The sequence below is a fragment of the Sparus aurata genome, chromosome 20, assembly GCF_900880675.1.
Source record: "Sparus aurata chromosome 20, fSpaAur1.1, whole genome shotgun sequence".
NCBI classification, from domain to species: Eukaryota; Metazoa; Chordata; class Actinopteri; order Spariformes; family Sparidae; genus Sparus; species Sparus aurata.
Genome location: NC_044206.1, coordinates 14,371,642 through 14,487,137, shown reverse-complemented (window position 1 = coordinate 14,487,137; position 115,496 = coordinate 14,371,642). Strand labels below are relative to the sequence as shown.

At 41.0% G+C, this 115,496-nt stretch overlaps 7 protein-coding genes across 14 annotated transcripts; 2 read left to right on the top strand and 5 right to left on the bottom strand.

Moving 5' to 3' along the window:
- Positions 1–1,026: 1,026 nt before the first annotated feature.
- On the top strand, positions 1,027–23,963 carry LOC115571137 (MAGUK p55 subfamily member 3-like). 3 transcript variants are annotated; one of them, XM_030400237.1, is made up of 20 exons: positions 1,027–1,293; positions 10,936–11,100; positions 11,310–11,428; positions 11,564–11,641; positions 11,771–11,851; positions 12,303–12,440; positions 13,549–13,630; positions 14,137–14,222; positions 14,329–14,403; positions 15,459–15,655; positions 15,756–15,820; positions 16,443–16,460; positions 16,733–16,774; positions 18,491–18,553; positions 18,750–18,908; positions 19,076–19,156; positions 19,595–19,688; positions 20,198–20,306; positions 21,798–21,917; positions 22,071–23,963. In XM_030400237.1, the coding sequence occupies exons 2-20, from the start codon at positions 11,064–11,066 to the stop codon at positions 22,248–22,250; spliced, it is 1,824 nt and encodes a 607-aa protein (XP_030256097.1). In that variant the 5' UTR covers positions 1,027–1,293; positions 10,936–11,063; the 3' UTR covers positions 22,251–23,963. The 3 variants fall into 3 exon arrangements, with proteins under 3 accessions (XP_030256097.1, XP_030256099.1, XP_030256098.1); XM_030400238.1 differs by lacking the exon at positions 1,027–1,293 and adding an exon at positions 1,672–1,809; XM_030400239.1 differs by lacking the exon at positions 18,491–18,553 and having other exon boundaries at positions 1,028–1,293.
- Positions 23,964–24,014: 51 nt separating this feature from the next.
- On the bottom strand, positions 24,015–28,832 carry psmc5 (proteasome 26S subunit, ATPase 5). 2 transcript variants are annotated; one of them, XM_030400240.1, is made up of 12 exons: positions 28,701–28,832; positions 27,687–27,758; positions 27,523–27,592; positions 27,324–27,421; positions 27,186–27,242; positions 26,704–26,934; positions 26,103–26,229; positions 25,816–26,006; positions 24,684–24,782; positions 24,483–24,593; positions 24,305–24,391; positions 24,015–24,187 (listed from the first exon to the last, which is right to left on the bottom strand). In XM_030400240.1, exons 1-12 carry the CDS (start codon positions 28,722–28,724, stop codon positions 24,134–24,136), a joined length of 1,221 nt encoding a protein of 406 aa, XP_030256100.1. In that variant the 5' UTR covers positions 28,725–28,832; the 3' UTR covers positions 24,015–24,133. The 2 variants fall into 2 exon arrangements, with proteins under 2 accessions (XP_030256100.1, XP_030256101.1); XM_030400241.1 differs by lacking the exon at positions 28,701–28,832 and adding an exon at positions 28,603–28,624.
- Positions 28,833–29,437: 605 nt separating this feature from the next.
- Positions 29,438–40,407, bottom strand: smarcd2 (SWI/SNF related BAF chromatin remodeling complex subunit D2). The gene is made up of 13 exons (XM_030401257.1): positions 39,811–40,407; positions 38,061–38,260; positions 36,322–36,364; positions 36,105–36,227; positions 34,848–34,967; positions 34,065–34,160; positions 32,674–32,775; positions 32,411–32,572; positions 31,893–31,990; positions 31,553–31,688; positions 31,342–31,464; positions 30,714–30,815; positions 29,438–30,625 (listed from the first exon to the last, which is right to left on the bottom strand). Exons 1-13 carry the CDS (start codon positions 39,961–39,963, stop codon positions 30,572–30,574), a joined length of 1,512 nt encoding a protein of 503 aa, XP_030257117.1. The 5' UTR covers positions 39,964–40,407; the 3' UTR covers positions 29,438–30,571.
- Positions 40,408–41,925: 1,518 nt separating this feature from the next.
- Positions 41,926–47,032, bottom strand: atxn7l3b (ataxin 7 like 3b). 3 transcript variants are annotated; one of them, XM_030401252.1, is made up of 10 exons: positions 46,806–47,032; positions 46,253–46,304; positions 46,005–46,131; positions 45,756–45,888; positions 45,395–45,566; positions 44,913–45,013; positions 44,763–44,785; positions 44,563–44,608; positions 43,939–44,177; positions 41,926–42,972 (listed from the first exon to the last, which is right to left on the bottom strand). In XM_030401252.1, the coding sequence occupies exons 3-9, from the start codon at positions 46,053–46,055 to the stop codon at positions 43,981–43,983; spliced, it is 723 nt and encodes a 240-aa protein (XP_030257112.1). In that variant the 5' UTR covers positions 46,056–46,131; positions 46,253–46,304; positions 46,806–47,032; the 3' UTR covers positions 41,926–42,972; positions 43,939–43,980. The 3 variants fall into 3 exon arrangements, with proteins under 3 accessions (XP_030257112.1, XP_030257114.1, XP_030257115.1); XM_030401254.1 differs by lacking the exon at positions 46,806–47,032 and adding an exon at positions 46,623–46,780; XM_030401255.1 differs by lacking the exon at positions 43,939–44,177 and having other exon boundaries at positions 46,806–47,007.
- A 544-nt stretch (positions 47,033–47,576) lies between these two features.
- Positions 47,577–55,117, bottom strand: LOC115571724 (nucleolar transcription factor 1-like). 3 transcript variants are annotated; one of them, XM_030401279.1, is made up of 15 exons: positions 54,996–55,117; positions 54,314–54,537; positions 52,357–52,434; positions 51,428–51,486; positions 51,243–51,321; positions 51,022–51,071; positions 49,982–50,123; positions 49,828–49,869; positions 49,689–49,748; positions 49,472–49,530; positions 49,081–49,270; positions 48,930–48,977; positions 48,757–48,828; positions 48,340–48,402; positions 47,577–48,259 (listed from the first exon to the last, which is right to left on the bottom strand). In XM_030401279.1, the coding sequence occupies exons 2-15, from the start codon at positions 54,449–54,451 to the stop codon at positions 48,197–48,199; spliced, it is 1,143 nt and encodes a 380-aa protein (XP_030257139.1). In that variant the 5' UTR covers positions 54,452–54,537; positions 54,996–55,117; the 3' UTR covers positions 47,577–48,196. The 3 variants fall into 3 exon arrangements, with proteins under 3 accessions (XP_030257139.1, XP_030257137.1, XP_030257138.1); XM_030401277.1 differs by having other exon boundaries at positions 54,731–55,115; XM_030401278.1 differs by having other exon boundaries at positions 51,022–51,068; positions 54,731–55,115.
- Positions 55,118–55,613: 496 nt separating this feature from the next.
- slc4a1b (solute carrier family 4 member 1b (Diego blood group)) lies at positions 55,614–66,498 on the bottom strand. The gene is made up of 18 exons (XM_030401275.1): positions 66,454–66,498; positions 65,202–65,248; positions 62,981–63,151; positions 62,585–62,720; positions 60,741–60,813; positions 60,594–60,636; positions 60,284–60,468; positions 59,894–60,104; positions 59,620–59,823; positions 59,385–59,533; positions 59,093–59,287; positions 58,452–58,700; positions 58,211–58,300; positions 57,799–57,965; positions 57,469–57,710; positions 57,225–57,394; positions 56,526–56,699; positions 55,614–56,388 (listed from the first exon to the last, which is right to left on the bottom strand). The coding sequence occupies exons 3-18, from the start codon at positions 63,135–63,137 to the stop codon at positions 56,308–56,310; spliced, it is 2,526 nt and encodes an 841-aa protein (XP_030257135.1). The 5' UTR covers positions 63,138–63,151; positions 65,202–65,248; positions 66,454–66,498; the 3' UTR covers positions 55,614–56,307.
- A 16,822-nt stretch (positions 66,499–83,320) lies between these two features.
- Positions 83,321–114,919, top strand: ngfrb (nerve growth factor receptor b). The gene is made up of 6 exons (XM_030401319.1): positions 83,321–83,684; positions 88,290–88,431; positions 94,667–95,023; positions 107,386–107,638; positions 109,603–109,763; positions 110,607–114,919. The coding sequence occupies exons 1-6, from the start codon at positions 83,649–83,651 to the stop codon at positions 110,948–110,950; spliced, it is 1,293 nt and encodes a 430-aa protein (XP_030257179.1). The 5' UTR covers positions 83,321–83,648; the 3' UTR covers positions 110,951–114,919.
- The last annotated feature ends 577 nt before the right edge of the window (positions 114,920–115,496 follow it).

The window sequence follows — 115,496 nt, the reverse complement described above, 5'->3', positions numbered from 1 at the left end:
GTGATTCATTTCACATTAGGGTATTGTATGGTAGTCCATCTCTGCCAGGAGGAAAAACATATGATCAAATCAAGTTTCAGGTATTAAAATCTACATTATGAGATAAGAGGTCAAAATGTTGAGACCCTAATTCAAAGCATTGGATTTTACTAGTTGATAATTTTGACTGAGCATAATTGTCAGTTTATAATTTATTTTATTTCAATTTTATGGCAGGAATAGGCTAATATATATTTGTTCTAATTTGTGTAAAAAATATCATTTATTATGGAGGCCAGTCTTCTACACCCTATACAGTACGTAGAAAATGTTTTGATTTTCCACCAAGTAAACACGGTAGAGCTAAAATAATAAAAGTGTCAATCAACAACAAAGTAGATCAGGGCACAAGTCCTAACAGCCTTATTCAGTGTTGTACTTTAAAATACTTACAATCATTACCACAAGCCAAATAAACCTGCGTAACGAACAATTTACATGTTCCTCATTTCCCATTCAGCTATCAACTCTCAAGGCAGCATCAGAAATATGAAGTATGAATTCTTTCATACTTTTGTGTCATCCTATATCTTATTCCATCACTGTTACAATATGAAGCGTTGGCCATTTAATATTATCAGTCAAACGTAGGTATGCTCTGGGTTAAACCAAAGTCCTTCTGGTTAAACTTAAACAAGTCACACCCCTTGGACCATGAAATTGGTTTCTTCCAAAAAAATTTGTTTTTTTTTTTAATGTGGGCGTCAGAGCACTTAGTCGCACATTAACAGGTGTTGCCAGCTACAGTTAAATGATGTTTTGCAGACATAAATTGTTATACACACTTAAATTAATTTGAGAAATATAGGCGTTATATGGTTTGAGAAATAGTTGGCTAGTACCAGCTAAAGTCAAATGTACCTCAGTGCGGTTCTTTAGCTCTCTGGCTAACCCTTACCCTAGCTAGTCATGAGTTGTGTTAGCATGCAATCTTTTGATTTTATTGGCCTGAGCGTTATACGCGAGTATCAGATGGTGAGGATTACGAGGGGCACCTGAAAGCAGCACGGGGGAGAGAGCGAGAGAGAGCGAGTGCGAGAGCAAACTGGCTGACAGAGGGGGAAGGGGAGGCTCACTGAACGATAGATTGGATGGAGCAGCGGAGAAACAGAACCATATGTGTGGCAGTCAGCCTGAAGACAGAGAGGACCGCGGAGAAGAAGAGGTGTTGTGACTGAACCTGGTGCCGGGATCAGAGAGCGACGCGCCGCTGAGAGGAACACGCACACCGGGGCTGAGAGGAGCCTCCGCAAGGTAAGGATGCGTTCAACTCCTGTGCGGCTCCTCACCACCGCTCATGTGTCTGACAAAGAGACAGGGGACTGACAGCTCCAGGGACTCTCAGGTTGCTCCTAAATGACACAAATACACACCAAGGAAATGCATAATTTGAAATTCATTTTGTGCAAATGCTTTTTTTTTTTCTTTTTTTTTTTTTCTTTTTTAAACGTTTAAATCAAGGTTTGAGTAAGGATTCCTGAGTGTGCTGCATGTTAATGAGGGGGTCTGTATCACCTGTGTTTGATTGACTGATTGATTGATGGCCAGCTCCTCACGTGAGCTCACAGGCTACACCGTCATTGGCTGTATGGCAATAAAAAGGTAAGATCAGCATCCTCCAACTAAAAGGAGGAGACTGATCAGTATTCATGGAGAGGTGGGGTGACAGGACGGGCCTCTGGCTGTGACCTGGTCACGCTTTGCTGCAGGCCAGGATGGGCTTTTATGGCTCCGCTTGGCTCCCAGGAGCAGCAGAGAGATTCAGTGAAGGTCAGTGTTTAGTTGACACAAGACAAAAAAATATACACCCAACCCAAAACTCATGGTCTAGGAACTTATCTTCCTCTTTTTTGGTTATTTTGCCATGTTTTAGACCCAATATGGTGTTTTCTACAGTAAATCAACCAGATCAATTGAAGGGGAAGATGGTATTATTCGCAGCCCCCTAAGATTTGCCAGTCAGCCGTCATCCCAAGGTCCTCCTGTGTTCAAAACACTTATTTTGGCTTGTTGAAATTTCTGACACAGACACCCAGATGTCAGGTTTTTCCTTCACCTCAGACAACAAAGCCAGATTCAATCTCCCGACACCAGAGGTAATTCGTTATCCTGCTGTGTCTCAGAGTAGGCGTACTGAAGGTGTTCTGGAGCGATGTTCTTCTTATAAGCCTCTTAAAGGCTGCCTGGCTCCCCCTGACCTCTTTTGCGCTACAGTTTTTTGTTTTTACCTTTTTTTTTTTTTTTATTTTCACCTTTTTTTTCCTTTTTTTTTTTTTTATTCTTTCACAATTGATTCCAAACTTAATGTGAAGGTTAGCAGCACAGTGATAAAAGATGAACTCTGAATTAATTCTGTTCTCGTGTTGAGAGTTTACTGATTTGCATAAAATAATGAAAGTCCTCTCATCTGCGCAATATTCCAGCTGTTGGCTGACCTCATGATTAAAGCTGAAACAAGTACTCGACCGACAGAAAAATAAAAGGGAACTATTTTGTTTGTTTTTGTCTTTCGAGTAAAAATAGTGGGGGGGGGGAATGCCAAACGTGCCCCGGCTCAAGCTCAGATAAGAGGATTTAACTGCTTTTCTTGAGCATAAATCATTTTAAACTTAATATATTTGGGTGTGGGGCTAAAAAAGAGATTTCAAGACGTCCCTTCAGACTCCTGAAAATGACAAAGGTTTTTTTTTGTTTTTTTTTTGTCTCTATCTTCTCTCATTTCATACACTGAATGATCCTATTTGGCTTGCAGGCAGGGAACACTTGTTTTTCCTCTCAGTGTAGAGAATAATTTTATATCTTTCAAATGAAAAAAAAAACATTCTAAATCTTTTGTGGCGTTGCTATAGATTATCTTAATACCTCTGCGAAATGTACAGTGCACATACTTATTGGAATATTGGAATGAAATCTGTCATCCAGATATGTCCGATCAGCCATGTGGGTGGCATGAATGGAACACACACACACACACACACACACAGAGTGGTGGGCAGATGGCAGCAGCAGTGTGACGGCGACCTCGCCCCTCTCCGTCTCCCTCTCGGGGCCTGTCCAACAGCAAAATGAGTACGACAAACAGGTGGCGTTTGTATGCGTGTGTGTGTGAGTGATTGGAGAGGAGAGAGACACAGGGTTAAGCTCTCCGAACACAATGTCAGTATACTAAAGTACGACGCTGACTTGACTGTTGATTGAGCCCATGCTTAGTTCTGTAGTGGAGTGATCAGTCTTGTCACAGTCGAGTTTTGTGAAGGAAAAAAAAATGACTGTAGGGCGGAGCGAGAGGGACGCCAGGAGGACGTGGGTAACTGGTGGAAAAACTCATATCGGTCAAAGCGTAAAAAGGACAATCAGTGAGGATTTTAATATCGGTCTATAAAGATCGACGCGCCGTGATTTGCGGCAACTGAGGCATGAAGAAAAGGAATGTGAATATGAAATGGTGTCATGATCCGGCACACTCATGTCGGCACCAGCAGCCAGGGGGGAGAGAAAAAAAAAACCCCACGAGCCGAGACGTGAATCGTTATAAAAAAACAAAACAACTCAAATCTGATGGTTTTACTACGCTGCCATCGAGGCCACGCCGGGTTGTAGAGCCTCATGAGATACATCACAGTACTAGTGAGCTTTTAGGAGGTGTCGGAGTAAACATTAGCACAAGGTCAAACAGTTTTCAGTATATTATACTGAACTGCTTTTATTATAATCTAAGCAGACACCTGGCTTGTTGAAGTCTCCTTGAGCAGCTCCCCAGACCTCTCCGTTACTGAGACAAGGTGATTAAAAAGAAGACTTGATAACTGCGGACGACAAATTATGAATTATTCATTGTTTTACATAATCTGTATGCAAATGTTAAGATATTTATTGACAACATTTTGTAAAGGGAGCAAAGAGGTTTCAGTGTATTAAAGAATTTTAATTTCATCAGTTTGCTGATATCATTGGCCTTATTGCCTCATCACAGACATCAGTACGTTGGCTGATATGTGCTGATATTAAACCTTTTTTACAGAACATAACTCAGGAGAAAAAGGTGCCTGTGATAATCATTAAATTGCCAGTGAAGTTTACAGTTTAGTGTTTCTAGCAGCGTCTTGGGTATCCATTGATGTCAGATTTTTCCTGCTCCCTAATATCGGTATCAGCGTTAACTCCAGTATCAGTTGAGCTCTAGCTGATACAACAATGGTCCATTGCTGGTTCCCAAAGCCCAAGATGGGGTCCATGGATCTATTATAAGGTCTGGACAATGAACGAAGAAGGCGCCTGTTCAGCTCACATAGAATTACTTTCCCGGCCTATATGGCAAGTTTCTATCTGTCAGGTTTACCTCCGCAACACACTGAAAATGCACATTAGTGTTTCTTTCGCTGTCCCTGCCTGCGACTTCCCACTCGCCATGTAGACTTTTAACAACAATTCAAAAGTGTAAGACCTTGTTGCATCATAAAATTGGTCTCATCATTATTGCCGCTGTTTCCTGTTCAAGGTGTCCGGTCAACAGTTGAACAGATGTCTCTCTTTTAGGATGTTGGTCTATGTTTTTTCGGACAGCAGATTCATTTTTCGCTGCAATGCCGTGAGTGGCCAGTGGGCGAAGGTGGAAGCACGTTTAGCAGGTTTTCTACATTACCCTTCTTAGTTTAGTGTTGGCATGATAACATTTGCTGATCAACACTAAACACAAAGCACAGCTGAAGGTGATGGGAATGTGAGTTTTGTAGGTATTTCGTCATGAATTTAAAGTATTGGGGAAAAGATGCAGTCTCGACCAAATATCATTATCAATATCATTTTGGATAAATTACTTTAATAGATGAATTATTTAATGAAAGTGTCAGATTCAATATCTGTCACAGTTATTGGAGTAAATGTTTCAGTCTTCATTTACGTTTGTTTTTGAGTTCTTGTTGCTCATAATCAGTTTCCTGTTGATCTATATTGGAAAAGGTGACTAAATGCTTTTCAGTACTGCCTTCGCTGCATCCTCGCTGCTATTCAGTTCCTCTTCTAATCTACCCGTCTTTTCTAATCTGCTTCATTGTATTCACTGAAATCCTTGGTGATGCACACAGGCGCGAACACTGCCGTCTTAAATCAAGGAGGCTACATAATGCCACCATATGGCCAGTGGGAACCTTAAGCATTTAGACGATAGGGGAGCGAGTGAGAGAAAAAAAAAACAGAAAGATGTCGGCTTTAAGCTCTTCTTAGCCTCTTGTAATTAGAGATAGAGGGTGGGATGGATGGAGGGAGGATGAGACGGATGAAAGAAGGTCAGGAACTTTGGCCAAGTGTACAGAGAGGAGGGCTGAATGAAAGCAGGGAGACACAGAGGAGGAGTGATGGGGATTTACCCCACGACTGTCAGCTCTGGGGTGGGGACGTGTGACGGCTGACAGACTGCAAAGACAAAATCAACTTGCATTGTCGGGCAAAGAAAAAATGCAGCCTTCAGAATATTTAATAACATCTTCTGAAAAGCTGGAGGACACTATTATCAAGCAGCAGTCACAAAAGTAGCAGATTTGAGCGTCCTCAGGCTGGCAGGCAAACAAAAACCCAGTGAACGTCCTCATTTAATGTCTTTTTCAGGTCGACGATTTTATCCCCCTAGAATGAAAAGGCTTACATAATGATGTTGTTTCAGCTTTCTCGGTTAACTTGCTTGTTTGAGAAAATCAACTTTCTTCTGATTATTTATAGTCCATAGCTGTCAAGTGTGAGCATCTTTGTTTTGATAGGCGTCTTCTTATGTCCAAACCATTTTACTTCACTTCACAATCTTATTACACTTAACTACAGGCTGCTGAACTTTACTAAATTGAATAATTTTTTGATCAGTTAAAATCTGAGATGGCAGTTTCTGAAAATAAGATGGTAGGTAGCATTAGCCAGATTTCAAGGGTTTGTAATTCTTTATCATGGCTCATGCTGTGGGGAATAACTGACTTACAGAAATGTAAAGTTGACATTGAGTAAATTAAGCTTCAGCTACGATTAGCCAAAGCTATTTCACTAGCTAGCTTTCCCCTGATCCCTCTTGGTTTAGCTGTGGTTAGCCGGCTTTCTCCTTGTGGCAGTCAGATTTGTCGTCAACAAGAAAAATGGAGCCAGTCTTGTCCTTTTTTTTTTTTTTTTTAATTTCTTGTGTGGAATCAAAACAATTTCAGTCTTAAAGATGTCATGGCTATAATCTCAGACCCTGGTTTGACAACACTGAGATAGCGGGTATCCTACTGCTACTCTGCTAAGATAGCTAGCTTTAGCAGCTAGTTTCCTCTTCTGTATCATAACTAATTTTGCAAGCGTCTCATTAAGCGTTCCGTCATCAAATTAGATATTTAGCTAGCTTTCCTGTGACATGTCTCTTCTCCGGTATTTGAAGTTTGCTGTTTGTCTGTAAGTGTCAGTTAATGAATTGCAGGTTTTTGGTGTTTTCAATGAAAATGTAGAATGACATGATTTTGATGGATCTAACGTCCACAGTCTCAGACCCTGCTGATCTCTTGTGGTCAACCTGTATGTACACCATATATATTGTGGCTATCCTGCGACAGCCCCAGGCCGTTTCCTGCTGACAGAGACAAAAAGCACTAAACAAACATGAATATATATATTACCACAGTTTACAGTCCTGCCACATCGCCCGTAGGCTGTGTCAAGGCTGATAATGTGCAGGATGGATTTTTAAAAGTGCTGCTTTGTCAATGCTGAGTGAGTGAGAAAGGGGACAACGTGCTGATGGTGCTGCAGCATTAGACTGAATCAATCTGGGGATATTAATATCGATGCCTGATTGATGGTCACTCGTGGTCAACGGGTCATGTCATGCTCTAGCAGTGACCCGGCATGTGAATACGAGACGCTGGTTGTGGTATTCTGTCAACATGTGTGTTATAAAAAGTAGAAGCCAGATTACAGCACATTGAAGGAGTAATTTGGATTTCTGTTTTAATAGATTTTTGGTCGCATTTGCGATCAGAATAGTCTCATCCTGGAGTCCTGCATCATGTCTTATTTGCTTAAATTATACAAACCTGAAATGTAGAAACAACACTTGTGGTTATTTTTGTCAAATAAGCATGTTCTGGACTATTTTCTAGCCGGGCACAATGATTTCCTGGAGGCGTTTTAACTATTTGCACAAATACATACTAATATTTTAATTGTACACTTTTTGTTGCCTTTGGACAGAGCCAGGCTCGCCATTTCCTGCTTTTCCAGTATTAAATATAACTTAATTTATTAATGAATTTATAAGCTAACCATCTGCAGGCTCTTCATATCTGACATAATACTAACTTTAGATATGAGGGTGGTGTAGTTCTTCTCATTTGACAACCAGAAGCAAATATTTCTCAAAACTATTACTTTAAGCAATAGAATGTAATATCAAACTGCAGAAGAGGATATTTGAATGGATAATTAATGGTCTGTTCAGCATCCTTGTGGCGCTGATGGACTATACCAGCAGCACTGACTGGACAAAAAGTCAATTATAATGCGTAATAGCTCTTTTTCTGAGCAGTTTAAAAAGCTTGATTTTTTTATCACCACTCGGCTGTCCGAATCACAATTGAACACATTACATTTTAAACATGGCCCAGCCTGGGTCTTATGAGCAATTGTCACCAGCTCACTGAACGTCTGCTTGTGCTGTTGCTGTTTATTCTAATTGCCGCTTTGGCAGGATGCCATCTTGACTTCAATCAGGTCTTTTTTTTTTTTTTCTTTTTTTTTCCCCAAACTAGAAATTTCCCTGGCAGCTGGTCTGTTTTCAACAGCCCACCAGGGGAAAATGGGACCATGAAGTGACAGGACACGACAAAGGAATTAATGAAAGACAATTGTAAATCAGTCATTCTGTCTGCAGAATATTTGACGGGACAAACAAGAAAAAAGTGGGGATTGTTTTAAAAACTCGAAGTAAAAAATCTCCTGACTTTTATTCAAAGACAAGCTCATGTTGGTATAACTGTTTTCTGTAAATAAAAATCTAATGATGTCAGATGTCTCTGTTCTTCTGTCTTGATGGTAAATAAACGTGTGGAAGGCTTCACAGCTTCCTGCGTCGCGGACATGCTGATCAGGTGCTTCTGGCTTCTGGTTTGATTTTGCTGTCAAGTGTTTGTTTGTGGTGATTGTTTCGGTCTAACAATGAGCCAGAAAACCGACTCCTGAGTGAAAAACAATCTTCTACTTTTCAGATTGTTTTTCATAAGCCATAATTTCTCATGTCTGTTCTGCGGTTTGTCTCAAACTGTGTCCTGTTTGTCATTTTAAATCAGTCCCGATAATGGAGAACAATTTCCTGTCCTGACACAGTGAGAGGAGAGATTTTTTTCTGTTTGCCGTGCCCGTTTGTTAGGATTACAAATTGCCACTAAACGCATCATTATATATGACTTGCATACAGATTCTTAAAGATTAAATGTGGCCCCGATGAACTGCGATCCACTGTAGGTGAAAACGATACTCCTAAGGGTACAAAAATGTTTCTTCTGTCAAGTGGTGCAGAAATTGTCAAGGTATCGACCTCGCGTCTGTGCGAATTGGGGCTGCAACTAACAATTATTTTCATTATCAATTTATTCGGATGATGATTTCCACATGCAGGTCACAATTTCCCAGAGCCCAAAGTGACATCTTTAAATTCTCTTGTCCAAAACCTAAAGATTCTTCACTTACTATCATAATTGATGAAGAAGCCAGTACCAACAGATGTTTGAAATTAACACTGATAAATTAGGCTGAAGAAAAATATCAAATAAAGCAGAAAATGTACCTTTTTAAAAATCCAAGCTACACTTCTAATATCTTATCAATGCTAGTTTTGGGTCTGTTGGATTCAACAGTGGATTGTTTACGTCCTCAGTCAGGTTCAGGTCTGTGAGTCTAGATGAGTTTAGTGCTGGTATAGATGAATGTGAAGGGAAAACTGCCCCCGTGGATGCAGAGTCTCTCAGCTTCCCTAAAGAGAAATGTGTAGGCTGAGTATACTCCTAACACTATGTTCACCTGGCATCTTATTACTGCAACCCTCCCTTAAATGTGTCTCAGTGCTCAGAGCCTCCCACCTGCACCGCAGCAGCAGCTACACAGCAGGTGAGGAGTGTACTGCTGCTGCTGCACGTGATCTACTGCATAAACCGTTAATTAACACTGTCAATCACTGAAGATCACAGTGATCTCAACAAGGCAGGACTGTGTTTTTGATACCCTCCCTCTAATTTCAGCAGATCTACACCATCCTCCAATTTCTAAGACACAGGGACACATTGTCAGCGAACTTTATTACTACTGAATGTGTGTGTTTCCTTTTGTTTCCCTCTTTGGAAATGTTGCTTGATAGTGTTCAAATTCCTTCACAATTCAATTTAAATCAAGGGTATTCGTGTTGAACAAGATTACCTGTCAGAAGTTAATTGTTAATTTATCAGACGTCTGGTGGGAACACTTTTTAAAAAGGTCACGTAACTCGACATTGCATTGAATAATTTTATCTGCCAGCTTAGCACAGCATTTACTGGCTTCATTTAGTGGTCTTTCTCATTATTGATTAAATGTTTCTTTTTGTTTCTTTTTATCTACACAATGATAGAAATGGTGAAGAACGCCTGTCACAGAGCTTAAACTAAAACTTTCACATTTCACTACTTGTCCAAAAGCCTAAAACCCAAATGCATTTAATTTAATATGACTACTTCTCTAAACGTTAGTCCGTTCTACCTTTTTGCAAATCCTCTTTGTATATTTATGTAGTGTTATATCATAACATCTCATTTCATTTATAATTCATTTATTTAAATGTATCTTTATATCAGCGCTAATGCTTAATGCTGAGCCGACCTGTTTTTTTGTCTAATGCATTCCCCCGCACCTTTCACCCAGCGTACATATAGCAAATCAAAACTGACCTGCATAATCCTGTCTTATCTGAAACAATCAATCATTGCAGTTGCTGTGTTTCTGTGAGTTGATTATTTGGCCTAATCTCAAGTTCTAGTTGGAAGATTAACACTGAGATCACCAACGGAGATCACGGCTCGTAGTTACTGACGTCATACCAAGTGGCTCCGCTGGTTCATGTTGTTGTTTCCAGATGAATTTGGAAACCTAATGAAAAGAAAAGTGCCCTGAATTAAATAGAATCATAACGTGAATCTTTGTATTGATGCCAGATTGAAGCCACATGCTTCACCGCACCAGACTAGTGAAGTGTATCATGTGACGTAACTCCAATACCATTGAATTAATCTAATCAGCCAGACACTTGAAATGTAAACACATTGGTGCGGAGGGTTGCCATGGCGACAAATGAGGCGAGGGATCCCATTGGTTTGAAAGTGGTCAGTGTGTGATCTGACCTCACTTTGCTCCAGTTCTGCAGTCGCACAGTCTGAAACGAACTGAGACGCTTCACGCCTCAGTAACGAGAGCGGCCAGTAATTATACTGAAAGTTTCGGCAGAGTAATGAGTTGATTCATCACTGTCAGAGCGCCGCTGGTTGGGTGCCCTTTATCAGAATGTATTTACATTTAGAAAGTAATTTCAAATTAGAAATGATATGCTCTAATAAGTGAGCTACGAGCTACTTAAATGTACTCGTCCGAGCTCGCTGTGCTCTGTTATTGGTTTTCAACAACAGCTCCTAACAGCCAGTTTGTATGAAATCCATTCTGTTCAACATGAATCCCACATTTAATCCCGTCGTCCACAATGTGTAGTTTTCATTTAATCCCCAAACAAAGAAAATGATTCCAAGAAAAAAACCAACATTTTGAGGAAAATCTGAAATTCAGAGAAACTTCAGATTAACCTGCTTCTTTTTGGAAATGCAGACGGTCACAGTGTGTGCGTTTTGTCTGTTTTTCCCCGTCCAGCTGTGTCTGTGATTCTTCACCTTGGTCGTACGTGAGGAACAGAAGGACTCCAGTGGAGGGAACCCACCGGTTTTGTTCTCCCTCCCTCCCTGCTCTCCCCCCTCTCTGCACCCTCCTGCCTCCTCTGAATGATTGAAGCCATGCCCATCGTGTCTGCAAGCACAGGTACAGCCCAACATATGCTCAAGCTACATGTTCACTCTTCCAATGCTTTCTACTGACTATCCTTATAAATAATACGCTAATATATGAAGCATACATTACTGGAGCTTAATGCACACGACAATAGTACAAACAAAGAAGCTAAAAAAGTGGGGGTTTTTTGTAGTTATTTTTTTTAATGGGTGATCCATACATTACTTTATGATATACAGGGCTGCATGAGACTCTGGCCCTGCTCACCTCTCAGCTCCACCCTGATGCCAACCACAAAGAGGACCTGGTTTTCCTCAAAGATGTCTTCAGCGAGAGGAGCCTCGGTTACCTCATGAAGGTACCGCACAAATGTGAATTCTGTATTTTCAAATGAAATCTGCTGATTCTGGGGAAATAAAACTTTCTGTCCTCCCAATGCCATGTAAATAAGTCACTCTTGGTGTGTCTTTGTGCCGTATGTTGTACGTCCCAGATCCATGACAAACTGAGGCAGTATGAGAAACACAGCCCGACTCCAGTTTTACACAGCGCCTCCTGTCTGGCGGAGGATGTAGGTGCAATCCTTTTCAATATCTCACAATGAGACAAAAGCTTAGAGTTGAATAATATTGCGATAAAATGCCAACAAAACAATTATTGTAATGCTTGAGAAGATTGTTTTCTGATTTTAAATCATCAGCTGGCAGAAGAGCTGCAGAACGGAGCGATGGAAGACGATGAGAGAGAACTGCTTCTCCTGCTGACCACTCCTCACCTCAAGGTACTCCCACATATATATATATATACCTTTTCCTTCTTACAAGTGCTTCTGATCTCTCTTAATGCTGCTGCGCTCAGTGCTTTCTGCTTGAGCTGCTCTGATTTCCCTCTAAGTTGATCATCTATTACATAACACCAGCGTCAGAGCTGTCTGCACCCCTCTCCCCCCCGTCCCCTAGACACAGACAAGTCAGCCTAATTACTCTGATCAAGTGATTATTCTCAATTTATTGGCCTTCTGAGGAGTGGGAAGAGATGGTGGCTGTGAATCTAGAACAATAATTTGAAAAAGCAGCCAGTGAAGGAGAGATGTCTTCCCTTTTTTTTTTTTTTGTTGACTTTTTTTTTTCTCAGCACAAACCACTTTCTGTGGTGCTTTTTCTTGCTCTCTTTAAGATGTTTCTGTTCAGACTCTTAAATCGTACATTTATTTGTGGTACCTTTCCATAAAGGCGGTGCTGTCCGCCCATGACACAGTAGCCCAAAAGAACTTTGACCCGGTGCTGCCACCCCTGCCGGAGGATCTGGACGACGACTTGGAGGAAGAGTCAGTCAAGATTGTCCGCCTGGTGAAGAACAAGGAGCCCCTGGTGAGGCAAAACAAAAGCCCTTTCTTCACATAACAGCTGCTATTCTTGTGCCCTCAAGTGAGGCTTTAAGACTCCATTTACTCTAACGGAGCAGCTCTGAGGCCTCAGTGAGCTGCAGGGTGTGAATATGTGATGCTATAAAAAAAAAAAAAAAACACTCTCAAGGAAATCCTTCAAGCAGAGGACAAAAAATAGATTGTTGTTAACTCGTCAGAAACGCCTGCTGAAGTGACAGCAGTTCTGCAGTAACAGCAGCACAGTTCGATCCAAAAGTGACAGAATATGAACTCTAATGCCGGCGATTCAACCTCCTGTTCGTCTTTTTGACTTTCTGTCACAGCCTTGGACAAAGAAGGTGTTCCATTTGTTTTCTTTTCGCGCGGTGCTGCTCATCTTTCTGACATGAGGCATCAGTTACTTTCCATTATGTGGCGATCAAATATTGTACAATCCACCAACTAGACTTAAAAAAAAAACTGTTTGGGAAAAATATACCTATTCTTGCTGAGAGTTGGATGAAAAGATCAATACCACTCTCTTGTCTGTACCGTTGAATGTAACGAAATATGGCGTTTAAAATGGGACTGTGTGCTGAATGTCCTTTCAGCTAGTTAGCTTGGCGTAGAATGAAAACTAGTATCTGCTGCAATTAACTGTACTTGCGTTTCTAAAGCTCACAGTTGACAAACAATATCCATCCATGTTAGGGATGATGTGTTGAAATGTTAACCTATATTTGATAGTCGGTTGATCGTTATAATAATTATTATTCGATTATTCCAATTATTCCATTAAAAAAAACGTGTGTGTTTTATGGCCGTCTGTGATTGTCAGCAATACATTTTTAGGTTTGGTTAGATTCTTAGTGGCAATTAATTGAATAATGATAATCATTAACATCCCTAATCCTTGTTGAGGTAGATTTTGTTAGCTTTGTATTGAGCCAAGCTAACTGTTTCCCCTCGTTTCTATTCTTTATGCTAATCTAAGCTAATCATATGGTGGATTTAGGTTAATGTTGAGTGTACAAACATGAAAGTGGTATCAATCAGTTAATTGAGGATCATAGATGTGTTTTTAGAAATTATTTTTACTTCTTCTCCACCAGGGAGCAACCATCCGGAGAGACGAGGTGACAGGAGCTGTGATCGTGGCCAGAATCATGAGAGGAGGAGCAGCTGACCGCAGTGGTGAGACAAAACCGAGTTCTCACAAGAGTCACAACGCAAACATCAGATGTGTCCTTTGATAACTGACTGAAAAATCAAATGAAATGATAGTGATGCTGCAGCACTTTTTCACTAAGTAAAATCTGTTCCACTTAGATGTGGGATGGGAATTTCCCACCCAACAGGACTTTCTTATCTCCACTGATACACAGACCGAGAAGTGAGGAGATTACGTTGTGTAACCCCTGCACTGTCAACAGAGATCAAATCCTTGAGATTAGTGCCACGAGATTGCATATTTTGAGATTACAAACAAGGGTTGCTCCTGGCTGTTTGCCATGGAGATGTTGTTTTTTTTTCTTCATGCCAACGGAAAATCCTTCTTCTTTTTGTTCACATTTGAGCCTCGTCCACCGAAAATACTGTCAGTGGTACCACACAGACTAGGATTTTCCTTTGCTCTATTTTCCTTTGCTTGTTTTCAGTTTGCTCGTTTTAGTGGGCGTGTGTTGTGTTTGCGTTCCCAGGTCTGGTGCATGTGGGCGATGAGCTTCGAGAGGTCAATGGAAACCTGATAACCCACAAAAGGCCAGATGAAATTAGTCAGATACTGGTAAAGGAAACAAAGCATCATACCGTTTCAGACGCTGTGTGATTATTCCCTGGTGATTACTGTGGGTGCAGTGGATGATGACGCTGCTCTGATGTTTTTTGATCAGTCCCAGTCTCAAGGCTCCATCACACTGAAGATTATCCCAGCTGTTGCGGAAGAAGACAAGCTGAAGGAAAGCAGGGTGAGGGCTCATTTCACACATTCAAATTAAGTTTGTTTATGAACCTGTTCGTCTCTTCCTTCTGATTTATTTTTTATTTTTTTAATTGCTGCTCACACCTATTCTTTTTCAGTAGAACCTCCTCCTACCCATCCACCCACACCCCCAAACCATTACCTCTGCCCACTTCCCAGCTAAATGCATTACTGTATACTGCATATATATACTGTATACTATCAAATCACAGCAAGACATTACTTTTAATAGCCGGTGTATAAATAATGCTGCCAGTTTGACTTGTTTGAGGAGCTTTATAGCGGCTATGTTCAATCTGCCATTCACCAAAACATGAGCACTTTTAGTAAAAAAAAAATGCACTATTTTCGTGCGCTGATGCACCAAAGTGACAACCAGTTTGCTTCAGAAAGAGTCAACAACCACCACAAAAACTGCGAGACACCTTTGTTGTGTTGTTGGTTCTTATCAATGACGTGCACCCACTGTTATTAATAATCCCGTTGGGAGCAGCAGAATTAAACAACGTTTTGGCGAAAGTAAACGTATCTGCTTTCTTGCTGCAAATAAGATTAACAGGTTGATGCCTATATCTGTTTTATTAAGTGTCAGGGTACAGTCAGCAGCTTGTGTTAGCATAAAGCCTGGCTCAATCCGTAGGTACCACAGTCCACCTACTTGCACCTCCTAAAGGGTCAGACCACATCGGTAACATGTCAGTAGCTGATAATCTCAGAGATGAGTGTGAATGTCTGATTTTCAGTTACAGACATGTTCAGACCCCCGTAATCTAACTTTGGAAAAGTGTGATGGAAGGGGTTTCTACCATGAGAGAAGCGTCTCTGAAGAAGCTTGCCGTTAATTTCATATTTACATATTGTCACGTTTGTTTAGTCCGTACAAAAATATTAGAAAGATGAGCTGATTTTCCTTGTTTCCAGTCTTTATGCTAAACTAGGCTAACTGGCTGCTCTAGCTTTATATTTAATGGATAAGCAATATTGGCACCTAAATATCAAACCATATTTCCAATGCTAACATAGTACTCCTGCTTCCGTTAGGTCTACCTTCGGGCGTTGTTTGACTACACACCCTATGAGGACAAGGCCACGCCCTGCCAAGAGGCAGGACTTCCTTTTAAGAGGCGGGACATCCTTCAGGTTGTGAGCCAGGAGGACAACACCTGGTGGCAGGCCAAGAAAGTCGGCGACAGTAACCTGCGCGCAGCCCTTGTCCCATCTACACAGTTCCAGGAGAGGTAGACGGTCTCAGCTGTCCTATGTATAGCATTTGTAAATGTCTGACTAGGCTTTCAGATCACAATTAAATCTCTCCTCCCTTGTTTCTGTTTCTCTCAGACGCCTGAGATACCGGATGAAAATGGGTTCCTTCCCTACCCCGACGTCCCTTAAAATTCCCACATGTAAGTCTACCTCCCCTCTGCAATCAAAAACATCTCACACAACCTACAGTAGGACCATAAATGTAGGGGAAGCTCAGATTCTACAGATACAGTGTGTGTTGGCTAAATCTCCTCCAGCCAAGGAGATGCAGAAAGAGAGATTATGAACAGAGAACAGGGGATCTGAGGTTAATCTCCAGAAAAAAAAACATAATCCATCGTTTCGTTTCCTAATCCAATTTAAAAGTAGAATGAAACAAAGTGGTTTGAAAAAGAAACAGGTGGTGGTGAGTCCGGTCTTTTCTTGTACCCGCTCTGTGTGCATGCCATCTGAACTCCCATTATTCTCACAAAGCTTTAAAAAAGATGTTGCAGAAACGCTGCAGGAGATAATTTTTGTTTACATGAAGTTATAAGCCATTTGTTTTATAGACTTTTTATAGTAAATAGACAAAAGACAGGGTGGGAAGAAGGAAAAAAAAAGCTCAAGGATTTCTACGAATAGATACAATTTTTTAAGATATGATAAAAGTTTTGTAGTGTTCTTGGAGCAGGACAGTGGTAATATTATAGTTCAGTGGTTTAAATATTTTGTCGCTCTCTTTGGTGATATTTGTGTTATTCCTTGCTTTGCTTACCTCAGATGATCGTGCTGAGAGAGGTACGTGAAACGAACCTCCATGTTTTGAGAAATCATCCCTGCATTGACTCCATTTTATCATGGTCGGAATTTCCTAGTGAAATTCTGTCAGCACCCCATCTCGAATTAGAAACAAAACCCCACAAACTATGGTTGTCCTCCACAATTCAGCCTTTTTAGTTACCTTCACAGCTGCCCACAAAATCCTAGTAATGTTCCTGCATTTAACCTGAACATGAACCTCTCCTCCCTGCTCTTACCCTTTCTTCTTCTTCCCGCATGTCGTCCTGCAGAAGACAGTGACAGTGAGGGTGCTCTGAATGGAAAGGACATAGGTGAGGAGGCTGGATCAACATGTTTATACCATCCGCTGCAACATCACATCTCTGCTCAATCTGCGCGCCAACACATCCCTTACTGTTCGTTCCTGAGGTGTCACAGCTGAGTCCTGCTTTGGCTTTGATTGAATGGTTGGGACAGGTGTAGGCTAAAATGTGTGTTCAGTGCCAGGTGTAGCTCCTCACCTCGGCACGCTAAAAAAAACCCACCAGAAGCCATTCACTGAAGAGATTTGTTTGCTCCCCCGCACCTGACCTGATCTACGGATGTCTTCGCAGCTCAGTTAGCTGCTCCTGGCTGCTCTTATCGACTTGATGTGACTGTGCTTCTGTGGGTTTATTGTGCCTGAAAGCATTATCACAGCCATTTTGAACAGGATGTTATTTCCCACATCTGACTCCATCACACAGATCGACTCTCAATCTACACAGACACAGGCTTATACATATGTTATGGGATTTCTTTGTGATGTTATCGATCTTTACAGCATGCTGAGGGCAAAAAGAGATTGTATTTTGTTGAGCTGTGTACTCACATTATCCCAAATGTTTCAGTCTTGTACAGAAACCCTATGAGACAAGTAAGGGGGAAGAAATGGTTATCCATTTTCTAAGTCATCTCTTAAAAAGGTTTAAACTTTCTAAATTAATCAGTTTTTCATTTGTGAAAGAAAAAGAATTTTGCCAAGCTCTTTTTTTTAAAACTGAAAAACAGGTGGGAACATACTTTTGACAGGTGAAACTATTGTTGTAATACTCATTTTGGCCACAAGAGGGTGAAATGAACTTCTATGTTATTATGGATCCATCAGCTTTTCTTGGCAAGGCCCCACCTACTTAAAAAAATGGATAACCAGAATCTTTCTTTTCCCTCAATTCCCTCGTGGGGCTTCTGTAGTACATACACTAAATCAGAGGATGCTCCCTAATGAACTTCTCTACCTTTTCTTTTGCAGCATCATTAGCACAAATTGTCAGAACTCTTAGCACGCTACAGGCTAAACAAAGCTGAAGAACATTATATAAATGACTTGGTAAACGTCAGCATACTGTCCTCTAAGCAGTTGTTTCATTATGTTCTTGATTATTTTTGTCAGCATGCAAAGTAAAGACGATATTCTTGAATCAGCCTAAAGATAGACTTGCAGAGCAGTGTGAAGGATTTTTGTCCCAGTCTCCTGGGCAACCAAGGCCAATAGATATGATGTAGGTAAACATAGCGTCTTGTTTAGATTCCAGTACCCAGTAGAATCCTTACATATGTAGACATGAACAGTGACCTGATTTGGACACCTCTCACGGTGAGGTATTCAGGAAGTGGCCCTGAGTGAAAGAGTCGTCATGATTCTGATTTAAATTGATCAGTTTGATGGACAAAGATGTGAAAAATATAAAGGTTAAAAATAGCTGAACTTCTGCTTTAACAGTGACCGATATGTTTCTGTGTTTTTCGGTATAGACGTGTCAGTGTCTGTCTGAGCTCAGTGCTTTGTCGTGCAGTGCGCTGCAGCCACCAAGCTTCTCACGGTGTCTTTTGTGGCAGCTTAATTTTTCTCGCTGTGCTTCACAAAACGGCCTCTCGTCACGCTACATGCTCAAGGTGCTTTGCTTGTGATTGGGTGAAGAGGTAAATGCAGCATGCATGGCTTCCCGGTTTGTGTTGTGTTGATGAGATTAAAGCTGGCTGAATAAATGGTCTAATATGAGCTGCAGTTTCTCCCAAGAGGGCAGCCCCTGCCTTCTGTGGCCATGCCTTCTCATGGGATTTTTACTCAGGTACTCTTACTGACTTCTAACGGTGTCGTCTGTGTCGTGTGATGTATGGGAGAGGTTTTTAATTTGATCAGGGAGAAATGTGCAATTGATGGACTTGTCAGTTTGCTCTTTATTAAGCTTGCAACTAAAGTTGTTCTCAATGTGAAGTGGCTTGTTTATGTCTGCACATCTTACGTTGGCATGTCTTCCACCACAGCTGGCCTGCGCCGAAGTTTCCGTCTCAGAAAAGATCGCCAGAGTTCGCCAGGAGAACCTCAAACCCCTGACGCCAATCACACAGAGTTCCTGATTTATGAAGAAGTGACACAGTATCGTCCCCGTCCTGGTGAAAGGCCTCGACTTATAGTGCTGATAGGTACGCTCACTGTGGGGTTTGATGACATTGAAGAAGCCTTATGTTTGTGAGTGTAGAAAAAGCGGTTGTGATGAGAAACACAAGACATTTGAAGAACTTCAATAGTAGAATTGGGTGTTTTTTTTTCAAAATATGTTGTGTCATCTTGTGTAACTGTCAATTCACAGGGTCTCTGGGGGCTCGGATCACTGAGCTCAAACAGAAGGTGATAGCTGAAAATCCTCGACGCTACGGTTTGGCTGTGCCTCGTAAGTCTTTTTTAAAAAATTTTAAAGCCTTCCATTAGGGATGCAGATTCTTTTCCAAGTCAGTGGTTAAAGATGGCCATGGCTTTTATCCGAGCCCTCTAGAATCTCTAATGCCTGTCATCTGGGATTGAAATGAAAGGGTAACCCCACCAATTTTACTCATTAAAGTGTGTTTACTATAAATTGATAAATGTTAACTCACAGACACGTGATATAAAGCTGTTTCTATCAAACTGGCAAATTCACAACGATAAAACGCACTGTTCTGCTTTCAGACAGGCTCATCACATGCACAGGTGTTAAATCATCAGGACTCACCTTTTAGTTGTGCATGTGTTTTCTAACCTTATTATAAAATGTTACCCCCAAAAAGTACGAGCTGTCTGTAATTATCTTTCCTCTCCACCCTCTCCTCTTCCTCCTGCTGGCTTGTGTCAGACACCACTCGAGCCAGGAAGTGTCACGAGAGGGAAGGAGTCGAGTACCACTTCATCACTAAAGCTGCTTTCGAGGCTGACATCCAGAATGGCAAGTGAGTATTGGACACTAAATAGGTCTTAGCGAATCTTAAAAATCAAGCAAATATGTGCAACACATGGTTTACTCTATCTATCTATCTATCTATCTATCTATCTATCTATCTATCTATCTATCTATCTATCTATCTATCTATCTATCTATCTATCTATCTATCTATCTATCTATCTATCTATCTATCTATCTATCTATCTATCTATCTAGGCTGTAAACAAGAAATGGATTAATTGAACCCTCTGTTCACCCAGTGCTTCTCTCGTTTAGACAAATGTTTTCCGCAGAACTTAGTTTGTGATCTTTTTGTGTTTAGATATGCAAATGAGTCTATCTAATTAAATATGTACTAATCTGCGTACATTTCCAGAAGAGAGATCTGAATAAAATAAACAACTGATTGTGAACTTTGTCCAAAATCTTAAAACTAACCAGTCCATGAAAAAAACTGTTTCTGCCTGCCGACTCTGGCCTTCAGTTCTAATTCATGCTGATGCTGTATTCCTGCAGATTTATTGAATATGGGGAGTACAAAGAAAACCTGTATGGCACCAGTTTGGAGTCGATTCACAGAATTCTGGATCAGAAAAAGGCTTGTCTGGTGGATTTGCAGCCAGAGGTTAGTATCTGAACTGAAACAACCCAGGCTGACTACATCACATTACCTGGCATTGATCAACACTTAACATTCACTACTGTGTGAGGACCGAGACAGTCAGGTGTTAAATATTTGATATAAAAGAATGAGGATCTTTACTTTGATCCCTCCCTCATTTCTTTGATGTATTTTCCATCAGAAAACCATCACTTACATTTTCTTTTCCTGTCTGTCTAAATTGTCACCTGTGTTTAATCTTGTCTCACTGGGATTAGTGCAGCTCATTCCACCTGTCCCGTACCAGTCGCATATTAAGCTAATCTGACAGTTAAATTACAGGTGTTAAAATTTTACTTGTCACATTTAAAGTGTGACTAAGTCTCAATTTAGTCTGCTTTGCAGGGAATTTAGTTCACTGTGAACTGAAGGTTATATAACCTGAGAACGGCTGTGTTTGCTGTTACTTAATGGAGTTTTCTGGAGGCAAATAGAGAATCGTCAAGACATCAGGATATAATAAAAGGCCATTTTTGTCCCGATTAATTATCTTGTTAGCAATAAATTGGTCTTTTATCTTGAGGAAAAAAAAACGTGATCTAAAGATAATGGCATTAACAAAGTCATAGGTGTGATTGGCTAAGGACAAAAAAGCAGGTAAATATACAGCGCACCCACCATGATGCCATTTTCTCGTTGTGCAGCTGGCTCTAGAGGCAGTATTTTTTCTAACCATGTTGGGGAGTAATTCTTATGCATTTTAGAATAATGTCACTTGCCAGGTCATTTAAGGGGTAGACTACAAAATTTGTTATACTTGTCAAAAAGAAAAATCGGAACTCTACTATGACTCTCTTTACATTTACTTTGTCCCATTGTCGGCTTCAGCTAAGAAAGAATTAGTTCGCCCCACACGTCCAAAATTCTTAGAACACATCAGATAACCTTCCGCACCAATTGCAGCCTCTTTGGTGGAGCTCTTCTTCATCATGACAAATGAATGGAATACATGTGGAGTGACATGTAGACATGAATCAGAGGCACAAAAAATGTTAACAGCGGCGAGCGGTCATTATGTTTACCAACACCCGATCTGTGCTAAAAAAGTCGGATTTGCACGATTTACGAGAGCCTCGTTTTCAGGTCGGAAAAGCTGGATTTCCGGATTTATCCGGAAGAATCACTGGCCCTGCCAAGTATTGTATACCCAAGTAACACAAGTGTTGGCTTTAATACCTCTTGATTTTTCTTCCCAGTTTTAGTTTTTCTGTTAGATTGAGAGAATGTGCTGTTTCAAGAACAAAAAGACTCAGATTACATTTTGTGAACTGTGCCCTTAAAAAGACATTTAGGGTGTTAGGGTTATGCACAGATTATCATCATTGATTGTTGTTAATTCTTCTGCTTGCACTGTCACTCTAGAGCTGAAGGTTTTTACTACTTTTAAAGTACAATATACAGTAAGCTGCTCCAGCCACCTGGTTAAAGGGATGCGTTTTGTTTTCCTACGTTCAGGTCCTGAAGACTCTACGTACCGCTGAGTTCAAACCATATGTCATCTTTGTGAGGCCTCGCATCTATGATAGCCAAAGGAAACTGCTCGGCTCCTCTTCCTCACTCAGCGCAGGGGTCACGGTGAGTTCAAAGAAACGCTGCCCAAAAGAAACCACTTCATCATGGGTCCTTCACAGCCTTTACACAGATTACCGGTACATTCATTTGAAAATACTTGAATAAGATCAGTGATTGAAGTGTTTTCTGTTATCGTCTCGTGTCCCTGCTGACCAGGAGGACGACCTACAGGAGATAAAACAGTCAGCCGAGCGGATGGACGAGTGCTACGGCCATTGGGTGGACTACGTCTTGGTGAAGGAGGACCCAGCCAGTGCCTTAGCTGAGCTCCAGGCCGTACTGGAGAGGGTGCAGGTGGAGCCTCAGTGGGTGCCTGTGTCCTGGCTGAGGAGCTAACCTGTCGGCTGAGCTCGACTGGTTCATGTTGGACCAGTCGACCACTCGTGTTTGCGTGTGCGGAGGACAGACGAACTGTGAGATGCCTCCTGAATGTTGGAATGATCCAGTGTTTACTGCCATACTAACCATTCCACAAACACAGGCTTGTGATAGTTGGCAAGTCAGTATTATAAAACATCTGCAAAGACTGGAGGGTACATCCCAAGTGTCTTATTTGATATGTCCTCACTTGAACCAGAAGTTGTTCTGGTCTGCCGTCCCCCGTATTTCTGCTCATAGGAGCTGGGAGGGATCTCAGTTTGTATATGCTTAGTTCCTTTCCTCATCTCCTCTTCCAGCTAAGATGCGAGGAAGAGACATAAGGAGAGTTAAGGCAACAGGAGTTTAACAAAATGAGACATCAGTGTTTCTCAACTATATTTTAAGGCCACCTCAGTGAAATACGTTGGATGGCACAGCTGCATCGTCTGTCCACTGTTTTGTTGTAGTCTTATCGCTGTGTGAGCATAACAGAGCTCATGACAACTTAAATATTTACATACAATTCAATTCACAATGTGCCGACATGAGTAATATCAAACTGTAATGTCATTGAGGAATGTTGCAGACAGTGAAGGCAAAAAAGTTTGATCCTCTTTTACATCATCTTAAATAAGACTACAACTTGTGAATACAAGGAACATCTGTAGAGTCCTGCATAGTTCCACGGTTTATTTATTCTAGCTGTGTGTCTCTTTTATGTCAACGGTGCTGATAAGACTTCTGCAAAGGATCCTCGTTCATAGCTCCTCCAGATAGCTTCTCTTTCCCAGATGCATCTTAGGAATTGAGTCATTCCTCAAGATGCTGAGATTGATTTCCAGGTCACAGACAGAACAGAGAGGAGGCGAGGATGCACAAAATAGAGGAATAAGAAAGTAGCCCCTTTTGTCTCTCCATTCTCTCTCAGTGGGGACAAATGCTGTCCAGTCAGTGACTGAGGTCAGAATTTCCTTTGTTGAAAGGTAACGCCATAGATTAACGAAAACAACAAAATGATGTCTCTTTGGCCATCAGCAGCGCAGCCTCGTTGCATATATAAACAGGAGGGAAAATGGTAGGAGATGCCATTGTGCATGTAATATTGAGCCACTTTTGTACCAAGGACCTAAATATTCTGTTAATTTGCCCCTCGTCTTCAGACAACTGCTCCCTCATGATGTTGGGATAGATGGATTTGTCCTGTGTTTACAAGGAGGAATGCCAACTTTATGTGGCGTTCTATTGTGCTTTTTCTAGCACGAGGTTGGACATTTCCAAGTTCAGTTACCTGGAATGCGGTAAAAAACATGGATGCAAATTATGATACTTGGGATGTACCCTATAAGCTGCTTTTTTTTCCCCATCAGTCCGAGTATCGAACAAGCCTTTCTGTTTAAGATTCTTCAGTATAAAATGACTGTATATCTCACCTGTACAATGGCAGTGTAACAGCTGACAGGCATGTTGTACATGCATGTAGGATAAAGATCCATAGTCAAAGATCTGCACTCTGTATGATCAGTCATGTGAGACATCTACTGTAATAGCAGCTACAATGTGAAGTGCCATATCCAGCATCTACAACATTATTGTTAAATGAAAGACAACATCTGCTCCTGCTGGAGACTGTACTCATGTTACCGTTACCCGACTTTAACGTCTGAATTAAACAAGACAAAACATGTTGAATTTATGTGTTGGTGCTGCTGGCCGCAGAAATAAAACTTGCGAGCCGTCCAGTGTTATTTGGGGAAACAATTTACTTTAGAATGAGTTATGTAACAATTATAAACCAAAACCATCAACAAAAAGGAAAATATACATGTGTCTGCATTGTGCACAAGAATACACTAGGCCTTTTACTTCCACAGCTTCTTGATCGACATGTTCTTCTCGCTGTCTTTCTGCATCACCTGGTGAAGAGAACATAACAGTCTTAATACACTTGTAAAAACATTAATTTAAATATGAGGTGAGTTTGCCTTCAGTCTACTCAGGACAAGAACTTTTAAGTATGTGGTTACACGAACCTTTGCCACAGCCATCTCAAAGTCCTCCTGGGTGACATGAACTCTCCTTTCTCTCAGAGCGTACATCCCAGCCTCTGTGCAAACACCCTAAAAATGCACCAGTACATTAAATAAAGTCCAGCTGTGTGCTGCCTTCATTCACAATCTGACTGCCACAGTTTAGCGTGCCAATGCTCACCTTAACCTCAGCACCAGAGGCTCCGGGCATCAGCTCTGCGATCTTCCTCAGATTAATGCCACGTGTCAGGTTCATCTTCCTGGAGTGGATCTTCAGGATGTCAAGACGGGCCTAGTGGTGCAGAGTTCAGATAAGCTCAGATACAAAAGGAATGTAACCCGTAAGAGGGTATACGTTTGTTTTAACAGTCTAAGTGCCTACCTCTTCATTTGGAGGGGGAAACTCGATCTTCCTGTCGATTCTGCCTGGCCTGAGAAGAGCCGAGTCAAGGATGTCAATACGGTTGGTGGCCATGATGACCTGAAATGGAAAGTGAACTTTAGTCTACCAAAAACAGCTAGATTGATATTTACATCAGAATACTATGCTTTCATACAGGTTAACAGATAAAAAAAACCCCATTTAAAATCAGTAACATTTAATTGATGGTTTATAACACACTGATGTAGTTGGAAGCGCATATTAGATAGAATTACTTTAATGATCCCAGACTGGGAAATTATTTTGTTACAGCAGTAGTGGGTCTGCAAATAAAACACTTTGTACATAAATAATATTAGGTCTTATATTAACGTCCGCTGTGACGCATCCATAACTGGAACAACAATACAGCTGTTGTAATGACATAAAATGTCTTTTAAATTAGATAAGATAAACTTATAGAAAACACTGCAGAATAAAGTATTCTTGTTACTTTATTATATCCGTAAAAAATTTGCTTATTATGTTCATATACTTCTTATATGTGATCCACGTGGGGGTTAAAGTACAACAACATTTGTACAGCTTCAAGATAAAATTCAAGCACATTCCAAGAACCTTGGAAGGTACCCAACAATTTCCAGACTCTCAAGGCCTTTTATCATAAATTGTAACTATTGAGTCCTTCACACCCACAGCAGTCAATGTATGTTGTCACTTGGTATATTTTACCAGTTGTTTATAATAACTTTGTAGGTTTTAATCATTATTTAAATCTTGCTAATTTTAATGCCAGAAGACAAATATGATGACAGGATTGTTTAATTTTAAAAATATTAAAAGATTTTTGTTTGGCATGAATTAAAGTGAATGAAACACCAGATAATGCTGAAAATCAAGCAGTAGTGAGCGATATTCCAATTCATTATATTCCTAATCTTTAAAACAGATATGTTCAAATTAAGCATTTACAAAACATTGGAAGACTGTACACGCCCTGAAAGTTAAAAAGTATAAACCAATGAACCACAATGCACACTTACCACTGTATTCTCACCTTAGTAAGTAAACGTTTAAAACATTTCTGTGATCAAACAACACAAATGGGTTCATTTCACGGTTTGTGTGATACCTTGATGTTCTTGGTGGCCTCGAAGCCATCCAGCTGATTGAGCAGCTCCAGCATCGTCCTCTGCACCTCGCTGTCACCACCCGAGCCGCCCTCCAGGCGGGACGAGCCAATGGAGTCGATCTCGTCCATGAAGATGATGGAGGGAGCGTGTTCTCTAGCCATGACGAAGAGCTCACGCACCATACGGGCACCTGGTGAAGGGTGAGTGTTATACAAGCCATTAAATGAATTAATCAAGAATGGATATTAATTAGATGACACTCTTCAGAAGAGACGGAGGAGCTCACCCTCTCCGATGAACTTCTGGACCAGCTCAGAACCCGACACCCTGATGAAGGTGCAGTCAGTGTGGTGGGCCACAGCTCTGGCCAGCAGGGTTTTCCCTGTACCCGGGGGACCGTACAGCAGCACTCCCTGTGTACATTCAAAGCATGAATCAGAATGAATGACACATAATCAGAACCGTCTATACAGATGACAGATGGAGATAACAAATGACTAAAGCTGCAACAGTTAACTGACAGAATTCTCAGCAACATTTGAACAATCTATTAATCATTTCAGTCACTTCTCAGGCAACAATTACAGAACTTATCCGGGTGCATTTTTTTTCAAAATGTGTTGAATTGCTTCCATTGTTTGTTTTATATCATAGAAACTTATCATTTTTCATTTCACACATCTGAAACAATCAACTCAGGCTCTAGTATATTATGGTTGACACCTTTTCACAATATTTGTATGGACCAAATGATGAACTGAGAAGATCAGCCGACCAATTGATTATGAAAATGATCTGTGGTTGTGAAGAAGACCCTGTCCTTAAAGAGCCAGTACCAAGTAAAACACATTCGAGGCTCACGATCAGCCCTCCTGTCAATCACTCACCTTGGGCTGGGCAATGCCTAAAGCCTCAAACAGCTCTGGGTGCTTGACAGGCAGCTCGATCACTTCCTTGATCTCCTTGATCTGCTTATCCAGGCCGCCGATCATTTCGTAGGTGGAGTCTGGCACCTTCTCCACCATCATGAGGGACACCAGAGGGTCCACCTTGTTGGGCAGGATCTTGTGCAGGGTGTAGCTGTCATTACGCAGAGCCACACGGCAATTTGGAGTCACCTTGAGAGAAGTGACACAGGGATGATGAACACGTCAGGTTCAGTTTATCTAAATGATTAATTGTACAAAGGGGCAAAAAATGCCTCATTTGACTTGCTGTTCAGTCTTGAGCTATAGCAGTTTCAAATGAAAGGCATAATGTTTGTTTGGCAAGTGTTTTGTTGTGTTATTGTAAAGCTAAGAATTGGAAAAACTATTTGTAAGTAGTGACCTGAAAGCACTACTAAAATGACAGCATCTACTATACTTACATCGTTGATGTCAATGTTCTTGTCCACATCCACGACAAATTTTCCTTCTGGATGCACCTGACAATGACAGAGGGAGATGTTAATTTAAACTGTAGACTAGTAATCTAAATAAAGTGAGCGACAAAGTACAGGGCATACCTTGACCAGCACTTTCTTCTTGTCCATGACCCTAACCACCTCTCCTACGTAGGACCCCTGCTCCTGTAGTAACTGCAGCTCCTCACGAAGGAGGCGCACTGAAAGACAAGAAGTACCATTTGCATTATTTTCTCCCATGACAAAAGTTTGTATGACAGAATGAGACTTTTACTCTGATGTTGCGGTGATGAAAGTGCACCTTTGGCGTTGAGCTCATTCCTCTGTGCCTGCAGACGTCTGAGATTCTGGCTCTTATCGTTCACTGTCAACTGTTGAGAAAACAGCGGTTCAGGATTGACAGCCAAGGACATGTTTTGAAATCTGACACACATGCCTACATGAGTAAATATATTATTTTCTTACCTGTAACTCTTCAATCTTTGACAAGTAGTACTGCCGGAGACCTGAGCCACCTTTACTGTCCCCCATCTCCATCTGTCAAAGAAAAAATGACCATCAGACCATCCCATAGTTCAAAATTCATGCTTTGTCAAAAAAAAACAACAACAAAAAAACAAAAACAAAACCATGACTGACATCGCATTTGCAATGATGAAAATCAAAACAAAAAACAGCACAGCACACAGAAAGATAAAGGCTTTTGAGTTTTGCTTTATAGATGACAATTTTAGCCATTACTTAACTATTGTTGAATAATTTGATTTACTTTTAGTTGGTCGACTATACATAATTATTAATAGTAAAGTAATTTCAACATGTTATTGCAAATTTGGATTAACCACATAAATGTAATTAGTATCTGTGAAAGGTGACAAGCAACTCATTGAGCCTGGTTGGACAAACTGAAGGTAACGTTATTTTAAGTCAGCAAGATACTGTCGTCCATAACCAGTTTGTTCAACAATACAAAATAACAGCTGCCTGAAAGTTAACGTTACCTGCTCCTTCATAAAATACAGCTTCTTAGCTAGTTTATCTGCTAACTAACATTAACGTAAGCTAGCGTTAGCTAACGTCAACCAATACCGAGATAAATTAGGTCACACTTGGTCATCCTCACTGTTAGTTATCTAAAGTTGTATTTTCACTCGGTATGTATTCTAAACTTATAAATAGAGACGGTTGTTGCCAATGTAAAGCTGCCAGTCATTCAGAGCGGCTAGCTCAAGCTAGCTAGACGTACAATTGACAGTGAGCCTTAGCTTAGCTTGGTTAGCTACAATGAGACAGCAAACCGGCAGCATACTTCACAGTTATTGTTTTGAATGATGAGACATTTCATTATTTACACCACAGTCGCATAATAATTAAATCTCACTGTTATTAAGAAGTCCGTCAACTCAAAGCGCACTAGTAACGTTTCTTTGATAATACAACAATAAAACCAACAAAACTAGAGGAAAAATATACACCTACATGATCAATTCCGTCCACCTCCATGTTGGAATTTTCAGCTTCCGCTTGAGGAGAGGCGTACTTCCGGAAGACGTCTTCTTCTGGGGTTTGTTATAAAACACATGTGCACATCGCCACCTACAGTCCGTGTTGAACAAGTACACATTATTTTTCACTCCCGACCGTTAAACCTGTTGGTTGGCTCCCACAACTGTTATCATACAATTATCATAAGTCCCTGTAATGCTTTTAATGCTTTTTGAGTTTTTAGAGCGCAGTTTATTCAGACAAATGCATGTCAACAGATTTAATGGAGCATTAACCTTTGGTCACATTCTTCCTTTGCACGGTTGCACCATGATCACCTTACAAGCTGCAGCTCAGGTTTTTGAGGAGTGCAGGATGTATTTGTTTAGGCCGTTATATACACGTCTGAGCTGTTAAGAGACAGGTAAGACCAGCCTCACCAGGAGCTCTCCCACCAGCCCTAACATGCATGCTGACGCCATGACTGCAACTGATCATACAGCTGCGGGTGTTCACGACAGTAAAGAATGCCAAAAAAGACCTTTAACAATTAACTATTATCATAAAACTATTGGTAAAATGTGTGTTTTTAATAAGATATCTTCCTTTTTTGGAATGGGTTCCATGTTGTGAAAAAAACAACAAACATCATAGGCTGAAGTATATTTATTGTTGTAAAAAAAAAAAAAAATCCTCCAAATGTATAAAAGATAAAGGCCTTTGATTGATACACAACATGCAAACATTTTACAAAGAGGCTGTACAAAAAAACATTTGTACACAGAACGTTTCTCAAATTATAAGTGCCTTCATCACAAAACAAGTTTTGGCACAGCAATACCTGTTAACATGGAATGTTTTAAAGAAATTCAGATCATCTCATGCAAAACCCCTAACAAAACAGCATTTCAATGAAACTAGAAACTGTACACAACTATTCAATGCGTTTGTTTAGATGAAACACTACGACTGCATTCCTAATTCATTAATACCAGGTATGGACCCTTCAATCCAAAGAGTCCAGCACAGTTCCTTTTCCTGGCATTAAAACGATGAAAAACCCCCGATAGAAAAAATGAAAATAGCATGTAAACATTCAAGAAGTACAAAAAAAAAGCTGCTGCATTGCTGCTAGACACAGTGGACTCTTGTCCTTGTACAAAAAAGAAGCTAATTATTTTCCCATAGTATAGCTTTCCTGGCAATCCTGTACTCGTACATAGCACAGAAAGGTTTAATTTCAAATGACAAATCCACCAATATAGAAACAAACAGCACCAGAACTTGTAAAATTATTCTTGGCATAAAAAGCTTCCGTCAGTTAAGACATCTCACGAATTCAAACATTTTGTTGAATATAACCCATCCTTTCTCACTGTATTTTGAAATAAAAAATATATGTTTTCTGGTGTAAAATGTTTAGATATGTGTATATATGTTGGCATGAAATTACTTATACCATGCCTCCTGGTTCTTGTTGTATTGAGATGTTACCAGACATCAGGTACTGTTGCATAAGATTATGGCTTTCAACTGCAAAGGTAAACATGACGGTGAAGAACACCTGGACAGCACCAATGCTTAAAATCTTTTAAGAATATTGTACCATAAACAAAAAAATATTGCAAAAACAAGGCAAGGATAAATTGAACAGGCTCAAAATGACAAGGCAAACATATTATTAAAGACACATTAATCATCACTTTGGTCCCATATACTTTGTAGATTATTTTGAATTATAATCTATGAGACAGAAAAAAGATATGTATCCCGCTTAGAAGCTGGTTCATCATACAATGTCGGTGTCGATGGCTTTTTTTGAACATTTAAGCTGCAACGTTAGCTTAAGTCGGCTGTGGAATGTTTTAGGTGAGTCGGATGCCCAACACCTGCTCCAGCTCTTGTCTTCTCTGCTGCACCTGAAACAAGTAAAAACAGAAAGTCAGTTGCATATTAACACTACAAAACAACCTACTAAGAGCTTTACACGTGCATTAGGCTCTTTACCTTGGAGTAAACGTATCTGCCCACTGCCTCTGGTACCCAGGCCTCCTGGTAGAACTCGGCCCTCCTCTCCTCCTCGGGGTTTCCTGTCACATCTGTCATCAGCTGGTGGAAAAAGAAATGTATCATTGAGCACGAGGAACCACAATTTCATGAATACAGAAAACCTTTTCATTCCCAAATGCCTTAATTACGTGACTCATACACTGTTGATTTACTTTGGCAGTACTGACAGGGTTGATGCATTATGGATTTAATTAGTTTGTCCTGGCATTGAAGTCTGTCCATTGAAGCAAACAATGCTGCAAAATTAGCTCACTGTTGACTTTGCTTCGAAGCGCTGTTTTAATAATATGAGCGAAAGCAATTAAAGTCTTTGCTGGCTGTTAATTTGCCAAGGTGACCTGGGCACAAATTACCAGTGTATTTCAGAGCATGTTTTTAATAAAATATTAGGACAATGACTCTTCTCCTGGAATAATGCTCCAAAAGCATTTTGGAATAAAACTCCTCAAATTTGGAGAAGAAAACAGCTTACTTCTCAAAATATGCAAAGAAAAACGAACATTTGATGGGGTTGTCAAGTATAGGAAAAGAAAGGAAACAAATAGTTTGTGAAGGAAAGATTTACCTTCAGATCTCTGCTTTGAGACTTGAGCCAGTCCTGGATGAAGTCCTGCGGATTATTGCTGAAGCTCAACATAAAGTCTCTTTCAGTCTTCAGCTGGTTGATGTACTCAATCGTCTCATGAATCTGCAGTGAACACAACCGGTACAGTTTCGCTTTTTATTACCATTACACTAAAAGAGGTACAGGCATCTGATCGGCTGGTAGGCCTTACCTTCATCTCCAGTGCAGCGATCTCCTGTTGGTTGGTCGTGGAGGACAGGAAGCTGTTCATTTGGCTTTTCAGTGGGTCATCCACCTCCACATCGATGTCGTAGCACGCCGTCTTCTTCTGATCGGTGGGGTCCACACTGCTCAGAGGAGACACAAAGACAGCAACAGATTAAAGTTGGATTGTAAATCAGGAAGGAAGAGATTACCTAAATCTTTGAGATGAAAATACAGCATGAATGCACTGCAGTTAAAAAAGGAAAGACTGTGACTGTATTTGAGGAACAGACACTTAACACATGTACAAACAGAGAGAGAGGAGTAAGGATCCCACACCCACCTACCTAATCATGTGATTGATAATGATGGGGTCAGGGTGCTGCAGCAGGCCCGCAAGTTTCATGGGAATCTCTGAGAATCTCATGCGAGGACAGCCAAAGATCTGAGGAGCATTTAGTTAGAAAACAGAAGTTTCACATGCCAAAGGTCACTCCACACACACACACACACATTTGAGGTCCTATACAGTCATTGCATACCTCGTAAAAAATGTGATGCTACAACGGATTAATTTGATGGTACGACTGAATAATTTAGAGAAACAAAGGTAGTTATATGCATAGTTGTAATCCTGAAATAAATAATGCATTCTCTTACATTACAAATCATTTTAATTCCTTTAAAAATGATGGTATTTCTCTGTCTTCTCTGTGTATGAGTTACTTTTTAAACTGCTCAAAACTGCACATTTGATTTCAAACACAGTGATTTATAAGCATTTTCTTCTTTCAGAGCAACACTTTGAAATGTAAGTGTTGGGCTTGCATTCGGCTGCTTGGCGTAGCCTTAAACCATCCGTTACCTGTCTGAAGTATCGGTTGCAATTGATGTACTCCTTCTCGTGACTATCCTGCAGCTTGTTGTTCTTGATGTAGAGCCAAAGAGCTTGCATGATGCTGGCCCGCGTCTGTGTGTGCACGCCCAGCAGACGAGCCAAGCGAGGGTCCAGTTTGTACTGAGGAGGCTGAAGAAAAACAAAGTATTGGATCAAAGCGAATCGTGCTTGAAAAGGCAGAGAAGTCATCCAACTGTTTGCAAAATGGCCAACGAGCAAATGGGTGGTACCTGGTGATCGAGCATGAGCAGAAGGGTGCATTTCACATTCACATCGCCGGGCCTTTTGACCTGGAAACCGTCGGTCTCCTGAGTGGTGGGCATTCTGTGCCACTGAAAGAAAATATCAAGTAAATAATTCTGATTTTTCTCATTTATCAGAGTTTAATAAGTTAAAAAAATTAGTTTTACAAGTACAGATAAATGCTCTAAGACAAAACTGGTTCACTGTAGAGATGTGTAGGATTAGTTGACTAGTTGAAATAAAGGGGACTATTGAGCCTGGCAGAGGTATGTTTGCTCTACTGAGTGCCATTCTTGTTTAGTAAGTTGTACAATAATCACAGTGCATTTCAGTGGCATTTAAAATAAGATTAGATTATGGAAAAAATAGTTTAACAGTTTCAATTGGCTCTTACATTGTATGCAATATTATTATATAGTTTAAATTACGTACAAATTCTGTACTGTAATACTGTTTTCTGCTTGTTACTTTTAGATTAGTCGACTAGTCTAAGATTGAACTTCTTTTAAACATCAGGGATATTAGTGCTTATGATCATCCCTAGTTCTGTGGCAATTTCATCAAAGTGCACCTGGGTGTACACAGGTCTTGAAGTGTACAACTGCATATATGAAAAAGAAGTATAAAGCCTTTTGTGGCTCCAGAGGAAGCTGCCTCTAGTGATGTCACTCAGTGGCTTTGTTACATTGTGGGTAATGTGGGCGCCAGGTTTTGAAAGCAGTCCGCTGGTTGAACTTTGCACTCTTATGACACTGCTGGACTCATTATGGACAATTTAATGACTAAAATTCATTGAGTAGAACCAGAGCTATCACCTTTTTTACTGCACACATTCTTCCTCCTAGCAAAACCTGGTGCCTACATTACCCACAATGCATTTCACTACTCAACGACATCACTGGAGGCACTTTATTAGATAACATGCAGTAAAAAAAAATATTGTAAAACACACTTTAATATGTAAAATTGGTGGATGGTTCAATCATTAGGTATGCATCACTAAAACTACTTGCCTTCATCAGTTAGTTTCTGTGTGCGAGACACTCAGTTATGTAAATTGGATGCTTGACCAATGCAAAAACCTTTTCTATGTTAAATAAAAATGTCAATCAAACTGATATTTATACAAGGCTGGTTTAACCCTGTCTGTGGGATGATTCAAACATAAGTCACAGTGGGTTGGACGAAACATGGTGGGATATCTTCCAGCCTCCCCCAGGATTGGTTCCAAAAGTTTGAATGATTCCAGCTGAACTTTCCTGTCTGACCAGGGCTGAGAAAAATGTTCTCAGGCTGGTGGACCAACAGCAGTCTCAGAACTTTTTGGGCTCCGTGCGTCTACAATATTGCAACAGATGCCTTTAAAATTATGTCATACCTCGACTAAGTGGTTGTCGGGTCCATAGAGCTCCTTATCGAGCTCGATCACCAGGCTTTTGAAGAAAGAGGAGAACTTCTTCTTTTGCTTGCCAGGCTGGGAATACAAAAAGAGAGAGTGAGAACATTTCTATCCATCTATGTCTTCTTATTGTGCTGTGTCAGTCTGTGCAGCTGCATTGTTTAGCTCTGACCACATCGGGGGTGGCGAGAGCACAAAATTGTAGACAACTAGAAAAAGCTGTCTCACCCCCGCCCTCTCCCCAGGCCTGACAAAGTCTGTTTGCACAACATGACCCCCTTCACTCCTTCCCTCGCATCCCTTTTTCTTTTTCTGTTACTCCATGCAACACTCCTACGCATGCCTAAACCACTGAGCCAGGAGGGGGGGGGGGAATTCAAAAAAAAAAAAATACAAATCCTCCTTCATGTGGCCCCGGATGACACAACGATTGGAGCTGAATTGATGGAGGGAGGGGAGGTATGTCAGCTCATGGTATGTAACGGCCAGTGGTTTCAATTCCTCATTTCAAAAGAGAACATGAGCATGTGTGTGTGTATTTGTGTGTGTGTGTGTGGAGTTGCGGGGTGGAGTGAGGAGAGCTGTAAACACACATCTGGTTGCGTGGTCTGAGCCAAGGACACAGGCCAACCAGAGCTGAATGACTGGAAGTTTTCGGAAACACAATAACAGAGACTGAAATACTGGAGTCGGACCACACTGGGCCGATGGTGCAACAGAGCGAGGAGACTCAAACGTTAACTCGAGCGTTTGTTCACTCACTTCCTCCAGAAGTTTGCCCTCGACTCTGAGTTCCCACGAGGAAACCTTCTCCGCCTCCTCGCCCTCAGGCTTGCTGGGGGTGTACGTGTTGGAAATGTAGATCCTGAGCTTGCGTTTTTGCTGTGTCAGAGAGATGAACAAGCAGATATATTAAGAATTGAAGAACACAGAAGTCATAGAAGACTATTTAGAGATATAATCCTTAAGATATTGATGACATCGCACTCTACTTTTAATACTATTTAAATTCTCTCTATGTAAAGTTTTATAATTTATGTGCAGATGGAGGAACCGGGAACTCTAACCAGTGACTCTCTGATTTCTGGACGACCCACTCCAACTCCCTGAGCCCCAGCCGCCCTTACAGTCTATGGATGAGTGCTTCCAAACCCAGGAGCATGTCTATTTCCAACTCTGAGGTTAAATATCCTTTTTTATAATAACATTAGCACCACAGAGGCAGGCTTGGCAGATTTTTTTCTTTGACTGAAAGTACCAAAGTGAAAATGAATACTGTACAAATATTCTCTCATTTAACACAATGACAGATAGGGTTGAAAATTGAGAACCAGTTCCAGATTACTAAGCGGTTAAACAGTGGGGCCTCTGCTCTGTTATTACACTGTGTCTTTACCCAAAGATATTAAAACAGCTACATTAATGCAAAAAACCTGTGTGGGCCGACTTTTTACCACACAGAAAGTTGTCCAGGAATCAATAAGAGAACCTTATCAATTCCCTTTGCTACTGCAAACTGAACATTTCCTACTTCTTGAAAACATGGCACGGCTTTTATTGTGAAAACATTACAGAAAAACTCAATATTTTTAACAAAGAGGTTGGTGCTCACCATGACTGTTTGTCAAAAATGTGTCTAAAAACCAAAACAGCCACAGTTGGCTGTTAGATGAAGAGTTGTGACAGGCTGCACACTTACAGCTCCTCAGAAAACAACTGCAGGGGATAGTGGAAAACTACTGGAAATCAGACTGCGGTTGCAATTATTTCTGACTGACTTTTTTATTAAAACAATGTGAGTTTGTTTTGCCCCACTGTAAACGAATACGCTAGTCTGTCTGTTTGATGAATTCTGTAAAAAAGAAGCAGCTCAAAGCGTGTTTGCTGTTACCTCCAGTAACCACGGGTGTGGCCAAATCAACCCGGACTGAAATCTTAAGGATTATAATGCTAAACTCGTGATGAGTCAGTCTGAATCTTAAAACATCTTTTCATTAGTTGAAAATCATGAAAAGATACCATAATTGGCTTCTTGATGGCTTCCTGGATCTCCATACGCTTTCGTGCGATGGTCTGATCCAGCTTCCTCTCGAAGGCCAAGAGATCCATGTAGGCCTGGGACTCTGGGACCAGATCACGGATCTAAGAGCCAACAGCAGGACATGAACATTAAGGGAATACAGCCAACTTGTAATCAAACTGGGTCCATCTTAACTGTGATGCAAAACCTACTTACTCTCTGTGGGAGAACCTTGTCAGCCATCTTGCGTCTTTTTGCCCTAAATCACATAGAAAAGATAATATATTCACAAAGTTTTCCAAAGTACTAAATGTTAATTTGCCAAAAACAAAAAAACATGAACATGAATTTCTTACATTAAACATTACATTCCCTAAAATGTAAACAATCTATTGGCTAATCAAACATATTATGTACTAAGTACAATATTATTTCATCATGAAGTATTTGGCCTTTTAGACAGTCATTAACTAATTTACAAGGAACTAACTGCAAACTGACACATGAAAGATTCAGAGAAAGACTCATTCACCTCCTTTTACTATAAATCATTTGCAAAAACTCAGTGCGATAACAAGTTCTTGAGCAGCGCTCCCCCGAATGAACACCTCAGGCTCCCACTTATCACCGCCGCAGACTTCATAAGAACTGTTTTGTTTCTTTAATTAAATTACGCAGTCCCCCCTCATTATGACTAAATTTAACTCTGAGCTCTTTCATGGTAATCTAGGAAGTTGCTTCAAGCCCTGTGCCTCACTAATCCTCCATACTGAGAATGCTGTTATGAGATAAACCTTAAAAGACAAGAGCGTCATTGTGGAAGAGGCTGAACATGCTGCCTCACATCACGGCTCGCCACATTTATGAGCGTGGCATCACCGAGCAGTTTGAAGTCAAAAATACCAACTCGTGTGTGCCACTTTGTAAGCAGAGGCCGGTCATGAGATACTCCGACCCCCGTGTCTGTGTGATCTGAGCTGTGCTTTTAACAGCACAGTAAACAGACTGCAGAGAGAAAACACACCCAGAATAAAGAGTGGTGTTGTTATACTGTTTAGAGATAAAACAGGGGAAATAACCACATAATTCATAATGAGACTACAATGACGTTTACGGCTGGATATAATTATGTTCTTTTAGCATCTTTTTAGTGAATAAATGTTCAAAAAAAGAAGCTTTTAACCTTTTTTGTTCTGGCACAGGAATACTTCGAAGTACCTCGTATGAATAAACCTGTGTTGTGATTAAGAGGGAAACAACACCCACTCTTATAATGAGATGTTCCTTTTATACTCAACAGCCTTTTTCATGATTCTCATGAACCCTTTTCTGGAATCATTCAAATCATAAAAATCAAGAAAATAACAGTACTATTAAGATATCTAACTGTTGGACCAGGCCATGCTTTTACAACAGTTATTTGTTTATATCATCAAAAGTAAAAAAATAAATAAAAATAATTGGTTTTGTCAAAAAAGCAAATGTTGCAAGAATATTGAGAAAAATTGAAACATTTAAAAAATTACTCATTTAAAAAATAAACTTAATAACTGATTAATTGATTTATTTTTTGATGGACTGTTGTTGTTATGTACGGTGACCTTGAATGCTTTGAATGGCGCCTTTTAAATGAAGATTTGTTGGCTTTTGGACTGTTGGTTAGACAAATAAAGAAACTCAAAGATTGTGATGAGCATTTTTCCAACTCTTTGACTTAATGAACCATCAATTTGTAGTTAAAAAATAATCGGCAGATTAATTCAGAATGAAAATAATCATTAGTTGAGCCCTACAGAGACTGAACAATGAAAATAATTGTCAGCTCTACTTGTATGACAGTCAAGTCAGTATCTCTGTGCTCGGTGCTATTCCCTGATTTGGCCCCAGGCTGTCTTGGTCAATCAGCCCAGGCATTATTCCTCTCACACAAACACTCTCACTTCTCCACAGTTTACCCTCGCCTGAGGCCTCCCAGCGCCTCTTGCTGCTGCTGCTGTTGATGCTGATGAAGGAACCGCTTCCTTGAGGCGTCCATGCCCGGAGGCCCCATGCCTGGCCGCATGGACATGTTCCCACCACCGTAAGAGGGACCCGGCAGCTGACCCCCCATTGACCCCATGGGGCCCCCCACTCTGTTGGGTGGCATCCCCGAGCGCTGGAGAAAAGAAGGTTCATGAGAATGAAGTGAAAAGACGCTCTTCAGAACAGAGGATCTTCCTTTCTAGTAGTGACTATGATTTCCCTTTAGATCAAATTGTGTTTTTTAAAATGAGAATGTTTGCTCCGGTAAAGATTTATCCTCCCAATGCAATGTGAGTAGGATATCAGGATTACGAGCCAAAAAGATAACAGAGGGATAATAAGAAGGAGGACAGAAACAGGTTTTGGAAACTATTTCTGCGATGATTAATGGATTAAATACTGTGTCTCCAAGGGAAAACATGTTTGGATGATCATTTTACATGATTTGCTCAAATGGTAACTGTAAATCTGTGTTCTGTTCACACTTTACTGAAAGTGTTTTTTGTTCATTTCATCCGTGGTTTGTTTAAATAGCCGTATTCAGGGTAGGGTTGCGAGGGCATTTCAAGGTATACTGTGGTATGAAAACTGATGGCTATCATACGTGTATGCTTGCTCATCGAAGGGATTGCATTCTACTGTATTCCCTTTATTACAAAAAATATATAAAATATTATATTATTTTTGTGAAATTCTAAGAAGGCTTTTGTTCAACCCAAAAACAACTTCCATTTGCATTATGACCAAAAGCAGTAATGCTTATTGTGAAATAATATGAAACTGTAATATTTTCTGAGATGGTTATCAGAGACATACTTACTGTGTGTACCATAAATTATAACACTGGTCACAGTCAGCAGGAGAAACATTACCTCAGGCAGTGAAAATAAAGTGTGCAGCATGTTCAGAACTTAGTAAAGAGGACTTAAAATGTAATTTTGTAAAAAAAAAAATAAATAAATAAATAAGGTTTTTAATTCCAACGTCTTAAAATGAGAATCTTTATCTTAGTTTTACAGAACAGTTATAATCTGAAATAACGCAAATGGACTAGATTCACAGACATTTTCCTCCTTTACACTGCTGGTTACTTTGCTCGGGTGTAATATGTATGTGACAAACATGAGACAACTGTAATGAGACAGCATGAAGCTGCAGATGGAGGCAAAACTGGGATACCATATGCAGGCTGAGCTCTGACAGATGGTGGTGATGATAAACTTACTTTTGTTTTCAGGGTAACTGACAGGGCGGTGAGGGCAGCCACGTGATCTCTCTTTCACACATGCTCTACACATTATTCTATGAGGTTCATTAAATCTAATCAAACAGCCAAATATTTATAAAGGTAGCCTTCGTAGTGATTAATCGCAATAAACGGCATTATTAAAAATTGCACGCTCGATTAATTTCCTACCTTTTTTTCAAACGCGGAAGTACTGCCCACACCTTAATATGTTAAGAATAAAAGAGCTTATTCTCACTTTTTATCCGTCATGTGACTGTCTTCAACTGAATACTGTTGGTAAAACACAACTTTTGAGACGATCCTAATCGTAGCCAAAGTTTAACATAAACTTGAAGAAGCAACAGTAAACTTCAGTCAGATAGCGCTGACCTCACCTTTCAGTCAATGACAGGTTTCCATGTTTAATAGAGATAAAAAAGAAGCACCGAACCAACCTGTGGGTACTGGGGAGCGCTGCTCATGCTGCGGGGGTATCCCCCCTGAGGCTGAGGCATGCCTGGGATCCTCATGCCCGGAGAATGCCCGACACTCATGTGGTGCACATTCGGATTCATCGGCGAACCCGTGAAGCCTCCCCTTGATGCCATCTTCAAGATCCACAAGTTGTTAAAAAAAAGTGACAGGAACTTCAACCGGAGTTCGGTCCGACTACAAGTCTAGATAAGCTACTGGATGAACGTCACTGGCACAAGTGTGGGAGCGGCTAACTGGCGGGCGGCAGTTAGTTGAGGTGAGGTGGGCTCAGGTTTGACAGCAGCCACACTGTCAACAAAAAGCTAGCTAATGTTAGCTCGTTTCCTATCGGTTCAAGTTCCGGGATTTGCCTCTGCCTGCAACTGCTCGGGTTTGTTTTGGGCAGCGACTGGTGGCTGTTGTTTGTCAGCCCCTCCTATCGTTATTAAGTCACAGCATCGCTAATTACAAGCTAATTAACTGTGACGCTAATGAAAAAACATGATAACGCCCGACTTACGACAAACCCGAGAGTCTGAAGCGGCACCGAGTCTTCTTCTAACTGCCTACACGCACAATGCAAGATGTTGCCTTCGTGGGTGTCGGAAATGTTACAATTAACATTATTCGTCGCACCTTAACGGTTAATTTTACACATTCAATACATTAAAATTCCGGAAATTCCGTTTTTAACTTATGTATTTCATTAAACCCTGATCCTAAGACTTGACATTCAAGCTCATTCTGACTCATTCCCCTCCTTTTGCCATATGTGTCACTACATCCAAACTGCCTGAAATTATTAACACACCAGTTGAATGTATAGAAGTCGGCTGACCTCGAACATCCCTTGACCAAAGTGACACCTGTGATCCACCTACAACCCTCCTGCCCTATCATACAGGTTTTTTGGCATTTTACCTAAGTAAAAGTACAAATACATTCGTGTTAATACTCCCTTAAAAGCAAACCTTCAGCATTCAAAATCCTCCCTGAATTAACTGATATAATTAAAAAACAAACAAACAAAAAAAAAAACAATTGTAGTTACAGCTGTCAACTAAATGTAGCAGAGTATGAAGCATGACATTTAAATATCAAAGTAAAAGTACCTTGACTGTACATAGGCCCATTTTAAGTAAATGTGCTTATTTCCATCATTAGTTCTCAGAGGGGAAAAAAAAACGTTATTCATGAGGAGTAGTTTTTACATTACATTGCCTGAACCAGTGATATAATGAGTGAGTGCACGTGTTCAGCTTCCCGGTTGTCAATTACTGCAAGTTAAAGAAAAAATAAATTAAAAATAAGATTGAGACTAAGCTTGATAAAAAAAATTATGTGGTAAAAAGTCATAATTGTGTGATCAGAAGTTTTAATTAGGAGCTTAAAGTCAGAATTGTGAGCTATAAAGTCACATATGTGAGACAAAACGTTGAAGTTATGAAATAGTATTTTGACTATTTTTAACTGTTTTAAATAATGGTCCTGAACATCAACTTGTTTTTTCTAGGCTGTCGCAGCTCAAAAAGGTTGAGAATTACTGAATTAAACTACACATATATCCAAGACAGGGTTTTTGTTGTCTCAAATTCTTAATGCTTTTAAGTTATTTATGATTAATTATCATATTTGCATTATTTTTCTCCATTCCTTATCTCCCACCAGGATGCATTAAGGAACCCTTGATTAAAAGGTTGTATTTTCAAGTCTATTCAACCAGCCCTGCTCACTGAAACATGCAGCCCTGTCAGCGCTCAGATGTCGGTGTATAGGAGCAGCAAATGAAGGCAGCATTAAGTGTCATCTCTGAGGACTCCAGGCAGGACGCTTTGATAAGAACTATGTTGTGTTTGCGTCTCTCAATTTCCTGATAATAAGATCCACAGCAGCACATTACTGATAAGAAAAAACATTTGCAAGGAAATATCTTTCTCATCCTAAGAATATTCATAACTGAATCATCTCCACCCCTCTTCATTTGATCAACAGCCTCCCCTGTTGGTCATTTGGTGTTTCCTCAAAGCTACTTGAGAGTTGTTTCTTGCACTCCAATCAAAAACCCTCAAAGGTTCCAGGCGAAGACGAGGCATAACGACAGGTAACAAATCATTTATTATGCTAGACAGATGAAACAAACTGAGCCATGATAGCAGCAATTCAACTATTGGAATATTTACACTATCACTTCACACCAAGGATATATGTAACCCTTTTACAATGTAAACACATGATACAAAGACATTTTTGAATGCTAGAAAACAAGCCGATATATCCACCAAAATGAAACAAAACAAACCTGCTTTCTGCAGCAAATACCTGCTTGTACAATTGACTGAACATTTTCATAACAAGTTTCCACAGGTGAATGACAAACCACACACACACACACACACACACACACACACACACACACACACACACACACACACACACACACACACACACACACACACACACACACACACACACACACACACACACACACATTGTAATTCAACTGGAGAACTATGAGCCTGACAGTGAATGTGAAAACAAAAAGACAAACCATTAGTAATGATTGTCTTTGACATTATTGTTTTTTTTTTCTTCAAAGAACGAGATTTTAAAAAGGTGAGGAAATATAGGTACACCTAATGGCTAATCATGTCTGTATTTTAAAGAAACAACATACTGTACGTGCACACTGTCACTCTTCACACAGCTGCCTCTGCTCAGCCAGAATCTAACTCTGTGCAGTGAAATCGTATATGGTGAAAATCATTATTTTGGACTCCAGCAAAAAAAACTTCGGAAACAAAATTAATCACAATAAAATGAGTGTTGGTACGATGATTTTGTGAGAGAAAAACAAACAAACTGTCAAGTATACAGTGGGAGGTCTGGACTGCTTCGGCGGAGCAGCAAAACGCCATAAATGTCACCTATAACATCGACGTCCATCGATTTCACAACATAAACAACCAGGGGGTGAAGTGTTATTGGTCTTCCCGTGTGTGTGTGCCTATCTGTGCGTGCGTGCACACTGGATGGGAGAAGAATGTGTGTTTGTGGCCGAGTGTGTTATTGAGGGAATGCCTCGTCTTTCATCAGCATGCGCGGGCTTTCCTGGTTGTCCATGCGACGTCTGGGACCCATCATGTCTGTGGGGATAAAGAGGACGCTGGATGTCAGAGATTTACCTTGCCAGAGTATTTCATTTGTTTCATCGTTTCTCTAAACAATGCACAGCATAAGGGAAGCAGATGGATATCCAAGTCTTTAAGAGACCTGAATTATGCCGGTCAAGTTGTATGGAGCCATAATTTGTTTTCTTTTCAGTTGTTTCTTAGCATTTTAAGTCCCTTTCTACTTCAGGTGTTTAAGAGAATACTGCAACGCTGTTTTGTTGTGAAGCTCCAGAAATTTTTGTTGGACAATGAAAATTCACTCAGCTTTCCATCCGCATGGGGGTGAGTAGGTTATGACTCAGTTTTCATTTTTGGGCGAACTTTATTAACTCAACTGTAAGTGTAAGTATGTGTCATAAAAAAAGCTAATAATATCATAACATCCTGCCTACCAACAACGTAGGAGGATGTTTTATGTCTGATGGGATACAGGCACACTCAGTGCTCGGATGTGCTTAAGCTGTAATGTCTAAGCAGCGGGACTGTGTTCACATTTGGTTCAACTGTGTTTGTCATGTATGCGGATCAACGATAATAACTTTTCACCCTCATTATATTTTCATGTTACTTATCTTTTTTTTTTGTTTTGTTTGTTTTTTTACATTTGCAGTGTCTTGTAAGCCAATGCAGGCTGGCCACCTTTTGACACATGGGAAAAAATATACATACTTCAGACTCAGTATTTTACCATACATTTTAAATGCTGTAATATTTACTGTGTATTTAGTGTTTACATGCCTCATACATAACATTAACACACGCATGACAGTATAAAAAAATCTGGAATGTTTTTGATTTGTTCTAAGACTTAAAACTGAACAGTGACAAGAATTTAACGTACACACAGTAGAAACTGAAGAGAAGACATCAACACGTTTAAAGGTGCAGTGTGTAGAATTCTTTGGTTCTCTATTGGCATACATGTTACATAATACTCACAGAGAGCGGGTCCTCTTTCACAGAGTCCGCCATGTTGCACCATCAAGTGTTTACAGTAGTTTTTCTTTTTTTTTGTGGCAACTGTTGGGTAGGGTGAGAGGTTGGGTAGTCTTGCACAGCCTGACCCGTCTCGACAGAAAGATCAGGTTGCACAGAAATGCTCTGGCTTGCTTGTATTTCTTTGAACCAATCACAATCATCTTGGGCGGCGCAAAGCCCAGGATGCTGTAACAGTGCCCCTGCAAAAATAGTGTCAGGGGGAAAATTGTTTTGGTGGAGTATTTGAAGGTGTGGTGGAGGTGAGGCCTGGAACTAAAATGACTGAATCCCCGCAAAAGTAAAAAAAAAAGCAACAGCTGCTAGCTTGTTTAAACTGTTAGCAACCAGGTTAGCGTTAGCTTAACTTTACATTTTCAGCGGGAAGGTTGCCGTTTTCCGGGAGCGAAGAGCATTTTGAAAACACTAACATGCAGTTAGCAGAAGGGAGGCGACTGGCTGGCGTATAATAACAGTCTACATCCGACAAGTCAGACTAGTTTAGGGGTATTCAGTTGGTCTCCATCTACAACTTCGCTACGAGGTTGATCCTTCACACTGGAGCTTTAAGCACTCATTTCCACTTACTGTTCTTATGCTTGAATGATTTGGATCTTCTGGGCGAGTTTGGATTCTGAAGTGGAAAAAGAAAGCATATTTTGAGTTAAGTGCACAAATCAGACACAGAAAAACAGAATAATAAGTGATGGGGGATAATGAAAATGTTTAATGCTCCCTAAGATTGTTATAATAATCGTTCAGGTTTGTGAAATGAAAACATGAAGTACCTTATCAGATTTCCTTTTCTTGGCTGTAAAAGAGAGACATACAGTTTCAGATTACATTAATCTAAGTTATGGTGAACTTCATTTGATAAAGGCGAATATTCAGTGTCACTACAAAGAGGTTAAAAAAATAAAGTAGCATCACTACATCACCTTTCTTTTCTGCCCCGTAAGACCAGTCATTATCATTGACGTCGTCGTTATCCTCTTGGTCACTCTCCGACTTGTTGTTGGTGTTGTTGCCGGTGACTATTCTGTATAAGAGGGAAGAATAAGGCATGACACACATGCACGATGACTCAGCATTACTCACTGCAAACAACAGTTGGAGTATAAAACAAATGCAATCTGACCTCAGACTATTTTCTAAGATTGCTTTCACATTTTGCAACATTTATGCTGTGAAAAACGTGGGAGGGGATCATCTCGTCTTCAGTAAATATCAAGCTAGAGAGTATGATTACACCTCCTCGGCACGGGCACTGTATATGTGCACTATAATCTTAGTCCCAGGATGCATTTTTATGATCTAACAGGACAAAGAAAGAGTCCAGATCCAATTTAGCGAAGCAAATACGCTTTGAGCTTAAATTGCTTTAGGGGATTTGTGGGTTTGAGCCGCTTTCCTCTCATACCTGCGGTTGGCTATGCGGCTGCTGTTGCGTCCCATCCCCAGGCATTTCTCCAGGTGAGGGGCAAAGCGTGACGCAGCAATGCTTCGGCTGCAGTTGGGACACACACACTCCTTGTTTTTCCACTGGTTGTACACCTGGCCAAACACATCCAAGCCCGGCTGGTCCACAATTTCTGGAAAATGGTGGGGGCAACAGTTAGGGAGTCTTGGTTTACAGAGATCTTATGGCCTGGATGTGCCCTTTTCTATCATCTGGTGTCACTGAACGGACAGATGATTTGATTTGATTTGACACTACCCTGAGGTAATGAAGTGTTGGCTGCTTTGTTTCACTAGAGAGACAGAAAAGACCCAGCGCTCACCAAAGTCCCTCATGCTTTCTTGGTCCGTGTCATCCAGGAAAAAATAGCCCTGCTTGACGGCCCGGTGGACCTCGAAGCAAAGACCCAGGCATGCATCCTCCACCAGGTCAGACAGGATGTCCTGAGCTAGGCCCTGGCAGGGAAGGGGGGGAAACAAGGAGACAGTCAGCCCTCTTGTCTGCAGATACAATATGCACTCCCCAAAGCCATTTGTACTGTTATCTTCCTGTGGCCTTGCTCTGATGTTACCTCCAGCTTGCTGTTGTCCAGGCTGGACATTGAAACCTCCTCCATTTTCATTTGCCAGAACTACCAGATGAGCCGACACTGCTGTGGTCATGCTGTAGCGCAGCAAGCATCGGCCAAAACAACAGTGCTGCAGCAGGAGGGAGAGCACACAGTTAGCCAAACAGCGGCACCACGGTCCCGTTTATCCAAATGAATGTAAATGTGCGGCGGACACTTGACGCCTCTCTGAATGTGATGCAGCTACTCACAACTGCACGTTGAACACTGCCGGGGGGGAAAGACGCTTCCCACGTTTATAACCTGCCAATAACACAAAAACCCAAGAACATGGCGTTAGCTCGCTTTTTAAAAACAGCAGCCTGGCGCTCCGAGCTTTGCTGTCTAATGAGAGTAGCTTAGCCAAAAGCTTTGGTGAAGAAAACAAAGAGCGTGGCTATCAATAGGCTGGAGGAACTCAACATGCCAGGAAGGTTACAAGAGAGAGTATCCTCCTCACCAGACCTCCAGGTTAGCTACGGCTAAAGCTAAGAGCTAAACATGTCAAAGGTAGAGGCTAGGTTGAGTCAATACAGACAATGTTAACGCATTTGTAGGTGACTGAATGGGCTGAATTATTACATTCGAGTTACAGCGAGGCTCGTCCGCGAACCCAACACCGCTGCTGCACTGCGGCTGTTCGCCTCTCAACCCCTCGTACAGACCCCGAAGGCGACAAAAAACACCCCTGTGTCCAGATATACAGCCAATCCGCGAGAAACGCCGCAATCACGGCCAAGCAAATCGCTAATTGTTTTTATTTACCTATTTCGGCAGGCATCCATCTTTACATCACAGAGATCAGACAGGAGCAATCGATCGACGCACGGGTTTCCACCGAGCGCTTCCTTTGCAGCAGTGCCGGGCTTCTGCTCTCAGTCAGCTCCAGCAGGGCTTCTTTAACCCGGGACAGCATGTGACTGCGTGTCAACCCCCCCCCGTGCAATCAGGGGTTAAACTGGCCTTTTGTTTGGCCTTGAAGTGGTCATTTTAAACCAAAGTATTTGTTTAAGAAGAACTTGGTCTGGTTAGTATAGAAGCCCGATTCAGACAAAAAGAAAAGAGAGTAGACAAAATATGATCTCACAGGCAGAATAATTAAATAAAAAAGTAAAAATTGTGAAATTTAAAGTTATAATTATAAGATCTAAGTTGAAATTACAAAATTCATTATCATAACAAGATGTGATTGATTTAATACATTTGACTCATTTCAGTTTTTTTAAAATGTATACTATAATAGACTTTTTATCATATAATTCCAGCTTTCTATCCCATAATTATTATTGATCATCTCATAATTACCATTGTCATCCTGGTCATGCTTATTCTTAATGTTATATTGTGGCCAACTGGACTCTGTAAGGACACTCCAGCACAGTTGCCTATTATATGGCACTCAGAGTAACAACTTCCCCCCCATGATTTCTGACTCATGTGATGAGTATGACTAAGGAAATCTTTTAAAATTTTCTTTACCTGGCAGAAATGGGCTTCCATATCTTTGTTCCTTCAGCACAAGACAACACAAAATGATTCACATCTTTAAATAACTTTATTAGAAAGATCCCTTCTTTTCTGGGATGTACCAATCGAATGTACAATTGTTGGAGACGATAAAAAAAGATGAATTAAAACAATTTAAAAAAAAAGCAGTTGGTAAATTCGTAAATTGTTGTCTCAAGTAAAATAAAATAGAGGAGTGATGATACAGTACAGTGTTTTCGCACTCTCTCTTCACAAGGGTGACTTATAGATGTCGTCAGATGCATTATGTTGTGTTAAAGGTCATATTAATCCGTTTGGAGGCTCCTATCAACACCACACTTGTGTATGTGCATTACAAACATCATTCCAGTGGCACATTATAAAATAGATCCCAGTTTTGCTGCGTCATAATTTGAATGAAAACACAGCATTCAAACATAACGAAGGTCTTATCACAGGACTTAAACATTTTTTATTTAGAAATTTCTAAAAAATGTCTTTAACTAGGTTAAGGTCAGCCACCGGAGTGATTGTCCATCATCTCAATTCCAGAATCCAGCTCTGAACTTGATGTATGTGTGTGTGTGTGTGTGTGTGTGTGTGTGTGTGTGTGTGTGTGTGTGTGTGTGTGTGTGTGTGTGCTGATCTACTGTCCGTCTCATTAACATCTAATAGATGTCAAACATGACGACATCCTCTTTGTCATCTTCATCTTCCTCCTCCTCCTCCTCCTGTGGACCAACAGTTGAGATTTAAAACTGGTATGTGCATAGTTGTAGAAATCAAAAGAAAATTGTTTTAGTATTCAGACCTCTTCCAAGTTGTTCTTTGGTTCATCACGGTTGCTGACCTCAATTTCTTCATCTTCTGAATCCTGTTTGCCATAATAATACATGTAGGACTGAAAATAGAGCTTTTGAGCCCAGCAGGGTTACAGGTGTGCAGCATGTACAGTATTTTCTTTTTTCAATCAATGCATCATGAACATAAGTATTTATGTTGCTGTGACTGATTCCTGGTAGTTCTTTTGGACATAAATTATGCAGTTACCCCACAACACGACTTTACTGACTTTGTACAATGGACTACATATCACTTAGCATGAATCTAGTAAATGAAAAAAGTAGTCAAATCATTTTAGCTAACCGCTGTTCTCATCACATCATAAATGTATGTGTAAGATGACTGTATTGTATTGCTTGCTTGCTATATGAACACTTCAACTTACTGATGGTCTGTACACGATTTCACTTTTTGAACTTTTCCTCTTGAGGCTGTTGGGATTCAGATATTGACGTTTCTGCAAAAATAGGTATATTACAAATGTAAGAAAAACAATATGAGAATATAAGGTTAAAGGAAAGAAACAAAGGGGAACCTGAATGTTTTGCAGATGCTTACAGTGGGGTTACGTTCCCAGTAGTTGTCCTGGTCCTCTTGTGTTAATGTCTGAAGAATGTAAAATGTGTCAGATTTTAAACACCTTTCAGTTTTAAATTACAATGGTGTAGAGTTTAAAAAGAAAAATGGGAAGAAGAGGATTTCTTTATACCTTCAACCACTTTTGGAGCTTCTTCGAGTACTTTTTAAGTTTTTTATTTACTTTCTCTTTGTATTGAAACTTCTCCTCGTTTGAGAGCTCCTTCCACATTTGGTTGACCTTTCTGAAGCGCTCCCTTGCATTTGGCAATTCCTCCCTCATAAGTTCCATCTGATCTTGACAGAAAATTACATTACCAGATCTGCGAGTAAAGAGAAAGTTCAGTCAGTAGTTTGTCTTCAGATAGTCAACTGTGGATTTAATGTGTTGCAAGATTTTTAAGCCGGCAACTAACAATTATTATCATTACAAGTTCATTTTGTATTTGTTTTTTATGATTAATCGAGTCCAAAATAATCCTGGGTTTAGTAAAAGCACAAATGTTGTGTGATGACTTGCTCACCGAGATGGCATCTTGGGCTCTCCTGGAAGTCTCTTTGTAAGAGGACTTCGTTTATTGACCTGCATATTGATAAAAAAATATATATTTTTCAAAGAAGAGATCAATAACATGCTGTTAATATTTGACACAGTGAAGTAGAGACAGAAAAAAAGAACTGAAAGCTGGAATAGTTTGAATCAAATTAAATAAAAGTTCCCCAAATGTGTTACTTTCTCACCATAGCGACTTTGATGCCATGTTCATTTAGTAATCTCTGTTTCTCCTCCTCACTGAAAGACTGAGGAACATAAACACCATCATAAAAAGTCTGTCAGCATCAGCTCAATGCTGCACCTACAGTCTTGTAACATACTCACCTTTACATATTCATTAAGCGCTTTCATGTACTTCCTCTGCAACTGCAATGAATCATCAGTGTTAATTTGTGCTGTTAACCTATAAGATGATCTTGATTTCAGATGTTGTTTGTAGCTCTTTCTTTATAAACAGTCTCTGTGTGTGTGCCATTACCTTAGTGTGCTGTATGCTGTACGCATCCTTTTCTCTCTTAGTCAAACCTTTCCACCGTTCAGCCCACACACTCATGTAAGTACGACTTGAGATGCCCGCCATCGTCGGCAATTGCTCTTGGCAAAATATGCTATAGCCATTGCTGGTGAAAGACAGAGACACACACTCAGCTGTCAGTGAATTAACTGCTCGCTTGGTTTAGCGCATTCTAAGGTTGTCCCGAATACCATTTTTGGAGGAATTACCACAAAATATTCAAGCTTCGACACCGGGGGTGGGGGCACAACACAAGCTGTCAAATTTGCAGTCATTATTTACCCACAACATATACTTTGCCATTACTGTTATTAGGAGTCTAATGAGAGATATGAACAAAAAGGAGACATCAGCTACTGTCCCCACCTCAAAAGTCTGAAAGGTCAAGGTGGCAAGCGACCGAGTGTTGAGCAGTTGGGAGCGTGGAGGTTCAAGCACATGCTCATCTCATGCTCACAGGACCAAATTTGTGTACAAGGAGCAGAAATGCTCCCTTGCAGCTGGGAACATTTTTGGGGCTATATAAATTGCATGGTCTTGGAGAAACCCAATCCAGCATTTTCAATGGTATCTGAGCAACACTGGTGGTATAAGTATTGGAGGTTTTGAGAGGGCCCTAGTTGTATCTGAAGCTAAATCCTAAAAAGTGCAGACTATTTAAGTCCATAGTAGGCTTCCTGCTGCTTTTATATCGCTTGCCGTGGTTGAAACTAATAAAGAAAAGTTACAAACTTGAAAGAGGAACCTTAAGATCTAAATTTAAGTTTTTAAAGCATCACCACCTGCTGACTTTGCAATGAGAATACACTTTGCATTTATCAACCTCTGAACTGGTGGCAGAGACAATTATTCTTCATCATCTTAGATTAACTTTCACAATAAAACCTTAATCCAAAAAAATACAGCAGTCAAACAGATGCAAACAGCTGATTAACAAGTGTGTGTGTGTGTGTGTGTGTGTGTGTGTGTGTGTGTGTGTGTGTGTGTGTGTGTGTGTCTCTTACCAAGGAGGCTTGGGAGGCAGGCCTGCTGCATCTTTAGGCTGTTCACCCTGCTTTACAGAGGTCACACAACAATTTAAAGAAACCCTGCCAGTAGTTAAATGTACCCTTTAAATATTTACTCTTATATGAACTACATTAAATCACAATATAATCATGTTAATTGGTGTTTATCTTAAAAAATAAGAAACAGTTCATGACCAGGACAGGCTGGTGTGACTTACATTCGGGGTGACTGCAGAGACTCTCTTCCTCTTCTGGGGGGTGCTCTTCTTCTGTTGGACTAGTACAGGATGTTGTTTTCTGAAAGAGAAAAAAATAGCTTGAATTTCTTTCAACAAAATCCACCACATGAACTGGGGGATCCTGAGTAAATTGTTATGGAATGACCCATTTATGAATTTACTACCTGAACACCTTCATCTGTCTTTTGTGTTCTTCACTTGCAAGACGGTCCACATATCGAGCCTGGAAAAAGCCAGTTATTCATCATTTGACATTTGATGAAAAAAAGAGTGTCACCAGCCCCTTTCACACAGCGAAGCCGCAATTTTACCGCAGCGGCGATTTGCCAATTCTGCGCCATTGGTCATTAACATAGAGCCAAGCAGCGCCGGTGTCAAGATGAACCACTGTGTAATTCACACAGAAAGCCAGCGATGACGTCTGTGTGTTTTCAAGGTGTTTCCCCTGTCAAGCTAAACCTGCCGACAGTTTATAATCATATGGATGCTGTTATAATGCTCTAAATTATATAATCATCATCTGTAAACTGGAAGCTGTCTGACTCTGTCACTCGCAGGGACAGAGGCTGTTTTCTGGTGGAAAGTTCACTGTAGTCTCATTCGGGAGGGCTGACCGTCGTGGTGATTTTTTTTTTTTTTGGTGGTGCAAGTGATAGCCTCACAGAGCGCATGAATGATCAACAAAGTAATACTCCTCACAATGCTCTGCGACTAAGCAGTAACATCAATAGCTGTGGACTGTTTCAGGTCTGATGAGTTGTTGTTTTGCTGGATATTTGTAGTGACAGACATGATATTTAAAAATGTGATTTCTTCTTTATGCATCATTCATTTTCACTGAAAAAACTATTAAAATCATGTTTTCTTAAATCTGGAGAAAAATACTTGTAGGGCAGGGCATCTCTGCAGCACAACAGTATCATACTGTTTCATCACATTCTTTATTAAAATCTGTAGCTTCTGCGATTTGCAAATTGGACATTGAACATCTTGTAATTTTCACCAATATTTCAAGCAATTATTCATTCCTTGTAGACAGCAATTTTGCTCCGTTAACATGAAGATGTTTTAAGCTTTTTTGTGATGTGCTTACCTTCTTGTTCAGGACAAGATTGGTAATGGATTCTTCAGCTTCATCGATGAGCTCTGCGAGGGTCCGCAACTTGCGCATCTGAGCCAGAACAAGTTCAGTTAGTAATGGAAGTTGTCAGATGAATGTAGTGGAGTTTGAGTATAAGGTAGCAGAAAATAAAAATGGCCAAGAAAAGCACCTCAAATTGTGTTAAGTTATACTACCAGGGAAAAGTTTGGACACGCCTTCTCATTTAATGTTTCTTCTTGATTTTCATGACTATTTACATTGTAGATTCTCACTGAAGGCATCAAAACTATGAATGAACACATATGGACTTATATAGTAGACAAAAAAGTGTGAAATAACTCTAAATATGTTTCATATTTTAGATTCTTCAAAGTGGCCACCCTTTGCTTTGTTGAAAGCGCTGCAAACCCTTGGCCTTCTCTCAATGAGCTTCATGATGTAGTCACCTGAAATGGTTTTTACTTCACAGGTGTGCCTTGTCAGGGTTCATTTGTTGAATTTCTTACCTTCTTAATGGGGTTGGGACCATCAGTTGTGTTGTGCAGAAGTCAGGTTGGTACACAGCTGACAGCCCTATTTGACAACTGTTAGAATTCATATTATGGCAAGAATCAGCTAAGTAAAGAGAAAAGAACTGAAGGTCAGTCAGCCCAGAAAATTGCAAAAACTTTGACAAGTGCAGTCGCAAAACCCATAAAGCGCTACGACGAAACTGGCTCACGTGAGGACCGCCCCAGGAAAGGAAGACCAAGAGTCATCTCTGCTGCTGAGGATGAGTTCATCCGAGTCACCAGCCTCAGAAATCCCAAGTTAACAGCACCTCAGATTAGAGCCCAGATGAATGCCACACAGAGTTCTAGTAGCAGACACATCTCTACGTCAACTGTTCACAGGAGACTGCGCGAATCAGGCCTGGTGACACTGTTAGGGATTTATTCAAAACTGAGGGCACACTGAACCAGCATGGCTACCACAGTCTCCTGCAGCGACATGCCATCCCATCCAGTTTGCGTTTAGTTGGACCATCATTTATTTTTCAACAGGACAATGACCCCAAACACACCTCCAGGCTGTGTAAGGGCTATCTGACCGAGAAGGAGAGTGATGGAGTGCTGCGCCAGATGACCTGGCCTCCACAGTCACCTGACCTAAACCCAATCGAGATGGTTCGGGATGAGATGGACCGCAGAGTGAAGGCAAAAGGGCCAACAAGTGCTCAGCATCTCTGGGAACTCCTTCAAGACTGTTGGAAAACCATTTCAGGTGACTGCGTCATGAAGCTCATCGAGAGAAGGCCAAGAGTGTGCAAAGCAGTAATCAAAGCAAAGAGTGGCTATTTTGATGAATCTAAAATATAAAACATGTTTTGAGTTATTTGACACTTTTTTGTTTTTACTAAATAAGTCCATATGTGTTCATTCAGTTGTGATGCCTTCAGTGAGAATCTACAATGTAAATAGTCATGAAAATAAAGAAAAAACATTAAATGAGAAGGTGTGTCCAAGGAGTGTATATTCCATGACCAGCTGTTCTAAAATTTGACATCCATATTTGCTATTTTACTGCAAATGAATCGGTCTCCTTGATTACACATAATCATCCTTGTAAAAAAAAAACCCCCAAACATATTGGTTGATCTCTAACCAATACCAACATGCAATAATACTTTTATTTGGGAATTCTTGATTTGTGTGTGCTTTGTGACAAGAGAATACTTGACTGTGTCAAAACTGACCTCAGCTTAGACTGTCATATCTGAATTAAGGTACCAGAATGGTTATAAACAGCGTGCTGGATTCAAATTCACAGTGAAGCAGGATGTTGTATTTCACTGTTTTAAAGACAAATGTATCATCTCCATCGACTAAAGTATATCATACAATTTGATTAAAAAGGTGAAAATGTTTTTTGACAGATGAAAGTTTAGGAGTTTAAAGTTGTTGATCACCTCATGAAAAATCTTTCTCCACTTGTTTTGGCATGCTTCAGGAGAAAAAGGGGGGAAAGCCACCTTTTCCCAGTCCACAGCTTTCAGTCCAGTGGGGTACGCGATATCTCCGTATTCCTCTGGGTAGCTTGTTTTCATTGCAGCGAGAAGCTTCTGGAGGTTTTCCTTGGTCCACCCTGTAGACTCATCTATGGGTATAGACTCATCTAGGTCTGTGGACTCATCTGGGTTTACAGATTGGGCGTAAGGACAGGAAAGACGGCCAATAATCAGTCAATGAAAATACATTTTACCTTTTTTTTTACCAGTTACCTTTTCAGTTAGTCCTGTGATTTAAGGCGTTTAATATCAGACACCAATAAATAAAAAAACAAAGAATGCAGCAAAGAATTAAAGTTTTGATTAAATTGTACCCACCAGATTCCTCAGGCTCTGTAACCCTAACACTACCACTATTTCCACTCATTTTCCCGATAAAACGTGTCTCCTGCAAAAGTCTTGTGATAACTATGCTGGATGCAAAACTGGCAGAACTTCAGGACTCGCGAGAGTATATCGGAAACGCAACATTAGCTAGTTAGCTAGCTTATTTAGCTCACTTACAGTTTATTTGCCAACACATCATAAACAAAGACCGAGCGATATTTAACCTAACGTTTTATTCATCAATTCCCGTACTGACCATAATATTCATTAACAGAACAAAAGAGCCACAAAACCCGCTGAGTTTTTAGTCAACAGCATGCGAACCGACAGCCCTCCGGGGCGCCATGTGTGGTGGGCGGGTGGCTGATGAGAGAGCAACCAATCATGAACGAGAAAATGCAAACGTCATCAAAAATAGACGGAATACAGCCAATGAGGTAAGACTTCTTCTTCTTCTTCTTTTTCTTCTTCATAGAGCAGAGTTGAGGTTTAATGGCGCCATCTTGTGAGCCGGAGGGTGTTGAATCGTGGTACTTACTCTTGAATATTTAGAGAAAACACATTATATATTTAAAAAAAAAGTATGATCAAAAAATATGCCAAACCCTAATCTCTTCACTTTCGTATTCCTTCATTGTCTGGACATTATTGTATTCCAATTTTACATTAGATAGATATGCTACGTAAAGATTAATTTTATTTAGGGGTCAAAGTTGAGACCCAGTGTTTTATGGGGTGTCGCGCAAGCATGTTGTTCATGAATGTGCCAGCAGTACAACGAGGACTAAGGAAAATTAAGAAATAAGATCTTCTTTCCTTCATCCTAATCAAACCCTAACCACACTCAATAAAGCTAAGTTGATGGATATTTTGGGAGGTAGTTTTTATTATTTATAGAGAGATGACAAGAGGACAGCAATGTAACACATAGTAAAAATGTCACTGTCTTCCTCCCCCTGCATTGTGGTGTTTTCCTTTTCCTCTGCTGTGTTACCAGGTTGATCATTCTTGCTAAAATATCTCTTGCATCATTGCATCATAAATTATACATCATTTAAGTTGAGATTTTGGATTTTAACTTGCATCAAACAAGAGAATACAACAATAACTCAAGTGGCACATGTTACAGCATTACATTCAACGTGTGGTTGCATGGACAAACATACAATTTTTGGCTTTTTTAGTGCTACAGTATTTTCCTCTCAGCATTCAGTCTATTCATTTCAGAGTACTGGCATGTTTAAACAGTCTGTCTTTTATTTCTTTCTGTTCTATAAAAACATGTTAATGTTTTTCTCAACAATTTCCAGCTTCAGTGATGTTTAAAGCACAGGAGACAAAACAACATGAGGCAAAGAGTTTACCTGAGTGATTGTTAAAACTCTTCAGGAGTTTGATCAAGATGGTATTTTGCTATAAAGATAGAATTTATATCTGCACTACTCATGAAAAAATACTCAAAACATGTTTGTGCTCATAGGTAGATGAAACATTCATTTGAGCCTCATAAAAAATAAATAGATTTTTTGATAAAATACAATGGTGCTGGCAGCTGTCGCAGACGACATTTACAATGGCATCTGCGATTCAAAGTATACATCCTGCCCTGGCTCCTCCTCGAATGTCACTTTGGCGTCGTCGGCATCCAACTGAAAGGGACACAGAAAAATGAGTGTTTATCTCTCACACACATCCCAAATACCTCTTCAGGCTCTGATATCCAAAAACTTAGAGACACGTTTACATCTGGATTACTTAATCAAAATGATCTGACACGAATACTTACACATTTCATTTCAAGTTCGGTGAATAGACGCCCGGTCATTAACATGCGTAGAGGGATGGTGAGGATGAGTATGAAGGGAAGTGCGAGGGATACCGGACTAGACTTAACAATCCACAAAAGTGCGAGGCACACTATCTGGATGGCCGTGAACAAGTGCATCCGTCCAGTTTTCACCTGCAATCAACATGTAGAAATATTAGTCACATAAACATGACTGGACACGCGGATACTTTGGGGTTTCTGATGAGATTTAGAGGCTTTGATAGTGGCCAACATACAGCATGTGGCTTAATATGATTCAGGTACTTCTCAACAGTGGTAGAGGAAGTATACTGCACTATGAAAATAATCCAATAGAGATAAAATACTTGTAGAATACTACAATACATTTGTTTAATTTATAAGAATGCATTACATTTTATGAGGTCTTTATATGTTTTGTATGTAAAAGCCCTAATTTGCAAGGTAAGTAGAAACTAAAGCTGTTAATTAAATGAAGAAGAGTAAAAAGAAACAATATATCCCTCTGAGATGTAATGGACTATAAATATAAAGTAGCATAAAGGGAAAAGACTGAAATGAAGTACAAGTACCTCAGTTACTGTATAAATGTATATGGAGACAACAGTCCTAACACGCACTGCAATTATTCGATATAATTATAAATAAAACCCTTCAGTTGTCTCTTAGGACTCTTACTCTGGTGGCGTAGGGTTCATCTGGGTGGTATTTCTTAGGGATGAGCAGAAGCAGCATACGATCCCACAGCTGGATACCACTGAGTGATGTAACTCCCATGTAGAGAAAGATCCCAAACAAGGCCGACATGGGAATCATCTTCAGGATTGGCTCCATCAGGATTGACAGACCTAAACAGAAGCAGACATTCAGATAACGGAAGGTGACCTTTAATGTCAGACCTGCAGATTTCTCAAGTACTTACCAACCAGCAGTGCCACCAGGATGCCACTGACCCTCTGCTCCATCACCTTCTCAATTACAGGTTTTGGTCCTTTGCTCATGACGGTGAGGGCGTTGGCGTGGGTGACAGATCGCACCGTGGCGGCACTCAGCCACGGCACGCCAAATATTGCGCTGAGCCCTCCCATACCAACCAAAACCAGCAAGTCAAAGTGGAACCCAGAGCCTTTGACCATCTTCCTCTCAGGTTTACTCACAATCAGACTGTTAACAGATGCAACATGTGAATCAAGTTCGGTTAAAGCCGCGAGGTGTAATGATACTTAAGTGAGTGGTGCTGCTGTTGACTCACGTTGTGATCTGAGACTCCAGAAAGATCAGAATGAAGACAAGCAGAGCCGGGACACAGCATGCAAACATCAGCCACACAGGGAAAGCCTGGTGCTCTCCAAAGGGGTTGATAAGCCAGCCTCTTTTGGCCGGGTTGGACACCATCAGACCTTTGGGAACAACTAGTTTCTGTAAAGGGAAAGGCATCGGTTAATGGACAGGTTCATCATTTTTCAGAACTGTCCTTAACAATATTCAGGTGTCCATTTCTACATTGAAACAGATTTTGGTGCGGCTAATTGGACAAAACATGAATTTCTACATAATGAAACAGAATTTAAAAAATGCAAAGCCATCCTTTTGAATTTCAGCTGAAATGTGCACGGAATCAGCACATAGAAACTGGACTTGGAGACTGAGACTCATGAACCAACCTGAGTGTAGGTATCCTCAATGTTGTAGTCCACGAGGATCATGAGGAAAATGGAAATAGGCACGCCAAAGTCCCCGATCAAACGTCTGACCTGGAAAACACAGATCAGAGAAAAAACTAATTGAGATAAAATAAAAGTAAACAGCTTTGAAAATTTTAAAATAATTTGTGCATTCTTTGCAGGGCAAGAGGTCTTTACTGAAACAATCTGCAAATGGACTCTACGATCCCCGCCGACTCACCCTCCCGGGAAGAAAAGTGCCGTTCTTGAACTGCCGCAGGAAGTAAGCAATGAAGAAGCAGCCTAACATGAGGCACATGGAGAGCAGGGCAGTGTTGGGGTACGGTGGCTTAATTGTGATGATTTCGACGGTCTTGTTGCCGGTAGCATTGTCAAACAAGACTGTCTCTTCCACTATTGGGTGCCATGGATCTTCTATACTTGAATTGAGATGGTCGTAGTTCAGAATCAGCGGGTGGGACTTAAATATCTAAAGAGAAATCAGGAGACATAAAGATTGATCATAATCTGTCCGTGAGAAACAAATATTAAAGGTCCCATATAGTAGAACATTTGATTTTGATGTCTAAAAGCTCAGTCCACTGAGAAACATACACAGTCCGTGATGTCACAATTGTACGGTAACTGCCCTCAACCACGCCCCCCAGCAGAGCTGATACATATACATGGTGGACGGTGCCTGCTCAGGCTTGTGAGAGCTGGCCAATCAGAGCAGATTGGGCTCAAATAATGTTTTTGTTTTAATACTAAAGCATGTAAACATTTTCTAGTAGGCATCCAAAATAAAAGCATGAATCTGAAAATGAGGCACAATGTGGGACCTTTAAATGAAATGTGTGAAATGGATGGAGATGGATTTACCCTCCCTAGCTTGGCAAAGGTTTCATAGATGAAGATGAGGGAGATGAGGATGGAGAAGATTTCCTGGGTGAAGCGGGACATGTAACGCACTAGGAAGCTGCCCTCAAAGGCCACGATGACCACCACAATGATGACCAGCCACACTCCGACCCACACTCTCCCCACAATGTACTCAATGCCCTGAGACTTGCAGAACTGGATGAAGGAAAGATGGGATGAGTTCAGGGGTTTCATATGGATCTGAAAAGACTATGAAAAAAAGATGCGGATGTGATTCGGCGGTATAACTTACTGCGAAGAAAGCCTCCTCAAACACCAGCAGAGGACCAGAGAAACCAATCACCAGGACAGGCTGAGCGGCTATGAAGCAGAAGATGATACCCTGAATGCTGGTGGAGATGAGGAGCTCAGGGACGCCCATCATGTTTTCCACCTTATCAGCTGTAGCGGCGAAGTAGAAGGCGTTATCATCACATCTATCACATACAACAGCAATAGAAAGACGCAAACAAATATGCACACATTACCCAGCAGCCCTCCGAAGGTGATGGCAGGAGACAGGGCGGCGAAGTAGATGAAGATGACGGCAGCGAGAACCTGGGAGTTTAGTGCATCTGTCATGTCACTCTTGTAGTATTGGTAACGCCTCTTTATGTCTCGAAGCATCCCGCCGAATGGTCGGCCAGTACGGGACAGAGGGTCTTCAGGTGAAGACCCTGAAGAAGTGGAGACTGGAAGAAAACAAGATTTGATAATAGGAAACTGTTAATTGTGCTTCTGTTGCATCACAGTTGCACTCACCCCTGCGAGGCTTGGATTCCAGGCAGGGCGTGGGATCAGGGGCCTGGACTCGGTCCTGCAGCAGCTTCTGCTGAAAGCTAATAAGTGAGGTGAGCACCGCTTCGTTCTGGATCTCGGTTGGTGGGATGACGATGCTGCAGTCCATGAAGTCTGCCACAGCGTCTATCAGCTCACGGGCGCTCTTTGCCTGAAAAGCTGCCTTATTGAAGACCTGGGATGAAAATAGTGGAGGGGTTGTTAAAAGTGCAGACTGGGGGGGGGTCAGGAAGCAAGGTCAGAGAAACAATTTTTGTCAAGAGACAAGTGTAATGATGATCAAAGTAAGGATCCTAATTTTTCGGGTGAACTTCACACATTTTAAGTCTACAGAAAGCTTCAGCTATAACTCACTTTATCAGCCATAAGCGCAGACATGGCACGGCCAGTCTCGTGGTAGTCAATGTCAGTCTTGCTGGGGCCCACCAGAACGAAGACAAAGCGCACAGGCACCGGAGCCTCCAAGGCCGAGTCGAGTACCACCGACTCCTTCAGACGCACAAATGTAACCGTGGGCTTTTCCAGAAAGTCCAAGGCTCCTGGTTCAAAGATATAGGTTATGTTAATGGAGAAAAAACACACATGTACACAAAGGGAAAATGGGCATACAAACACACACACACACACACACTCCTTAGTCAAAACAATGCAAACAGTAGCTTACCTACGAGCACCATAGAGGCCTCTACACGGTCCGATTCATCCCCCTGAAAGAGCAAACATCAGTGAGCAAACTTTCCCATCCCCTCCTTTATTTGTAACTTTTGACGTCATTCAGATGGATCGTGATGTCCTCCGTGTAAGAACTTACCCTTTCCTTGACTGAAAACTTCTTCAAGTCCCCCCCGTCAGTCAGGGCTTGGCTCTCCGGGTCACCTGATTTGCTGTAAGGAGAGAACAGCATGTGTCACTGGCTGTTCTTGTTAGAGGCAGCAATGACAGACATGCAAATTGTTCACTGCAATCATTTGAAATAATAGATAACAGGTGATAGACAAGGGCCTGGTGCATTTTTTTCTTACGCTTCATGAGATGAGGCCCTTTTGGATTATTTTGGAAATAAGAAAGTCATTGCCAAGCTTATGTTTGTATGATAAATGTGTTAGCTTATCTGAGCATAAAGCAGGGAGGAGCAGCTTGCCAGGAACTGTCCAAAAGTAACTGAATCTCCCTTCCAGCACCTCTAAAGCTCACTAATTAACACTTGCTTAATCCAAACAAAAACAGGAAGTGCAAAAACAACAATTCATAGTTTTACAAGATTCCTTGGTCTGTAGTTTCATCTGGTCTTTTCATTTGTTGAGATTTGATGCTGGTAGGCAGACATTGTAACATTTATTACCAGGTTAGCTGTTTCTCCCTCTTTCCAGTCTTTATGCTAAGCTAAGCTAACTGCCTGCTGGTTGTAACTTCATATTCACAACACAAATAGGAGTCACCTAAGACATTCCTCAGAATGCAAAAGCTTATTTTGATATATTTCAGAGAAAGTATCTTAAAATGTGTTTGTGTTCAGGTGAAAGAACCAAAATCAGAAATTAGTTTTCACCAGAAAACACCAATCCGTCAATCTAACCATAGAAAATATGATTTCCGATCTGTACTGCAGCAGCATTGTGGTTTCATGGCTCTGCAGACTGAAGCTGCCCTCACACGTTTCACGTGATGTCATGGGGAAGCAGACATTAACAAAATGGAGATGAGTGAGGTGCAACAACTTGCTGTAGTAACGTGTTGAAGTGAGAAAAAACAAAAGCAAAAGGTTAAATAAGTCTGGATGAGTGGGGAGACGTGGTCAACACTAGTTTTTTATTCTTCAGTGAGAACTGGAGGTGAGATTTTATTTAATGTACCGTCTACAGTCGCATGCTACTTTAGCCTCAAGGACTAGAATGTTTATCATTGTTGGATAGCACCGTCAGCTGCTTCTGGATGTCTCTTTCATTGGTTGGTGAAGTACATCTCACAAAGTACAGATGTAATCATCCAGATTTTAATCTGAAAATATCATGTTTGGTGTCATTGGGCCTGCCTCGATGAGTCTGTGAGCAGTTCAAGAGGCTTAAGATTGGCACTGTATACCCCTCACATTACCAGATCATCTCTGCCGAAGTTTTGAACGGGCTCTTCACTGGTCAATCTAATACAATCTAGTACAAACTAAAGACCTGTGGTAAAAATATGTAGACTGTTGCACAGGATACAATTTAAAAGTTAATTTAGTTAATAAAAAAGCGGGGACATATGCACTCGGGCGCCTTTGACAAAAGAAAACAAATTACAAATAGTTACTTCAGAAAGGAATCAAACATCTTATTAAAATAGACAACTTAAATGCTTCATACTCTTTGATCTAAATTAGTTTGATGACGTTTTCATTCACAGTGACAGTGCAGTAAACGTCCCCTTAGAGTGACCTGAAATGACTGCAGTACACACAGGTCACCTTTAATAAAGACTTCAGCAGAGGGAAAGTGTTTTGGTGGTCAGAGAACGTGTTGCATAATTACGGGTCCGAGCTCTACAATAGCTATGTGTTCTGCTCCCCTTTCTCTGAGCGACATCACTCGCAGCTTTAAACAACTGCATCAGCTAATAGCCATAATGTAGGTCAGTTATGTTTGAGTCATCATTGGCTGATGTCTTACAGGATACCTGCGGTTTTGAAGCAGAGATTTCAGCACTCCTTCCTTGTCTCCAGGTCTGATCTCCCTCTTGTTCACCATCTCGTTGACCATCTTCTCGGCGATGCTGGCCAGGGTCCGCTCTTCACAGTCCAAAATGGTCACACCTGTTGGAGTGAAGGTGACTACTTTAGATACTACTAGTATGTACGATAATGTCTCATAATGTTTTTCGTTGATTGTACCTTGTAATAGAAATATGAATCTGCAAGGTAAATAAAGCTGTCAGGTGCATGTCATATTACATAACATAAAAATGAACTACTTAAGTAAAGTGGAAGTACCTTAAAAATCTACTTAAGTGCAGTACTTCAGTGTACTGAAAATGTTTACATGCTGATGTTTTCATTGGTTTTTCCTCACTGACCTGGGTTCATGGTGCGCCGCAGCTGGATGAGGCTCCTGAAGGTGAGGTAGGAGATGTGCGAGGACGCCCACATCCCGGACTGAGGGTCGATGCTCTCCTCGTAGCCGCCCCATCGGCCCATCTCCTGCCAGTAGCTCTCCTGCTTCTGGTCCTTCATCAGCTCCTTCAGCTCTGAGGCCACACAGAGGAAACAACAGGTGGATGTGGACATGAGTGTGGGATATCAACATGCCTGTGTCTACGAGACTGAGAGTGACAATCTGAACGGGGCAGGTGGATGAAATAAACCCGCGCCTCCCTCCAGCATTGCTCAAGCATGTGGTGAGCAACTGTGGTTTCACTGACCACTTCCTACCCTGTCAGTGTGAGTCAGTGTGAGAAGAGTTTGGAAGCAAATCTCTGAATGATTTGTGTCTATCTGACCTGAATAAGAAGGGAAATTTAAAGTACAAGTATCTTTTATTTTAATTAGTTTTTTTAAGGTTAAAGGAAAAGTTAGCTTAAGGGCTTACTGGTGAAAACAACTATTAGACAACCACTATGAGGGATCTGATGACGAAATCTGTCTGACATGACTCAGGCACAAATGTTCAAACATGAGGTAATGTTTTTTCATTTTTATTTAGATTTCTTTTGGTCTTGTTTCTACCCTCCTCACTCTCTGCCTCGCTCCCGGACGTTATAGCGAGAGGCGACCAAATGAAACGCAGCGATACCTCGAATAAACATGTTGATTTCTCTGGTTTGAACACTGCTGGAAACATTCTGGATTATGTATGCACGCAACTTAACAAAACATATAACAAAGGTAGACATTTTAATTCAGGAACTGTACATATTATGTCTTTAAAGTCATTTTTTTGTACGAGTAAGAGCAAATTTGAGATATTAAAGATTGTAACGATGGTGGACGCTGTCTTGATCTGACTAATGCAGACTTTTGAGCCTCATGTTAGCTTCAATAAGTAATTTTATTTAATGTCAGTTTTGTTTATGGAACATATCAATCCTTGTAATACAGATGAATTATTTGTATTTATCTAACCAGGTTAGTACCAGTGAGATCACAGATGTCTTTAACGACGGAAACCTTGCCAACAATGGCAGTAACATAGAGTTACAACAGTAGACTATCAGAAAAAATGCACTCAAATAATAATCATAAGTCATAACCGTGATGATGATACATGATTATACATAATAATAATAATAATGATAACAATACTACTACTACTACTAATAATAATATTATATTACAGTTGTTTTTAATAAAAAATCATAATAATAAACTTCATAAATAGCAGCACAGTTGTGAAAAGGCAGGAGATACATTCAAAAAATATTATTATATCGATATATCTGGATGCAGAAAGTGTTTGCTATGAATTTCAAATGAATAGTGATTGATTTATAATTTGATATTTCTCGAAAGGAAGACAGTGTTGTTTCTCTTCCGTGTGTTTTGATTGACGATTTGATGAGATCAGCTAAAAAGGAAAGAAAGAAAGAAAGAAAGAAAAAAGAAAAGAAAAGAAAAGAAAAGAAAAGAAAAGAAAAGAAAAGAAAATTTCTTCATTATAAACAAAGGAAAACAGAGAGAAACAGAGACAGAATTGAAATAAACAGATTATTCATAACCTTTATGAATTAAAAAATAATGGATCAACCCACATAGAGTACAAGAAAGAATTGGCAGGAAAAGCTGCTCAAAGTGAGTCACTGAATATTCCTGAGGTTGTTGCCTTTAGTTAAAGGCTTTGCATGTGGGTAAAGAGCGCAACAGAGGTGTAATTCTGCCTGCTGTACGGTCCCCTCTTCAGAGCAGGAGCAGATAAAATCACGTTCATGCTTCACTACATGACAATAACACTGATGATATTTTGGGTGTTGTTTTCCACCGCAGCAGCCTGCAGCATCAGGACGCAGCTGTCATTTCTATAATCTTCTCGGTGGCACCGGTGTGGATATGGATCAGGATAAGGTGTAAAGGTGATGTCCAGGTGACACTGTGTGTCTGTAAGGTAAACACAGCATTTGTTCTGCCTTGACGAGCAGCGGGCGCCAGGCTCTGGGCCACTGCTAGTTTCCGGTGTGGACGTGTGTGACAGGTCACTCTGGACGTGTTTGGACTGTCAATACATGTCGTGTGTCTGGAGTGGATTTACAGTGTGTGTGTGTGTGTGTGTGTGTGTGTGTGTGTGTATGTGTTCGTGTCCCTTACCTGACACTCTGCACTGGGGTTGGTGTTGTTGCTGATGTTCCAGGCAGCTGGAACAGACACAGTGGACCCAATTTAGAATCTTGTTCTTTCAACACTTCATTGATATTTTGTCAATAACACAATGATACATTATAAACAATATGATATAACTGAGACCATGTTCTCCATTTAACCTCTGGATTGACTTTTGTATAAAGGTGTGTGTGTGGGTAAATAGATAAGAATGAATAAATAAAGAGGTTCATCCGCTTGTACAAAAGTCAAATAAGTTGAGTGAATAATAGAAACATTAATTGCACGGGCTGTAATTGGAGGCTCTTATGTAAGACTGATCTCCAGAGTGTCTATTTCAGCTCATTTTGGACTGCAGCTCTGAAGTTGTCTGTAACAACAGGATGATTTATTTCCAAAACACAGCTGAGCAAAGGGGTGGAAGATTCAGATTAGACTGACAAGACGGCATCTGTCAACCATCCGTGTGTGTGTGTGTGTGTGTGTGTGTGTATGTGTGTGTGTCTGTGTGCATATTTGAATCATCACATACCACAATCTTATATGCACAATTAAAAATTTTAAAAAGCAAAAAAAAAAAATAAAAAAAATCCTGTCCCAATTTGCATCAGGATGACATCTGTGACTTTATTGGTTGCATTTAACACACATGCACACTAAAGGATAATCACACATTTACAATATGTGCGTCCAGTTTGCAAATAACAAAATTGCTTTTTACTGTTGTCAATGTGCATGTGGGAAGACAACTATTACTGTAACTGTTATTAGACTGTACACACAAGTTTTTATTTGCACATTTCTCCTTTCACATTGCAATAATTTATGTGTCCTTCCTTAAGTTGCAGCATCACATTCTTCGTCTAAATTGCTTGCACACACAATCATTATAAATCAAACTGGACCTGCTGTGTGTGTCCTGATGATGACTCTTTTGCTGGTTCAATTAATTGGTTAATTGACTGTCACCCCATGAGGCGAAGTGCTTAGAGCCTCCTTTGTGCATTTTCAAACTTCCCTCTTAGCTTTTAAGGCATGAAATCTCCAATCCTCAATGCATTCTGGGACAAAAGTGTTGGCTAAGCCTTGTAGTTAAGACTAAACAGAGCATCCTGCACGCTGTCTTTAAAAATTCGGCTGAGTGACTGACAATGACAGCATATGTGCAGTGTTATGACCAGTTTGCATGTAATATTGCATGAATGCCATTCATTACTGCAGCAGAAAAGGTGACACTTACCTCCTGCAGGCACTCGGCAAGCCGACAGCAGTGACAAGCGTCTGACCCCAGAACGGCAAAAAAGCGTGACTTTATAAACACCACCTCTTAAAAGCTGCCTCCACGTGTGTGTGTGGTGCATGCGGGCCGGGTAATGGGTGGGACCAATACACGCAAGCACACACACACAGGTGGACACGCACACTCTAATTCCGTGTTCTGGTCTCACCCATAATATTGATAGTAAATACAGTGGCTTGGTATGTGCAGAAAACCAGTCACACTGTGTCATTATCCAACCAGCATCTTATCACATTTAATGTCTGTGTTGGATCACAACAAATGCTTGGCTTACACTGCTGGGCCTGCTCGCTCACCTTCAAGATCGCTGGGGTAGAGAGTGGAAGTTTTTTCATTTTCTCTTCTTCCTCTTAATTCATTCTGTAGCTGTCCATCTGAAACTGAGGCCTGAGACGTGATAATCAGTCTCCGACAAAGAGTTTGGCACTGAACATACCGGCACAATCGCTGAGTTAAAGCGACTTAACATCTGAAAGGGGTGGAAAGGGGCCTCTTCTTCTACAATTTCCATACCATGGTGAAATTAGGATTATCCATTCATTCAAGGGTGATTCCAGCAATATGGTGTTGTGGATTCTAATAAAGCTTAAAGACCAACAGGGGATAGATTCAAGCAACATGAGCCATGGAAACTTATATCTATAAAATAAAGAAATACAACATAATTAATGGTAAGGAAGGATGGTTACGGAGCTCGGCCTTAATGGTTTCAAAGCCAGGATATCTCGATTTTGACCATTTCTTAATACAGGCTCTGCACCTTGTTAGAGTGTTAACCTCACAAGCTCCTTTTTTATTCTTTAAATAGCAAACAATATGTATATATGCAAACAAAAACTGATTATATCAATGATACAGCCAGCGCATAAGAAATAATTAGAGTGAGAAAATGAATAAATGGAAACAAGAAAAAAATTCAATGAATATATGGAAACATTTTGTGATTTACTGTGTTGAATCAGGTACCTGAGCCTGTAAGAAGGTGTACTATGCAGGATCTTTCTACCAAAAAAAACAACTACACTTACAATCCATGTAAAGTTTGTGGCAGTGTCAGTATCAGTGACTGTATAAATAAAGAAGGACGATTCGTCTCCTGTTATGGCATCAAATAACTAATTAAAACCTAAACTTATCAGAATAATTAAAGCACAACCTGAAATTGCTGATTTCTTTTATTTTGGTCCATGTCCCATCTGTCATCATAAAAGATTATGGGTTTATGACCTATACTACAGCCAGCCACCAGGGGGCCATCAATACGTTTTGGCTTTACTTTTGTGGAGCCATTGTGTCATCCATCTTTGTATACAGTCAATGGTTTACCTGCAGAGAACCTGACCTCTGCCTGTATTTTCTTAATATTTTGCCATGTTCGTTTACCACTACCCATGTTCCTGGGCAGTGGTAAATAGCCCCCAGTCAAACACAGCATGCAGGATGTGTGGTCAGCACTCTATTCAAACATAGCAGGAGGGTAAGATTGCTGTCTCCATTTCTCTTTTCTGATCTTGGTCTGTTATTAAGAGTTACAGATCCATGTGTATGTTTGACTGAGGGTGGAGCTGAGGTACACCATCAGGCAGAGCAGAGAGGCAAACAGAAAAAAAATAAAACAAAGTGGTCCATGTTACTGTTATGTTACCACATATCATATAGTTATATGGAGCATTCTAATGTTGCTGCTTGTTGAGGTGAAGGTAATCTAAGCTACTTACTTACTATGCTGTTAGTTTAGCAATGTGTCATATTTATAAGTGCATTGTATGTTTTGTATGTAAAATCTTAATTTGAAAACCTGCCCAACAAATGACTTTGACTTTAAAATGCAAAAGGTTTCCTCTGAATTGCAGTGGATTGGATGAATAAATTGACGTAAAATATTTGTTTCATCATCGTCAGATGAATATTCTAGATATCTACATTTCATGACCTGACCTCATAAATCATATTGGGTAACATAACTGATTTAACCCCGGCAAAGTCTCACAAAACAGGAAAAAATGAAGTATTTTATGAGCCCATATGTACTATGCAATATAAGTGTTTAGTATACATATATTGAAGCTGTATGAAGTGTAAATAGAGGACACCACCAGCAGCAGCGTATCTGTTGTGATGCATCATTAGTTCTATATGAGTTGTAGCAAAACTGATTCGATAGGAAAGCATTACATAATTACATGGTGGATATACAGTTACTGTCATGTTTAACCATAAACTAAAAACAATGATTGAAACAGTGAATTTGATTATCTAATAAAATGTTTTTCCCTCTAATTATATTATTTCTACTAGGTTCAATGTAAAAGATCACATTTAATGTCAAGTTTATCTTTCACAATGAGTCAGTGTAAATAAACTAAAAAACTACATGTTTCATTTATTTTAAGGGGAATAGTCAATATGATAAGCATTACTTTGATGTAATACTTGAATAATAAATGCTTTATTAAGAACAAACATAAGACACTAGCGGCTATCCTGCAGAAGATGATGATCCCCCACCACACCCGGCCAGGGACTACAGGTAGATGTTCTCAAAAAGCAAAATAAAGTTATGGATAAAAAAAGATCACCAAGCTCGAACATAAAGAAAAAGTGATGGTGAAGCTGTATCTGATATGTCAAGTATCCCCAGAGGTAATATTAAAGATGAATCTATCATTAAAACGCGTGCTAGTATTTACATAATTTTAATGAGTCGTTAAGAGGAAAAATACACACACTCTCAGTAACATATAACGTTTTTGATTATCAATACATGTATTTATCAGTGTTGTAGATATAATGGTTCGAACTGGAGCCACAAACCACCAGGAAACACAGGTTGCAATCAATTGTTATTTGTTTATTTTCCCAGAATGATATGAATGTTGGTATTATAATGATTCCTGGCTGATTGTCATGGATCAAAAAGAAAAGAAACAAATTACAATATTTTGCCCAAACAAATTAGACATCTGACCTAGAATAATGTTAAATACTTGCAAATTAGAATACAATTCATATTTCAAATAACAAGCTGACGATATTTCAATCACAGTACTATTTAGCAAATTATATCAAATATTCCTCATCATATTTAAACTTCATGACTTCCAAATAAAACAGATTACATACTACTTACAGTGAGGGATTCTCAAAGACACATGGCAAACTCAGGTGAGCACCAACACACACTCAGCCTGGTGAAAGTTTAGAGACATAGAGGAAGAAGGCCTCATCCAGGCCTCTATTTATGAAGTGGGAGGAACAGTGGGAGGTGCTTGCACCACTATTCCACTTGGTCTCCTTGTCATGAGCCACTGACGTGAAGGGGAACAAACCTACAGTTTCTAACACTAAGTCTCTTTCTGGAAGAGCTGATGGGGTTTTTAATTGTGATTATTGCAGTACAATAAGCTCTGTGGCCAACACAACTCCATGATACTCTCAGGTTCTGGTCATCAAGACAGTCTTCCCAGATAAACACCACTTTTGTGATTTTCAAAGAGCAAATTAATTTGCTGTGAACAAAAAGCTAATGTCTGGAAGAGGCTCCGCAGCCTTTGCAGCACAACAGCCATAACAGCTTCTTCCCACATGCCATAAGACTGTTAAACACAAAATAACAATCCCTCCATCCTCCCTCACACACCCACATACACCCACTCAGGACTGCTTCACTTGACTGTGCAATAAAGAATACACATGTGCATGTTATTGTATATCTTTTATACAGGGCCGCCCCTGGCCAAATTGGGGCCCTATGCAGAATTGTATTTTGAGGCCCCCCCCCCCCATTACAAAATGACTGTATCACGAAATGCCATTTATTAGTAGGAACAAATCAAATGAACAGCCTCTTTCAACAATGGAACAAGTCTTTTACAGGTGACATGGTGCTTGATGGCCCTGGTGACGTGCTGGGTGCTGGCTACGTGTCACCCTTAGTAATAAACTTCAGCATTGACCCTGTTATGACAAGAAATCCATCATACAAGCAGATTATTAAGATTTGTTTTGGTCTTTATGGTAAATTACACAATGAAATTAATGTAAATACTAGCCTAACAAAGATTAAAATGCAATTAATGCAAATACCACTACAACTAATAATAATATTCATTATGATTTGATTTGATGATATTTCAATATTTTTGTTACTTGTTTTAAAATTTTGTCCTTGGGTTTTATATTCCTACACTGCTGTTTGCTGCTGAAACAATTTGAATTTCTCCATTGTGGGTCAAATAAAGGATTAACTTCATTCATCTTATCTTATCTAATCTTATAATAAAAAATAAAATATATGTGTATATCTATATATATAAATATATATATATATATATATATATATATATATTTTGTGTGTATATACATATATATATATATATATATATATATATATATATATATATATATATATATATATATATATATATATGTATATATGTGTGTATATATATATATATTATTTTTTATTTATTTTTTTATTTTTTACACATTTTACCTCCATAAAAATAGCCCAAAACTTCTATTGATAGCATAGATTGATAGGCTATAAACCTGAGCCAACCTACGACCACCAACTAGTCAATTAACCAGTCCTTTTTCAACAGAGATCAGGTGTTTATGCCACAAAGTTTTTCTTTTTTATTTCAACAACATACCCACCTTGAAGAGAAGCACGAGCCTCCTCGTGTTTTGACTTATTCTTTCTTTTGCTTGCTCCCGATCCATGCTTGTCCCATCCTCTTTCCTATTTCCGTAGATCCTGTACTAAGATATTTGCACGCATTGTAAAAGGAGTCAGGTTGTCCAGGGGATCATATTGGCTTGCCAGCACTTTGTAGATATTCCTCATTGTAGGTTGATGGTAGATGATGGATCTGGTTTTGTAACTTTGCGTTGCATTGGAAGTCTAGTGTCTGTTCTTTGGGGTCTCCATTTTCTGAAAGCCACAATTCATTAGTTTTGGACTTTGCATCAGGTGGAAGATGGTGTATTACAGCTGGTCCATACTAGTCCATTGTCTGATGTGAAAACCTCTATTAGCAAGCAGAGGTCGCATTTTGTGAATTAGTGACTTGGCTTCATGAGAGGAAGGGAAGCTCTGGAGGCAGTTAACATAAAAACATTGTTGGACAGATTGAAGGACTTCCTCATTTCCATCACAGGGATCTTTGACATGTTTGTGGACTGCGTAGGTGGCACAGCATGGACTGCAGGTTGTTCCAAAAGGCAAAACTTGCGAATCATACACACTAGGCTCCTGGTCTAGTTGCATCCCTCTCCATATGAAACACAGCAGAGGTTTGTCATTTGTCCTCATCAAAAGGCATACTTGATGAAACATACCTTTGATATCTCCACAGATTGCAACGGGATGTTGGTGGAATCTAAGGAGAACTCCGGGCAGAGAGGGACCAATTCTCCCTAGTGACCTAGCTTGGTATGTACTGTCAGTGGGCCACCAGGGGGTCCCATGTGTATTGGCCCTGTTGATGTGATGAGATGGGCATAGTCTGAGCCAATGAGGATGAGAGGACATAAATGATCAATAGACTGTAATGGGATACCACTGAGATGGTGATATTGCTCTTCTAGCTGCTTCACAGGGTATGTGTGTTCTGACAGTCCAAGATTCTCTGCAATAAATGCTCCATTGATAACATGTCTTTCATTTGGCTGGCTAATAGGAGAAATTTCAAAGGAGACAGATTTTCAGTTTCACAATTGCACTATATCATGTCTTACTGTGTGTAATGAGATGATTTTGTGCTGCATTGTGAGGCCCAAACACTGGACATCTTGGGGGAGCAGGATAGATCTATCTGCACCATCATCAAGGACTGCATCAGTTTTAAGAGTTTATTCACCATTGTCGATGCATACATTCACAACCGTCAGGATTACTTTATAAGAGCGATGAGGTTTCTCAGTGTAAAGGAGCTCAGAGGGAGAGGATGTCAACATCACTGTGGCCAATTTGGTTGCATTGACATCATGGAAAACAGTCAAGTGAATCTCTTTACAGATTTTACACATCCTCTTTAGGGTGCATTTATCCATTTTGTGTATTCTCCCACATTTGCTGCATCTTTCCCTCTCTCTGATCCATTGGTAAATGTCCAGTTTGGAGGGTTTTTTAAACTCTATGCATGAACCAAGGAAATGGTCTCTCACGTTACTGTAGGGACAGTAAGGCTTAGGTTTAATGTTAACATTTACCTTTTCCTTTGTGTATGCTCTCAGTGGGCCATCTACATGAGATGTTGACAAGTAGACAGAGGAGGCTTGTCTGGAGGGCTGGCGTTTCCCAGCTTGTGGTCTTTCCTGTTTGTGAAGCTCTACAGCCCTCTCTGATATGCGTTTGTCTCTCAATTTTGACTGTAGCCAGCTTGAAGAGCAGGAGGCATTGGAAAAGTTTTAGAGGCACTGGGAAATCCAATTTGAGAAAGCAGGGGAGTTGAATCAAAGTGAGACTTAGCATATCTCATGTTTGAGGGGGCAGGAGTATATATTTTTGAGGGAGGCAGGCCATAAAAGTAAGCAGTGGCTACGCATTCTTGAAGAGATGAGGGAGTAAGGGCAGAAGTTCCAGCAGGGTGATCATCCTCTGAGACATTTTGTCTGACAAAGTTAGACACAAGCTGGGCTGACTCAAGCTTTTGCTCTCTAATATGTATGAGTCAATTCATTTCAACCAGTCTGACAGTTTTCTCTCTCTTCCTGTGTGCATCCTCTTGTCTTTGCTGAGCAGCTCTGGCTTCCTCATCAATTAATTTGCATTCTTTATCAAGCTCCTCATTCTCCTGTCTTTGCCTTTTTAGCTCCCCCAGCTCATCTCTCTTCTTCTCCTCCAGAATGCTGGCTTGGAGATCACTCAAATTTGAAACATTGCTGCCTCTGGAGTGCCTACCAAATTGAGAAGCTGTAGGGAGACTAGAAGCTGACTTGGAACCATGAGTCTTCTTGCTATAACAACTACGTGAACTACGGGATCGTGTGGATGTCCTTTATTGTGGTAAATTAATCCCATAGTAGTCAGGGGGTGCTTATGTCTCTTGGGTGAGATGGCAATCAGATACAACGTGAGATACTGATGACAAAGGGGTAGCTAATGGTTCAGGCTCTGTTGGGGTAGCAGGTGAAGATAGCCTAGGTGATGTTTGAGACAGTACTGGGGGAGCCTTATCCATGTTAGGCTCAGTGAGCTCATCAACAGAGTTAATACCATCACTCTCTGAATTAGCCATTTTAGGTCACTTTGTGGAGAGTGGCTGAGTATCCGGCTTGGAGGGCCATTTGTTGTAGATATAATGGTTCGAGCCACAAACCACCAGGAAACACAGGTTGCAATCAATTGTTATTTGTCTTTTTTCCCAGAATGATGTGAATGTTGGTATTATAATGATTCCCAGTTGATTGTCACGGCTCGAAAAGTAAAGAAACACGTTACAATATTTTGCCCAAACAAATTAGACATCCGACCTCGAATAATGTTAAATACTTGCAAATTAGAATACAATTCATATTTCAAATAATAAGCTGATGATACTTCAGTCACAGTACTATTTAGGAAATTATGTCAAAGGTTCCTCATCATATTTAAACTTCATAATTCAAATGAAACAGATTACATGCTACTTACAGTGAGGGGTTCTCAAAGAGACATGGCAAACTCAGGTGAACACCAACACACACTCAGCCTGGTGAAAGTTTAGAGACAAACAGGAAGAAAGCCTCATTCAGGCCTCTATTTATAAAGTGGGAGGAACAGTGGGAGGCGCTTGCACCACTATTCCACTTGGTCTTCTTGTCATGAGCCACTGACGTGAAGGGGAACAAACCTACAGTTTCTAACAATCAGTCAGATGTGCATGTAATTACTATGGAAGCCCTCAGGGGCAGGGGAGAAATGTTTCGCTCCGATGATCCATTTTCCTATTCCGATCTCAATTATTTAATAGATAATGGTTCTTATTTCTTTTTTTCTTTTTTTTCCATCTGTGAAAACACATGATAAAAAAATAATGCTCTATTGAACAAATGTTTTTCCACCAAAATTGAGTGAACAAAAAGGGGAAAGTTCATGTTTGTAAAACTAAGTGAAATTTTTGTTTCTCTTGTTTCTTGTTGCTGAGGTGGAAAAAAGGAACTTTGGAAGATTATCCCAGCAAAGCTTTTAAAAAAACAAAACAAAACAGAAAACCCTTTCCACCAGAACGCAAGTCAAAATCTCACTTGCCTCACAGGTCTTCTGTAAAGAATGAAATGAAGGCAAACAGAATTAGTGATGCTGAGCAAATCAGCTATTTAATAATTCAACATTTCAAATCTTGTGGAAGGGATCTGAAACACTAAGATCTGAGCCAGAGGAGCAATAACTGGCATCGTTGTTGACTTCATTGTTCTTAATTTGGTGGTGTTGTTGTGTGCATGATGCTGATATGTCGACTCAAGGGGGTTGTTTTGAGAATATATTGACAACACTAGAAAGGGAGAGGCTTTATCTTCTGAGCATGATGAGCAGAACTTAAAGCAGATATTACTAATAATAAACTGCTGCAGCCGGAGATCCTGAAACACCAGAGGTTGTTAGAGTCAGCTCAACATCAAAACATCAACAACACAGTATTTTGTATAGTACATTCAGCATGTTTCACATGACTGCATAATTCAAAATGCTGACAGATGTTTTTACTATAAATATTCTACTTTTACAGGCAATGGAAAGAGAGGGATGGAAGAATATCTACATGTTGCTCCCTGCCCACATTTATCTTGGTCCTAACAAGATGGAGAGCCTTTTGAATGGGTGTTTCTGTAGATTTGGCAGCATTTTCATCAAGCAGCACTTTAGAAGAGGGCATCACAAAAGTGAACCAAATGCAGAGACTTGACTTGTTAGCAAGGGTAAAGAGAAAGTTTATGAGGTTAGGATCAGGCTAACTGTTGGTCACTGGCCAAAAAAGCGTCTGGAAAACAGCTGTCGTCTGCTGAGAAGCAGTTTTGCAGGCAGGAGGCAGATGAGATATCAGACAGAAGAGACATCAGGTGATGAACTGAGGAGAGAAACACTCTCCTGGTGCCTGGTGGGCAGATGAGGCATGACTAGATAATGGGACTGGATAATGTGCTGTGTTTTGTATCAGGACTTCACAGGCCTAAGAAAAGGATCATTTTAATCAAATTTTTTCTGCTTTTTTTAATAGTTGCTTGTAGATATTCTCACTTCTCGGACCCCCATCAATGAACTATTAGATCTATTAGGAAAATAATGATTGATATAGCTTTTTAAGCATACTTCGTAAATTGTTTTTAACCAATGGCTTTGATAATAGTTGAGAAACCTGTCGTCACTTACATTTATTAACACTTTGTAGATGAGACCAGTAAAAACCATCAGACGGGCCGTTTAACTAATCACTCTTTGGACCAAAGCCATAGCTTATGCGCTTTTAATGTATCATTCTTATTGTATTATTGTGTTTTATTAATTTGTTTTGCATTTTGTATAAAGGTGATGCAGATACAGACCAGAATTTGTAATAAAAAGCAGACTCTGATGTGTTCCTTGACATACATTTTTCATCTCTGATCAGACGTGATCTCTGTGTGATGAAGGTGTTCAGCTCAGCAGGGGGCAGCATTGTTTTAGTCTGCAGCATCTTCATTAAGTGAGAAAGAGTTGCAAGAAAAAAAAAAGTGATTTTCCAGGCTGGATATTCTTGATCATGTACAAATCAAATAGTATAAAAGGATAAAAACACTACTGATTTCATTTTACAAACCGCAAAAAAATGTGACCAACATCCAGATTCAAGCCTTTGAGCTGTTTTCCTGGCTAGACTGCAGACAATGTGGTCACCTGAACACACTTGAGTCTATTCTTAAACAAAGGACCTGAATACTTCCTCTGTCTCTGTCTGGACATCATCCTCGGGCTAGAAAAGACTCAACTTTGCGTCCATCCCGGAAAACAGAAGTGAAATAAACCTTAATCCAAAGTCAGAATATATATTTTCTGCACTATACTGCGGGCTTCGTCACCCATGATTAATTCTGATGAAGTAAAACATAGGAAAAGAATACAATGTAGTTCAAGAAGAAAAACTTTCAACAAATTAAGGAGCGCAAATGATTTATTAACAAACATTTTCAACCAGGTTACCCAGAGAAGAGTCACTTTTAAAGTTGAACAAGATGATCAGTATATCCAAACTTGTGGCTGTCAAACTTGAAAAATTTGTTGCCGTAACTATTTTTTTACACATGCATGTAACAATTTCTACCACAATAGGTCTATAAATCCTTTTAAACATTAAAACTGAATTTGAATCTACTGAATAAATCGTTTAGTGGGTCAGCTTTAACAGCAAAAAAACACCCTGTCCCTCTGTGATGTGTTTAATTCAGCAGGTTAATATTGTGTCATTGAGTAAATGTACTTGCTTCATGTCAGCCAAATCTGTGTGTGTCTGAATGCATAATGGGCTGCATTGACAGTCAACAGCCCGAGGCTCGTTTCTACCCCTGTGTGGTAAACCGTCTGCTCACATCCGATCAATACAAAGGCCTGTTCACCCCCCACTGAAAAAGTGGTCCCTTCAAGGTCTGCTGGACGTCAGTATGTCCACAGAGAAAGGAAAAACTTTGGAATCAATACTTTCATTATTGATCCAGCTGTGACAAGCAAACATGTTCTGCACAGGCATCATATTGAATGGAAGCGCAGACGTGGCTGGATATACACCGAAAATATCAATAAGCACTCGAGCCTTCACCATGACGTGGAGCTGGGATTGTCTCTGGGTTCAGGTCAGGGCACAGTTGAAGGGTGATGCCACAAGTTCTTCAACTGGGGAGACACATTCATCCATTCATTCATTCATTCTGGAACGAAGTGAGTAGAGCTCATGATAATAGAAAGTTAGGGTCAGGGATAGTTAATACATCTGTATTTGTGTGTTAAAGATATAATCAGACAGGTGAACCGAAACCTGACCGTCAGCATCACGTGGTTAACATTGTGAAAAGCAACTACATTTTGTTTAGGTTTAGTCCTTATATGGATCAACTGATTTCCTCCTTTGCTCCCCTCATAAGCACTACGGCCACTAGAGGTTGCCATCCAGCATTAACAAAAATCCAGGTTGTACTAAGCTGCTTGCATAGATGACCTATATGGCCGTGTTTCTTGTGAGGCGTGGCTGTAACTCCAGACGATATTTCTGATGGTGAGGAGGCAAGACGACTAACTTGACTAAGCATTACGTGAATCAGACATTACTTCGTACGCCTACATTTCAGCCTGAGTCACATCAGATGTTGAAATTTTCATCGGCAATGGTGGTTTTTTCAAAATGGAAACACTCATGATCCCACGCAATATCACCACACAACGTTGTTTGTTATTTCATTGTCTGAAAGAATCCCTAGTGACAGAAGTGAGATACTGTACATTTAAACAAAGTGTAAACCTATTGCCATTTTGAAGCCTTGAGTCTGGCGTAAAGGCGGTCGACATCACAAGAGAGCGGAGCTGCAGAATATATGTATTGCGGTGCCTTTATCTATCCTCAATAATGGTCACCATGATAGTGACTTGTCAATGTATTACTTTGAACTATTAAATGAACATAAATCTGTATTCACGATTGAGACGATGAACTCATTAGGACACCGTTTACCAAGGTCATAAATCAAGCGAGAAGTTGGGTCATTTTCTCATAAGCTTACATACTTCTGTTTGAAACCAGTGGAGGGGAGGGTTTGCTTCATTTTTCACAACCAACAGCCTCATCCATTGATGTTGTCAGTGGTTTAAACATTTCATCTGATCAGATAAAACAGCAATGAAGCGATTCTGCGACTCTGAACTGTATAGAGGGGAAAAGAAAGAAACAGACGCATCGTTCTTCTTCAGATTTCATAATGATGACTGAATAAATACTCTGTGGCATGATACATCTATGGCTTTGCTTGTGAGCAGTTGCAGCTGAGCAGAGGCTGGAGGGAAGGATGTACAGTGAAAAGAGAGGGAAAAAATGGGGGGATAGACAGCTCGGATCAATAAAGCGCAGATGAGGGGGTCCCGCGGGTTTGAAGCCATCTGGCCTGTGCGGGTTCACCCACCCGGGCACCGTGCAAAATGAACCCAGTCGTTTTAATCTTTTGCCACAGCAGCCGCACAGCAACATTCAAGATATCTGCACCAACTCAACCAGCCCAAACCTTTATTGCACATAATGACGCCTTGTTGAAATTGTTGTTTACCAAAATACACAGCAGGACTGCACCGCCTCTGCTGCAGCACTCTGAAGGTTCCCTCTGAACACAACATGATATCACTCCCATGCATCTCAGTTATTGGTGTGAGTGCTCTCAGAGTAATTTAAGGGCTTCGTTGGCTAGTCATACGATGCCTCTCCGTCTATTACAGTACATTAGAAGAAAAGCTCGCAAGGAGACTGTGGATCACGTTGCCGGGGCTGTTTGGTGCCGCTTGGGTGCTGCTGTCGTGTCACTCAGGTGGTCTCCTCCGCTTCTTCTTTAGGTACAGAAAAAACAACATGCTGAAGATAATGTGAGTGCACGAGAGATATAATCGTTAAATATAAACATGGGACATAAACAAGCACAGACAGATGTAGATAGAAGCTAAAACACACACACACAAACAACCACACACGTTTTTCCGCAGGGCCGCCCACCTGGAACTGAATCCTTTTCTCGGAACCTGAGAGGGGACAGTGAACGTCTCCTGGACCACCCATCCTCTGTCCACTCACTGGTGACAGATGGCCAGTATGAGTGTGTGTGTGTGTGTGTGTGTGTGTGTGTGTGTGTGTGTGTGTGTGTGTGTGTGGGTGTGTGTGTGTGTGTGTGTGTGTGTGTGCATATGCATGTGACAAAGTAGATGCAGTCTTGTTTTCAGATCCACATATCTTCCCTTTTCTCGATCTTCCACTGATCACAGACTGGTGATTGTCAAAAAATGAAGTTGCAGATTTTTAGCTTGGTTTGCTGTTTCACTTCCCCATAACTTTCTTTCTTTCTTATTTCTTAACATTCACTTATGATGCCCGTCATTTTACACAACGGGCATTGACGATCACTCAAAGTGATCTTAAAAACAGACTTTTATTGTGGTAAATTCATGTCAAAAGAGTGGTATACATTTAACTGATCCTACTGATTTTCATTTCTTCGTCTTCTTTATCTTTTTTAAATCAACTGTGATTTTTGTCAGATTTTTTTCAATGTTCGAGTTACTTCAACTGTAATTCAAATGCACCAAAAACAGTGCAAACATGTGACTGTTTCTGACAGAAGTTGCGATTGTTTTAAATGAATCACAAAGGCCACTCTGACAATTACACTAATGTATTTAGGCTCATATAAGTGACTCTGAGGTGGGGTTTCTTTCTCTCTCTCTCTCTGTCTTCATGCATTATTTATCCATCCATAGCAGCGCAGCTTCCTCTCTCTCCTGCCCCCATGTCCCCCACCGCCCTCAGTCCTCACGTGGGCGATAAAAATCACTGTCTCCTCTAAATGACACAGGTAGTAAAAGGCATTCTTTAATTCTTTTTAAAAAATGTAGAGGTTAGACATGTTTTTAAGTCTTTAAGTCTGTAGAGAGAACTACACACCTGTCATGTTTGAAAACATTTGTATGATCTATATCTCACTTAGATTTACACTCCATCCAATCATCATTACATAACATGAGTGACTGTAAAGATTTTAGAAAAGTGAAATCTACTTCTTCTCGAGAGAATTAACATGAGGCTTTGACCTTAACGTTAAAACCTTACCAGATCTTCTTCATCGTTCTGGAAGGAGGTACGGAGTCCCTGTGTAAACATAACCTTTATAAACATTCAGTCATCAGTTAAAACGTTTTAATGTGCAGCTCCTGGAGGGCAGACAGAAGGCAGAGCTCAGATCTAAGATAAGTGCAGGTTCAACCCATTGCTGTTTGTTTGTAAGCAACCGAGGTGTGCTGCTGCTCGTAAATGATGTAAATAAATCCTGTATGTTCTGGGAAAAAGATGCTGGTTTTTTAAAATTATAAGTGTGAATAATTTTTTAACAACTTGCCTGGTTGTTTTTATCTCTTTCCTTCAGTAGACAATAAAGTAAGCTGAACCTCAACATTAACCTTAAGATGAGGAGCAAATAATCAAACTATATAATAAAACAATGTAAAGACATGAGAACTGCAGCTGCAAGAGACTGAAATAGTTTCCATGTATTGTATGTTTCCTTTTACACTTTCACAATTTTTGAGATTATTTCTAACTTAAATGTATTCATATATTTTAAGGGAAAACTTTAAATTAAAGTTGTTATTGATATTGAGTGCCTTTAAATGTGACATTCCAACTCTCCCCTTCCATTGCATTCAGGTCAAAACAAGTTGTTTAGCTAACATAGCTAGCATTTGCTTTTTAACATTGCTAATGCTAGCTAGCTATCATCCTGGGCGCATACTGTGGAACTTAATTTTTTTTCTCCATAAATTGGCAACCATTGTACCAGGACTGTTGATCACTGAACACAGATACCACGTGATACCAAGGGCATTATTCCATTGGCTATTAGAAGTTGGAACCAGCCATCAGAATTCTTATTTCATTTTTAATTTATTGATTCACAGTCATAATAATGTTTTGAAGGAAAAGGCACACTTTTATTCTGCACCTTTTGTATGAGCGCTGTAGTTGCGTTATTTACAAAAAGAAAGATATGCCTACATAAAATTGTTATCAATCTGGCCTTTAACCATGACCGATAATAACCCACTTTTATAAAAACAGAGATCTTCAGCCATGGGAGATTGGGGATGGAAAGATTTTCCAACTTCTGTATGTTCCAACTCCTTTCACAGTTTCTGACAAAAAAATAATTGTACTCAACTACACCCTACAGTGCTCCTTCTGCTGAAGCCTTACCAATATTAGCAGATAAGCAAATCAATTAAAGGTTCTTTTAACAGGGTCATAATCTCAATAATGGGCTTTATTATCATTCCAGAAATGATTCTGTATGAGTGCCAACTAGTTAAGTGCACTTGAACATACTGCATCACTTGTTTGAGCTAGACCAAAACAATTATAGTCAACTCCATTAAAAGAAAGCGACATGGAAAGAGAAGACCATCTTTTTTGCTGCAGGGGAAATTCAGCCTGTGAGGGCTGTGCACAAACATGACACACTATCACACACATTCAGAATCTTTTAAATCAACCTGTTGTTCCTCTGTGTACAACAGGACGACATGTATAGTCATGATCTGACACAGAACACATCGTGCTGCTTGGTTTAGATCGGGCCAACATTTGGCCTCAGGTGTCATCCAACAGTAGGTTGCCTCTTGTTATGCATAAAGGCAGCAGTGTTATCCTGTGACTCCACTTTACTCCCACAAATAAGTTATATTAAAATAGGGTGGGAAAGAAGCAGTTTTATAGTAAAGAAACACAATTATGCAGTTTTTATGTAATCAATTTAAACGGCAGACTGTAGAGTGGCTGGATGAGGGATTTAGGAGGCAATTACATCATCGTACTTTAATAAAGAGCTTGCTTTTCTTGAATGTTTGGTGCTGCAAATATTAAGCAGATGTTATTAATGCTGCAACTAACCATTCTGTTCTAGACTGTCGATTAATCACGTTGTCTATAAAATGGCGGAAACGGTGGAAAATATCCACCCCAGTTTTCAAATTCCAAGGTGATGAGTTTAAATGTCTTGTTTTGTCGGACGAAAATCAAAGTTATTCAGTTTAACATGTTCTTATCTCTGGGACTACGTATCCTGGCCCAAAGTAAATCCAGAGCTGTTGTCAAACCATTTTGCTTTCAGTGGAAAAACAACCTGGTCGATGAGCAAAAGGCATTAAACCAAATATGTCTGCATATTTTCTAAGTTTTGGGCTCTAAAAACTGACACAAACATAGCTGGATTTAAAATCTCACTGGCTACGCGATGAATCAATCATCTGGAGAATGGTGTGTAAGTGACTCAGGAGAGAAGAGAAAGAAGAGAGTTTGTCACTTGTCTACACCATAACTCATTAGCTGTTGTGGGCTCTAGGTCGGGCATAGATGCTCATATAAGGTCAAATGAGCGGCCAGTAAATAAAAGCATGAAAAAATATCCACTGTAGCAGTTTTTATTTGTTTGTCAGTTTTTTTTTAACATGATAACTAATGAAAACTGAGAAAAGCAGGAAATCTCTGTGTTCCAGAAGCTTAAAGGAGCACTTTCTGCATTTTTTTTGCCTGAATATTCTCTGTAAATACTTTTCTGTAGATTGGCTAATTGATTAGTCGACTAATCCATGCAGCTCTGGACATGAACCTGTGTGCATCTCAGGTTTCTGGGTTAAAGGTGCATTAAGCAGGAGCGTGTGGATGTGGCTGCCTGTCCTCAGGCGCTGATGAGAAGTAAAACAAGGTCAGCCCAGTATGTCAGGGAGAATGACACAAGAAACAATCTGCCGGAATCTCATTCTTAGGAGTTGTTCAAGGGAGAGAAAGTTGAAGGAAAAGATGACAGTAAGTTGGCACTGGTCCGGAAACCACATCCTAAACGGACGATTTAAGCGAGACTTAATTTGTCAGGTGATAAAAAATGTAAAGGTGGTCGGTTTGTCCGACTCAGCAGGAACATCCCGGAGCACAGAGAGAGAGAAGGTCCGTGTGTGTGTGTGTATGTGTAAGTGTGTGTGTGTGTGTGTGTGTGTGTGTGTGTGCGTAGTGGGCGTGGAGAGAGAGAGAGATGTCTCCTTCCCTGAAGCTGTTGAGCTGAGCGCGTCTGACACATGAGCCCAGTAGGAGAGAATGCGCACAGAGCCGAACATCCAATGGGTCAATCTCAGCGGGTTTTACTCTGTGACTGGATTCTGTCTGCAGCCACAGCCTCTGGACTGACACCTTTTTTTTCGTGACTTGGGAGAGTTTCAAATTTTCTAGAAGCGAACTCAGAAGAGGCGCACGGGACGCAGCGATGACAGCCGAGTTGATTTCACCTCGAAGTCACTGAGAGCTCCCGCATCCCGCCTGCCTGCGCCGCATCCGATCCGATCCGATCCGGTCCGAGCCTTTGCGGGAAGACACACAAGGAGACACAGGATGAATCCGGCTCTCGTGGCAGTGTTACTCGGAGTGGTGAGTGGCCTCTTACGCAATCGAAGCGTGCGTTAAGTTGTTTGTCACCTGCGTAAAAATGCGCGCACAGCCAAATAAACGTGTGTAAGTATGAGGTTGTTGGGAGTTTGTGAGGAAACTTTCCACAGATTTCCCTCCTTCAGGACATCAGGGGACATTAACTTGCTTTCTAACAGCTTACATGTCAGCAGTTTGATCTCCTTTTTGGTGCCACTCGTTCAAATGCATGGAATAAGATGTCTGGCAGACATGTCCTTGCACCTGACCCTGTCTCTGACAATGTGAGGCAGAGCGGATGTATGTATGCAGCAGCCATTCAGGTTGACACTTTATAGCTCTACTTGCTGGATGTGTAGTTCCACCCATCTCAGTTACATATGGAGCACAATGTCGCAGTGAGGGCTTTTTAGTTTTTTGTTCTTTTGGGTGAATTCAGTGACTTTTTCCCTTCCTCCATTAGCAGAAATCAAGAGCGGAAATCTTTAAACGGAGGATCTGTGAAAAACACTGAGGGAGCCGCTGCTCACAATCTTCCTGATTTATCTGTCATTCCCCTCGAGGCCTCCGCGGGCAGGAAGGCAGGAAGGAAACCCATTTGACAGGACATGGTCAGTGAGGGCTGCGCGAGGTCCTGGTTTAGAAACAGACCTGCAATCGCTGAAACATGACAGCTGCTCCCTCTGATGGGTATGCATCCTCTGCTGGCCCAGGGCATGCAATATTGATACAGCCTGAACCACCACCACCACCACCACAATCACCATCACCATCACCCTCTCTTCCATCCACCTCACACTCTCTACTTCTTCTTCTTCTTCTTCTTCTTCGTCTCTCTCTCCTCCACAAGCAGGTGATGATCCAGAGTGGGTTCTGAGAGCATCAGTAGTTGTTCTTTGCCCCCCCTCCTGTGTTCCCGCAGCAGTTCGGGATCCATGCCTGGACTTAAATTAGGCCCGGCCTATGTGAAGGCGGGTATGGTTGAGCCCTAATGGCTTAACACGTGTAGACAGCCGAGGTCCAGAGGTTAAGTGCCACCAACTGAAGATTGACTGGAGCATTAGTAAGATTGGTCTGGCTCTTAAGTCGTGTTTCTGCGCGATGCATCTGTGAGTGTGCGCCATCAGCTCGCATCTCGCTCCAGCTTCGTGGGGATCGGCTGACACGAGTTGAAGAGTGCAAACCTCAGAGTCCCATCTAAGAACCAATTACAGGAAATGTGAAAATCGAGCCACAACACATCCCCCCCCTCCTTTATTCCACAAGCTACTTTCTCAAACAACATTACCCATTAATTTATCTGTATGCACAGCTCAGCCGTCATTAGCGATGCACTTGCAGAATCTCGGTTTTCAGCCTCTCTGAGATGCACTCGGTGTTGCACCCACACCCGGAGCTAGAGAGGGGTCAGAGAAAGAGAGTTCAAGCCAAACTCTGTAGAAAACGCTCGGAGTCATTTCAAAAGTGTCAGTCAGACATTTTTGGAGCAGGTTTGTTCACATGTGAGGTTGTTGATGCTCGTGTGCAAATGCATGCGTGCCAATGGGTGTGTGCAGTGTCTAAGGGGGCAGTCCAAGGGAAGGGAACAGTGTGTGTGGTGATAGATTTGATTCATCTCTAATTGGGCGCTCGTTGCGTAAGGTGTGTGTGTGTGTGTGTGTGTGTGTGTGTGTGTGTGTGTGCGTGTGGTAGAGAGTGTGCTGCGGTGAAGAGAAAGAGTCAGATGTGTCAGTGACGTTCTGCAGACAGATAGGGAAATGTTTGAATTGCCGCACAATCTCAAATAGCAACTTTTTAGGAACAAAAATATTAAAACATATATTTTGTGCAGATTCAGTGGGAGGATACATTCAGTTTCATTCAAATTAAAACATAAAAATCACCAGAACTAAAGCTACAGATTCAGGGAAGGTAAGTTTTACAACCTGTTGTTTTGAAACCACTAAATATTTTTAATGAGGTGTTTGGAAATGTCCCAGCCATATTAGTGGCACCAAACCTGGATCTATCTGACGAGTCATAGGGACATTACAAGTCATGTCAGTGGTAACGAAACCCACTTGTTTGAATCAGAGATAAGGACATTTTCCTAACAAAAAAACTGATATTTCCAACAAGACATCAGGACAATTTCCACTGTGTTCATGGCAACAAAACCGAATGCAGTTGATGAGATGTCGGGACTATTTCCATATGTATTAGTGTTGACAGAGCCAAAACATGAACGTTTCCAACCATGATCAAGTGGTTTCTGTGCCTAAACCTAACTAGCCCATAAGCACAGCATAAGCAATTTCAAGTTTCAGCATAAAGAAACACAAAGTTTCGACATATCCTCGGTTTGCCGGGCAATACTCATTGCCAACATTAATTCTGATGTTCGGTTTTGAAAGTTTTTTGAACTATCAGCTTGGGGAATTGTTTTGTTTCCCAAAAGTCTTCCTGTTGGAAAACCTCAGGCATGTTACACCAGACATGCTTTCAATATTACATTCTTGAACATGGATTACATGGATGACTGAATACCAGAGACTTGAAGGTGAATGGGCCGTGACACCATCAAGGACCGAGAGGGAGTGTGTGTGTGTGTGTGTGTGTGTGTGTGTGTGTGTGTGTGTGTGTGGGTGTGTGTGGGTGTGTGTGTGTCATTACCTGCCAGCTGACTCAGAGGTGCCTGAGGGGACACTCAATGTTTTTTTAGAGCTCCTCTCTCTTGTCAGCAGCATTCCTCACACACCTGAACCCCAGCGATTTATGTCGAGGGTACCTCCTTCGCGCTGATGCACCCCTCAGTAGACACGCACGCGCACACACACACACACACACACACACACCTGAACTGAGTTAATTGTGTCGCGTGTCGCTCATTCGGACTCTTAACATTCAGCAGGCAAACATGCAAAATATCCAAGACGGTAAAGAGAGAAAATGACTCACACGTTGCTCGATGTTCTGCAAGAGGAAGCTGTAATTTAACAAGTGGAAGACGTGGCTTCTTTTTTTTTTGTTGGCTTCCTGTTGTTTTGTTCGCAGAAGATCGTTTTTTAGTCATAAACGATGACCCAAAGCAATCACTCCTCATGTGTCTGGAGAGAATGAAAGACAGACCTCTCCTGCCCCCCGTGTCAGAGGGCAATCGCTGCCTTTATCGGGGGTTTGTTTTGGGGGGATCAAGGTGAGCTAGAAGATAAAAAAAAAAAAAGAGCCGCTGTGAGAAGGGAAAAAGATTTAGTGTGATGTGACGGGAAAGGGTCACGCAAATTCACATAAACACCGACTCTGGGAAAAATCCAGGCCCGGGCGTGTGAGCGCAAGTGTGTACGCACTCTCATGCACAAACATCTTCACCTGTCAACACTGAAAGATAAAACTCTCAGCAAGTTGCTGTTTGAAGGATTCAGATACAACATAACACAGCTGTAGCTGGTCAGGGAGGGTGATTTTGTTTACTTCTATTACAAGTCTGACTCTGAGAATTGAGTTCATTTTTGACCCACATTCAATTGAAAAAAAGCACAAAGACACATGTTGTGTTTGATCTTCAGGGGTTTTTTTTGCAAATACACACTCATTTTGAATTTGATTCCTGCAACACGCAAAGCGAGAAGGACCACAGCGCCCCAACTTTTTTGGACTGAGGGTGAAACTGTGGTTGGCGCTTTTAAAGGGGCACTATGTAGTTTTGGAGAATAAAGTCAAACTCAGAATTGTAATATTTGCGACATCAACGAGGTAATGATACAAAATTCAGAAATATTTATCTTTTTCATGACTGAATAAACAAGCTGTCCTCAGAGGAAAATAAGATCCCCAGAACACTGTTTGAAGCTAGAAAGGTGGCAGGGTCCGCTACGTATAAACATAGTAAAAGAGTATGAAATTGTGTTGTTGTGTGATCAGTTTGTTTATTAGGATTATTCAGCCTCTTAATGCAAATTAAGAGAGTTTGTTAATTTAGTTTGTTTTGGCCAGTCAACGAAGATCTTTCTCTTCTGATTTGAATTTCTCCCCAAAAACTACACACTGCACCTTTAAAAATCACATATATGATGTGGGACTAGAATTAAGATTTTATGCTCAGTCTCACAGGGTCAGATGAGAGTTGTGGTCAGGGTCAGCGGTTTCAAAACTTTTTGACTTTGTGACTCTAATCTGTACAACCTCAGTAGTTCAGCCAAAGAGAGATTTTTTGGCTCCATTTGTATATTTTTAGACGCCTGTTAGGGAAAAGCTGTTCAACATTTCGCAAGAACATGAAGAATAGAGAGAGAACCCGCAACAATGGATAGTTTTGTGTTGTTAAATCCTTGTTTTCTTTTTTCCCATTGCAGGGTCCTTCTCTGGGAACCATTGGTTTAGTTGTTCCAAAATAAATCAAAAGGGGGGGGGGGGGGGGCACAATATAATTAAAGGAAAGAGAAATAATTCTGGTTCACAGAGTATTTTGTCTGTGTTTCTCTTTTTTCTTATGAAATTACTGATGTTTGTAGCTTTCTCTGGATAGAATGAAAACAAAGAAAAAAACACTGTTGCACAATGCTGGACTGATGTGTTGTTAATCTTATGAATACAGATGGGTGTAAGTGTGTCTCTGCTTGTGATTGGCAGGTTGGCGCTCTGGCCAATAAGGAGGATTGCCCGTCGGGACAGTACACGACCAGCGGAGAATGCTGTCTGCAGTGCCAGCCTGGCGAAGGCGTCGTCAGACGATGCGGAGCCGCACAGACTGTCTGCGCCCCCTGCCTTGACAGTGAGTAACACAAAAAACAGCTGCATGATGCGCACACACACAATTAAGGACCGTGCATACAAGTGTAAAGACCTGATCCTGCAGAAACACACAGAAGCAAATGTATATTCAAACACTGACGAACGAGCTGTGTGGGTCGCTCGCCTTGACACGGAGACACACAAACATACATCGTCTCGTGTATACAATTGTTATACTTTGACAAGTGGTTCTGATTTAGTGTTCCAACGGACGCTAAAAACATTGAATCGCTGCCACGGTGACATTCTGTTATGTTATGTTAAGTTATGTCTCTGGAGAAGAAACAAAGTTCAAACAGCTTTTTTAATCATTTTTGGACTTTATGAGTCAAAGAGAGCATGCGGGATCGTAAATCACAGTAATGTTCCTGCAAAGTTTGAATAGGATGTAAAATTGTGTTGCTGGCCTATAAAGCAGGAAATAAATCAGCAGTATGATGGTTCCTGTAGATCTTGGCAAACATTTTAGTACGACACTAACAGTTTTGTTAAGCTGCTGTCTATTTTGGCAGCTAACATAAGCACAGTTGCATTTACTGACATTAACTCAACTTAATTGATTCTGGCTCTTTGAGAACACAACTTAATGGTAAATGATGAAATCTAACTTTTTGAATCAAGAACATGAACCAGACTTATCAAGCCTACAGTCAGCCTTTCCCTCAGGCTTGACTCAGTGATGTGATGCATAAGGCTAACGGCAGCATGCTAACCCCGCTCACCGTGACAATGCTAACATGCTGACGTTTAGCAGGTACGACATTTACCCCAGTACCAGTCTTACTTTAGGCGCGTTAGCATGCTAACATTTGAAGTGAAAGAACAACCAGATGAACAAAAGAAGCACATGGCCAAATCCATCCATCTTTGCTGGACTGTATAATTTATATTATCATCTGTTTATTATTAACAAAATATTAGTATTTTATTACATTATTATATTTGGTTTTGCATCTCCCTTACAGTGATGCAAGACGTAATGTCAGGAATCACTGAAGTCATACACCGACAATGAATGCTCATACCAATCCATCCTGAAGAGATTTAATACTGGATAAGATATCATTTTTAATCTGCTGGTGCTGCCCGATTAAGTCAGAGGATTACCAGGGTCATCAGGGCCGGTCCTCAGGGGGCCCTGAGACATCAGTGCCAAATTTAATGCTAATCGATGTCATATTTGTCTTGATGTGTCAGCTTGGGCCAAAGCGGTGGACTGACCGACTGACAATCTATCAAAATAGACTTTTCAAGAAAACCTGCAGGTACTTCAGTGCATCTGGAGCAATTTAAAGCAACATTATCATCATTATGAAACATCTGTTGACAAGAATAAACAAACACTTTGTAGATTGTGGCCTAAATGTGAAAAACTTGGATGGATTTCAGCTGCATGTCAGGGGGTAATATAGATGCCAGACTGAACTGTCTCCCAGCATTACTGCCCTCCTCCTGGCCCTTACCATGTAGGGAGAGGAGCTGTGTGTTGACTGGAAGACTTTATGAGGACAGTGATGTAAGAGGAGGCAAGAGTGGGAGGTCAGCTCTAAATGTTGTTGCCGAAAGAAAAACAGCAGTGGAAGATTTTTTTGGGGGCATCAGACGAGTTGTTATGTCACCGTGATTAAGACGGTAAGCGGTGTAGATTCTGATTTGGCGACTGAAGGGCTCAAAAGGATAGATAAGGTCGTCTGAGGGAGGCAGATTTTGTCTGAGTGTTGAGGACAACACATTTAACATGTTCATGGTTTTTTTGTAGCTCTATTGTGTGAGGTCAATGGTCAGGTTGAGTCTGCAGAGGCCAGGGTTGGTCCACGGCCAGTTTCTATGCTGTTCCCAGAGTTTTCCTTGGATAAATTCCCCGCGTTATCCTGCATCAAGGCTAGAAAGCAGTTGTAAAAACCTCTCTGGGTCAGTGAGGGATGGCAAGCCAAGGAGCCCCACTGTCAGAAAATAATTCAGCCTGAAGGTCATGAGAGAAGTCGAAGGGACATGGAGAGAATGATTTATGTTTCATGGGGTTTCTTGGATTTGATGAGTGTCTTGATAAAAAAAAAAAGTTGGCTCGTGTAAAAAACATTATGCTCGTGGTGAATTATCTCCTGTTCAATGTGGAGCAAAACCCCTTATTTTGAAACATGATTTGAAGTTAATGACACCAGCCGTGTCTCTGAGGTTCTGCTTGCTTTCTGTTGCACAAGACTGATAATTTTCGGTGTCATGTACTTGAGCTGCCCAGACATGAACAAACACAGGCAGCGAGGGGGGCTCACCGCGCTATCATGAGGCCAGACAGGCGCTTCCTCACTGACTCATGGAAAAAGAGAAAATGCAAAGCACATAGCTCTCCATCAGATAGCATTGCAACAATGTTCTAAGAATACATTTATCGATTTGATCGCTAATGCACGTTGATCGAGCTGGACACATTTTAACAGCAACTTGTTTTGAAGTACCAGCCATCAGTGCAACATAGTCTCCTACCTGTTGACTATGAGTTAAAACCCACCCTGTAACAGACGTCGTCCAACTGTAGCTTAACAACCGCAACAAGGCATGGCAGGTCAGTGAAGCTCTGAACTTCAGTGAAGGGTTTGAATGATGCTTTCTTTATCCGTCCTCTTGAAAGACAAAAAAATCACCAGCAGAAGTGAAAGGAATTGAGTGAAAATAGTTAAATGTTCGCATGTTTGGGTAGCTAGCTTACTACCAAGAGAAATAACCCAGAGTTACTTCTACGTAACTGGTGCTACATCCGCGAGAAGGCTAACGCTAGCAACTTTGTCCTGCTGGGGTAGTGAACAGTTCGTCTTTACCCATAATAGTGTCACATTTTCCAAACATACATGGTTAATTTTGGATCATTTTTAGCATCTATTTCATGACCTATATTTCTTTGAAATTTTGGCCTACATCATTTTTTTCCGGTAAAGTTCACAGAAACTTGTGCGACGGAAACCATTAGTTTCATCTCTGACAATCTTTCCTCCTAATTTTTCTTTCGACATCGACTCCCACCTACCATATCTTTGCATGTGTTGTTTCGGGCATGTCGCCCACAGTTAATTGCATATAATGTGCACAAGCATCCATTTCTGAGAAACAGACTGTGGTTTCCAACAAGCATTCGGGCTTCATTTAGTCCAGATAGTTCACAGGGGCCTCGCTGATGTGCTGAAGAGGGCGGCCGGCTGAAACGCATGGAGGAGTTTGGATGAATGAACAGATGAGCGGAGATGAAACAGAGCGAGTACAGCTGTACAGCTGGAGTGGAGACAACTTCTCAGCCAGCAGCCAATGGTTCATAGACACACACGCACACACACACACACGCACGCACACGTACAAACATGTCCAGGGAAAACACATTTTTCAACCACACACACACACACACAGAAGCAGACACAAAAGATCCCACACATGCACCCAACACACACAAATCACTGTGAGCGGATAAAGTCAGGAGTCCTTTTATGGGTGTTCGAAAACAAAGCGAAGGATTGAATGTTAGGCTGGAGGTGAAAGCTCTGTTATGATATGATATGCTGAGCCAGGAAAAGACCGTCTGTACACCCCCTCCTCCCTCTGCCGCCACCACCACCACCACCTCCCCCCCCATCCATGCTGCAGGCTAGCGTTATTAATGTATTGACTTGCATTATTGATGCATGGCATTATGATAATGGCTCTGAGAGCACTCGTGGGGGAGGAGGGGGTGAGGGTAGTCTGACAGTGTGTGTCTGTTGGAAGAGGGAGGGGGTGTAGTAACAGCGTACGACTGGACACTAACAGACCCACATAGCAGGGACGGGCGATGGATCGTCCACTTCCTAAAGAAACAATTAAACAAAAAATGTGAATTTGACACCGCCAATTTAGGACAGAATTCCTCTCAAATGTCAGAGCCTCTGCCTGCCTGTCGTCCCTCCATTTTCCTCAGCATCTCAGAGTCTATCTCTCCCCATCTCTGTTTTAATCTCAGCATCATTGGAGCGTTCGCCGCGGTTGGTGGGCCGGTGACGCGGGCCCAAAACTTGATATGCTGTGAGACACCGAGCTGTAAAAGAGGTCTTCTACCACACACGGTGTAGTTTAGTTTAGTGAGAGCTGAAATAGATATTAATCTGCAGCAACTTTGCAAACACTCTCTGGTGCCAGCGTTTGAAATGTGTAGGGGTTTTTTTTTTTTTTGTCTCCTGTGATAATATGTCGAACATGTTTAAATTTTTGGGGCCAAATAAAACGAAATTGAAAACATGTCTTTGGGGCTTTGGAAGATTTTGATGGACATGGTTCATTACTTTTTACAGACAAAACTATTAGCTGACAAAATAATCGGTACATAGAGGGGTAATGACAATACTAGTAGAAATAATAAATGCAGCACTAGACTGAGGCGGGATCTACAGAGGTTTGAAGCGCACAGTTATAGTAAGGGCTTTTGATATTTCGACGTAAAGCAAGTCTTCAGAGCACTGGTGGGCTCGGGGTGGGGAGGGCCCTCTTGGATGCTCCCTGTGATAGTAAAACATGATAAAGTGCCCCCGTGGGTGCCCTTCTAATGTACAAACTGTGGTGGAGTACCCTCTCTTCGTTATAAATGTATCACGACTTTCTGTGTGCGTATTTTTTTTCAGAAAATCTGATTTTTTCAGACATCTTGAGTTTGCCACCGCTTCGGATAGTTCAGTTGGTTCCGTTGCTGATGAATCTGCTGACGAAATAGAAAATAAAACAGAAATTCACTTTTTCTCGAGATCAGACTGTTCTGAACCAACAGTTCACAAATAAAGATATTGAGTTTATTATCACAGTGGACGAAGAAATCAGCAAATCCTCATGAGTGAGAAGTTGAAACGACAGATTATCTGCCATTTATGCGCTTCTTACAAATCGACTAATCTTCTTAACTCTACATGTCATCAACTCAAAATAAATAAAAAGTGTCTTACAAAATATTCTCATCAACAGTTTGGATGTACTGTATGATAGTCACCCACCTCCCTATCTCCTCTCTAACTCTCTCTCGCTCTCGTACACACACACACACACACACACACACACACACACACACACACACAAACTGCTCTTACAAATAGGTCTGTTGCATAATTTAGTGTGTTTCCCAGTTCTCCATCCAGCTGAAATACAATTCCATAAAACATGCAATATTGATTGTGTCCTTTGCCAGATATCTGTCCCGGGGAATCTTTCAGTCATACAAAACACATCTGAAACTTGTGTGATGTGAGTTAATTCACAGTTAACTCCTTTAAAAAGATATTGTTGCTACTTGCGCTATTAATTTACAATCTTTTCTTATCTGAGATGACCTCTGTGTGGTCACATACACACCAGGTAATGGCTGAAAAATGAATATTAAGCATATTAGTGTGACTTTAAACTAAATAAGCACGTGTATGATATGACATACTATGCATGTCTTTTTAAAATATAAAATATTCACAGGGCGCGCAGATGGTGGAGTGGTTAGAGCACATGCCATAAACGCAGCTGACCCCGGTTCGATTCCGGCCGGAGGTCCTTTGCTGCATGTCACATCCCCCTCTCTCTCATATTTGATTCATATCTGTCTACTGCTTAATAAAGGTGTCTATGCCAGAAAGAAATCTTAAAAAATAAGATGTTAACAGTTGATTAGACATTTTTGTAAAGCTAGAGATATGGCTTTTTAAAAAATGTCAAAAATAATGTAATTGTAACGTTCTGCTTGAAGCGGAGAGTTAAGAGAGGCGGAGATGAATTAGGGGAGGGAGAAAGAGACTAATAAAAATCAAGAGGAAGTGATTAAAGCAAGACAAATTATCTTCGGATTTGCAGTTGGAGGGATGAAAGGCATCAAAGCCCGAGTGTGTACAATATGAAAATGTGTGATTCAATTTAAAAAGCCACATGCAAACAATAATGCAATCAATTCCGCTGAGATTTATTATTTCCCAATTTTAAAAAAAAGTCATGAGAGTACTTCTAAAGATGCCGTTATCACATTTTACATCATAGCTAAAATGAGAATTTGTCATTTTTAAAGGTCAAATTAAAAAAAGGAAAACATTTCTTTCCTTGTTGTTTCAAGAGGAGACGTCGGAGTGGAACCAGCTAGCGCTGTGCATAAACTGTAAACGCTTTTGAAAGAATTGCAGGAAAGAAACAAAAGAATAAAAGTTACGTTTTTTTTTCACCTCTCCCTCTTCCAGGTGAAACCTTCTCCGAAAACTTCAGTCACACGGAGAGGTGTCAGCCCTGCACGGTGTGCACGGGTCTGCTCCGCATGAAGGCGCCCTGCACGGACTCCAACGACGCCTACTGCGTGTGCAACTACGGCTACTACATGAACGAGCTCTCGCAGCGGTGTGAACCCTGCACCAAGTGTCCTGAAGGCCAGGGCATGCTGTTCAGCTGTGAGTTCGACCACGACACGGTGTGCGAGGAGTGCAACGGGGACACCTACTCGGACCAGGAGAGTTCTCGGGAGCCCTGCATCCCCTGCACCACCTGCGACGAAGGGGAGATGTTACAACCCTGCACCTCCCTCACAGATACAGTTTGTCAAGGTAAGACGATTAGTTCATTGTGAAGTGTGCATCGTGTCACAGTGTACTTGTAATGTCCCGTGGAGCCCTGCCCTGCATGTTTCAGATGTTTCCCTGCTCCGACACACCCGATTTTAATGAGCGGGTCGCTATCAGGTGTGTTGGAGCGAGGAATCATCGGAAACACGCTGGGCACAGATTGAAAAACACTGCCGCTCACTGTCCTGTCTAGACAGAAGCAAGCTTGCAAATAACATTCATGCTGCTCTTTGTATCAACATTAGTAGAAAACTATGTTTCAAACAAGCTTGCATTTCATCTGTGTCTGTGCTTTGAGCTGTGATCGTACCTGCTGTCAAGTTAAGTAACTCAGCTCTACGTCAGATTTATTTTTTTTTGGGCGCTATGATTGGTTGTAGATCTTTCAAATTGAATCTGGAGCAGGGCTGCCCGCGGTGGGGCCCGTGGGCCAATGTTGGACCACCGTGAGGTTAGATCTGATTGAACATTTATCAAGCTCATGGACAACAACAATGTCATTGTCCATCTTGATGTTTCACTGTGGACTATCTGGTTAACGTTGCCGGGCACTTATGTAATGAAACTGACCAAATTGTCTCACATGGTTGTTTGTAGGGTTTCTAGAGCAACTAGGACATTGTTTGTGAAGAATGATATTACTGTTGGATATTTCTGTTTTATCAGCAGATAAAAAACAAAGATGTCCTTTTTGCAGTTGTGGCCTTTGGATGCGAAGTTCCAAACACTTAAAAACACTAACCTTCTTACACAGAGATAAAAAAGGCATTCATGAGATCGTCTTCCCTCTCAGAAGGCTAAAGGACTGAGCTCCTCTTTTAACAAGATAATTGCTTCACTCACTCAGAGATTTTTTTCTCAGCTTCTCAGAAATATGGCTTTTCGGATGATCCTATCCAAACACTGGCCAAGTTTATCATGAACTTCTGTGCAGAGCCAGTCGAGTTGAATGATGGGATGAGTGGCCAGAGGTCAGGACGGCCTGAATAGAATCCACGCGGGCGCATACTCTGCTGTCCGGCGCTGTACGGACAGAACAACGTATTCGACATCCATATTGTCAGCCACATAATCAACTCATCTCAGTGCGACATTGTAGACATTGTTGGCGCAATCGACCTAAATGCCACGCCGAAAGCTTGTCTCATTGTCTTCCCGGTCTCATCCCTTCGGCAGATACAAAGAGCACACTCTCTCTCTGTTGAGGGTTTAGCAGGAGGTCATATCTCTGAGCGGGGTTCTGAATTTCTTTTATATCATCGCACCCTGTGGGTATCACACTTCAAATCAGGAATTCCTTATGACTGCAGTCACAGCTCATTCCAATGACCTGATGCCTCACAGATTAAATCAACGCTTTTGTGAAATGACAATAAAAGGAGTCTGTTGACCAGCCATGCAGTCTGTTGGGGCAGCGGTTTGAAGGATCTTGTTATCACAGTGATGAGGACAGAGTGAGTCTCAGGCTAAAGGGAGTCTTTTGTGCTTCTCCCATGATCCCATTTGGCCTGTGAGGTCTTTCAGTTTAGCCCATGGGGCTACTTGAAGGAGAAAGTAATGAGTAAAACAGACTAGATTTGTATTTTTATTGTACTATATCTTCTGCTTCTGTCATGTTTGAGTATTTTTATGTTTTGCCTTGAGTAAACTTAAGCATTATGTAGGATGTGTGTTATTTACAGGCCAAGGAAGTTGTGTTTTTGCTCTTGTCCACTTTTAAGTTAGCTGGTTTATTGGCAGGAGTACACAGAAGGTTTGGATTTGGATTTCCACCAAACTTGGATGAAGAACTGGTCCGGCTGAATAGACCCCATTGATTTTCATGTGGATCAGGATTTTTTTCCGTGACTTTTGCTAACATTGCGAGTCAGAGAGTCGTTCAGCATTTCCAGAAACGGCCAGCAAATAATGCATCAATCTGGATGAAATTAATCAGCCATGTTTAGGTGGTATCTATGAGTGAGTACAATTTGATGCAGATCCAAGTAGAAATCAGGAGCTAGAAAATTAATCATGACTGACGGAGGCATGAGCTATGGGCAAGCTTGAGCAGGACAGACACCAAACTGATTTAACCTGATTTAAATCCCAAACATGACCACCAGACTGTAGAATCCAGCTGCTTCCTTTTAAGAAGAGTTGTGTAAAATGAACGGCTTGAATAATCAAGTTTAAGCTGTTCCGCAGTCTGGTTTCTCACAGTGCCGCCGTCAAAAGATCCCTTATAACTTGTTTTGACATCATAGGGGTAGCATTGAGACTGAGCCGTGATATTTTTAAAACTGAAAGCGATATTGTCCTAAGCAATTGGGCTGATGAAGATGAGGGTAAAGGCCAATATTAGAACAAGTAATTGTCTGGTTCTGGAGTTCAGAAAATTACATAGTTTTACTGTAATGCAGCCTTTATAACCAGAAATGAAACTCTTATGCGTTATCGCAACATAGCTATAGCCAAAACTTAAGACTAGTTACGGTTTCAAGTCACGATCACAATATACTTTCAATATATTTGCCAACCCTAGATGAAGATGTCATGAGTCCTGGTGTGTACTGTCCGTGGATATAGAGCATGTAGTGTGAGTCAGTGCAACACGAACAAAATTAATGAATTGTGTGTCCGTCAAGCTTAACAAAAACCAGGGGAAACATCTCAGACAGAAAAGCAGAATTTACTAATTTGATAAGCAGAAGTGGACACAACACACGGATGTTTGTCCACCAAGTGCCCCACCGCTGTAACAACATCTTCAATCGAGGATGATAATGGGGCTTGATTCATCTTTTGTTTTCTAGAGGAGTGTGATCAGAGAGATGATTCATCTGAGATCAAGAGATAAGGAGCCAGAACTCCCACACTCAAAGATCCTTCAGATAGCGACCGCACCATATTTCCTGATGAATGTGAATTTGCTGCGATGTCGGGCATGACGTACAGCGCGCTGCGTATGGCGCTCATAATCATTTGTTACTCCACACTCTAACCCAATCATGTGCTCTTTATTTTCTAATGTAATATTTTTACCGAAGCACAAGCGTTATCAGCACTTAAAGATCGGTGGAGCTGCCAGACGTCCACATCCATTAGTACTGTGGAGTCAGGCGACACAGGCCTGAAGGCCGAACACAGTCGAGAGGGAGGAGGGAGAGAGAGGAACACGCAGAAGGCCACTGCCCGTGAAAAGACAAGTCGTAACTCGAGACACCGGAGACATAGTTTGACTCGGGGTGGAAGGACCAGAACATCACCTTGACTGCACTGTAGGTTATCTTTGGGGAGAAAGCTGGATTTACTGCTGTTACAATAAGGATCATATTTGAGATAAGGCCTTTGCTGGATTTACCCCCGTGATGATTCAGCACCCCTTTATGTGGGATACGTGCTCAGCTGTTGTGTGAGATGAAAATCCAATTTCCTCCCACACTTCCAAGGGATTAGTGCTTTGTTTTGAGTCTACAAAAAAAAACAAAAAAAACCCCTCCCTTCCTTCATCTTTTCACTGATGGTAAAACAATGCTCATACCGAACGAGACTTTGTGAGGCTTGGACCCACAGAGTTGAGGGTCTGGAGGCAAGATGCTTATCTAAAGAAGTGCGATATGACTTCCACTCTCCTGCAGGCCGCCGAGCGAGGTCGGAGGTTGGAGGTCATGGGAGGGCTTGTGCGTCGAGGGAGCCTCTGTGGGAAGATCAGGCAGTATTAGTTTCCTCCGGGGACGTGCAGCGAACAACATGGCATAATCCCCCGCAATCCTTTCAGGGGTCACAACAACACAAGACAAGTGAAGTTGATTAGCGCTCTTATTAACCGCCCTGTCGACGTGACATCTACCGCGTTATCACATCAGCAAAGACCAACCAAGACTGTGTGAACCAGTATTGTCTGCTGGAGATTATGAAGCCATGTGTGCGAGTCATTTGCAGTCAGCATCAAGCACCACGCATCATTTGAATCAAGACAAGCTTAAGTATCAGTATGGCTCCTTTAAATTCTCAATTTTATAGTTGCTTTGTCCTAGAAAAGATCAAAATTTCAGAATTCTTAAAACACTAAACAAAAATGTGTTTGTCTGTTGTTTTTCTTTTACTGTGAACTCGGGACAAAAAAACTCCTGCACACCAGGTTCTCTCCTGTTGAAGGTCTTTGTTGCGAAACATTGTTATTCAAATTAATTATTGATTGCAAGTGAGGTGAACAGTGTGCAGGAGTTTTTGTCCAGATTTAGTCAGCCCTTGGTGTGGACAGTCCACAGGTGTCCAAACTTTTCACTCTGTTAACTCGGACAGAAGCCTTTCTAATCCAAAAACATTTACTTGGAAGTCACAAGCAAAGTTACGGCCATTTATTATAATATTATTCTTAGCGTTATTAAAGCAAAAAACAGGCACAACCCTACATTTTATGTACTGGTAGGTAGGTTGTTAAATCATAACAGAGGACGTTGAAGCAAACTTTTTCATCGAAATATGCGATCCACTGAACATGAACAACAAAAGAAGCTAGGCTACAACCATTGCACTTTGGGCAGGAGGACAGACTACATGGGTTTCCTTTGACAAGTCAATGCTGCAGACCGTGATGGCCCTTGAATACCCATAGAACAACGAACTTTACATAGGTTTTTAAAGCATATGGATAGGATTTGGTGTTTTAAAAGGTCTTTTTTAGAAAAATTGCACTTTTCCCATCATAATATATGACATACAACATCCCTCACAGCATTAATAGACTTTTATGGCTTTGTTTAGGCACTCCCAAGTTGCTAATCATAGTAAGAGAGCTGTGAAAAAGTGCCACAGTCCCAAACTCTACGCTTAACTCATACATAATCACTTTATTTTTAGTACTGTTATTAGTAATGTAGCTAATGATGGGACTGGTTACTGTTTGTCAGGTCCAGTTTATTTGAAAATGCGTTATCAATAGGAGTGGCCGACCTTTAACAAGCTCCTTTCAGAGTTACAGCTGACTGCGTGGTGCTCCAGAGAGTAGTCGCTGCCTGTTCTTATCAGCTTGAACTTTTGGCTACGAGCCCTCGACACCAGTGGAGAACAAGTGGAACAGCGGAGGCTTTCAATCTTAAACCCTGTTCCTCTTTGAGATCGGCCGCGCACATGCTGGCTGACCTTTCACCCAAAGCTTGGGTTTCTTCTGCTGCTGTGGCAACTCGGCCAACAGGTTGAGGTTTGCAGCACGCAAGCAATTATACTATTCATGCACACACATGCACTGAAGGGAAGTTTACAGGATTAGTAAAATATGAGTCACGGAAAAAAAACAAAAAAGCTCAGGCAGAGCTGTATGCATGCAGACGGGCAGTGTGATACTCCTGCTAAAGAGCACAGATTGAAATCAATAAGATGACTTATCGAATATTTTGCATCTGAGACAGCATATGGGAGGATGAAGGTCGAGTGGGCGCGGTTAAGAGGAAAAAAAGGGGGGGAGGGGGGCCAAGTGCATTTGGTTATTGAATTGATAGGTGAGGAGGAGGAGGGAGCTGTTTCCTTCCTGAGCTTGGTTGACCTTAACGATCGACAGGCTGCCCTCCTGAAGTCAGAGAGCGTGATCTGCTAACTAGCCCCATGCAGGCGCAGCACTCAGGGCGGGAGCAGTTCAGCTAAATCAAGACAGAGGGACGGGAAAACGTGGGTTGTTGGATGGAGACGAGGAGGGGAAGGGAAGATGGGAATGAATGAGAAGGAGAGGCTTTCTTTTTATGAGTGATGCATGTGCAATCTGTGCTGTCTGCTCATCATTTCATCATAGACTGTCATATTTACCAAATGAAATTCGGAGCAATGTTTGAGGCAATGAATCCTTGATTTCAGGCAGAAGAAGGCTTTTGACTTTAGCATTGTGTTGCCGTCCTGTAGATAGCTACCTAATGTAAAACTTTATGTTTGAACTTGAACTCTATGTTTGTCAGTCTCTCGATGGCGGCGATTGTATGTCCCTTTCTTGAGGGTTGGCAAGTATGTCCGTGAAATTAATGAAATTAATTTAATGAATGATCAATTCCATTAAGCATCTGACAGGCAGATGTAGAGAAGGAGACAAATGGGGAAAATGATAAAGGGCAAAATGCCATCCACATTTCTGATTTCCTGCATCTAAAGCATTTCCACATCAATAGCTGTGAAGAGCCCCCGAACAATTCACTGTCTTTGTATCGCACAGTCACTCATTGTGCGACTATAGCTCGCTCTCCACACATCTCTTGACTTATATCTCTACTGACTCAGGCTCTATGGCCACAGTTGACCTTCTCACAAACCCCCCTCGCTCCCTCCTCCACACAGCATGGGCATTGTACCGATGAAGGAAGTTCTAAAGTCGACTGTGTCTCTTTCTCCGCTCCAAACAAGAGATGACCCCTTGTGGCCATGACTCAATCTCCACCCCTCAGGAATGTACCCCTCGTCATTCCAGGGAAAGTTATTGGAGGTGATTTGGCATCAGCGGGCCGCTCTGGTCCAAGGGTGATCACAACACTTGCGCTTTCGCTCGTGCTGTTCATTCAGCGCCAGAAATGTCGCTCAGGAGGTCGGGGTTTGTCCTTGTGAGGGTCCACAGTATGTATTGGAGGATTGTGCCTCTGCCAAGCAAAGTCTTTTGCTTAGTGTTTCAGTGTTATTTTTCTGTTTGTCTGCCAGATCTACTACACTGTGGCATAAGGAGGGAATCTTGTGTGTTGTTGGCTCATTTGTTGCATTTTTTCTCCGATACTGAAAGCTGGTTTTGTAGATTTTCTACAATTTATGTGTTTCAAGATTCTTTACAGGCACCGAATTAGGACTGTATTGTTATTCCAAAAATGTGTAAAGATGCTGGCATACAGTGTGTTGGTACATCCTATATAGAGGCAAAGTCACGCCCTTCCTCAATGTACTTCATGGGGTCTTTTTTTTTGTAAGGAATTTATACAGTAATCAATGGTAAGAGACAAATTTATATTTTTGAGCCTGTTTGAATTTTGGCATAAATCACACATGCTGTGTGATGTTTGGCAAATTAAGAGATAATTTTGCTCGTCAAGAAAGTCGTAAAGATAGTAAAATACCATTGAGTTTAATGTAAAACCACTCAGTGAACTACGTTGTCTTGCTCAATATATGTCGCCAACACCGACAGGGCCGTCAAAAAGTACTGACAGAGGTGAAAATCACAACAAATCTGGCAACACTGACAACTGCAGTTCATGAAAGGAGAGTTAGTCAGCTCTTCGAGTTAGCGAATATACAGGACCGGCTCTACAAGGTTTCGTTATGGTTGTTGGTGAACATTACATGAGACACAAAATAAAGGTGGTCCACCGAAAGGGGTGTGACTTTGCCTCTCTGTAACAATAGGCTACTCTGGTTTGAACGAGTTCGCAGACTTCAATATTTACCCTTATTTACAAGTAACTCAAAATTGCACTTTAGCACAGTACTTGAGTAAATTTATATAGTTACATTCCATCATTGAGAAAGCATAAACACCATATTTTAACCAGAAACTTGTATTAAACTGAACCCCAAAACATGATCTTGTTATCTATAAAATATGATGTCAGAAATGTATTTATCATTCATAAAGGCTTTAGTTACAACTCTCATAAAGGCATCTTTACAAAGTAGCACCACATTTTTTAACCAGAACAGACCACAATGACACACACATCCACAGCTGAACAGTACACAGGAGCTGCAGAAAAGACAGAGATGTAGAGAGAGAATGGTGAGAGGGAACAGATGCTGAGAATGTGGCCCGGTCGATACAAGTGATGGAGTTACTCCTCTGCACTCTCGGGTTTCTCTGGTTGACCTCTACGAGTGCTGATCACATTCTGCCGCAGAACAGGCACACACACACACACACACACACACACACACACAGAGGTGGGACACACACATGCGCCCTGAAGAAACTGACAAATATGCGTATGCGTTCAGGGGTGTGTTCAGTCGTGGAGCACGTGGGTAGAAAAATGAGACGGGTCATGTAAGGTAGGACCCGAGCCAGAGGCCTCAAGGAGAAAAAGAGAAAGTGTGAGAAAGAGGGCAGAGGTGGCGAATCAGAAGAAATCACATGTGTTGAAAGTGGATCAACAAAAACTGGGGCAGCAGCATTCATTGATGTCATCATATCCCTTCACTTGTGCCTGTTGTAACAAAAAGAATACCGTAAAAGTGTCCGTCGCGGCTGAATAAAAATCAGGTTTTGCAGGGCAGGTCTTGGCAACAGTCGAGGCTGTGCTCAGGTGTAATCGCATAGAACAAAAAAAAAAAGCTTGGCTTGTGTTGGAAACTCCTCCTTCCCTTTCTGAGGAACTCCAGAGTCAGCTTCTGAAGTATGAGGTTTTGAGACTTAAGCAACACCTGTTTGCAAGAGGTTGGAATGACGTGTTCAACTGAGGCGTGGCTGCTGCCCCACACATACACTCACTTTGAACACAAACGACACACACACGCACACACTCCACACACTCTTTTCATATACGCTCAACAAGAGCGCTCTCTGTATAATTACTCATCTAATGCTGCGAGTACACATCTGCCCGGATTTCCTGTCACAAGTTAATCATTTACAGACAAAGGCGGGAGGAAATTCCAGTAATTCCACAAACAACCAAATAATGCTGAACGATAAATATAATGAATGCTGTTGACAGGAGTTGCAGTTGACTGGACCTATAATTTTGACAGCTCCCCAGCTCACCGTCTTTATGGCCTTGATAACCAGCTGTTGCCACATTGTGAGCGGCAACATTTTTGTGCTTTAATGGGAATACCACATGTGAAGACACTGTGGGGGTTTAAGTGTTCCTGTTTGAGGGGATGGGATCAAGGGCTTTTATAGAAAACCAGTTCAGGACTTCAGCATATAATGTTTATGTTTAATAAGGCACATGAGATATAGCATATGCATGAAAGCTATTATGATAACAGAAATTAACAGCAGAGGAATAACCCAGAATTTCAACGTTTCATTTCAAAGTTTTGTGACCTCTATTTTTTCAGATTAGTCTGTAAAAAAAAATATAGCAAAATAATCAACAGACACTGAAGAAATTACAGTTTTGACATTATATCGTCTATTTACTGAGATATCTACTGACGTCAGCATGCTAACCAGCTAGCACCGGCCCGTTTCTGTCCAAAGCTCCTGTGCTAGCATCAAACCCTGCCCAATGCTCTGAGATCCCATTTAGGACCACTATCTGCACAGCTAACCAAGCTAACTAGCGACAGTCAGCAGCAGTTAACAGTTATTCTGGTGATACGCTAGAGTGCTGAGGATGAGTTAAGGAGTCTTAACAGTCCGGGGAAAGAAGCTTTAAAACAAAAAAACACTTTATCAAACATTACTTTTTTGTTACAGTTACAGCCCCAAATATCCAATCCACAATGGATCCTTTAATTAGTTTAACTTTAGAATACAGATTTACATGGTTTTCACAGGACAGAGACACACAGTATGTTCACTCACATTCAAGGCACTGAATATGTTTTTTGACTTTATGGATATAGTTAATTTTAGTTAATGTAACATGACGTTTCTATTTACTTAAATTATGTTCTTTCAATAGTTTTGTAATCTCCTGCATGAGTGGATTTACGTGTTGAGCTTCATATTGCACTATTTTTAGAAACGTAATACATTTATTTGATTTCAGATACCTTGATGTAGAATGTAATTTATTTTTCTCCTTTTGAATACAAGATTATAGAAGTAGCACATGACTTCAGGGGACAATGTAACGATCAGTAAAATGTCTCAACGTGATTATTCTCTGACCGAGAGCAGCGATCCTTTAACCACTGAGATCCGAGCAGAGTGGAAACAAGCTGAGCTCAGCAGAAGGTCGTTCCCCACTCTGATGCCAGATCATTCAAAGGGAGAGGTTGAGCTAGTGCTTCAGTAAAGGCACTTAGGGCCCTGTCTCAACTGTTAATCATGAAGGGAGTGAGCGCACAGTAATGATGCAGAGATGTAGAGAGTAAAGAGAACGATGGAGGGATGGATGAGATAAATGGTTAATGTACAAAATGAATAAAAGATATAACCAGGAAGGTCGGACAACAATGACGCTGTGTTTACCATCAGTGGAGGGGCTCAGGGCTCTGATGAAAAACAGAGAATGGTGGCATCCAAATGACCATACGACTGGCTGACAGAGGAAATGTCTGATAGGAGCGAGCTAAAGTGTAGCCAGCGGTGAAATGGATAGAGAGAGGATTGAAGGATAGATGGGGAGGGGGCATTTGTTCTGGACAAAGAAGATTTCTGTCAATGAATGGTGTCTGGTTTCGAGTGTGGGTGTGTTGGGGGGGGGGGGGGGGGGGGCAAAAACAGTTGGGTAGAGAAAGACAGACAAGCCATGGTGGTGATGCCGGTGTGTATGTATGAGTCTGAAGAGGACGGGAAGCAATTTGATATGCTGCAGTGCATCATCAGAAGCCTGTTTGTGTCTATTTTGTTTTTCTAAGGCATTTTATCCACAGTTAGTTGATACTTGAAGAAAACGGATAACAATTGATGCAGTATAGGCGGAGACACTGTCCCTTGTATTCCATGCATTCCTCTCCCGTGATAAAACCTGTTCAGTCAGAGATTCAGGTGTGCTAAGCTAGTTGCAGCTAATGTCGCCTCATGCTGCTAGCCTCAAGCAGAGAAGATGAGCAAGCTAGAGAGTTCTGGTAAGCTAACGTCTTCTTGTAATCTTCAGCCCGAATGAGTGACATCATGAAACAATAATATACAACTTTATTGTCAGTTTACACTGAAATTAATTTTGCATATCACACATATTTAAACAGTCATGGTCAGAAAACATCTGACATCCTCTCCTCAGATTTGGATTTTAGTCAGCAGCACACTGATTTTGATTTAGCAGCAAATGTATAAAATAATTCCTCTGAATGATGCATTTAAAATAGAGGGACTTCAGAAGAAGACTAAATTCAGCTCTGGTTCCTCTCTCATCTCCGTAACATCATGTTCATGAAGTAAAGATCAATTTCCATCCAGTTGGCATTCAATTTACAGAACATGAGCCCCGACAATGGAGGTAACCTCTGCGGATTGCTGCTACAGTCAGGTTGATGAACAGGAGTGAAGATAAATCCACTTTTGCATCCCAAAAGTTTAAAAGTGATCTTTTAGCTTTCCATCTGTCGATAAATGGCATCAAATCTGAGCAGAATCTGATGTGACTTACTCCTCCAGAAGGTCCAGCTCTGCACCCAACTGTCTCCTCCAAACAGGGCTGGTTCTGATCAGCTGAGCATCCTGGCCTTACCCACACAACACTCAGCAAATGTCTTTTGTTCAGATAGAAAGATTCCTATCCTGATGGTTAAAAACAGATGCTAACAAATTATCAGCAAGACGAATGTAAGTACTTTACCCTTAAAAATACAGCACACCAAACCTATTTACTTTGCGTGTGTCTCGTGTCAAATATAACTGGCACAGTAATGTAAAAACAATGGCTTTACAGGCCAAGGATTAAGAATGATGGACATCAAGCATAATAAGTTAATCAATTAGATGTTCAGTGTATTGACGTTGCTATAAAGTACTTATCACATCCTCAAAATTCCTCTGGCTAAAAGCCCCACAGCCGCTCATGAATCCATCTAAATAAGCTCTCACTAAAAATGTTTTCGCCTCATTAGTGAAAAATGGCTGCCTCGCACTCAGCAGCCCCTCCTGAGGTATTTAGAGCCCTTGGAAGCCAACGGGATGATTTCCTGTTGATGATGTGAATAACTGTAAGTAAGTGACAGGCGAGGATAGGTTTCCACATCCGCGGTGAGGAGCGAATATGTCTGCTTAGCGTTAATGGTCGGAGGAAAGTGGGCAGGACTGGATGGACAAACATGCTCTTTTCCTTGTTAATGGCTCCCTGGGGAGGAGGAGAAATGACCAAGCATTGTGGGATGTAATGTGTGTGTGGGTGTGCTCGCAAAGCAATGGGAGACATTTATGGTTTTATGGGCTGGGGGGGAGCCAAAAAAAAAACCAATAGGAGCTTGAAGATAGGTGTACTGTGCCATATTTGTAGCCATATTAAAAGGTATGCCCACCGTCCTGCTCGGGTGAGTCAGATAAGTCAATAAATGCAGGATATGTGAATACTATTTGCTAATAACCTTACCATATTGACTTTAAAAGGTGAAAATATGTCCGTGACATGTTGATGGCGTGTTTCCACTGCCTCCAAGTGGCCAAAAAATCAATTTCAACTAACTCTTTGATATCTTTAAATGTAGAATAAATGCCTGTTGTTGCACTGTTGCTTTGTTTTCCACATATTCAGAAAGCTCAAAAAATGCCTACTCCCCCTTCACAGTCACCACCAACCCCACAGTGGATTATACGCCCTTCGAGGACCCCTACGAGGAAACCACACTATCAGATATCATCCTACCAGAGGATGGCACCACCACCACCACCACCACCACTACCACTACCGCCACCACTACCACCAACGGTAATTCCCAGCAGCGGCTCCCCGACGACCTGAACGACAAACTCATACCTATCTACTGCTCCATCCTAGCAGCAGTCGTGGTCGGTGTCGTGGCCTTTATCATCTTCAAGAGGTGAGGACACAAACCAGAAACACAGGCATGACAGGGTTTTTTTTAAATACATGCTGCTAGTTGAAAGACTTAGGAAATTATTTGTAGTTGGGGAAAGCTTTACAAAACACGTTCTTCTGATACAGAGGATTGTGCTTTTGTAGAGGGAATGCAGGGGTCACGAGGTAAAGAGAGTTTCTCACATCTCAGATTGTTTCTTTCCATGGATTTTAGACAACTGAAGAGGTAAAGGTACCGTACCATTCAAAAGAAAAAGCAGAAATTAGACAAAAAAGTCATAAAGTAAAAAAGATTTCCTTTCTTTCATATTTATCTTTGAACCCCTTGGGAAGACCTGACCCCCAGGTCCTGGTCTACGGCACAAACCAGGTGGTTTGCTGTAGGCAGTTTGCATCTTTTCCACCTCATCCCTCTCTATTTCTATTAATAACAAAAAAATGGGAAATTCAACAGCCAGAGGAAAAAGAAAAGGGATCTGAAACTCATTACAAATGCTTATGGGCGACAAAACCAAATCCAATTTTGAAATTCCGCAGTTTCATAATTAATGAAATCATCTGCTGCTTTTTCTGAGTCCTGTGGGCCACAATATGGTCTGTTTACTCTCCTCTCACATATGTGAAACCCATGCTTCTCTTTCAATGCCTGTACGGAGAGCCCACTGTTAAATGTTGAATGTACAATAGGTTAATTCGACTGTGTTGTACGGCAAGGCAAGTGTCTGTACATTCACACACACATACACATCAGGACAGATCAGAGCCGAGGTGGGCGAAAGCTGAAAGCAGCATTTAAAACAATTAGCTGCAGCTGCCTTATTGAATAATAGAGGATGTTTCACCTACTGCTCTCATTTCGATGTTAATATCTTGAAGCTCTAAAGGCATTACAGAAGTTATTGCATATAATGTATGACCATGTTTTTATCGATGGCAACACTTGGTTAATGGTCTTTTAGAGTCAGCATCAGAGCAACACATTGCAGATTACTCAAGGTACCGCACCTCAATATTTTATGATGTGGCACACCTACTAAATATTTATTATAATGTCAGACAATCCTGGAGACAGTGCTTGAAGTGGCGAGGTACTACATTTTATGATTTACGATTGACATTTTACTCTTTTCTACCCGTTCCATATCATGTTCTCTTGGTGATTCATAAGATTAAATGCATCGCTAGGACCCCCAACGTGATGCTCGCCCCCCAGTTCTCGCCCGCCTGCAGTTCTCTTTCAGCACTTGAGTGCTTTGTTTGTGCGGCACACTAAACTAGAGCCTGACCAATAAATCAGTTGGCCTGTATTATTGGCCAATATTGGTCTATCACAGATATATCAGTATCAGCATATATCTATATGTAAACATTAACCATTCTTGGGATAATTTGTCCTCTAAACTTATTAAATTCCCAGTGGTGTTGTCATTCTGGATACCAATCTCCATTACATATCTTTGTCACAGGTGTGATAACCATTTTGAGAGGTGCAGATATTAGAATATTTCACTTCCCAATGTTGGCATCAGCCCCAAAAATCAAGTATTCGTGGGGCTTGACACTAAATGTAGAGGAAATATTCAAGGACATACACCCGCCAACCATGGCTTCTTAAACTACTCTTAAATTCACAAAGTTAACCAAATTTCACCAAATTCAATGTGAAAAAAGGTTGCTTTAGGAAAGACACATAAATGGTTAGTGTTGGAAAAAGGTTACAAAAACATAAATCTGTTTATGATGTACCAACACCATGGCTAACGTTTGGCTGGATTCAGGTACATAAACGTGTCGATTAGCTGTAGGTTGAAATTACTGATGCTGTTGTTTGTCCAGGGAGGAGAGTCTGTTCACTACACTTACACAATTCCTTCTTAATCATCACTGCTGCTTATGATTTCCAAAAACAAATGGACGGTGAGTAATGTACAGTGTTTTCTCATCTTACAACTTATTTTCATTCAGTTGGAACAGCTGTAAGCAGAACAAGCAAGGAGCCAACAACTGCACAGCCAACCAGAACCAGACGCCGTCACCTGGCGGAGACAAGCTGCACAGCGACAGCGGCATTTCTGTGGACAGCCAAAGTCTGCAAGAGCAGCAGGCCCAGACTCAGGCACACACAGGTAACACACTAATACCTGAGGCCACTCCCTGAACACCAAGAAACACACTGAGCCCTCATTAATCACACTATTAATCTTAAATTGGGCGTCAGCACCTTATTAGCACAGAGGGCAGTGTTTTATTTGACGCTGAAGTCCTCCGGTAATGAGTTTCTTCTAATCCACAATTAAGTCTGATGGGATGAACGTACACACAGACTGAACCCTGAAGTGTCCCACCACATCAGTCAAAAGAGAAGGAATTCCCCCGCAGGAATGAGCTGTCTTTAGCTTCATCGGCTCTACCTTCAATACGGCCTTTCAGACTTACTGTAGCAAATCAGCAAACAAGGATTACAGCACTGACAGCGCTACAGTGTTTGTTGTTTTTGGAGGCACGTGGTTTCTAATCTGGCCTCAACAAACCAGTTTAAGAGACTTTTAAAAACCACATGTTTGGACAGATAATGGTGGAGGAAGAAAACAGAGTTGTGCAAGAAGGAGAAAAATAACATCTGGCATTATATCTTAAAGGTTCAAATTTGTCATCGTAAGACAAACGATTGGATTTCATGACTGAACAAACAAAATTATTGAGTTTGTGTTATGACCTCATTCATATTGTAAATATTACAAGCACACTTGTAGTTTTACAATTACGTGTTTGAATTTCTTCTCCGAATCGACGTAGTGCACCTTTAAAGTGATAATACTGTAGACGGGATGTGTGGAGCGTTTAGATTTTCTTTAATGATGTTTTAATGGGACCAGAGCTGCGACATTAATCGATCAAGCTAAACATACTAAAATTAGATAATACAGCCCAGGTAACAAAATGACATGATCTTCTTTCTTCCTCTGCAGTTGTCTCCCTGGATGAAGAGCCCTGTCTGCTCCTTCCTCTCCACGCCAGGGAGAAAGTGGAGAAGCTGCTGTTCAGGGGCGGCGAAGGAGACGACTGCGACCACATGGACGACAGCGACTGGTGCAACCTGGCGGGCCTCCTGGGATACGAGGAGGAGCGGATTGCGACCTTCCGGCAAGAAGAGAATCCCGTCCGCGCGCTCCTGTCCGACTGGGCGAGCAAGGACTGCGCCAGCCTCGACACGCTGTGCACGGCGCTGCGCAAGATCAACCGCGACGACATCGCCCAGAGTCTGGCGCTGAGCCCGAATGCTACGAAGCCGACCGCCACCTCCGTAGTGTGATTTTAAGCTTAAAAGTGAGCAAAACACCTTCACCTTGACATTCTTCCATGGCTTCGTTCATCCCACATAATTCATGCTCGTAAAAACATAAGCTACTCCCTCATGAAGCCAGCAGTCACAGTGATCATCAACTATCATGAATCCGGAAGAATTATTTTGTGTTTAATCGGGGAAATTAGACAAAAACTGAATGAATATCAAAGGAAAGCGACGACCCTCTACTTAACCATCAGGATGGGCTTTGAATCATTCATTCTCACATCATAAAATCCGCCCAATGTAGAGCCAATGTGGAGAGAAATAGTCTATAATCATTCCATGTTAAGCCTGGATATCCACCTGCCTTTCCACACTATCTGACATCCAGCTTACCGTCTTCTGACTTTCTTAGCCAGTGGAGCAACAAATGGACTCATCTTGGATACCTGGCTCCTTCATTCCTACAACCTGATCCTTATTCTTCATTCTCGAACATGCAGTCAGCGTGTCCCCTTTACTCAAAAGCCAGTGTTGTATCTGTAAATGTTGCTTTACAAGTCTGAGCTACCAAAGAGGAACAACTGTCTCGGGACCGTACCTGACGAGCGACATTATTTACATGCCATGCTAGAATTTTTTTTAATTTAAGTTGTCAAGCGGCTCAGTGGCCCACGTCAGTTGCTACCACCGGATGTGGCGCGCATACCACACAAAGTATCTGGAGCTTTGACAACCTGAGGAAGGATGCTTGGACGTGTTGCAAACTAACCAGTTTTTCCCTAATGAAGGCAAAGTCCAGCTATTTACTCATCTGATTTCTGCAGATTCCTCCTTTATCCGACAAGTGCTATAAGAAACTGCTGGCTGGACTCTGTGGGGAAGGTCAATGACCGAGGCAACGTGAGACACTGTTCTGTGTGGTCAGGCGCATCTGCATAACACAGGAGCTCCTGCACAGACTCTGAGCCGAGGAGCGAAGGAACGTGGAACTCAAGTCAATCCAGTGACGACAATGAATACTGTGTGTACATAGGCAGACACCATATAGACGCATACACATCCTGTACATACATACACACATAAACCTACAGTATGTAACCGCCCATGCATGTACTATACAAACAAACAAATAAACACACACACAGATCACGTACACACGAGAACTTCAGATTCTGCCATATATTGTGTGGAACGCTCTCACGAGGGGACCACATTGTTTAATCTCATCATTTGTAGCCGATATAAAGTACAATTACAATCGATATAATTTGATTTGAATTTGTGTGCTATAGATGGTTGAATAACAGTAAACAGCATGCAGAAAAAACTACAGTAGCAACTCATCGAATAATCAGGATGCAAAACAAAAAAAGATCCAGGGTTTTCTATGTGTTTTGCTTCATTTCTCAGGGGTATCTTGAATGATTGTGTTAGTGCTACATCAATATTGCACCCTGTAGAATTAACCGAGCAATCTGTAGCAGTGATTCTTGCGACCGACAATCCTTCAAGCAGGCGCGTAAAAGAGGGAGAAGGGCCAGAGACAAAAAGGAAAAAAGAGTGTCCGGTTTCCTCATTGTTTGCAACAATGACCTTTGGATAAAAAGGCGAGTCAGTGGAGACATAAGTCAAAGGATGTGGGATGAACTCAGAGCAGGGGAGAGCGGAGAAGTTTTGGATTACTTCGATGTAAAGGTGAAACCCAGGAATCTGCATCTGCTTTAACCAGCTTGTTAAAAAAAAGTTTCATCGTGCATTCCTCTGCTCACGGTAGTGCGCGCTTTTACTTTCTGTTGGCTGATTGAATATGTCAAAGAATTATTCAGATATGTTATAATGTTAATGTTATAAAGAGGTGAAGTCACGCCCTTTCCGTTGGACCGACAAGTGACTTTATTATAGAAAAAGTATGTATGATAGTAGATGAAGAGGCACATCCTATGTTGATCCTGTTTGAACTGTGCCATGAATCACACAGTTGATGTTTTTTTCAATTTAAAACTTTTTTCAAATTATTTTCAACTCAAGAAAGTAGCACTTTTTCATAAAAGGAATAAAATATAACAATTTGAAACTATGTAATTAGAGATACTGTACACCCAACAGTCGTTTAAGTAATGATTAGGCACCTGTTGTATTAGTAGATATAGCTCTGCAACATAACATGTAACCGCCTTTAACTTAACATTAATGCTATGATTTCTCTATTTTCTTAAGTTCATTTTTGAATTTTCCTCTTTTCTCTTTCGTTTTCTAAATACTCATCTGTGCCGAGGTGCGGCCATGTTGGTGTTGGTGACGAGCGGTTTTAATATTTTAATATCTTTTCGACAAACTGCGACTTTCTCGCAAAATTACCTTTAAGTTGGCGAACATCACATGTGTGATTCATGGCACAATTAAAATGGGATCAAACATGTATTTGTCTCTCTCCATAAGGTCCCTTGGGGGCTCACCTGACTTCATCTCTCTAGTATGCTGCCAACTGAGGACCCCTAGCGCCTGTTTGTTTTCGTTCTCTTTGTTCACTGTCTGTTCGGGGGGAAAGACATTTGAAGGAGCCAATAGTTTACCTATATAACAAACTTCGTCTGTCACTCTCAAGTACAGATTGTACATTGTTACTAACTACTAGCCTACTGAGCTTCATGCTGTAGTGTTACTTTAAATGAAGGTATTCTCACATTACTCACTAAGGGTTGTTGTGTTTTAATTTGAAATAACAACTGTAAATGGTATTATGTTTTCTCTTATTGTCCTAGATTGTTGCACTTAAATGTGTAATTATGTATGTCTGTTTTGCATCACAAGTGCCTGGGAACTGTTTCAGGTGTCCACTGGTGTTGTATATTTTTGTTTCTAGTTGTTTTTGTAAGTATTTCTCCTTTAGTTGTTTTTTTTACTTGTAAATAATTTGTCTTTTTCTAGTGTTTATTTCAGTCAACAGTCCAGAAGGCGCAACTGTACAATATATTAAGTGAACGGGACATTGTTACGATATCAGTGCTGTCTTGGTTTTAAAAGAGTAAGGAGGGCAAAGGGATTGTGAGGTACAATTAAATTATTCCCCATCAGGTGTGTTAATGTAGCGTGTCACTTAGACTGGACATGAACACTGGAGGAACACAAATTGAAAATATTTTTAGACTAATCAGAACTGGAAATGTTATAATCGTCCATCTAAATGAACCCCATCTGCCACCAAACTCAGTCAGAAATACATTACATTATAAAATACTATGATTTAAGTACCCTGTTCAATCATTCTGCAGTATATGAGACAGCCATTCTGTCTTGTAATTTAATTATAGCAGTGGACTATTCCAAAAAATAATTAAAATATTAAAATAATAACACAAAATTGTATGTTACTCTGGGAAATTAATAAGTTCATCATGGGCTCCTGCAGCATGATTGAACTTTACAGACTGTAGGGCCTCATGTCCAATTTGGTCTGTAACACTCAAGGAGTGATTTTGCTTTTATAGATGTGTTTAATCTTGGCCATTACCACAGAATGTTCCTCCCTGAAAGCCCGTAGCTCTTTGTAATAAAGCTATGTGAACAGTATCTTCAGAGTTCGCCCTCCTGTCAGAGACTATGACTGAAGATGGTGGCTTTTCCTTAGACAGTATTTGTTTAGTTTAATAGATTTGAGAGATTTAATTGAGAGACAGTGACCAGACATTGAATTGCTTGCACAGTAATCCAAATTGAAGGTTGGACTTGTCATAATATTGCACTCGAGAGTGAACAAAGTAATCATGCTGATGGAGGTTTGAGGGTGGAGGGAGGGAGGGGACGAGAAGAAAAATGCCCCGGTAATAGTGTGTCACAGTGCACCAGGACTGAAATGTACAGATCTGAGAAATACTGAATGTTCCTTGTATACTAATACATATACTGTACTATACTTAATGTGAATTTGCTAAATTCCTACAGCAGACAAGCAGTAAAAACCAATAATAAAGCTCCAGTCCGCTCATCTTCTGTATTGTTTCAACAGCTTTATCTTCTCGCACACACGCACACACACCTGCATAACAGTTTGGAAGCCCAAAGTGTTACCAAATTTAGACAGTTAGCTCCTGTTAGTTAGAGCTATAACCAAGCCAACTAGACGCAGTAAATACCAACCTCTCCTTTTAGTGACCTTAACAAAGCCAGGCTATATTGTGAGTTTTGGCTATTGCTGAGCATAAAAGGGAAGAACAAACGGGCCTGTTAGCAGATTTAGCTGGCTCCTGTTAGCTAGTAATTCTATGTTGCTAGACAGTGTTTGTCTTTGTCTGGTCAGAGTCTGCCTTTTTTTAAACCTTCATAGAGTTGTAGCTGTGTCTTTGTTTGAAAGAAGAAGCTGCCGAAGAATTAGCTGGCAAGCTGCTGCCCTCTTCACATTGATGTTCAGTACTGATAATCCACGTTCACATGAAAACCTAGCTTGGTAGCTGTCCAGCTAACTAGCCTGCCATAGCATATTTCTGGCTCCTTGTGTTCTGCTTTTTTTCAGACGATGACACTACAGCCCTCAGGCCTTCTTCAAGAAAAGCAATCAATCAATCAATCA

Bases quoted from the DNA above. Each gene is read 5' to 3' on its own strand.
- LOC115571137 (XM_030400237.1), top strand. From the start codon at position 11,064: ATGATTGAAGCCATGCCCATCGTGTCTGCAAGCACAG. The intron at 14,404-15,458 runs GTGAGGGCTCAT...TGCTTCCGTTAG, and splicing joins ACAAGCTGAAGGAAAGCAGG to GTCTACCTTCGGGCGTTGTT. The intron at 19,157-19,594 runs GTAAGTCTTTTT...GGCTTGTGTCAG, and splicing joins CTACGGTTTGGCTGTGCCTC to ACACCACTCGAGCCAGGAAG.
- psmc5 (XM_030400240.1), bottom strand. From the start codon at position 28,724: ATGGAGGTGGACGGAATTGATCAT. The intron at 26,230-26,703 runs GTGAGTGATTGA...GAATGTACACAG, and splicing joins TAGGCATTGCCCAGCCCAAG to GGAGTGCTGCTGTACGGTCC. The intron at 24,188-24,304 runs GTTCGTGTAACC...TCTCTTCACCAG, and splicing joins TTGAGATGGCTGTGGCAAAG to GTGATGCAGAAAGACAGCGA.
- smarcd2 (XM_030401257.1), bottom strand. From the start codon at position 39,963: ATGGCATCAAGGGGAGGCTTCACGGGTTCGCCGATGAATCCGAATGTG. The intron at 34,161-34,847 runs GTGAGTGAACAA...TTGTATTCCCAG, and splicing joins AGGGCAAACTTCTGGAGGAA to CCTGGCAAGCAAAAGAAGAA. The intron at 30,816-31,341 runs GTAAATCTTTCC...TTTTTCCACCAG, and splicing joins CTCAAAGCAGAGATCTGAAG to CTGATGACAGATGTGACAGG.
- atxn7l3b (XM_030401252.1), bottom strand. From the start codon at position 46,055: ATGAAAATGGAGGAGGTTTCAATGTCCAGCCTGGACAACAGCAAGCTG. The intron at 45,014-45,394 runs GTATGAGAGGAA...CCTCTTATACAG, and splicing joins AGCCGCATAGCCAACCGCAG to AATAGTCACCGGCAACAACA. The intron at 44,786-44,912 runs GTGATGTAGTGA...TCTCTTTTACAG, and splicing joins TTACGGGGCAGAAAAGAAAG to CCAAGAAAAGGAAATCTGAT.
- LOC115571724 (XM_030401277.1), bottom strand. From the start codon at position 54,779: ATGAGTGGAAATAGTGGTAGTGTTAGGGTTACAGAGCCTGAGGAATCT. The intron at 51,072-51,242 runs GTAAGTCACACC...ACCTCTGTAAAG, and splicing joins TCTCTGCAGTCACCCCGAAT to CAGGGTGAACAGCCTAAAGA. The intron at 49,870-49,981 runs GTAATGGCACAC...GATTCATTGCAG, and splicing joins ACAGCATACAGCACACTAAG to TTGCAGAGGAAGTACATGAA.
- slc4a1b (XM_030401275.1), bottom strand. From the start codon at position 63,137: ATGAAGGACCAGAAGCAGGAGAGCTACTGGCAGGAGATGGGCCGATGG. The intron at 57,711-57,798 runs GTGAGTCAACAG...ATCTGTTAACAG, and splicing joins CTGGAGTCTCAGATCACAAC to TCTGATTGTGAGTAAACCTG. The intron at 57,395-57,468 runs GTAAGTACTTGA...GCTTCTGTTTAG, and splicing joins CCTGGTGGCACTGCTGGTTG to GTCTGTCAATCCTGATGGAG.
- ngfrb (XM_030401319.1), top strand. From the start codon at position 83,649: ATGAATCCGGCTCTCGTGGCAGTGTTACTCGGAGTG. The intron at 107,639-109,602 runs GTGAGGACACAA...ATTTTCATTCAG, and splicing joins GCCTTTATCATCTTCAAGAG to TTGGAACAGCTGTAAGCAGA. The intron at 109,764-110,606 runs GTAACACACTAA...CTTCCTCTGCAG, and splicing joins CCAGACTCAGGCACACACAG to TTGTCTCCCTGGATGAAGAG.